General features: G+C 44.8%; 1 protein-coding gene across 2 annotated transcripts; it reads left to right on the top strand.

The window, feature by feature from the left end:
* Positions 1-77,120: 77,120 nt before the first annotated feature.
* SPRED2 (sprouty related EVH1 domain containing 2) lies at positions 77,121-143,594 on the top strand. Of its 2 annotated transcripts, none has more exons than XM_030490417.1 (6): positions 77,121-77,713; positions 114,934-115,111; positions 116,440-116,608; positions 119,564-119,628; positions 139,319-139,468; positions 140,177-143,594. In XM_030490417.1, exons 1-6 carry the CDS (start codon positions 77,667-77,669, stop codon positions 140,825-140,827), a joined length of 1,260 nt encoding a protein of 419 aa, XP_030346277.1. In that variant the 5' UTR covers positions 77,121-77,666; the 3' UTR covers positions 140,828-143,594. The 2 variants fall into 2 exon arrangements, with proteins under 2 accessions (XP_030346277.1, XP_030346278.1); XM_030490418.1 differs by lacking the exon at positions 77,121-77,713 and adding an exon at positions 104,990-105,225.
* The last annotated feature ends 585 nt before the right edge of the window (positions 143,595-144,179 follow it).

Here is a 144,179-nt window from a genome sequence, read left to right as displayed (position 1 = left end):
TATATCAGCTTTTCTCTACTTTCTCTCTATTCTCCTAAGCCTGTGTTGAGTAATAATTCTTGCCTTCTAAATCATGACATATTAAGGATGAAAAGGACTTCACGTTGGTTTTTCTCCTCCCTTTCTTTTTACTATTCCTTTCAAAAGATGTGTAAAAGGCTGAAATATCATCTGGGCCTCTCTGAAGCCAATAGGCACAATGCTTATTAAGCACAACACAGAAGACGTGATCTATTTTTAATTAAGCCATCTTTGAACAATGCAACGTAAGGAACCTGGCTTTTGAACTGCAAGGCAATCAGTGAATGGATGGTGGGTGAACTAAAAGTAAACAGGAGGAAGAATTCCAAATACAGGGAGGGCTCCGAGGGGATTTCCAAAAAAAGAGAGAGGTTCTCCCAAGGAAAGAAAAAATGAAGATTTTCTTATCATCATTTTGAGGGCACGTTTCATTCCCTATTTTGACTCACTTTTCAAAGCCACATCAGGTTGTTTGTAGAAACAATTTGTTAGCAAATACATGGTTCTCCTCCGCCTGGAACATTAGAAACTGCAACATATATACAACACTTACTGATGTTTAAGTATCAATCAGATTGTGTATTATTTGAGCAGAGTACACATTCAAGTCCACTTTACACCGTTATGGAACAGACTAAACAAACCTGACCTCAGGGGTGACCCTCATAGGATCCCTAAAGATTGCAAATGTATAGTAGGCAGTCACCATGAGACTTTTACAGCCTGGTAATGGCATGCAAATGACAATCTGTCTCTGTAAGGCAGCCAAATTCTGGGGTTGTATATGCGAGTAATTTCCTGAAGAATTTGGGGAAAATGTGATACTTTTCCTTTTATGTATGAAATTCACAACATCTCGTCCTTTTCCTAGAGGACTACAGGAAAAGCACTGACAAACTTATCGCCAGGCCGTACTGTTCCCTGTAGCAGCACCTCTCCAAAACTCTCCCTCTCAGTGCAGTGGGCATGTTTCCCTGTACACAGAGAGCCCAATATGCTGAGCCCAGTTTCCACAGCCCATGCTCAGCACCTCACTGACCTATCTGTGTGCTCTCCTCCAGAGCCCAGCTTCAGGCAGCAGATGAGGGAAGATGCTCTGAATTGTCCTGTGGAGGATCCATTCTCCCTCTCCAACATTTATACAAGGTGCAAGGAAACCAGCTGTGGTTGGCTCCTTAAAATCAGTCAGTGGGAATCCTACTTATTCCCCTCAGGGCTGCATTTTTTTTAACAGACTACATGGAATGGAATGGTTTGGGTTGTAAAGCACCTTTAGAGATCACCTAGTTCCAACCCCCCTGCCATGGGCAGGGACACCTTCCACTAGATGATGCTGCAGATGGTTCAGCAGAGTGAAGTTGTCTAGTGGGTATCACGCCAGTGCAATGGGTGAAAGCTTAGCTTAGGTTGCTCCATCACTGAGGATTAGGCCAGTTTTCACAGCAGCAGCTGCACCTACATGTCACAGATGTAACTTCTTGTCCGCACAGCTCGTATCTGTCTTGGCACTTTCAGTGCTGTAGCTGTGTTATTCCAGTTTTGCTTCAAGGCTTCCACTGCAGCTGTGTATACATTTGCCATAAATCAGCTTATCTGTTCCCACTGGAGCTCTTAGCAGAAGAAAAGAGACAGGGAGGGAAAGGTAAATGCATCTGCCACAAGCCTTTGTTCTTCTATGTACACTGGCTCATAAAGGACCAGGATCATCGTGGCGTAACACAGAGGAACCCACTTGTGGTTCCACCCTGGGCTTTGAGGAAACAACCCACTCTAGTCAAGCTGAGTAGCAGCTCCCAAAGGACAGCATGCCATGGCTACGCTCCCTCACTGTTTTTATGGAGCTCTCAGATGGACATCTGTTTTAAGACATTCTTATGAGCCCTGGGACTCAGGAGGGCTTTCTTCCTCCCTGCTTGGCCATAACACTTCTGCTGTCCATTGGGGACCTCCCTAACATTACCTGTGCTTTTATCAGATCACTGAGATGATGTTACTCCATGCACATGGATTACTAAAACCAAAATCCTAAGAACAGTAGAGCAGCCCTACTTTTTGCACCACTTTTCAAGGGCTGTATTTGGTACTCATATTATGCAATTTTTTTCCACCTGACCTCTGCTGTGAAATGCTGGTTACGACCTGGAGACAGGACTGTACAACAAGGACTTAATACCAATGAATTATTTGGCCCAATAGGTTAGGATTCTTCTGTTTGCATTAAATGGAGACACTGACAAACATTGGCAAATGTAAGAAAGCAGTGTTAATTTAACATATCTGCTATGTGGAGCACTTAGGCAGACATGGGACGTGAATCTGTCCTCATCAAGGTACAGCTGTTTAAGGTTAACCTTAAACAAGGACTATACAAGGGCTGCAGGCAGAAAAAGTGTTGGGCTCCTACACTTGTTAACAACGTTAAGATTCAGAGAGATTTTGTTGCTGTCAAGACCCACTCTAGCCATTTCCTCCTCTTCCCAGTGCCCCCCTTTCTTTCCTCTTCCCAGAACCACGCTGTTGGTAAACTGTTTTCTTTCAATATATAACATTACAAACCTATGGCTATTTTCCTTTCCTCTGCAGTTCCAGCCTCTTCTGGGGAATTAAGTTATGCATACTGCATGAAAATAGGACCACAGGCTGGGCCTCTACAAGCTGCTAATTGAAAACCTTGTCAGAAGTAGGAGGAAGTGGCAAGAAACTTGGCAGGCCCTCATGCTTTTCATGCTGTACTTAGCTCTTGGTACTTACGAATGGCAGCTCTGCAGTACTTTGCAGAGGTTTACAAGTTGTGCCAGTGCTGTCTCTGCAATTACAGAACAACATGTTCTTCTCTATAAGCTGAAAAAACAGAAAAGAGCATTTATATCCAGAAGGCCACGTCCTGTGTTTTTCATCCAGGTAATACTGCCGCTGAAATGAAAGTAAAGGAGACAGAAGACAAGACTTCACATCAAACGTATCAGACATGCACGGCTATCAGCTACAGAAAAAGCTGATGAGGCAATGTTGTTCTTTCTTTGAAAAAACATAAAAATCTGCATGCTAGACCCCTGGCAAAGATGATCTTAGGCTGTAATAGGTAAGACAGTGAAAGAGGGCACAGGGAAGATGCCTGGACCTGATCCTGCAGTTCTCAGTTGAATCCTCTTCAAAACAGCAACTCACATGGGAGCTGAAGAATCCAACCCCATTAAAAATTACTACAAATTACCTGATATGAAATGCTTACATTATGAAAACAGGGATGATTTTGCATCTGTTAATGAGGATAATGACTAATATATTCAGGCAGTAGACGTGACAGCTGTCTGTATGTTTTTAGGGGCATGTATTTTTAGACGCCATTTACCTCCAAACGTATTAACTACCACATTCTCCCAAAGTGCTCCAAGCCTCCGAAGCTTAAGAATGCAGGTTAGATTTCGTTCTGCTTCTGCATCACTCAGTTACATCACACTGTCTCATTATTTAAAAGCTCTCCTAAAGCTCTGCCACTCAGATCCTCAACTAAGTGCTATGGTAAAGGGAAATGGCTAATGCCAGTGTGAAACAAAACAATTTGAAATCACAGTCCACTGAAACACTGCTTAAATACAACTACACTGCCTGCTGCTCCATTTTAACTAGTTTAATCGCTTGCTGACCAAGCAGGGCTTATATCTGTTACAGAATATATGTTTGTACTTTTCTCCTATTTTTCAAACCCAAAGATTTGCAAGACGAGCTCCAATTGTAAGACAAAAGTCACCCCATTAAATCTTAACAGATGTTTCTCAAGTTTAGAAGATTAAGAAAGATTTCAGCATCAAAAATCAAAGAAAATATTCTATGACCTTAAAAAAGGATAAATCACAAAGCTCTAAACAAACCAAAAGTCCACTTTGACAGCTGCATCTGACTGAATTGATGAGGTGCTATTGATGTTTGGATTAAACTATGCTTCTGTGATCAAGTACTCAAACATGGGATAAAAGAGGAATATATTCTTTAATCCCACCAACTAATTTTGTGTAGGCAGCAGTCGCAGAAAGCAGTGGTTACAGAACAAACGCTGGAAGTGGCTTCACTTTTGCTTATTGACAAAGCTATTTTTATTTCATTAATTCACCAAGTATACTATCAGCGTTTAAACCAACACGGGGAAATCTATATCAGGCACAGTATTCTCCACAAACAAATCACTGAAAATTTCAAAGTCATTAAAGGTAGAATCAATAGGATATGATTCTGAAGGGCTAGAAAGATGCAGTGCTAAAGTGTAATAGAAAAATTAGATATTGATTTTTTTATATAATCTTGATAAACAAAGTAAACAACACAGGAGATTCCAGTTCTGGTTTTATAGCATCTCTTCTCCAAAAAGGGAAAGAACCGGTTAAGAGACAGTTAAGTAACTTTTTAATTATTGTCTTCATCTATCACTCTGTAACACTAGAAACTTGCCACCTCTAGGAGAAGACTACATGATATGTGCTTTCCAAAACTCCCAGCAAGGGAGGAAGCAAATGCTAGGATCCAGATGCTACATCACTGGGAATCTAGATAGGAGAAACTCTAAAACAAAACTAGCAATCTGGATACCTGGATCCTCATCTGACTACAAGTGGGAAAAGGCTTTGGGACAAATGAGAATCAGACCTACAATGTTTAAACAGTGACATTGTGTCCACTGCTGTATGCTGGCATACCTCCTGAATCCAGACCCATCATGAGCAGGATACTGTATGAAGGAATGGGAAAGATTCTGGCTACTTGCAGGAAGTCCAGTCCCAGGATGACACCAGGTTGCACCGTGCAAAAGTGACAAATGATATGAACCTTTTATGGTTCATATTTTAATTCATTATTTTAATTCAAAAGAATTAAAATAATAGATGTCTCTTCACCTGACTTAGAAACCTAAAAAATGTATATTCTCAGCTTTGGGATAGTTTAGACTCTTTATATGAATGTTTTCAGGAACAGGCTGGATGCAAAAAGAACTTTACATTCCTGTCAGTTTATTGTCTTTACAGTCATTTGTGCTTGAGGGATGCCAAAACACACAATAATGTGACTGGAAAACACCAGACGAGAAAACGTATGTGGGAATATGTCCATGTATTAATGGTTATTTATATAAAAGTATTGTGTTTCTGTGTTGTAGAAAAATACACAGAATATTGACAAAAAGTTTGAGCTTATTGCTGGTTCTTATTTTCAGCTGGATAAAATAAATCTTTGCAATTTTTTGTTTCAAACTCTTTAACTCACAAATATATCTGCTTATGCTTCCAGAATCATAAATATGAAACCAAGCAACACCACTGGTTATGATTTATATAGCTGGTCTGTGACTATTATGCAAAGGCAGGTTTTACCATTACAATTATATTTATGTAATTCTGACAGTTTTCTTTGTGTTGCTAGGGAATTCTGTAAACAAACCAAATAAAACCACAGGGTACTTCAATAGCAGTGACAAAATTTCATAGCCACAATACTGAGAATATGGTCTAATTATTCTATAAACACACTTTGATTTGTTTACTTCAGTGTCAAATTAACTTCAAATATGTAACAACAGTCACTGATTTGATATGGTATACAATACTGCCAGAGACTGCTTTCATTGTAGTGTGTGTAAATCTATCTCTTTTGAAAATTAGTTCATTTCTGAAAGCGGCTCTGCCGTACATTGTGAATACTAAACAGGGAAACACATATGCAACTTATTTAAAAGAAAATTATTTCCAATGAATTTTGCTCTGATCCAGCAGATTTGGGCTCCATTTTATTTTTCCTTTCGCACAGTAGAAGGAATAATTTCTAGGAAGATTAATAACTCATGACTTACAGAAACAATTATAATCTCGCAGGGGAAAAATGAGCCAAACTAACCTCATCTCCATCCATGCAGTTGCCCTGAACTAGTAGATTGTGCTTACTTTAAAAGAAAGACAGAACTTTGACCATTATAACCAATATATAAAACTGGGACAAGAATCAAATTTCTTGAGCAGTTGCAAAGAACACTGATCCTGGAGAGATGCACTGAAGAAACAAATGATTACACTGCGGTTTTCATTTCATACTATGTTTGACTGAACTCCAATCCAGGGAAAACATCAACGGCTTACAAAAAGATGGCTTACAAAAAGAAGAAGTTCTTTACCGTGAGGGTGCTGAGGCCCTGGAACAGGTTGCCCAAAGAAGTGGTAAATGCTCCATCCCTAGCAGTGTTCAGGGCCAGGCTGGACAGAGCCTTGGGTGACATGGTCTAATGGGAGGTGTCTCTGCCCATGGCAGGGGCTTGGAACTAGACAAGCTTTAAGGTCCCTTCCAACCCAAACCATTCTGTGATTCTATGATTCTATGTTGGATTTTTGCTCTGTTTAGGGAGCTCTTTTCTGGGGAGCAGTACAGGGGCTGCTGCATGCCATGACCATCAGTGGTGGCAAGTAACAAATCTGGTAATGTCAGCCACTGCTCTGCACAGATGACTTTGAAGCGGCTTCTGATACACATGCCATAGCTTGGAAAACCCTGGCTTGTGCCATAAAGCGCCTTTCACAGAGAAAGATCTCCAAATGGTTCACAAGCTGCACATGCTAAGGACAGGTCAGAAGCCCACACATTGAAACAAGACCAGCTCAGGACAGAATGAGGCTTCCAAATGGCATCTGTAAAACTAAATAAGAGCATTAAGCAGCAAAAAAAAGAAGTAGTTCCGTACCTGCCAGTGCGAGCTGCTTCTGCCCATTTGCCTACATGGTACTAGGAGGTGTGACAATATCCAGTGGACCAATCTCCCTTTCAGCAAGCAAGGAGTTAATGTGTCACTCACAAGGGTCAATGTGTATAAAGTAGAGAAAAGAAGGCAGGAGCAGGGACCTGGGACCTGTCCCAAAAACAGAAGGGGGTAAAAATGTTAGTCATGAGAGATACCACTCATGTCCAGGGTCTCTCCGGACTGGACTGGCACATTTCCTCCCCTGGCATGAAGTTTTGTAGTTTCGGTAGGCAGGCAGAATGCACTAATCCATGCTGGAATTTCTTCAGGAGACCAAACACCCATTCCTCCGTCTCTGGAAACAGCAAATCACACAATGAGGTGGAAAAGATGAATCTCCATTTTTTAATCTTCACCATAATAGACCTTCAGTAGGTCTGTGTGAGACACTGACTCAAAGAGAGAGGCATACATCCCTTCAACTCCCTGCCACGTGGCTTTCCTACCACGGAGGGTGTGACTGCATCCCAACCTGTTTATGCAAGCTGTCTGCTGTGAAAAAGAGCAAAATGTTTGTGTTTCAATAACGGAAATGTCAAAATATTGCAGAGAATCACTGGAAGTTTGGGGGATCCTGCAGGCATTTCACCTGGCTCACCCTGTAAGGGAACCTCCCAGGGTTCCCAGGTTTCTCATAACAAACAAGACAGACACTATTTTGGCAATATTATGGAGAACAACCTCCTATGAGTGATTCAGGAAAACAAGGCTGGCTGCACAGCTGATGACAGTGTTGGGCTGGCATCCTTTCTGGTTCTGGCATGAAAAGTGATAATAAATAAATGGATTCTAGGGGAAAACAATCATAGAGACAAGATGTGAAAAAGCCACGTAAAGAAGTGTTGTATTTCCTCTGGGACATCAGAAACCAGCTTGACAAAGACTCCCTATTTACCTTTATACTCAAAGATTGGTGAAGAAATTGAGGAAATGGGCTAGAAAAAGGCAGAGGATCTGCCACTGTGTAGGGTCAGCCCACAGCATGTACAGATACCAGTACTGCTCAGATTGCTTCAGCCTTCTGGTCTCTACATACACACTTGCTGAGACATCTTGCTCCTGTTCTGCTGTGGGACACCTAAGGAAGCTTTGACCTCACAGAGATCCCAGTGACTGGGTACTGTGGAAAGGACTTGGTCCCAGGACACTAACATAAATACAGTGTCATTATCAGCAACACTTCCACAGTGGACACCAGTGTTCCCAGCAGTGCACCTCAAACGGTGCCGAGCAGAGACACAAGGACTCATGCCCTTTAAAGGACAAAAATCTCCAGGAAGAAAATACTGGATTTACAGTCATTAAGCTGAAACAATCTAGGAACTCATGGAGAACTTAGAGTTTTAATACTTGTGAGGTAGAAATCGTGGAAATTAACAATGAAGTTGTGGAAATTAGAGGTTATTATTACAAAGCCTCTATTTAAGGGATAATGTTCTTGGCAGAGAAATATATGAGGCAATAAATTGCATTAGTAGGTGATAATATTCCCAAAGCAAAAACTGCAGTGATGGCTGAATAAGTAACCACAAACACCATTATACAATAAGGGAAAGGATAAAAGCCATCATATTGTGCCTTCTAAAAAGACTTCATACGCACACATTATTTTCCTCCATTACTAGTGCATTTAAGAGTATTGTGCTTCACCCTTCTTGGCATTTCCATATTTACCCAAGTAGTACAGATGAAGTCTAAAGGAATTCATTCAGAGGTGGGCCCAGGACACCTGACCCACCTTATATCCATTGTTAAGGATATACAGATGGTTTGTAGATCAAGTTCATGGTTGGGGAAACGTTTTCAGCTTCTCAGAGGCCCTCCAGTATAGTTCTGCACTTCCACAAGAGCAGGAGTATAGCAAGAAATCAAGGGGAAAGGACCATCTACCCAGAAATCTCTGGTCCAACCCTCTGGGGGTGCTTCTACTTGCACAGATAATATAGAGCCCTAGGTCAGCTCCTCAAGCTGATGAGGGTATAGAGAGCAAATCCCTCCTCCCCATCCTTAGCTCTTAAGTTTTCCCAAAACCCACTCCTCCCTCCAACTTATTCAGGGTGAATTTCATCCAAAAGAAATAAATCTTCCAGCACACAGCCCATATGGTTAGCTGAAGCAAAGCAAATGAAGAAATACAGCAAGAGCTGTATCACCATCTTTCCTGTACTTCAGACTTTGCAGCATGGGGCTCTAATGGCCTCTTTGGCTATTCCAAGACTGGTAACAAGGATTCCCTTTTTTCCCTTATTATGTATGGCTGAAAGATTGTAACTGTTTCATAAGCTACGAGCCTCACTGCCATTACTCCTGCCTCCATCATGTCACTGTAAGTTTGCTTTATGTGTATGGAGCACACACCAACCCCGGGCTACACTTAAACTCGCTTGGAAATGGGAGCAGAATGCAAGATACCATTGTTATCTGCAAGTTCCCAAGAAAATGATTCCTCCTCTCCAGTTTGCACTAACTGTGAGTTTCCATGAGGGGGAGGTGTAATGGAGCTGATTTTGCCCTATAAATCACTGCTTAGCTCACAGCCCATCTAGCTGGCTATTACCCAGTTTCCAGAAAAGGATGGGGTGCTGGAGCCTCTGGAAAGACCAGTTTCAAGCTCAGGAAGACCAAGTTCTCTGGCCAGCTTCTACAGGCAACAGAGGGAGACTGATTCCTTCAATGAACTGGTGAAAACTGTTACTCTCTGAAGTCAGGTGCCTGGAATGAGGATCTATCCCTGTCTCTAGAGTTCGGGTTCCCTAAATTAGGGCTACCCTCTATGAACACACTTCCCATGCTGAAACAGTGGCAGGGTTGTGTGCACAAAAGCTCCCCAGCTCTACCATGAACCTCTCTCTAGCTCATTTAATGAGTTTGTGAGAACACTCCAGCATCTCTCTTCTGGTATGGTTTTATGGATGCAAAGAGAGAAGGGCAGAGATGCTGGGGGTCTGGCACTTCACGTCAGCTGGCTTGGCTGAGGGTAGACCTGTCAGATCTTTTCTAAAGGGACCTTCAGACTCAGCATTTCAAGAAGATCCAGAGCTGGCTCCCTGCTTCTGTAAGTGGAAGCTGCAACATTGACTGCAAGGACAGCAGAAATACACTTCATCAGGTGGTGTGGCTACCTGTATCAACTAAGGATCTGAGGGCCTAGACATTCCTCTATATATTCATGAGACAGGAACTTCAGAATTGTGGGGTTTGTAGGTGTTCTGACATGTCCTGTCGCAACAGGCCCTAAATAGTTTGTCCCCATCTTCTGGGCTCTCTTTAAGTATTGAAAGGCCACAATAAGGTCCCCCCAGAGTCTTGTCTTCTCCAGGCTGAACAACCCCAACTCTCTCAGCCTGTCCTCATAGGAAAGGTGTTCCCTCCCTCTGATTAATGGATGCACTGATTTGCACTCCTTACTTTTGAAAATGTGCCCTTCCAAAGCTTGATTTTTCATCTTTTATTTATCAGGCTGATTTATTACTTCTGGAGGTGAAACGGAAATAACACTGTCTTTCTGTTAGCAGATCAGAAGACTTCTCTGTACCCAAGCACCCCACTAAAACTGTTGCACAAGAACAGGCTCTGCTGCTACCTTGGGCTCTATAGCTCCTAGTGGTACCTCCAAAACTCAACACCAAAGCTATTGCTCCAAAGGGTAAATTGAAACTTTCCCATCTGTTCCTCTAGGAGCCTTTCATTTTTTGACCATTCTAGTCATCAAAGGACCAACATTAATCAATTAAATTCACCCTGCCATGGACAGGAAATCCCAATGGAAGGCAGCTGCCCAGGAGGGATGAGGGCCAGCTAGAGGCTGGAATTAGAGTTCTGGAGATGAACATTTATTTCTCCATACTGCATAGATTTCCTGTGCAGTCTTGGGCCAGTCACTTGATCTCTCTGTGGCCTGGCTCTGTGTCTGTTGCAGCCAGGTCCACATTGCTGTGTTCTTCCCACAAGCCTCACTCGAGACTGCTGGGTGTGTGGAGCTCAGGGATCAGCAGGTATTTCACAACAGCACAACCGAGCACAAGCTCTACCGGTTTGCAGCAAGCACCCTCTTCCAGAGCTGGCTGTGCCATCTGGGGACATTCTCATCACCCAGTGTCTGTTACTTACATGAAGTGAGTCCCACCTGTATACACCCACTGGCAAAAAGGCTCATCACAAAAGCTCTCCCCAAATCTGCATCCAGCAAAGCGAAACTGCTCAGCTCAAACCATCTGTTTAAGATAGCATTGTTCATTTTGTCTTCCAGTGACTACCAGTGGCTGTATTTGAGCCTTGCCTTTCTGTTCCATCATGAGCTTGAAACAGCTATATCCATCTCTACTCTCCTTCTCTCTTTCCCAAACATAATATGCAATTTCTCGTATGTGCTGCCAAACCCACCTTGCCCCAAGCCCTACCCCCAGTATTAGCACACAAACATACATATATTGAGCCTACCCTACACGCCAGCTCAATTCAGCAGCATTCCAATTCTGAAGACTCCTCGTCGAGGCAAGAGCCAAACATTCACTTCACTGGCTCTTTGGCATCTAAGGAGTACAAAGAGCCATGAAACTCTCTTGGGCAGGAAAGAAGGCAGATATTAACTGTAAACTCCTTCCCAACGTATTTTCTGTGTGTCCTCAAGGGATGACATCACCTTGCCTGGAAGTGGGCCCCTCACACACTTTCAGAGAAGTTTGATTCATTTTCTACTATCATTTGCTAACCCAATAATCAATAAACTGGTCATTGGTTAACAATCAGTTTAAACCAATCCATCTGGCTTTACCTTTAACGGATTAGGGACAATGCATATGATCCCTTTTGCAGGCAGAGTTATTACACGGAGAAAAAACCATCTGGATTGTTTTCAGCTCTTGCAGCTGCTTGCAAAGCCTTGGACACAACAGCAGCAGTATTAAGGGAGCGACACAACAGCAGCAGTATTAAGTGAGCAACACTCTCACTACAAGGGCTGGAGTTGGTCCCTTTACAATGAGCGTGCATTTTTACCTATAAATGGGTTTCCAGGCCTTAACATCGGAATCAGATGTGCCTCTGTTACCTGAGAACTGGAAAGAAGCAAAGCCAAATGCAGAGCAGACCTACTCAAAGGAAGACCTATAGAAGTACCTGAAAGCAATATAAGACTTTGAGGTGTTTTTTATATCTTTTTTTAATATATATATATTTCCTACTTATCATAATAGCCTACAAAAAGGAATATGCCCTTGTGAATAAGTCTAACTGCAGATATTTTTTGCCTGTCCTTTTAAATATCCAACACAAGGATAATGGTACCTTTTTCCCAAAGCCTTTTTTTTTTGCCCTCAGTGGAGTCGTCTCTCTTACCTCCTCGCACTTCTACACGTGTTAAGATGAATACCAGCTGCATTACCAGCTACGCTGCCAGGATTGTGCGCAAGAACAAAAGTCTGGGGATTTTTAGCACATGCATTTGGTGTGTCAGACACTTCATGGAGTGCTGCAAATCCCCAGTGAAGGCTTTGGATTTGTGTGTATTGGCCGTAAGCAAACACATTTCTTCTGTATCCCTCAGTGCTCACAGAGGCCTTGTGCCACTCACTTCTCCATGCAAGCTGAGCAAACTGGCTTTCATGCATGTGCTGCACCAGGTTATGTCTCTGCTGAAAGTCACCCCAAGGAAAAATAAATGAGTAGATATCAGAGTTCTTTGTGTTCTGTTTACCAAAGACCAGATACACTTGGGACATGGAATAAGAAAAAAAAAATGAGTGAAAACCTGTTTAAAATATTAACCCTCCTACCATGGTAATGAGGTTTCTGTGTCTTTCTCCTCACTTCACTCTTGAGTGTTCCACCTTACACATTCCATTATTACCAATGCACAGGGCAGTAAAACACCTTCCAAATCAGCTGGTGCCAGCTGATGGTGCAGATTAAAAGACCTAAAAACCACCCAACATGTTAAATTACACTGAGAGTTGTTGAGGGAATTGCTGCAAATGATTGTCCTGAGATTCAGAGAAGAAAAAAGCCCAAACCACAAGTAACAGGTAAGGATTTCTATTTCTGCATCTTCAGTAGAGCAATTTGTAGCTGACAGGATCTGACAAGCATCCCACTAGAAAAAAATGACTTCCACAGATGAGCTTCAAACCCATGGGATCATCAAGGCAGAGGATGGGGAAAAGCGTGTGGGGGAAGGGGAAGTTCTCTGCTCACTGAAGTGCAGTCAGATGCAATAAATACCATCAGCAACTGTGCATGGACAAACCATCCCGCCAAGGTCTCCAGGTGAGGCAAAACTGGGATTAATGTTCTTAATTCATCATATTCTTAATTTCTGCAGGAGCATTGAGGACTGTCCTGTTCCATTGCTGACATACCCTGGGTGTACAGCAGTGCTACCACATCCTTCCATTAGTGCAAACTGAGATCTGGTGTCAAACCAAGATCCTGATCTCCCTCTAACAGGAGGAAAAGCATCTTTCTCAGATCAAAAAGGGCTTGGCTCAGTCCTGGACAGGTAACTTTCCAGAATTTCCCCAAGATCTTTTTCTTCTGTGTCTGTTTCCATGTGGGAACGAAAGCTTTGATAGACGAGGTCCTCATAGCCAAGGGCTAGGAAAATGGTCATTCAGTAGGAAGGAAGGCAAAACACAAAGGGCAATTCAGAAACTACAGTGGATACATGATATTGTTAGGCCCCCAAGAACGCTGCAGCTGAGATGACTTATTTAAGGCCTATACAAGGATCACAAAACTATCCATAAGACTACAAAACTATCCATAATGCTGAAGGAACTGCTTGTAGCTTTTTGTACCATAGCACAGAAGCATCTCCCTGAGCACTCCTGTGGATCTGGGCAAATTCCAATTAGCTTTCCCCACTCCAGACTCTGTAGTAAATCAGAGCTACCTAAAAGTTTGAAGTGGATGGCACATAACTTCTCTGAGATGCCCAGTCTTCTAACAAATTTTCTTGCTAAGACCTAAGTAAAAGACTAATAAGGCTGAAGTCTCAGTTTAAAAGATGAAACTTGGTACCTAAGCAAACTGTTCAGTAAAATTTATTGCAAATTAAAAGGGTCCATAGCCCAGATTGACTATAAAATGGGCCCAATGGCTTGTGCCACTGTCCGAACAGGATGAGACTATATCCGATTATAAAGTGATAGATTCTCCTTTGTTGGGTTTAGGAGGTCTGCAAGGCAGAAGGGAGGCAGGAGCCTGTTACTCTGTTACATGGCAGGAAAGAGCCTTCCTTATTCCGTCCAAGAGCAATTCTTTAGCTGTAGAGCACCTGTGGGATGGGCTCTCCCCAAGGAGTCATAGAGAAACCAAGCACCAGGCAGAGGAGAAACAGAATCTGATATTGTCAGAAAATCCTGTTATGTGTTGCTGTTAGAAGAAGCTTCAAACAAATGACCTTTTGGGTAGCCTGTGTCAGTACTCAAGCTCAATGAATCATTTAGTCACTACTACTATTCACTCAGTTGCTATTGAATCTCACTACATCCAATTCAACAACTCACTGCTAAAACATTAGCTAGCACATCCAAAGTCAAATACCCTCAAGCTACTCCAGAGAGGTGCAAAAGCAGAGAAGAAGATGTTTATCAATTCCAGTGTCCTAAGCTGTAGGAGGAACCCATCTTTCTCCTATGTCCTCCCTTTCTGTCTGTGTATCACACATGAACTCTGTCTTCTGGAACAGAGGCTACAGAAAAGGACTCCTGGTATTGCCTCTCTCAGAGGCTTGGTGGGAAATACAACACAGAGTATCTCAGCAGAGAAAGGAAGGCAACAAATGGACATAAGAAAAATACAGGGTAAGGAGTGGGGTGAAAATGCAAGGAAAAACCTTTCTGTCCTTCAGTGACAAGGAGGAAGCAGCTCAATTTAAATGTTCCTCTATGGTAGCATTTATGTAGATACCTTCCAGGCAGATACAGAAATACCAACAAGAAGGTGGCTCAGAGGTGTGCTACCCTTTCTTAAATGGTTCCTTAATAGACTGTGGATGTGTAAGAGAGGAGTTGGCTCAGCCACCTACAGTAGAAACCTTAATGGGTCTGCAACACAGTAAAACACACACGGAGCTGAAAGTAAGTTGGAAGACAGAAACCAAATTTGGGGTCAGAAAATAAAAGGGCCTCTGTACCTGGCAGGAAGAAGGGAGCATTAAGCTCAGCCAGGAGCTTGGAAACACCACGAGAGAGCCCACGCTAGGAACAGGCTGTTTTGCTGGTGAAAATGTCAGTTGTGAGTCTACCTGCCGACTCTGCAAACGCATTCATAAAAGCAGAGCGAGACAATTTAATAAGCTCACTCCTGCTGCCAATTCCTTTTCCTCCATTAAAAGAAATAACCCATCCCTCTGGTTCCAGTCTGCTAACCATCTGGCATAAAGCCCAAGCGGGGCTCAGCTCTCCAGCCCTGAAAGGCAAGAGGTGAAATCCAGTCCTTGCTTAATACCAACAGTGTAAAGCCAATTTAAAAGTCTTTAAAAATCTATCTTTGATCGAAAGGAAGATGTTGTTTAATTGAAAAGTCTCCTTTTCTGGAACAGCTGGATTTTCCTCAAGCTGCAGCCACTTCAAAAGGATTCCCAGTAATGTCAGAGCTTCTTAGGTTTAAACTGTCAGCATCGGAAGGGCTGCTACAGGCTTTCGTCTCCTGCAGGTTCCTAAAGACCTCTCGTGTATAAAGATCCATTTTAAATAATATAAATGCTTTAAAAATACAGAAGGGAGAGAAAATGCTAAGAAAAAAAAGTCCTCCAAATATAAAGTTATCACAGTCTCTGCTGAGGACTGATTCCTGCAGCAGGTAGGTATTTTTTTAATATTAATACTTTTCCTTCTTGTTCCTTAATTTGCATAACATGTAAAGAGTAATGAGGTACCCATTGCTGCAGACACCCAAAAACATGGTTTGGAGTTGCTGCTTTCCTTCAAATGCCTTGCATTTAAATGCAGATGGAAAATGCACTTAGGCAGGCATTATTATTCAATAAAGTGTGCCCTGTCATGTCTCATCATGCTTGACTAAAACTTTGTAACTGTGGCATAGCTGGCACAAAAATAGGGATATGCCAGTATCTGGATGGAGACATAACATTCTCCTCCAGGGAGAGCAGACAGCAGCTTAGCAAAACTGAAGTCATTCCCAAACTCCACTGAGCCCTCAAAATAAGATAGACTGGCTTTTTTAAACTTCCGGAACTGCCCTCTGCACCTTAACTTTCATGACCCATGTAAGGATTTACCATTTGTGTATATATAGCTTCAAATTCCTGGCACACGCTGTCTTTATACATCAGCAGAAAACATAGGCAATTGGCTTGAAAAATAATTGCTCCACACAGACAGTGCTGAGGTCTGCTCAGAACTGAAGCAGATGAACAGAGATACACCTGTGTTCTCGAACCTATGGGCTGCTCAGGTTTAAGGACAAAAGATTTGAGACCATTTCAGTGTTGGACTGGGGAGAGCTGTGCTCTGGAGTCTGCAGAACATCAGGTAGGATCAGTCCCCATGTTCCGTCAGCTCTCTGCTGGGACTCACACAGACCACGTTCAGCTGGCCTGGATTCTACTACATCTCCACACCTTGCCTTTCCTGCACGTAAGCTCTAATCATAGAATCACAGACGGGTTTGGGTTGGAAGGGACCTTAAAGCTCATCCAGTTCCAACCCCTGCCACAGGCAGGGACACCTTCCACTGGAGCAGGTTGCTCCAAGCCCCTGTGTCCAACCTGGCCTTGAACACTGCCAGGGATGGGGCAGCCACAGCTTCTCTGGGCACCCTGTGCCAGCGCCTCAGCACCCTCACAGGGAAGAATTATTTCCTAATGTCTCATCTAAATCTCCCCTCTGTCAGCTTAAAGCAATTCCCCCTTGTTCTCACTACTCTGACTTTCTGTTCAGCAAATCATGTAAGCTTTGGGACTTTCCCTCCCTGGACTTAGATCTTAACAGTGAGGTCCTCTGGGAATCTCATCCGTGTGTTTCTTTGTGCTTAAATTCCTCACTTGCACGATAAGAACCACAGGACTACAAGGGGTGTTTGTGAGGACAAAATAGGGCTGCTCAGAAACTGTAGGAATGGAAGTCATAAAGTGGGACACTGCAAAACACATGACAGGAAAATCTTCTAGAAGACATGCACATATTTAATAACAACTGAATTTTGGGCTCCCCATGCATGAGAACCCATAAGGAATCTTCTGTCATGTCATATTGTATTAGTCATAGTCATACCAGTGTATTCCCTTTGCAGCAACTGGGATGGCTGGTTTTCTGAATGCTCATGTTTGCTATCAGTAAATTTGGGAGTGATGGACAAAGGGTTAGATTAGGACAATTAAAAGCTTACTCCATTACCAACTACTTCTATTGCAATGATACCTCCATGCTGTCCCTGGTGTCATTCTATTAAGTTTTTGGAGTTACAACAGGGACAAATTTGGCTCAATGTGCTTAAATATGTTTTTGTATTTGATACTCGTGGCTGTATTTATATCCAAAGCAATATGTCTCTTATTACAAACATAAGTCTCTGTAATGGCATAAGCCCTGAATGCATAGGACATTTAGCCCATAAAAATAACCAAGGTCTGATCCAGACTCCACTGAAATCATCTACAAAACTCCCATAATTTCTAACAGGAAAAGAATCAGGCCCCAGCTTTTCTGCCCTTAGAGGGGAGAGCTGCATTAAGAGTTAGTGGTAATATCCCCATATTGATGAGTCACTCACTTTGCAGTACATAACATTTTATGAAGTAGAGAATCACTTTCCCTAAGCAATTACAATTTTGAGACAGGATCTCGGGCCCTGGCAAGTTCCTTTGTTTCACAGCCCACTCCTGTGTGGCACTACAGCTGTTCTTAACACCCTGCCTGGTTATTTGCTAGGGTAAATAATGGGTAAAATGCAGTTTCTGTGATAAGAAGAGGTCCCAGGTGGACGTTAAAGTGTGGATTAAGATTTCAATGAGTGAAGGTTTTCCTTAAACTTCTCACCCCATTTCTTCAGCTTCTTTATTAAGGACCTATCAGTAAGAAAGAACAAGAACATCCACCTCTGAAGCATATTAGCCCTACCGAAAGGATAGGGCTTTAACCCTTGTCCAGTGTTGAGCATGAATAACAGAAGCTTATCATGTATGTAATAACATGAGCAAGTGCAACTACTCCAGAAATGTTTAAAAACCTCTGTGTGTTACCACAGCACTGGCAGAAATGTGGACATTCCTTCTGCCATATCTTGGGAAATACTGCAGATCACTAACAAAATCCTCCCATCTCTCCAGCAAGACTGCTGAGACCTGATGTGAGCTCTGCCCACAGGAACAATGGCTGCACTAAGAGCATTCTGACATTTACTGCTCCATCAGATGGAAAAGTATGTGTTGGTATCAATTGCTCAGCTTTGGCCAGTGAAAATAGGAAGATTTAATTTTAGGGGATGAAGCCTCCAAGCCACTTCTCTGCATTAAGAAAGAGAAAAGATGTAAAAATGGACAGGGCATCTAAAGGCATTTATTTGCTAGATTGGTCCGGGGTGGCTGTATCCTGTTCAACTCAGAAGCATTCCACAGTACTTAAGCTAAGCATTATCTTGGCCACTTGCTCTCTCTAGTGGCCAGTATGGCGAATAACCTAAGCCTTCAGGAGCATGTACAACGTTTCAAATGTTTCTAAAGGAGAAACACTTCCAGAAAAGAAAGACAAACTACAGGCTTTAAACGGAGATCATTAAACATTTGATCTGCCGCTCAAAGCTTTGTCCTCCCACCATCGGGCTGCGGAGGATGTAGGAAACAGGACTGAAGTATGTGACTTTGCTCTAACAAACCTCCTTTGCTAACTGAACTCCCTGCTTCAGTTCTCGACATGGTCCAAGTGTCCTTGAGGCACACTGCTGAGGCACAGAATAACTTTAGATGGGGGAGATGGATGATTTAAACAGTGAAGATCCCAGTTCTGGTTAGCTTTTACGCGGAATAATACAGAATAGAACCTGCTCAAAGTCCAAGGGCAGAAAAAAATGATGCTCCTAAAACTTCAATTGCTATGGGCTCTGCAAAAACATTCGGTTCTTTTTTGAAAGGGAAATGTAATTATTATAACCCAACACACTCATACCAGCCAGGCTTTCTGAACCAAAGTATCTGCTTCCTCTTCACTATAGCTTCTGCTCTTACAACCCTCAGATTGCCCAGCAGCACTGTAAATCCACTTCTAACATTTTCCAAGGAAGGGCTGTGGACCTCTGAGTTACGTTCTGCTAGAACTGGAGAAGACGACTTTTAAAATTTAAAGAAGAAATAAAAGTTATAGATGAGAGTCTAAAACAAGTGGAAAATAGACGTAAATTAAACAACGACAGCAATGGAAAAGACAGTGCCAAGGCTTTGGTTTTAAATAGAATACTTTCATGCCATGAAATGTAGAGACTGAAGTTACAAGGCACTACCTCAGTCTTTTGTTTAATGACATTTATAACTCTATAATAGTATTTTTCAAAAATTATTGCTTAGGCTTAACATCTCTGGTTATGGAACAGACAATACAGTGATGTCACGAATGCAAAGTTAGCAAATTATAATCTGTCATTTGGCTTTAAATAAGTGTATTTCTTCAGACAATAGGCATGATGAATATAAGCACAAATGAACCATGAATCTTTTCAATTATTCTTATTTAGATTCATTTTCCTCTGAATTTTCATTTAGTTCCAATCACAATCTCTTTACCGTAAATCAAAGGCAGCCCTGTCTTGTGGCAACATGTCTACTTAATAGAATGAAGAAACACCTACAGTCATTAAAAATAGCATTTCCATGATCCAAGGTTCTTTTACAGCAGCACAGTCTTGCGTTTGAGTCTATATTCTGGAGTTTGCAATGTTGTCCCTTCTCCTCTGCCATCAGATTGTTACTATCAACCACAGCAGTTACAGGGAAACTACACTGGAAGCCTTTAACACTAAACCCAGGTAACCTGCGGTGAATAAAGATGTGATTCTCCTAGTGCTAGAACCTCAGCTCATCTACTCATCACCACTCACCTCTTGCCCTGACAGGATGGAAATGAGCTGGTATTATCAAAATAGCCCATGGTGCCTCACTTGGACTCAAGCCCAAGGCCTGAGAGATTCCAGATCCAGCTTTTCAGTTCAGGCAGATCCTCAGGGGGACAACATGGGCCCTAATTGCATCAGTACTAATAAAGATGCTTAGCTTTAGCTGTCCCACTCACGTCCACAGCCCCCTTGAACATGGCGAGCAGCCGGTCCAAAGTTTCCCAGCCAGAATCCTTGTGTTCCATCTGGCTCCTGCTGTCTTTTGAGTTGCAAACGGCACATCTGCAACAGGATTCCCATGCTGCTCGTGACACCCTGAAACCCTCCTTCGGGATGTCGTGGTCTCAGCTGAGGTCATGACCCCTTGTGAGAGTAAGCAAATGCATCCTAACTCTCCAAGAGGCTCCAAAAGACTCCCTGTCATGCCCTCTGTTGGGAATCCTGATTTAAAGCCCTGCACAAAGCCCTAGGGTCGTAGGGTACAAAAACTGTGCCACAATTCCTTTCTGTTGCTTCTCCCTCACCTGTTTGCCTCTTAATACCATATCAAGTTTTAATCTCCTGTTTTCCTAACCTTTGTGGCAAACAGTTGATCAACTTCAGCCCACTTCCCAAAGTGATCCTGTTCACCCGTGGAGCCTCCTGCTCCTCTCTCCTGACACTCTCCTATTGTAAGCTAGCAGAATAGGCAGAAGGCAAGGAGATAATCAGGCAGCCGATGTGGTCTGAATACAAGTCTCGTTATCTCTTTATGCATTCTCTCTTCAAATTGTATGACCTGCATTTCAGGCACCCTTGGGCTTGGGATTTACATTTTTAATATCAGGGGCTTGCGACGCCGTCCTCTTGTTGGTTAATTGGTATCAGAGAGCAAGTGTTTTCCCTTCCACTGAAATAAATCTCCCCTAAAGCTGCAATTGCTCATTCTTTTGTTCCAGCCTCATTTGAAATGGGTTCTGCAAAGCCTCCACACCATGCTAAATAATCTTCAACTCTCACTTTTTAAAATCTGTTGGTTTATGCCTTAATGGCTTTGATGGGCTTTGCTATTCAGTCTTGTTACTTAAACCACTTTCCTCCTATCCCTAAACTCTGTGTTTTCATTCATCCTTACCACAGTGGACTCTTTGAAGCTGAAAGGATTTATTTATTATCCAGAATACTTTTCCCCCCTGATTTTGGAAACATACCTTTTTAAAAGACAATGTGACACAGTTCAGGGTATTTTCTTGGTCTAGAATATTGAGCCTAAAACAAATGCATTTTGTGTTCTGATTTGCTGAAAAATCCATCTGTACTTCGTAGGGAATCATTTTGCCAGTGGATCTGTGTCAGCTCCAAACAATAGAAATGTTGCACTCATCATCAGTTTAATGTGATCTGAAATAACATTCTGTTTGAATTCAGTTGTTAGTGGTATTAATAAAAGCTAATCAGTAGCAATGGTGAATTTCTGGAAGATTACTGCACAGGAGCTGTAATTCTCTGTCTTCAATATGCATCGCAATTTTAAATTAAACTAATTTGGACACACATAGGAAATGTCAGTCTGGGTAACACTGTGTAAACAGACTGAAGTATCACAGAGGAGGATCAGGAACAAATAAAATCGTCTGTGTGACTTTGTTCTTAAATCAATGTTGACACTTTTGCTGCTTCCACAACGATAATGTAACTTTCAGCTCTTTCTTCATGTGCTGTCCTTATTGTGCAAGCATGGAAATACTGAAAAGTGTAATCATCATTTTGTCAGTCATTTATTTTAATGCTGCTCTCCAAATATTTGAAAATATCTAAAAACAAGGGCAGAATTTCCGAAGCTCATCTGTCAGTCGGAGGCAGTCAGCTCTCTTTCCAACCCACACACAGCTTCTTCGAAAACTGGAAAGATGTCCATGTATTTGAAACGTTGCCAGCTGCTTCCATGCCAAGACAGCTGATGTGCCCAGATTCCTCCATTCTCTGGGGGAAAAAAAGTGCAACCAGAACCAAGAGCGGAAGTTGTTTTGGTTTCTCTTATATTTTTTCCGCTGATTCCAGAAGGAGATGGTGGCTCCAAAACACTTTGGTCAAAAAGAGCTTTTCTAGTGACTGAAGCTGTGATTCAGCCCCAGAAGACATGGGCCTTGAGCCAACCTGAAGCCACAGATTTCACTTCATCTGGCTTCTATGGGAAAAGAACTGAATTCGCACTGAGCCCCAAATTTCTGGGCTGATATGGAATAGCATTTGCCCAATTAGAGTCCAGCTAGGGGCTTATAGTACGGGAGGATACAGTGGGCTTTTACTTCTTCAAAGCGGTTAGTCATGCACAAGGCTTGGCTGGAGACCTTTGCTTTCTGTGACCTAGCCAGGACACAATGGTATTTAATGGAACTGTGACTCTTTTTGTATTGCAAAATGGCCTCTGCAAGAGCTTTGATCTCCCTGCAGCCATGGTCCCTCACCTGCAGTACTCACATGCTCCAAGCTGCAGGCTAAATACCAGGTTTAAGGGTGCGCTCAAACACATAGGCAGGAGCTGAGGTTTGTGTCTGCACCAGGTAGCCTGGGGTTAACCTACTTAACTACATTACAGTCATCTGCTTGGTTTCAAGTTGAGAATAACATCACCTATTTTAGTATCTCACAACAGGGGAGGCACTACCAGCATTAGTTGATGCTTACAAAGTGCTCTTGAAGTTGTAAAGAATTTTAAGTGCTATTTTGTGAAGTTGTGTGCAGAACATGACAACACAGGCCACTCCTTACCAGGTCTGCTGGCCAAGATGGATTTCTCCAGCATCAGGTTTCCAAGTGATGCAGTTTCCTGCTCAAATTGTGGCTTAGCTTCACCAGTGAAGAATTTGGAGGGATCCTGCTCTTGGGCAAATGGGAAAACTGAAATCCCCTGATAGAAAGTCTTCCAGCAGTCCTTCCAGGTTAGAAACAGGGTTCTGCACTATTGGATAGGCTGGGGGAGGGTGGTCACCAGGACTCTTGTCTCCTCACACAGTGAAGTGTTCAACAGGGACAAGAAGAAATATAGCCTTGCTCTGCAAAATGCACCATGGAGCAGTTGTTGTTCATGGCCACAGTTCCCCATGCTTCCAGGAGGACAGTAAATGGAACTTCGAAGCGATGTAGCGTACTATTTCCACACTCCAGTGATACCAACCAGTATCCATTAGCATCCAAACAACTTTGCGTTATTAAACAGAGCAAAAAGACTGCTTGCCTGCCACATATTTTTCCCAATTTTTGTATGATGAGAGAGTCTCAGGCATCAGACACACATTCAAGACAGCTGAGCTGTGGTGATTGCCCATGCATGGACACCGAGTCTAAGGGAGGACTTTGACTCGTCTGAATTAGCTTAACTTTCAACAACAGGAATCAGCTACATTCAACATACATTCCAAGCTCGGGGACTAAGTGGTTGTGCATGCACATTTACCACACGTCAGACAGCATGTTTGAAAATACTATTCCCAAAACTGGCTGACGGTCTTTGTCCTGATTTAATTACTTTAGATGTGGTATTTATTTTGTAAACTAACAAAAGTATATCCACACATACCCTTCATGCTGACACTTTTACAGAAAGGTATATGGTATAACTTCTACTACTTCCACATATTCTCTTCTTCTATAGTTCTGGGCCACTCATTACAAGAGATATTGAATTGTTGGAGCGGGTCCAGAGAAAGGCAATGGAGCTGGTGAAGGGTCTGGAGCACAAGTGTGATGAGGAACAGCTGAGGGACCTGGGGGGGTTTAGTCTGGAGAAGAGAAGGCTCAGGGGGGACCTTATCACTCTCTACAACTACCTGAAAGGAGGTTGTACTGAGGTGCAGATCGGTCTCTTCTCCCAAGCAACAAGTGATAGGACAAGAGGTAACAGCCTTAAGATACACCAGGGGAGGTTTAGACTGGATATTAGGAAAACTTTCTTCCCCAAAGGGTGCTCAGGCATTGGGACAGGCTGCCCAGGACAGTGGTGGAATCACTGTCCCCAGAAGTGTTCAAAAACCGTGTAGATGAGGCCCTCAGTGACATGGTTTAGTCTGGACTTGGCAGTCCTGGGGGAACAGTTGGACTCATTGATCTTAAAGGTCTGTTCCAACCTAGTTGATTCTACAGTTCTGACCACAGAGGACATACCTCAGCCACTGCCCAGCCTTCCACCTCTGCTAAGAAGACACTAAGAGTGGGCAGGTCATGCAACAGTTAAGTTTTGGTCTAAACAAATGAGGCTAACTAAATAAACCAGCAGCAAGTCCTAGTAAAAATGACCCAAGTTAAAAGGGCAAGGCTTTTTAACCATCATTTTAACTAGTGAAGACTACTTAAATTAAGTGGATTTGTTTGGATTTCTACCAGTTTAGGCAGTGACCACACATATAGTTCAGACAGCAAATGGGAAGTGAAGGAAAGGAATTAGACCCCTATCGTTGGGCCCACAGGTATTAAATTGATGAGAAGCTAAGAGGAGAGACTCCTTCAGCCAGTATAACTACCTACCTTGGAAAGGGACATCTGGGACAGCACCTTTCTTAACTGAGCATAGCAGTGGCTCTACCTGGAATCTCCACAGGTCACACTCCTTGCCCCACAATTCCTGCAGCCTCCTCCCTGCAATGTACAGAGGCCAAGTGTGGGTAACTGGCTCCTGCCCTGTGCTGCCTCTTCCACCCTGGCAGTATCAGCCCAGGATTTGGTTCAGGAAGTCTGAACCCAGAAACAAAACAAGCCTGTACCACCTAAAAGACACAACCTCTCTCTCCCTTTGCTCACTGATTGGTACTTTTTAGCTGCTTCTACTCCCCCTTAAAACTTGCAATTCAAGAAGTGGAGGAAAAGAACTCTTTTCATTAGCAGTAACAGTCGTGAAAAAAACCCCTTGTCTCACTAATTACGGGCATTGTGTTCACAGTCCATTTGCTCTTGATCACTTCTTTGCAGTTACTCCTTATACTGCTGCTTCACCCTGCTCAGTGAGAAGGACAGCAGCACAAGGGGATCCAGTACCTCTTACTGCTCACTTACTTCTTTTTTGGCATAACTTTAGTGAGGCCTTTTCACCTCTCTCCCAGAGGATAATTAAGTATAGTGAGGGATAATAGTAGAAGCCCAGTGATGGCAAACTCTGTGTAATGCTACTCTTTATAGACAGAGCATATCCTAAAACAGGTGAGCCAGCAGTACTTTTCCATGGACTTTTCTCTGTCTCAAAGAAAAAAGAAAGAAAGTAATAAGCTAAATATAGCAAACCACTTAAACTGATATTATTTCCCCTGGTCATCCAAAGGAGCGAGAGAGGACAAGATAACTCTGTGCTTAAGAAATGAAGTTAGAGATGAGCTCAGCATCTCCAACTGGAAAGGAAAAAAAAAGACAATTCCAAACTGTTTTCTGTTCATCTTGTTTGCAACCAGACAAACCTCATTAGAGCTGAACTTCTGCAGAGCATCATAGTGACATTCAATGGACCACTTGCAAAGTATGCGTTTCCTTCAAGTGTCCAGAACAAACTCTGGAGCTGGGGCCAGCTGTTTGTTAGAAAGCCAAGCTTCGGGCAAAACAACCTTCCAAGCTTCCACACTTGCTCAATTTGCCAATTAAACACACAAAACAAATAATGGGGAAAGGGAAGAAGGAGGGGGGATTGCAGTGTTGCTTTGCCAGAAAATGTCAAAATAAGCCAGAGATAGGAGCCAGTAGAGCCACTTACACCACATTATAATATGCAGAGCACTGCCTGCCTCCTGATCCTGATGGTAATTTGTCATTCTACTGAAGCCCCATTGCGTTTGTTTCCTTTAAGGGAGCCAGAAGCCTCATAATCCGCCCCCCATCTTTGAGTGAATGTGGTCAGGCTGCCTATCAAGACATTTCAAGGGAAGGCCAAGATCCGTGCCTTGGAAAGCCAACAGCTTCTCCGTCTGTGCGGAAACCTAATGGACACAACATAACGTGGAACAGTCTGTCCCAGTGAAGGGCTGAACTACTAATCTCTGCTACTGGCTAAAAGCAGCAAACGCTCCTGCTCTGGAAGCACAGTGAGGTACAGCTCTCAGCCAACTCACACAAGCAGTCAGCACTGCAAAGGATGCCTTGGGATGCCTCTCCAAGTTTCAGTACCTGCCCTCTACCTGCCCCCAGAGGCACGTAGCCACACACCAGGCAGGCTAAAGACAGGCTTGTGTAACACCGTCTATATTAGACTCACCTTGACCTCCAGTTTTGTTTGTGCACCAAGAACACAGCAACTGGACACCATTTAAAAAAGAATAATGTTGAAATCTTCTCATTTTATCCATCTCTCTGGCTCTCTGAGGGATATTTCTGGCTGGAATTTGCGACTCAGCAGGCTGGGTGTCAAAGCACACTCGGTATGGTAGCTCAGGTCCCTCTGCGACCTTAAGGAGAAGTCAGCTCAGTATCTCAGCCAGAGTTGGCCTGAAACAAGTTTGCCCTCCTAAATCCCCACTCCCCCTTCCTGCTTCTAAAACATAACCTACCTGTCTTGAGCCAGGCCCCCAGCAATGCCTGGATTGTCTCCCTACCCTAAGACATAAACTCCCCTTGCCTTTAAATGTAGAGCTCAACTCCGTTTGCAAACCTGTCCTTCTTTTTCTAAGTGTTTTCTTTTGTAAGCATCCAAGCCTGAGGGTAAGGTTCCACAGTAGCTCCCTCAAGCAGTTTGGATCCCATCTTCATCCCTGTAACACAAATCACGTAATCCAGCCTCCTTCCTTGCACTGTTATTGGTGGTCATACATGTGGACCAGTTTAAGGAGCCAGAACAGCTGAAAATAACCAACACCAGAGAAAAAAGAAGTGAATAAGTTTCAGACAGATCACTCTCCTGAACAGATTCACTGCACATGAATGGGAAAGGAGGGGAACATCTTTCCATGGGAAAGATGTAACAAAGCAGTATGGATCTACTACAGTAGAACTATCCTCACAGGCAGTGGCCAGGTGGACGTGGCCAGGCCAGAACCTGGGGGCAGATGTACAGAATGAAAGGAGGAAAGCCCAGGGTGGCTCCAGCAAGCTGTGTGTACCTAAGGCCAGCTCTGAGCTCTGCATTGCACTGTAGCTCTGCAGTACAGACATACATATTCATTGATCTCAGAGATGGCAAGCAAACCCATCAGCAGTGACTCTGATTCATCTGTAATTTCCCTTTCTAGCTCCAAAAGTGCCCTGTGAAACTGTTCAAGAGTCTGTCTTTGTATGAATCAGGAAATGCACATGCTTTGCTTCATTCATGTATTTCTTTCATTATCAGGTGCCCATCTTGCTGTTAGAAAACTTCTGATTACCCTTAAAATACAGCTCATATCCATCCTTTCCTACAAGAAAAGGAGCAATTCTCACAAAAGACAGATTATTCCAACCACCATCCTGTTTTAGACTGTAGCAATGAAAAAAAGTCATTGGTAATTTGGGCTTGTTTTGTACTCTAAAAGGCAAACCAGATCATTGCTTTGGCAAATGTGCCCACTGCTTATTGTATATGGTTATTGCAAAACCTCCAGCAAAGATATATTTAAAACCAAGAAGTTTTCAGAGACTCTTGCCTATCCTCTTGCCCCCACATCCTCTTTTTTCCCACCCCAGAATCTCACAGCTTTACTTTATCCCCGACTGCAAAATCCACATAGAAAGTGAAACCTGACAGGAATTGGGGGAGCAGTTTTTAATTAAAGGCAAAACAAACCTTAAAAGGATTTTGGACATTTTAAAATATTTAAAGACTGCAACCACAAAATCAAAGTTTTGTGTTTCGGGTACTTTTATGTACTGGTCTAACCAAAACCAGCTTTGTATAAAAGTACAGTTTTGCAAGTCAGCCTACTTCCATAAAGAGAACTATCCCCTTAAGCTATTGCTAAAAGGTCATTTGGCCTGCAGGGACTTGCCCTCTCCTCTTGTATGCTCCCGTTAGCAGAATGGGAATGACCCAGCATCCCATAAACCTTTAAGCCCTTGAAATACCGGAGGCACCCAAGTCAAAGAGTAAGAAAAACCATTAATTCGGCATTCATTTCCCTTTTTAGATGCTTGGTGTGAGCTGTTTGTGGACCTGGATCCTGCAAAGGCTCAAACACAGGTTTAGCTTTACACACTGCATGGGTTCTATTTACTTCAACAATTGCAAGCACTGGGAGGCCCAGGGACTTACAGACAAACTGGAACTCAGGCTCTGCTCTCTCTTTAAAAAGGATCCCATCTATCTGGAAAGCCCATTTGCATTGGGGGGGGGGGTGGTTATTAACCTATTACAGTTACGTTACACCATGATTAGTCCAACTGAAAGAAAACAGCAGGAAGAGAAAAAAAATAGCTCCTACTTCCTCTCCACTCCCAAGTTAGTTTATTATGTGTATTTGATGGCCCTTCATGAAGAGGCAGTAAGACCCTGAACCTGCAATGACCCCTGTTTCCACACAGAACATATGCGCTTCGGTGCAGGGCTTTGCCTGGACAGGGCTCCTTGTCAACGGAGCTCCAACATCCCTGAGCAAGCAGGAAAACAAAAGCATATTTTAATATTTCCCTTTAAAAAGAAAGAAATAAGTCTAGCAGAGTTTGAATAGTCTGTTTCTATGAGATACTTCCTATCCTGTGGTTTTACAACTGAACACATCCCTGTAGGTGCTGGATGCTCCGCAGGGTTTGCACTATTTGTGTGTATGGCACCATCCTGCAGCACCTTGAGCTGTGTTACTCAGCACCTTCAGTTCTCTCTGAAGCCTGCAAGAGTTGAGGGCACTCAGCCCCTCTCTGGATGGGACCCAAAACTAGTTTACTTTGATCTTAAGTGCTGGAATTGTTTGTGATTAAATCTAACCTAATCAAACCCTTGAGTTTCTCCGTTCCCCTAACACTTGCAACTTCACTGAAAACAATACATGTAGAAACCACTAGCATCACACATCCTACTGAAGATGAAGTTAATTTACAGAATCTAGCCTTTAAAATACAAGGATTTCACAACAAATCTGTTGCTATAGCAACAGAGTAAGCTTATGTGAACTTCAGGCATTCATATTCATAGAAACTCCTGAAGCAAGACTGACTGTTGGCCATAACATCCCCACTCTTGCCAAGTTTCAAATAGTGCATGAATTATGCCAAAAATAAATGGGTGTGACTAATACAAGCACACAGAACACCAAGGGGAAAAGAAACACCCAAGCTTTTGCCTCTAAGGCAACATTTGTTGATAGAAAAGATGGGCATTTGGAGAGCATGCCTTCTCCTTCCCTCTATCTTTTTGCTTTACTTGCACTTCATAAAAGCCCCACATGCACATTCACCTCCCATAAATTGTACGACTGCTAGTAATGGCACATCTTTGCAGCCTATAGAACAAATCTTGTTTTAAGGACTTGCTCCCTTTGTACTCCCCTGGTATTTAAGGAGCATGTGCGCGCTGGAGGAGGAAAGTCAATCTGGTTTAACTCATACCCTTCTCTCTTACAGAGCTGCAAGCAATTCTTTTTGCAGCCTCTGAGAAAAGCATGCCCAGCCTTAGCCTGTGACAAGCTCTGCGACATCAAATCCATCTCTCCCATGCCCTCCTGCCCCTCTCTTCTCTGCACCCCAGCCCAGCCTGCCCACTCTCATTTACCAAGGTCAGCCTTTCCTACGGGCCAGCCTGCATTTAACGTGCTGTATCCAGATCCGGAAACTTCCTGCTAATTACTGTGGTCACACTTCCTAATCCAACAAGCATCAAACTGCACAGTAGTCTCTCAAGTGGAATAGGTCACCCAGCTATCTGCTGCAGGTCATTCACTTGGCAGATTCTTCTTGATGAAAGATAGTTCTGTAAGGTAGCTGTTCCAACACGAACAGCAATCTAGCCTAATTACATGTGATACACCCACTCTGACTCATGAGATAGCACAGAAGGAAAGGGAGGGAGGAAGGGGAAGAAGATGAAGAGAAACAGGAAGGGTAAGCACAGTAAGTCTTTAACTCATCTAAGGAACAGAGGAAAGCTTCACACTTTCCACTCTTCCCTATGGAATAGAAAGGTTCTGCTAATTTTGGATTGCAAGAATTTATTCGAATCAAGATGTTACCCCTCTTCATCTGCCCCAGCTCCGTTTCCCATTACAATTCAACCAAAACAACACTTCCTTCTCAGAACTCAGTAACTGCTTTTAGGTTTGATGAACTCTATAAAGGCTGAATACCACATTATTCAAGCAGCGGAAGCATCTCTCTGGCTGTCATTTCATCCCATGTTCCCACAGCTGATTTTACATTCTTTCACTCTGCCCAAATCCTGATTTTTGCTTAATGATGGAATTCACCCAAACACATGTTGAGAGAAGAATGTGAAGACATGGGAGGGCTCAGGAGACCAAGGTAGACCACCATGGAGAAGAAGTTTTGTAGTAAGGAAAACATAAGGCTCATAGGATTAATTTTACAACTGATGTTGAAATTCCGAGTGGGGATATGGAAGAAGGATTTCTTCTTCGCATGCATTGCCCCAACATTCAGTCCACTTTCTCAGCTCAAGTGTTAGGCCTTGAACCCATGATCTTTCACAGCATGTTATGGACAAAATGGTGGCCCCCAACATGCCTCCTGTCAGGCATTATGTCAATGTGCCTTCCCTCCTTTCAGGAGCAATGACATCCACACAGCTTCAGCTCAGCAACTAAGTGTGGACAGAACTTTATCCAGATCCTAAGATGATCATCCCACGGCCCCCATGAGTTTATTAGCATAGCTATTTTTCATTTATCTTACCAGTAAATTGATTTCAAGTGAGTTGAACAGCGTTCATTACAGAGGCTGGAGAAAAACTGCTGGATAAAAGTCAGCCAGGTCAACAACTGAAGGCAAGAACATGCCAGCTCCTCGGAACAAAAGAGTTGGCCCAATGGGATAGATTAAGTAAGACACAACTTGTTGTAACATGGTTGCTTCAGGAATGATGCCACGTGGCTGGGTTTCCTTGCATGTGTCCTGTCCTTGGTGGAGGTGGTACTGGTTGCATTTGCTGTTTGTTGCTGCACCAAACAAAAGGCAGCCACCTATGAGTTGCTTCCTAATTATAGTATCTTCTGTTAGGATGGCTACAAACGTTCAAGAATGAAAGGCTGTGAAATACAGTAGGTCCTTATGATTATAGAGAGGATGAGAACACAACCTGCTGAACCATTCTGACATTCCATTGACAAGTCTGTGACAGAAAAGGCCATTTCCAAGAGCTAGGCCTGGAAGCTGGGATATCTTCACAGACTCACAGAATGGTTTGGGTTGGAAGAGACCTTAAAGCTCATCCAGTTCCAACCCGCTGCCACAGGCAGGGACACCTTCCACTAGACCAAGTTGCTCCAAGCCCCGTCCAACCTGGCCAATCTCATGTGAAGTATGAAAACAACAGCAAAATAAGGGGGCAGGTGAAAAAGGTGAGAAACCACAAAACCTACTCATGGCCCATGGATGATTTAAGAACGCCTGCGCTACCTGAACGCAGGTACCTTGACCTTACTCTGCCCTGGATAACTCACAATGCTGGCATCGAGTCGCCACTTGCCAGGAAAACCGTACTGGGTTACTCACCATCACATGAGCTGGGCCTGCCTCCAAGCACTGCAGATTCAACCAGGGCTGAAAATTGCACGTATTCATAACCCTTTGCCAATCGACTGCCTATTTCCCAGCCATAAGGGTTTTGGTAGTTTGCCCTCCAGCCTTGTTGCTAACAGCACTCAACTGAACATAACAACATCTCTTCTGAGCATGCTGGGGCACCAGCAGACACTGTAAAGCCAGGTATGCCCCTGAGGGCTTGCTCAGAGCTCTTAGAAGGGCTTACCTTGGCTAATACAGGCCTTGGGTCAAACTCCACTCCCTCATATCAAGGCCAGAAGTGGGGTGAGGAACTAAGACGTGGACTCACCCACTAGATTTGACACCACCAATCACAGTTGGTTTACCCTTAATTTAAGTTAGAGGTCACCCCAATCTAAGTGAGCCCTGTCATCTCATTTTGAAGCATTGGCTGTGGATTTTGTCTTCTTGTTTCACAATCATATTTTGGTGTTGATGGATGGGTTCTTGAACTTTGGTGGAGCACTTTCACTCCCGTCTGGTCACAGCATAGCATTCACTGTACCACATGAATACATTTTCCTCTCAGAGCTTTAGTAAAGTGCTTCTGCAAGATGCAAACCTGCGCTCCCTCAGGCTTTAAACCGTACATTCTTCCAGCACTATAACGCCAGCATCTTGAGGGCAACACGGACAGTCCCTGGGAAGGACCAGCAAGAGGATCTGGAACTTGCTTTCATTTCTACCCATTACACGTTTTTGGTGCCCTCCACCCTTTGGCAGAAATACTGAACTTTCAGTATTCAGAAATCCTGAAAGCAGAAGCAAATTCCTATAGCTTCATTCCAACAGCAGCCAAGGCTGTGTTGGCAGGCCAAGTAGTGCCCATTGCCCTTAAATGGATTAATTCTGCTGTTTGGAGTAGCATGCAAGCTAATCTTGGCAGAACAGGAGTTCAGATTTCAGAGTGGTTGTCCTATAATAGTAGCTTAACTTAAAGAGTTACAGGTGTTCCAGACGTGGGCCACCACGTTCAAATTGGTATTCTTAATACCAACTCCCAGAACTGCTCAGGTTGTAGCTCTGTCTTTCCAAGAGTTGTGATTTGTTGACTTCACTGGAAACCTGAGCTTTTTTCCCAGTCGAGCTCCTTTTTCCATTTCTTCCCTCTAAACCAGATAAACATATTTCTACCTATTTTAATCTACTGTACTTCTTACTCTTTTCTCCCAGAAAAACGTTGGCTGTTTCTAGGCTGCAGTTTCGGGGAGGCAAAGAAGTTTCAGGCCAAAAAAAGCATTTCAGTCAGTTTGTAGCTGTTACAGCCAGGAAGTGCTTGTTCTTCTGTGAACAATGAAAGGGCAGACTCTGCAGAAGAGCAGGATGTTCTGGACACTGCCACTGAACTGCCCACCACTAACACAGCTGCCCGAGGTGTCCTATCTAAGCAAGCACAGTGGTCTTGGCCAGGTGCTCTGCAAGGCCTAAATCTACCCCTGGAGGAGATCAGTTTGATCTTGAGTCCCGTAAGGCTGCCCCTTCCTTTCAAAGTCCCTTAATACTCCCAGGTAAGGGCCCAAATACTTCTGGGAACTGAGGAGTCCTCTGTAAATATGCAGTGTCAGAAGTGTAAGTGACAAAGGACATGCTATTGGAAAGGGCTTCCCATTTGCCAGCTCCTGGGATCCAAAAGGCCACATACTAAAATTGAGTAGAGAACACACTGACCTCACTGTGAACTGCTTGGGGCCAGTGGAAAAGACTCCCACAAATATTCATGGATGTGAAACAGAGCCACCAATAAGTGTTTGTAGATGCATCCTATTACTCACACTGAAAGAGCTTAACTACTGCTAAAAGACAGAAAAGAAAGTACATTCCTAAGTGCTATTTTAAATAACTCCAGTGCTTTAAATAAGTGCACTAAATATCTCTTGAAGTGTCAGATTCAGAATGACTCCGCTCATGGTAAATGAAGGCTTGAGTTTTCCTGGTAGCAAGATGGAGATCTGGTGCATAGAGATGAAAAACATTTCTCTCATTAATTTCAATGGGTCTGCCTGGAGACCCAAATCTTAAGCACATGCTTATGTACTTGACTGAACACAGAAAGGACTTAAGCACATGTTTAAGTGTTTTGATGAGTGTTGCCATATGAATTTCAACATGGATTTTCAGATCTCTGGCTTGACTGACAGACTCAACCCTTTCAAACATATATTAATTAGTGCCTGAAGGGAAAGGCCTAGATATAGAACATTTGTCTTTTAGCACACAACTCACACAGCATTTCATGACATCTTGACACTTATTAATTGCATTCAGTTTGAATATAGACACTGTCACATGATCCTTAATCGAGAATTGGCTGAAATACCATAAACAAAGGATTACAAGCAGAGAGCAGGAAGGCTGGATCTCAGGGGATGCCACGGGGAATTTTGGTTGTGTCCAGTCTTGTCCTCAAATGATAAGGAAAAGAGAATTAAAAACAAGCCAGAGTTTGTAGATGGTTGAAAACAGACATGAGAGGAGCTAGAAAAACAGGTACCTAGAAATGTTTGAAATTTGGTGGAAAGGAAGAGTTATAATGGAAGGGAAGAAAGAAATTTCTATCATCTTCTTCCTCTCAGCTGGAACAGAGACAATAATCTTGACACCTTCTGTCCAAAGAGTTAAAAAAAACCCCCATGGATTATCCAAAATATGCACAAAGCAATAGCAGAGACAGTATTACAGTATCATACAGAGCAGTAAGAATGGAATACTGTCTCTGGGCAGAGGTAGAAGGCTTCTGTACAACTACCATGTCTTCTTAAAAAATCCTAGCAGCAGGAATGGCAGCATTATAAATCCCCTTCCTGCCTCCCTTCTGTCTGCCAACCTTCCTCCCTGAGGCTGTTCCAGCTTTGCCATTTCCAGGTCTCTAGACCATGGACTTCAGTCACTCCAACTCCTGTTACAGGCTGGGACTTGTGACAGAGGCAAAATCAAGTACTTTTCCTAGCTTTGTCATGAGATCTCATCTGGGAAATTCCTTCCTTGCTCAAGCAATCAGAGCCTGGGACCAGGATGTGACTGCCACCAACAGGCAGTGGAAGAAGTGGATGACACAGAAGCACTCCAGTGGTTTAGTCTCCTATAGGCATGTAGGACTTTGTGTGTGTTCACAAGAGTATGGAAGCTCCTATGGGACTGCAGAACAAAACTTGCTTTGGAAGCTAAGAGAAGGACTGCAAACCGATACCCTCCTTCTGGCTGGAATATGCTCTACCCTTCAGCTAAGAGGAAGCAGAATGCTGGAGCCCGCATCCTGTATTTGTAGAGCTGCAACAAGTTAGCCCAAAGACATTTTTCCACATTAGTTTGGCATCTGCTAAAAGCCACTACAGTTGCATTTATAGCATATCATTTTTCAGATGACCAGAAGACTTATTTTCATCTGCCTGTCAATTAATTCATTTATCATTCAGACCTTTCCTTTAAGCAAAAGTGTTCTCTCATAACTTTCATACCATTGTAAATTTTTACCATGTGGGGGAATCAAGTAAAATTCATCAGAGCTTTCAATCAATGTGAGATATATATAGATACAGAGAGAGATATATGAAGAAAGTGCAGCAACAGTATTAAATTTCAGAGCAAAATCATTTATTCTGCCTAACAATGAAGCTATCTGGAAACAAGACTGATTATTCATAATACTACCCACTGCCATTACCAGAACTCTTTACAGCCCCCGATAAGCTTTTATCCAGCATGTTTAACATGTCAAAGTCAATTTGCCTTTCCACATGTATATTTCACAACCTTACTTAAGTATACAACCAGACACACAAGTATTACATAGAGTATACATTTGTTTGTATTTATTTAATATTGCCCAGGCTCTTGACAACTTTAAAAGAGCAGGCGTCTTACAAATAACTGAGGTTGCTTTAGGAAAAGATCTGCCATGAAAAGTTATGGTTTTTCTAAGCATCTTAATGGTAGAGGGTTTCTATTTTAAAGTAGGAAGAAAGGTTGTGTAATTATATATCTTTGTAGCTACATATTGCAATATACAGTATAATTTACATAGCTAGAGTAACAAAGGACAAGGTTATCTCCCCTAACAGCCAACAATGGCAAACTCCAGATAACATGAGAAATAAGGGGTACACCAGGGAACAGGCAGCAAACAAAGTGACCACACAGATTCAGCTCAGATCCATCGGGCCTCCTGACCCCTGCAGGGATTCCAGTCCCAAGCCAGCTACTGGAATCACTGACAACGCACTGTGCAGGAGGGGCTTCAATAGCTCAAGCACAGCAACATATAGAGACACAGATCAGGTCCAGTGCAGCCAATGCGGAATCAGAGCTTTCAGCCCCACTGACTCAGGGGCTGTCTCTACCTGTGCTCCCACTTCTAGAGGAACCAGATCTATCAGCTAACTGCTCAAGGGCTGCTTAACAGCGGTGCCATCACTTCTGGCATCAAGCTACTCCTTAAAGACATGTAACTGTTCTCACTTACTCCTGCATCTAAGCCAACACACCCTGTGTCTCTACACAGAGCAAGCTCAGGTTGCCCCATATTCATAGCCCTGGTACAACCCACAGAACCCTGACAACATCCTGCAAATAGCTTCATCTGCCCAAGGAGCACCACAGCTTCACCTGCAGGGATAATACTGCTTCCTCCTCACACTTCCCCTGCCCACCACCAAGTACATCCTCACCAGCCCCCAACACAGCCAGTGGAGCTAAGAACACATCACCCACCCTTTAGAGAGCAGCTTCTGCTGCCTGGTAACCTCAGGATCCTGCTGCACCTCAAACACAGGGCCCCATCTCCAGAACCATCCTTCCCACAAAGGCACAGCTCTCCCACTCCACTCCAACTGAGCATCTTTTTATAGCCCAGCCTCCTCATGCTGCACAGGACTCCCAGGCTGCCTGAACGCCTTTTAATGCTCCTCTGCCTGGTGAGGGTGGGAATGTGCCTCCTCACGCTGGTTTACAAACACTGAACAACTTCACATTGCCTCTGCAGGACAGAGAAATTGTCTTATCCCCAATGGGGAAACTAAGGCAAGCAGCTTGAGCATCATCCCTGCTGACTGTCAGTATCAAACCTGTGCCTTTCTTACCTTAGCACACTAAGTCAGGAGTAAGCTGTGTAGGCTCTAAGCAGATCAGCTCCTCACACACAAAAAGCCTGTCTGAAGTGCCCAGCACCGATGAGCTCCGAAGCTGATATCCACACAGTACTAGCAGGGCTTTCTTTTGGATCAAGCACCTGCACAGCCAAAAATGAAAGCCTGAGGAAAGCTGATTATCCATGAAATGCAGACTTACCAAAAAAACACAAAACCCCTCAGCATTTTGAATTTAACTTACCTTGGAGCATCTCTGCTAGTTTAATGGACAGACACATAAGCATGCAACACTGAGGCACACGTTAAGAACAGAAACCTAGGGCCCAGTTTTCTTCCTCTTCACCTCTCTGAAATAAGCTCATTTGGGGCCAGGGTGTTCTCATGCTTTCCTATCATCAAAATCATGAGCAAAATCTAAACTATTCCTAGTAAAAAACTTCTAGAACATCCAGCTTTAAAATCCATGTATTCCTCCCTCACACCATGCACCTGATGGCACAAGAGAATGACAAAATGCAATGGTTTTGTGTGATCACTTGGGTCCTTCTGATTAAATACAGAAAATACTGACAATTTCCCCCTAAGTTACTTTGGCAAAGCTCCTGCAGTCATTCTCGCAGTCTACTGAGCAATTCCTCTAACAAATGCAACACCCAGAAAGATTGAGTTCGTGTCACAGAGACACATCTTTACAGCTGAGAATCGTTTTCAGGCTTTGAATCCAGCTAAAAAGAGACGCATTAGCAAATGCAGACGATGCATTCCTGTTTCCTTTTAAAAGAGGTATGTCCAATACATATGATGAATTCCGAGACCCTTACATGATATAAATAAATAGACATGATTTTTCCTTATTACTAAATGGAGCATTAGGCAAGCTTTTTTAGTTGGAGATGTAAATGTATGAGACCAGACTTTTTCCCATCTATACCTTGGACAGCGCTGACAACCATTAAAATGGGGTAAAAAGGCTTCCCCAATACCTTGCTATTGTCTGGATGACCACTGAATTTTAATAGCAACTTCAAATAATGAAGACAGGGAAATACCAGGATCATAAGAACGGTGCTATTTTATTGGGAAACCAGAGGATTCATCTGCTAGCCAGCAATGAGAAATCAAAATAACTGCAAGTAGCCTTGGGGCTAAAATCTGCTCTTATTTACACCATCCAGGTAATTCCATTTATTGCAGTGGGATTACTCCAGGCAGATATTGTGGTCATGCAGCTGTTTAACACCTCGTGCAGAATAGAGCCCTCCAAGGAGAGAATTTGGATCCGTGCATTTACGCTTTCTATCAGGCATATACCCCTAAGGGGCTGTAATGAAATGTTAAATAAATAAGGTAAAATAAAAATAGGGACTTCTGGCTCAGGTTTTAACTCTGCCCTCCTGCACAAGGTTCCAACTGATTTACCAAGCTAGTATTGTGCCTGGAAGGCACAGGGAAGTATGAGGAGTGAAGAGCTCATTTCTCCATTACTAATTCCTATTATTGTTATCTGGAGTCAAGAATAAGGTGATTCAGAGTGAAGATATCAGAAAAAAAGATCAAATAACTTGAACAGGCAATAACAGCACATTGACTAACTATAGCAGCTGGATTACAGGTGGTAGTTCGTGCTCACATAGAATGGTTCGCATAGGAAATGATTTTCAGGGTGAATCATGAGCTGCTGCTCAGGAGAGCAAGAGCAGATACAGTCTCTGAATGAATTCTCCATTGCTGCAACCTAAAGTAAGATATCATCCTAGGAAGATAGACTTTATATTTCCACATGCCCTTATGTTTCCTTATGCTCCCTTACGTTTCTCAGTCACTGTGGAGGAAGTGTCAGCTGTTGATGAATGTATCACTGGAAGGTAAGCAAGTAACATGGCTGGGGATCTGTCCCCTGCAAAGGGCCTTTCTGGCAGGCTGCACATGAAGATGATGTCTTTGGTTGAGATCAGTGCACAAAGAAATGTTTGTGCACGTCAATAGTTCAAAATGGTGTGACCAGGGACAACAACAGAAATTCACTCACTGCCACTAGCTCAGGCAGCAGAACCTCATCCAGGTGGCTGGTTTTTTCCATGACCTTTCCCAGTTGTGGCCCATTGGTGGAGCATATTAAAACAAATGTATTGCCTCCGTCAGATCCCCTCAGCTCCTAAGTAGGTTCTTGTGACCTCATCACAGTAAACTATGAAACAAATGATCCGCAATATAAAATGACTTCCAACCAAACTAATGCAATTCCACAGGCCTTTAAGGACATGATTTCAAGAGAACGTATGCAGATGCTTTTAATCAGATGCAGAAAGAAATGCTTTGCTGAATGAGAAGCTCATGTGCAGCTGTGAAAGACAAAGGTTGACTTGTTAAGCATAAGATTTCTCACATACCTGGAATAATATAGCTGCTTAAGCTGGAGAGAAGTAACTATTTTGTACCTACACTACCCACTAAAGGTCAAGTAACCAAGTATGTCTTTTGTCTGTCCTGAAGTTGCAAAAAAGTCCACGCAAACAACTTAGCAGAGAGAAAGCACTGCGTTCCGTTGCACAATACGGATGACATTCTTCTTTACAAAACACTGCAGGGTGATGGCAGGGTATCAGCACAGAGAAGTTCTCTGTACTTGGTGACTAATTCAACTTTGGAAGATATTGCTTCTACAGCAGATAACAGACTCAGACAGGAGTCCTGCCCCTGAAATCATTTCCCATCAATCTCAATCACTCTGAAAGGCTCAGCCACCAAAGGTTCCCAAGTCAGCTGGCACACAAATGTCCAGACTCTGCCAATATTTTGTGATCCACTTACTGTAAACACACAGCTAATGAATGTTCATTCCCTTGATGAGTCTTTTGGAAAGTGGAGACACGTCTAAGAGTGTTTAGGAGGTATGTAGTACTCCAAAAAATTGATCAATGTTCTGACACATCTTAAAACAGAGGCACCAATGCCTTCAGCCAAATGAATAATGCTAATTTTGTATAAAGACATTAGTTATCTCAAGAGCCTCCATGTATTAATTTCATTATCACTGAACACTGCAGCTGTTAAATATTCTGACCCCACGGCTTGTGGAAGGACAGGAACAAGACTAATGCAGATGAAAATTGTTAGCTGTTATGGAAACCTTTGCAGAATTGTGATGGCAGTTTTGTGCCAGCCTGTGGATTACATACTTCCATCAGCAACGGCCATTGCTAACCCATAATGTCCACTTAGCAGATTCTGAGGCTGTACAGCTCTTCCAGCAAACAGGATGCCCTGACTCTGGGAGAAATGCTCTCCTGCAAGAGAAAAGGAGATGTGCCAGGGTTGCTGCCCACCTTCCCACTGAGCTAAGCCAGAACTCATCAATGCAGTATCAGAAGCCTACAGTTAGACTTGAACTCAATCTGTCTTGATGCCCAAAGGGACTGCTCTTCTAAATAGCTGGGCACAAGACAGAAGTTATTGTAGAGACCCACTGATGTGCACACAGACATGCATACATTTAACCAGAGAGTTGAAAATTAGGTTTTAACAATATTATGCTGAACCACCATGAAAACCATTATTTGACTTGAGTTTCTTTTCACTGCAAATCCCCAAAGGCAGATGATGGGACCCTTTTACCACAGTAAGAACTCGGCAGTATGAAGTAACTTGCAGATGGGGTGTCTGACACAGCACATCTCCTGTAAGGCTGCATTCACTGACTGCCATCTTAGGAAGCTTCGAGGCATCAAGGAAATTGAACGCAATCTTCCGGTCCTCTCGGCCCTGCCACAGAGAGCGTGTCTTCCAAGGAAAGGAATAGGCAACCTGCCTCTGTGTGTGATCATGTTGCCATCTAGTGACCGCAACCTAGAGACTCCTCAAGCCCTAACGCTCCTCCACAAGCACAGACGATGCTGTGAGCAAAGCAACTGGGTCTTGTATAACCAAGACCTCAGGGGAAGTCCAAGCTGTTGCCAAGATATACAGGATTATTTCTCCTAATGTTACAAGTCTCACTTAAGCAGAAACAGCAAGTTCCTTGAGTAGGGTGATAAGGATCATAGAGGTTGTAGCTCTTGCAGTATGATTTTTGTGCCACCCTTCAGCTTTAGGGCCAACACAGCAGTTCCCTTTCCTGAGTTCACCCAGGGAGCTGGCCAGACCAACCACGACAGGCACTCATGGCCAGTGGGTCTCTGCCACTCCTGCGAGATCTGCTCAACTTTTCCTGTTATGCCCATAGAACAAAATATGCCAGGATAGGTATTGAGCAGTGCAAGGCCTCCTCTACTGCTCTTTGCACCTAGATTCAATGGCAGATTTTCTGGGACAGAGGGGGAAATGCAGTTATTGTCTACAGCCCAAAAGATGTAGGTAGCCAGCACGCTTTTTTATATGACCAAGACATGTAGGCAAATAAAATTTGGGGATTCCACACACAGACACGTCTGAAATCCAACATTCACCACTCTTTTATGCATCTTTTACCAAGCCTGGCCCAAGACACAATCTCCATAAAAGTTGTTTGAGTGTTTTTTGAACTTAGTTACGGTGGCACACTTCTTTTTGGGCAATTGGAGAAGACAAACTTCCTTTCATAAACACGTACGTGCTGAGGTCCCTTGCATGTAAATAAGTGTACATCTATGCGTATGTGCAAGTGTGTACATGTCTATAAGTACATCTACACAAACTAACAGAGCATCCTCTCTGGGTTCCAATTTTCTTTTTTTACCCGTATATTCACAGGGCTAAACAACAAACAACAAAGTCAGCTGTAGACAACTGGCCAAAGATACTGAGATGCACTTACAAGTGACTTTCTGCAGTATCTCTGCGAGTTTTTCACCCTGCCTAAACATCAGACATGACCACCCCAAAGCCTCTGCACCCTGAAAATGACTTCTCCCCACAATGCCAGGTTTTGTGGAATCTCTTTGGTTTTCCCCTCATTGAAAGAAGGCCTCTGTTTCTGCCCTAACAGAGTCATGCGTCAATCTGGATCAGTATCATCTCGTTGGTTCTGTCTATAAACATACACATACACACAGAGTAACAAAACCAGCTCATATGTTTTCTTCCTATTATTCTCTGTACTATCTATTTTTTTGCTTTGGGATCTGAAAAGCCACTGATTTGTTTTTACTAAAATGTAAATAAATTTTCAACCATATATTCCCTGATCAAATACAGACAATGAAAGGCTAATTTCAGCATACTTTTCTCCTTAAACTGTTATAGAAGTCTCAGTGTGGTTTCCTGAGAGATATGATACACACAAGAATTGCTACCAGATATAATTTACTGGCTCCAATTTATTAAAGATCAAAGAACAGGGAAAATAGGTCTCATCTTTCTTGTTCTTCTTGGCAGTGGAACCTTTAGATCCTCACAAAAGGAAAAGAAACGAACATGAGGATATACAATTGCACTGGGGAGAATATCATGATCACATTGAAATACCCAAACAACCTAAGAATGGCTTCCAAAAACCTTCATAATAATTAAATGCATAAACCAAGTCAGACGCAGATTACCAAGCACCATGGCCATAATCAATCTTGGTGCAGCTATGCTAGTGTGAAACAGCTGAAGATCTTCTTCCACTGTGGGGATGCTCTAGAGTTTGGGATGGGATAGTTCCAGTGGAATACAGAGGACAACATGCAGCATGGGAAATAAGGGAATCACATTTCTTAAAACCTTTTCCATCAGAATGCACTAGCTGATGAAGCTAACCTCTGCCACTCGGGTTAAATTTGCCCACTTTTTCCTGTTAAGCACAAAGAAGAAAAAGACGTGAAGCAGAAGGAAGGATGCCCATGTGCTGGATTGCTGGGTTTGCTCTATTATGCTATACATGATTATTCAGGTAGTTCAATTAATTTTTCCCCAAAATAACTCACTAGCTGAGACTAGAGACCGAAATTTTGTTGTATTCTCTCCTATGGGAACTTATATTCCTCAGGCAATTCCTTAAAATCAGGTTTTACTTTAGTCTTTAGCAAAGTGCTTCCTTTCCAGAGAGACCACCCAGAAGAAAATAGGACGCTCCATAGTTTCATATTCGAGGAGCAGAATGCTGAGTTCAAGCCCAATACTTACCCAGCCAGCAAGGAGTTAATGTGTTGAGCAGCTACTTCACGTTCTGCAGCTATGTATGTACTGATTAGCAGTGGTTGGAATAAAAGGCTACAGCCCAAGGAAGGCGGAGCATTCTCAGAAACAGCAGTCTGGCAAGAAGCTGTCAAGGGAATAGATCCAGAACCCCCAAGAAGAATGAGACGGACTGACTGGGAACAATTACGGAAAATCATTCCATCCTCTATAAAGGGGAGAACAGAGCATCTTTCTGATATTGTGGGGTCCCTGGAAATCGCCATTAATGTAGGATACAGAGGGGACTAAAAGACCAACAGACTGGACCATTCATAATGTCTTGGAGGATAACAGCCAAACCCCTCACAAGAAGAATGGAAAGTCTTCCCCAGCATTAGTCCCTATCAAATGTATTAATGATGCCAATAGTGCTTCCAGAGCATGTTTCACCCCTGTGCAAACCAGACAACTGCTGGCTGCTTGTTTGAGGGGTCATTCACAGTAGTCATCTATTACTGCCTAGCGATGCAATTTTGCCTTTGCTACTTCAAACAGCAAAGCAAAATGCTCCAATGCTAGTGACCAGAGTCTCCATTCAACCCTTCTCTGACCAGAAGCTGCCCTATGCTGCTAGAGAAAGCTATACAAAAGGCAAGAGCCCGTCCCCAAGCCCATTAGTTCTTTAATTACTCTATTGACAGTGCTAATGATTAGCAATGTCTATTGAGAGATGTACGGCTGAACTGGCTGATTGACTGACGTTACCAGCTCGCTTTATGCAGACACCTGAACAACCCCTACTCCCACCTAAGACTCCAGTTCCAGTTCCAAGAACTGCTAGTTCCTCCTTACTGAATCTTACCCAAGTCCAGTTTGGGAAGCAGACAGCAGTAGTCATCTCAGAGAAATATAAGGATGCTAGAGATCAACAATAATCTGTTCCCCATCCTTTTACTTGGACTTCACCTTGATTCCATCAGGTTTTGTATCTGTTTCAAAAATCATGTTTAGCATAAACTATTATGAAACTGGTTACCTTCATTCGGCAACAAGAATTCCTTCTGCCTGTCTCTTGCTGAGTTTTGGTCCCAATGTCATCTAGCAGCAGTGAGTTTGGCAGACTAATTCTGCAAGGAGCAGGTCTCCTTACAGATCGGAGACCCAACTGGAGCCATGCTTCAAGTTGGAGTGAGGGCAGGTTGCACATCAAGCTAATTGGCACTCTCTCCACAAAACAGGACTCAATGGGGGACTGAGTCATGGGAGTGTGAGACAGAGGCATATGAAAGGAGAGCACGATGAGCAGGGACTCAATGAGTCCCATTGCTACTGCAGAGGATGTGCCAGTAAGTTATGTTCCACAGATGATGGAACAAGGAGAAAATTCCTGCCATCATTCCTACCCTATTTCTTATTTGGGGAACTTTATCACATCCCATCTCCTTGATCCTTGTAAGGCAAATGAATCTGTTTACAGCAGCGAGTTCCTTCTGGTACGCAGGACTAGACAAGCTGAATGCACTCCATGACCTCAGTGCTTGTGTCAAGTACTTTCGTGCCTCTATGCCTCTTTTGGGGATGAAGACAGAAGCAAAGCTGGTGACTTATATCCTATCAGTCAACATGTATTGTCAAATTCCCCTGATCATAACATGCCTCGGTGGAGCAAAAAGATGGTCCTGTTTTTCTAGACTGATACGCTCAGCCCTGGTGTGGAAAAAAGAGGCAAATCCATAGCCTGACTTTCAGAGAATTGTGTAATAGTTGAGGTTGGAAGGGGTCTATGGAGGTCATCTTGTCCAAGCCGCACTGCTCAAGTAGGGTCACCTAGAGTAGGCTGCCTGGGACAATCGTAGAATCACAGAATTGTTTGGGTTGGAAAGGACCTTAAGATCATCTAGTTCCAAGCCCCTGCCATGGACAGGGACACCTTCCACTAGAGCAGGTTGTTCAAAGCCCCATCCAGCCTGGCCTTGAACACTGCCAGGGATGGGGCATTCACCACTTCTTTGGGCAACCTGTGCCAGTTCCTCACAGTGAAGAACTTCTTTCTTGTATCTTACCTCAACTTCCCCTGTTTAAGTTTTAATGCATTACCCCTTGTCTTACTGCTACAGTCCCTGATAAGCCTTGCTCCTGTTGGTTTTAGTGGGAAGTACTGGTGCTTACAGCACCTGTGCAGGGCAGATCTCTCACCTTATGCATGTGTTTATTTACAATAATATATAGATGAGGAAAGGAAGTGATAATATTTCACAGGAAGTAGTGCTATTTGGAATGGAAATGAACTCATACAAAAGACTGTAAAGCAGCTATTTCTATATACACACACATAAAAAAAGGCAGAAATGATTAAAATATTTATGTGCAGGATTAACGCATAGCCTGTAAAACTGTGACTGCAATCTTGTGTCAGAGCGAGCCATCTGCTTATTTATCCATCTTAGTAAACTGAAAATACATAGAATAGCAAAACCGCGCAAACCGCCCCTACCCTGAAAGAAAATACATGTTGTTGCTATCTCAACACTGGAACAAAAAGAAAAGTGAGTGTCTTCACAAATTAATTGATTTATTGAACTTCTTAAAGAATCAACTGGAAACAGTTAAAAATAAGGCTGCTTAGGTTGTGGAACAATTCAGTAATAAGAAATCCTATTATTCTCGTCAAAAGGTCTTAAAAGTGCTTTGTAAGGGACTGCTATTAACTTTACAAATGGCAAAGCCAAGGCATTACAAGGTGATATGACTTATCCAAGATAATTTTACCACTCAGTAGTGGAAAGAGGAATATAAACCAAGTTTCTTAATCCCCAGTCCACCACCAGCTTCCTTTAACCTTACCTCTATCACAGGTAGGACTGGAACAGCAGTTGGTAACGGATCTGTTTGCTCTTGGGCCCTCACAGTGTGGTTTTGTCAGGATCCATGTGGAAACCTGGAGGGATGTAATGATACTGGCGGACACTCTGCCACTAATCACTCTTCCTCACGCAACTAAAGACAGGATGATGCAACAAGGACCCACTTCTGCATGAAGCAAAGCCAGTGCAACTTCATACTAGGCTTGAGTGAAACAACCTTGTGTAGGAAACGCTGGGCAAAGGCTTTGAACAACTTGCTCCAAATCGAGTCGCTTCGAGGCGCTGCTTCTCTCTCCCTCAGAAGTCATTCATTAACGTGCCACCACTTCCTTGTCTCCTTCTACATCACAAGTGGAATGAGAACATGTCAGAGCTCCCACTCTTGAGGGTGCAGTTCTGCACACCCATGCTGCTGTGCCAACCTCTTCCAGACTCCTATCCCTTTTATCGGTATCTTCACCTTCAGAAACATTAAACAACGTGGCAGGTTTAACACTGCACCCACAGCACCACATGGCAGCTCACTGGGCCTCTCCTGCAAGCCGGAGCAAAAGGCCCCTCCTGAAGCGCGGCCTCCCTCCAGGTGAGGATGACCCGCCTGAGGGAATCCTTTCCACCAGGAATTACCTCTTCCAGCCGAGCAGCGCAGAGAGCCCCGGCGGAAAGCCCCTCGGGCAGCAGCAGGGCCGGGTGCCATGAGGGACAGCGGCGGGACGAAGGCCACAGGGCCCCCCGGTGTAAGCGCGGCTCGGCCCGGCAAGCCTCGCCACAAGATGTCGCCGTCCCCTCAGGCAGGGCGCCGGCGGCCGCGGGCCCCGCGGGGCCGGCTCCGCTCCGGCGGGGCGGGGGCTCACTGGGGCCGCCCGAGACCTGCCGGCCGCCGCCTGCCTGGCGCGGGTCCGTGCCGCCATGTCGCGGGGGGGCTCACGGGGCGCGCCGCCGCGACCTTGCGAGGCCGAGGGGGAGTCGAGTTTGGGGTCCCGCTCTCCGCCCGCAGGGTGCTGCCGCTGCCTGGCGTCCCCCGCGCAGGTCCGAGACCGCACAGAGGCGTTTGGGCTTCAAAAGTCCTTTAGGATCATCCAAGCCCAATCATTTACCTGGCGGTGCCAAGTCCACCACTAAACCATGTCTGTAAGCACCATATCTACACGTCTTTAAATACCTCCAGGGACGGTGACCCCACCACTGCCCTGGGCAGCCTGTTTCAGCGCTTGATAACCCTTTTGGTGAGGAAATTGTTCCTAATATCCAGTCTAAACCTCCCCTGGTGCAGCTTGAGGCTGTTACCTCTTGTCGTACCACTTGTTACTTGGGAGAAGAGACCGACCCCCCCCTCACTACAACCTCCTTTGAGGTAGTTGTAGAGAGCGATAAGGTCCCCCCTGAGCCTTCTCTACTCCAGCCTAAACACCCACAGGTCCCTCAGCTGTTCCTCACCACACTCGTGCTCCAGGCCCTGCATCAGCTCCATTGCCCTTCTCTGGACCTGCTCCAGCACCTTAATGTCTCTCTTGTAGTGAAGGGACACAGGATTCGAGGTGCAGCCTCACCAGCGCCCAGTACAGGGGGATGATCGCTGCCCTGGCCCTGCTGCCACACTATTGCTGATACAGGCCAGGATGCTGTCGGCCTTCTTGGCTGCCTGGGTAGAAGCTGCTTGTGTTCAGCTCTGTCAATCAGCATCCCCAGGTCTTTTTCCATGAGCAGCTTTCCAGCCGCTCTTCCCCAAGCTTGGGGCATTGCATGAGGTTATTGTGGCCCAAATGCAGGACCCAGCACTTTACCTTCTTGAACCTCATACCACTGGCCGCAACGCATCAGTCCAGCCTGTGCTAGACCCCTCTGCAGAGCCTCCCTACCCTCCAACAGATCAACACTCCCACCCAACTTGGTGTCATCTGCAAATTTACTGGGGGTGCACTCGATCCACTCATACGGATCATTGATAAAGATATTAAACAGAACTGGCCCCAGTACTGAGCCCTGGGGAACACCACTTGTGGCTGGCCAACTGGATTAAACTCCATTCACCACCACTCTTTGGGCTCAGCCATCCAGCCAGCGTTTTTCCCAGTGAACACCATCCAAGCCGTGAGCAGCCAGTTTCTCCAGGAGAATGCTGTGGGAAATGGTATCAAACCCTTTACTGAAGTCTAGGTAGACAACATCCACAGCCTTTCCCCCATCCACTAAGCTCAATCCTACTCACTGTAAAAGGGAGGGCTTATGCACTTTGTTCCCAGGAGGACCAAAAGGGCCTCCTGGGGTGCAGGCTTCCTCCCCTCCACAGCGGTGTGTCCTGCAAAGCCACAGAGTGCTGGCTTCAAACCAGCTGCCCTCTTTGCACCCAGGGCATGGGAGGCTCCAGCTCTGGAAGGCTGTTCAGGGGCCTCACTCCTCTGCTTTACAAATCCTCCTTTCCATGGGCAGTTCATTCTGCTCTGCTCCTGTGACACCACTGTTCTTTAGCCGAACTTATTTTTCACTGTGTCTTCAGAAAAAAAACAAACAAATACAGCAGTCTAAAAGGATGCCTGCTATTCCCTGTTGCTAGGAGCATCTTATGGTGACTCGGTGGTAAGGTAAAACTACCATATTTACTAAATCCCCCCATCTGGACCAAGCATTCCTCCAAAAATGACTAAATGCAACAAATTCATCCTAAAATGTGTCTCTTGCAAGGCTCGGCAGCCTCCACTCCTGTTCAGTTGACTCCTGGAAGGCAATTACAAGTTAGGACTAAACGACCTGGCCAGGATGCAAACAGCTGCTCTGCTGGAAGATGTGTCCAACTCCCACTTACTTGTCAGCTCCTGCCTGCTAGAGAGTTACCACCTTCCTGGCTCTGTAGGTGGGATCACCTTATCTAAGTGCTGCCTAATCCACTTCAGGCACAATCAGACAGGCTGGCTCAGTCTGAATTGGTGGGCTGAGCTCAGCCAGCGGATTTTCCTTGAAGCCTGTAGTAGATGCTAGAGACACAACTCCATTGAAGTGGTAGTGGTATTAGGGTATCAGCTTGCCATAGGTGCATCCAGATGGAGAAGAGGATGAGTATCCTTCTAGGCTGTCACTCTCTGGTGGCTTCGCAAGCTGAATGACCCTTTTCAAATGTACCACTAACCTTTCACTAAAGATGTTATGGTGATCCTGGAGGAGGCCTCCTATCCCTGACATACATAACATCTAGATCCAGCCCAGACCACACATGTTAGTACTCTGGTTCTGAGTCCAAGAGGCTCAAACACATGTGAACATAAGTGTGGGAGAGACGGGAAGAAAGAGGTCACCCACAGCAGCCTCTGAGCAATCCTGTAACGATGGCATGTATGTAAGTGACGTAGGAGGGTTCAGAACAGGAATCCGCTCAGAAAATATTTGCCCTCTGTGACACGAGGAGCCCTGCTGATGTCAATGAAACAGGAGTGCCAAGCCCTGGTCCTCCATAAGGAGTCAGATTTTCCTTTTTTTTTTCTTAATATTCACAGGATTATTATGAACATCTGGTAAACAAGTTCTCTCTTAACGATTGACAAGATTTGACCATTTCCTTTCAGACAGCTGGCTTAGAGTAGTGAGACACAGATTCTAGGGTTTAGATTCACTCTTTTTTTTCACATACAGCTTCTTCCACACAAGAACCAAGCAAAGTCTCTGCTTATGCATAAGTGTATTCACCACAACTGCCAGGGGAAAGTTTCCCCTAAGACTGTGTTTAAATCCAACCATTTCCCTTTTCAAGACTGTGCTCATTACTACAAGATGGATGCAAAGGTACTAGCATTGTACGATCCAGTGTTTGTTTGGTACCTCTGGAAAGGAAGATTTAACAATCCTAAACTCTGTTCAGGAAGTTAGAGAAAAGAGTTATGTTGCAATTCCATGCACAACAAGGAGATAATTAAACTGGCGCACAGGAGAATCCTTTCTAATTGAGTCCCTGGATCAGATTTTGCTGGCAACCATTGTAAGTGGAGATTAAAAGATTTTAACAGCTTCCATTTTCAAAAAGTGATTTTTAAGAGGAAAACATCAGACTTCATTAAGAATTTCATTGGAGCCACAGTGAATTATGTTCTAAGCAAGACATATTTCATCACTATCTTTGCTTACATTGGTTCTGTAGATTCAAGTGCATTCTAAGGGAGGTTATTTTTTGTTACCATGGTAAAAATTATTTTAACTGTATAAGATCATCGTTGCCCCCTCTGTTTGCTCATAATCTCTTCTACTCCTCCACTTTCCCCTTCCAAATATGTAAGCATCAAGATTTTTTTCCTTCTTCCTTTCACTCCATAGAAAAACAATCTCTTAAACATATCCAAGGATGACACCTGTTTATTAACTGCTCTGGATAAAAACCAGCTCTCTTTGTATAGTTAAGTATTCAAGACAAATGTGAAAATTTTAATAGCTATAAGTTAAAGTATCTTTTTTTAGCCCGGCTTCCTAATGAAATGAGGCTTATGTGAGCCTGCTGTCTGTTTTCCTCTTCTTTCCCATCCTCCTCCCCCATTCAAATGCTTTCAAACCTGTTGGCCAATTCCAGCTGAATTTGGCAGAGAAGTAGGAAAATAATATCTTTGCAACCTCGCTGAGCTTAATGAAAATCAGCACTGGGCTGAGAAGAGATACCCAAATGAATGCCCTTGTTTGATGATGTAGTTCCATAGTCACCCGTTTGGCTCAAGGGTGACTATGCACAGCAACATGCACACACCAGCCAGCCTATACATTGGTTACTGGAGCTTTCCCTTCACCACTGCTGCAGCTTAGCTAGCTATTGCTGTGGAACAGGAAAGCAGGTGGGACTTACACAATGTGGGGAACTGGAGGTGGTGTGGGACTGTGCAAGTCACTTCACTGTGTGAAGCTGTAGTTACAGGGTTGTGTATATGAGGCATGGGGTAAAGACGCATAGGAAGCAGCTTTCACTGCATCAGCTGCTCCCAGAACAACTACTCGCTGTGACTGATACTACCCACTTGATAATAGCCACCTTCAAATAGCACAGTAATCCAAACCGGCACGATTCTTTCCCCATGATAACATTTTGCTGTTCCGCATAAGCAATTTGGATAGGTCACATACAAGATTTCCTGTACAAGATACTGAACAGGAATATTCCTTATCTTTCATAGCCACTGCCTCCAGACAACCTGTATTATGCCCTTTGCATCCTGGGTGGGAGCCAGGACTGCTAGAGTGATGAATCAATAACATCCATAAGGAAAATGAAATGGAGGAGGCTCTTATTCAGTACATTCATCTTTTGTTAATTGTTGCTATATTTCATTCCAGCCCCCCCATCCTTCCAAACGGCTGGGACTGTGACTCAGCTTCAGCAGCTTACATGCTCATAAGAGAGAGGAGTCACCCTCCTGAGGCTGATTTCACTATCACTTCATAAGCTCCACTGCTCAGCAGGCTTGTCCATCACACGGATCCTTTTGCAGATCTCACTCATCCCACATCCTGGATCCCTGTCTTGTCCCAGGCAGCCAACCACAATGGACAAGGACAGCTACAGCATCAGGGGCCAGCAAGATAATCCTGCTAGCAGGACAGCTGCATACTGGCTATGATACCAGGCAATGCCAGACAATGACACGAGGCTTTGCTCACCTGGCATCATTGTCCTGTCCTCATCAGACACATAATCTAAATGACGGAGCATGAACTGGGCCTAAAGACAGAGAGAAACAAGACCCACTCTCCAACCCTGCTGCAGAAATGCACCTGATGGACAGGCAGTGCAAACCAAGAAGGGCAATTCTTTCTTTGGCTGTCACACTTAAATCCAGTAGATTTGGTTTGTCAGTCATGAGTCAGTTCTGAAGCAAGCTTGTGCCTTCAAGGTATGGTATAGATGCTTCAGAGTTGACACCTAATAAGTCACTCTCTGTGTATGGAAAGCTTAACATTGCTGTTCCTAGGAAGCAATTACACTAGATGGCAGGTTGGAAGGAGGGGTTCATGTACCTGGCAGCCAGAAAGAAGGAATCAAAATAAAGTTAATGAGATTTCTTTTTAAGATAACTGCTGTGTCCTCCTCAAAATAGAGCAAGGCCTCTTAGGTGGAAACTGAGGGAAAAGCATATTGAAAGCACAACAAAAAAGCAATGAATAGCAACAGGAAAATAAACTAGAAACATATGTAAAACAAAGAGGCAAAACAGACGGGCCTTTCCAAGCCTCACCCTTTATGCCCCAGCCCCTGGAGCCAGGAGATTGCATACAGTCCCCACTGTCATTAAAGACAGTATTTTCTCCTTCTTGCTATCCTCTGCAAAGAAGACTGAAAAAATGTAACATAGATGCACTTTAAAGAAAAGCCAGAAAAGGCACCCAATTTTGGCTAGCAAACACTGGCTCTTGAAAAGCAGAGTGACCTGGTAATTCCTTGAGATTTGCCCCACACCTTTTGAACACAGTGTTCAAAATGCTGGTAATACTTCCTGGATTGGATGAATCAATAGTTTGGGCCCTGGAAACACTATACAAATATGCTGCTTTCTAGACATAATGTGACTATTTTCACTAAAAAGGCGTTTATGTGCAAATATGTAGCTTTCAGGTCAAAGAGAAACCTGGTATCAGAAAGTAAACAATGAGAACAGAGATGTCTGGAGACACACTGAAGCCTGTAAAGTCTGTATTGTAACTCTAATGTTCCCAAGTGCATCTGGAGATGGTACATTTATATTGCTAAAAGACCCAGCTCACACCACAATGACAATGGGACACTATAATGATATTGCTGGGACACTGTAATGATGCTGGCAGCTGACTGCAAGCCTTCTACTGCTAATGTTTTAGAATAGGTCAGACACCACAACCCATATTTAGAGCATGCTTTTCAGAGACGCTGGCCACCCACAATTCCTACAGGGCTGGGCACAGACATCAAGCCAACAGCTGTAAAGCTCTCATTTCCAATGTTGTGTTTCCAGTCAACACACAAAGCTTAGGTAGGGAACATATTGTCAGGAATGTCTTCTGGGTTTGTCCTTTGGTTTTTTTCTCATCCTGTTTCCCAGCTACTCTTACTGAGGAACAAGAAAATCAAATGACTTGCATGGAGGTCACAGAGTGAGTCATCAGCTCAGCCCAGTGACGGTCAAATAATGCTTATTTGTAAAACTATAATTTTATAGTGCTCTGCTGCATTGCTTTAAAAATGAATGTATGGGAAAAATACACCCACATATGACAAACGTACTTACACTCTCTCTGCTTTGGGTGGACGTTCTGTTAGTCACAGGGAAGCATCTGTGTAAAGCTTTTTTTGTTGCTGCTCTTTGCTTCTCTAGACATTTCATCAAATGGTCCCTGAGTCAGAAGAAGTGGGTTTTGCTATTAAAGTCTGTGTGGAGGCTGCATTCCAAAGCTGTTGGAGGATTCAAAGATAAATATTCCTACTTTAGGGAAAAAGGGGGAAAAAAATCAAACATCTTTCATTTAAAAAACAACAACAACAATCCAAACTGAATGTAATGTTTACGAAGACAGCAAATAACTAATGATCCTGCTTGATAGTCGCTTTGGAACTGAAACCCAAGAGGAGTTTCATTAAAGCGCAAGTTCCTTTAAAATTGCTTTCAATTGTATGGCGTGTGTGCCTACCGGGCTAAAAAAAAGGGTATTGATTCATATTGAAACTAATTCCAACAGCAACAAAGTATTAGCCAGCAACCTCATACAGCCACTGTGCGACGAACAAAGCTCTCTGGAGCAGGAGCCATCTCTGTGATTTGTATTTTGTGTGGTAAGGGTGGAATGCAAGCCTGTAATAATCTGTCTCAAGAAAATATCTGAGGGTGAGCCTATAGGTTACGGCTCTATGGGCTCGCTACTTTGGAAGCCTCATGTATCCTCTCAGATACAGGGCTTGCATCAATAAAATGAGGGAGAGCTGTGCAGGGGAAGATGGTAGAATCACCCCATCCTGTGAAAGAGTTTCCCATGTACATATAAAACCAGCAGCTGCAGAACACACCAGAGGTGTAATACGGGGAAGTTGGACTTCAAATTGAATTTGAACGTTACTCAGAGTAACATCCTTACGTTACTCAGAGTAGCATCCTTGCCTTAGTGCAGGGCAGCTGCTGAGCAGCACCTTCAGACCCACAGTTCCCCCTGCTGTGGTCTGCCATGGACAGCAGACATGACGAAGAAAGTCTGTGCTCTCCCTACATAGTATCTGTCATCAGCCCTTCCAGGGAGGTACCTAAGCCCAGATGGTTTTAAACTAAGAGAGAGGAGATTCAGGCTGGACGTGAGGAAAAAATTCTTTGCAATGAGGGTGGTGAAACACTGGCACAGGTTGCCCAGAGAGGTAGTGAATGCGCCATCCCTGAGACATTCCAGGCTGGATGTGGTTCTGGGCAACCTGATTTAGTTGAAGATGTCCCTGTTCACTGCAGGGGGAATTGGGCTAGACGAGCTTTGAAGGTCCCTCCCAACCCAAACTATTCTATGATTCTATGGGCTTAGAAAGATTTTGCCCTCCTGCATGAGGCAGAAAGTGTTTCCTCCCTTTTGCCCTGAGTACCGTGATGTGCAGGATGGAGTGGCTGAGTTGTTCAAGGACAGGGAAGCCCACAGCAAAGCTGGGCCCTGAAGTTGACTGCAAAGTTGAGTTCTTACCCCGTCCCACTTTGCCCATGTCCAGCAATATCCCATGGCTGGGATGATCTACTTCATACTAAGAGCGCCTTGAACGGGATGAGGAAGTCTATGAAACTCATCCAGCTTCCCTGACCCCTGTAGCTTTAACTCTCTCTTGCCTGGCTTACCAGTGAATAGCTGAAGAGCTCTGCCTCTAGAGGTGATGAGCCTCTGAAAATGAAGCTTAGTGGAATGAAAGCTGTTGAACAAGTCTGCACAGGAAAAGGGGACCATTTTGTTGGAGCTGGCCTGGTCCCAGCCTCCCATTGCCATTGTGATCGTGACATAGTGAAAAACAGCCCTCAGGCAGCATTGATGCACCTCATCTCCGATAACCAGATCACCAAGGCAATTACAGCTCTTGTCCAAGAAAAACTAAGAAGATGAATGAATAAAAATGTTGAAATATTAGATCATCAGTAGAACAATGAAAACCCCAAACAGACACAAACAATGTTAGTGCCTTTTTTCTTTTTTTTTTAACTTCAAGCTGAAAACCTGTTTGGGCCAGAATTCTTTGGAATCATGCTACTGAATGTGCCTATAGTTAGGAGATAAAAAAAAGAGGTGTTAAAGCTGCTAGGAGATGTGATCATCACAATGAGGGACTGGTTGCAGCCTGCAGGAACCTGAAAAGAAACTGGTGAGTGCAGGAGTTAGAAGGCATTGCTATGACAACAAAGCAAACCACCCCTGAAGAGAATAGAAAATATGTACAGCCATGCCAAGATCATAAGCAAAGAAATGTATATTCTAAGAGGAGGCAAATGAAACATTGGCTTGGAAAACAAAATTACGCCTTTAGCATGATTTCTTCTTTATACATGGCACCTCTTCAGGAAAAGCGTGCGTTTAGCAGAGGGAAAGAAACTTTCGTCAAAGCACCTCTTTGCCCAGTCCTTACACTTTGAGGAGGTAGCAGAAAGATCCGTGCTCTATGTTTACACTCTCAGATTTCGGTTAGCCGTGGTTGTTTAAGCTATCCATAAGGTGGTCTCTATGCTTTTTTCCAACCAACACTTACTGTACTTGTGAACAAATTTAATGCTAACTTGCTTACATTTTCCCTCCTAATAAAATTAATCTCATTTACCAGAAGACGCCTTTTTATTCACAAAGCTTAGGATACTCCATGGAGGGTTAAACCTAGAAATTCCTCTAGCATTCTGGCAGAGAAGGGTTCCATGTTCCTCTACAGCTGCACATAAGTCATTAACAAGATCGGTCCAAGCAGTTGTCTGGACCATACCTAGCAGAAAGCTCCCTGGTGGCACTGATGCTTGATGACAGTCAACTCCTGAAATCAGAGCCAGCATGGATGTTGACATAATGGTCTACGTTTTGTGTGCTCAGCCAGGAGGGGGAAAATCCTCTTGTTCCCACAGTGAAGGAGCAAATGAGCAGCCCAGAGAAATACACTATAACAAAAGTGTGCTGAAGAGGCAGTGAGCAGCACCTAGGGTTTGTCACAGCCTTGTGCCATGGGATTGTTCTGCACAGCAGATGTCCTACACTGGGAGAATTGAACAGATACTGCTGGAGGCAGAGCAGTATTAGGCCTACCTGGGCAGTCTTATGATGGCTTTTGAGATTCATCTCCTAATTTAGCTCTGCAATGGTAGGAGGGAGGGTGTCATATACACAGGCTCAAGTGGGTTGTCCTCTGTCTCTGCAGGGCCCTCATGATGAAGCCCACTGCCTCCCTCCAGCAGACCTGAGCAGTTCTGCATCACTTTCTGGCATAAACACTTTCCTGCTTCAGCCTCAGAGATTTTCTTCCCCTGCAGCACTCCTTAGCCAGAGACCGAAACACAGAGCTCAACTGTTACAAACATACGCTGTGCCCCATAATACATCTGGAACATCAGCAAACTAAAACATGAAAAACATCGTTGTGGGCTAAGGAGATATCCTGCGGTAACAACAACAACAAAGTGTATATGTCCTTGCCTGTCCTGTGAAAGCTACTGCCATGGAGCAGCATAGGCTGAGCCCCCAAGCAGAGGCACGGCCTGTGCCACCAAAGGGAATTTCAGCCTACGGCAACGCCACCTACGTACCCAGACACGCTAAACTGTCAGAAACACTCATCTGTCAGCATAGCTCTGTCTACACCAGCGCCTTGCCAGCAGTGGGGGAGTTGATTTCTTTCCACACCCTAGAATTACACTGGCAAACTCTGTAGGTTACACTAAGCCACAGAGTGCAGGCCACGTGTGCATACACTTTATTGGCCTTCATTTGATCCTGTGCATTAAAGGCAGCTGGGCTTCCTCTCTTTCCAACTAAATAATAATTACACCTATTGTTCCCAGTGGGCAAAGAGACCCTGTTCGCACATATCCAGAAAGACAAGGCATATAATTAACACCTTGCTGGGATAGAGAGCTTTTGTTCAGGTTAGTTATTACATGTCTTGCAGCCTGAAAACAGTGCTTCTTACATTCATTTCAGCTCATTTCCTCCCTGCCTCAGAGCTTAACTCCCTGCTTCTTCCCAGGTCTTTGTGCATGAATGTGGCCAGCAGCAGTGCTCAGTAAACTGAGGCCAACAGCTTAATGTCTGGATTAGGGGGTCCCAAACCATCATGTGCATCCCACGTTCCTGCACACAGATGGGTGCTGCGACTATCCTTGCTGCTGTCGTTGCTGCTCATTTGCTGTTCATTTGCAAATGAATGCCAAAGGTCTCCACCAAAGATACAAGGCAGAGGACAGCGCTCTCACCTTGAGACTTGGGCCACAGGAAAAAGGTCAAGTTCCACCAGATGGATGGGTTTAAATAACAGCTCATTGCTCTCTTCTTCCTCCTTCCTTTGTCTTTTCTTCCTTAACCCATTCCCATCCACGCTGCAGCTCTCATTTTCAGGCTGTGTTCTGTCCCTTCCCATGAGCTGGACTCCATCCTCTGCTGACCAGTGTGGTAAAAAATATCTCCTTTTTTGTCTATGTGGATTTAGATTTTTTACTTTTTTTCACTTTAGGTTTCATTTTTCAGGCCTCTGGTTCAGCACATTCAACTGAAGGATCCCAAACTGAAGACCTGCACAAAGGGGGAAGCAGAATAGTCACAGTTAAGTGCAGAAAGGGGGTGGTCAGGAAAAGGGCCATGTGCTCCCCTGTTCTAACAGCAATCTGTCATTAGATCAGCTTAAGCTCTCTTCTGTAACTTTGCCATTTATTTTACCATCACAGTGATTTGGATTATAGTGCTATGAGGAGGTAGGGAAGGTTGAACTACAGTTTGTCAGTAATAGTGTTGCATAGGTACAATTATAGCAGCAAAGAATCATTTCATTTCAGGGCCAAAATCTCATAGGCAGAAGCACTGTATTGCCAGAGTAAGGGCTATCTTTATGACATGAGCTTCCCAGGAAGGCAACTCTCACAAACCTTTTGGGACATGGTTATTCCCCAGCACACTGAAAGGCCCCATGACCCATCCAGGCAGAGCAGGGAAATCCTCCCCACTCCAATGCCCCCATATCGCAGCCTCTGTGCATGAACTGCTGACAGGACTGCACTTGCCCTGACAGCCACCAGCACTCAGGAATACAAGGCAGAGAGCAGGAGCTGAAGGGCAGAAGCTACACTCAAGCCATGAGGAACCACAGCAAGACCAGAAACCAAATAGTTTGAAACAATCAGTGCAGGTTTTGACCATCAACTGACAAAGGAGCAGCTGTGGCTACTGCCTTACAGCAATAGGCCCTGGCAAGCAGCCGGGTTACCAACACCCAACTGACAGGCATTTGCGTAGCCAACATTTCATCACCTCATTTCAAGCTCAGCCCGGCTGGAACTACCTGATTTGGTGAGGTCTCTGCAACCCCAGAGTGGTGCTTTGCCCGCCAACAGCTTTAACTATAAATATCCAAAGGATCCTACTGATACAACCTGAGTGAGAAGGAGCACTTATATCAGCTTAAAGACACCTAAGTACCAAGTTCCTTTGATGGGACTACTTTCTGCTGCCTGTCATCAACATGAAGCTAGAGGTCAGCTCTGTATCAGAGCACTCCCAAATCAGCAGGATTAACTTAACCCCCTTTGTCAGCTCCATAAACTAAACACGGTGCACAGCTGGGTTGGTAGTGTATAACATTTTCACTGCCTCAATACAGATAAAGCAGCACTGGTGCTTTGAGGAGAAAAGGTATAAAAAAGTCCATTTCACACCTGTTCTAACTTAATAAAACCAATGATAGCTGTGTTTTGTAAATGGGAAGTGCAGCCACACTAAGGCAATCCTGGCAGACCAAAATCTCCTGTAGTTCTCTCTTCTTTTGCTGCCTCTAAATGCAACGGCATGTGGTGCCTTGGGGTTTCAGCCCTTCCAATTAACTAACAAGCTTTATCTCCCACTGGTGCAACTGAAAGGTGATTCTGCGATCTCAGGAAACACTAATTGCTCTTTTTTTCTTTCATCCCTGCTCTAATTTAAATAACATGCATCCCCACCCTACCAAATAGCCACTGTAAGGAGCTTTAAATAGGTCTGTACTTACCACAATGAGATGGCAGGAGACAGGTAAGCAATTAGGCAAAATAAGCAGCAAGTTCCTCTAATACAACAGCCAGGCAAAGGTACTGTTCATTTCCTGTGACAACTGTACCTAAATGATACAGGATGTTTAAATGGATTTGACACATAACATTTTGCTAATGATCTCTGGTTTGAGACCTCAGTGTTATGAAATAGCATGAAGGTCCTTTATGTACATACCCTACCAAGATTAGTAGGACCTAGACAAGCATCTAAAACCACCATGAAAGCAATGTCCCTAAAACACATGGTGGTATTATTGGGCTATGATTTGAAATGTTATTGTTAGAATTAGCAGTTAAAAAAAATGCAAAATAAACTAAACCAAACAAAAAACACCCAGCCCCAGCTTCAGTTCTCCTTATTTTCCTACTCTACTCAACAGTATTTCAGCAGCTGCCTCTGGAGAGGCTAAAATATCCCTGCACAAGAGTCAGGCACTGCCAGGACAAGGACGCAGAGTGCTGGAGATGGGCACTACTTCCCCTGTCCCATGAAGCTAGCCCAGGGCAGCAGCCAAAGGAGTGTTATTTCAGATCCTTTTGTAACAGCAAGTCAGGAGAGCTCAGCAGTGCCCAACAGGCCAGGCAGAGCCAGAAAGGATTTGTCCCAGCCACCCAGGACACACCTTTCCTACTTTCCATGGGAGGTCTCTAATCTGCTTTTGCTGCTGGTGGCTGGAGATAATAGCAGCTGTGCTGCCTTGGGCATTTTTCTGCAGGATCTCATATGATTCCTTGAACGGGAACAGCAGACGCACTTCCCCAGGTTCCCAGTCCATTCCCTGGATGAAAAGTTATCTACCCTCCCAGTTATCTCAAAAGCACGGATCTGGGAAGCGTGACTTAGCCCTGAAAAGGGCCCTGTTGTGAGGAGACAGAGGAAGTGAGATTAAAGTAGCAAAGCTGGACCACAACATCTGATTGAAATCTCAGGTTTTACTCACAGTTTACTGAAACTCTCCCCCACTTCCAAATTTTCTCATGACAGAATGAATTGCTCTATCAGCAAGTGTAAACGGAAATGATTAATTTACCCCTCCCATCCAAACTGATTACCAAGACTTCCATATCTTCAGGACCTGAGTAATGAATGAGCTTCCTGTGATTATAGCCAGGCACACCATGAGGGCTCTGGTGTTAGCATTCACGCCTCTGGGTCAAAAGCTGTAAGGACCACACAGGGTATCTGTGCTCATCAGAGGCAGCAGCAATGTTTTAGCATGGCAAATAGTAACCCCTGTAGTCTTTGACCTTGTGCACAGAAGTAATATTGATTTTAAAAGAAAAAACATTAAAGTCTGTGTTTCACACCACAGGGCACGTGGAGCACCAGGCTAATGGGAAAGTGCTGGAGTCCTGATTTCCCCATACGGACCAGCTTGGACTTTGTATCCGAAATGTGAGGCTCAGCTTCCTGGGAGAAACACAAGAGTAATTGGAAACTCCTATCTTGCAGAAAGACAAAAAGCTGCCAGCAATTAATGGATGGTATCTTGCTTTCTTACGTGACAAGCCTCACTCCTGGTGAGACAGGAATTCAGCGTGAGCTGGAAGCTGCAATTTCTTACAGCTCCTTCTCTTGTAATGGCATGGTTCCCAGTGGCTGATCTTACCATGCGCCAAGCAAAAATCTGTCCTCCTGCTATCTTTGGCCTCCATGCTATCAAATGCTGACCCTGATTCAGAGCTGCGCTGGTCTGAGTTAAATGGCATAGCAGCGAGACAGCCGAGCTTCTCCGCGCTAATGCGCTCCCCGCTGCTAACAGCAATGGGAAAACCAGGCTGGAGATCCAAGCAGGGACGTGATGGTCACCCTCCTCTGTTCCATCCTTCGGGTCAGATGTTGGGCCAAAGCCTCTTCCCCAGCTGCTTTCAAGGTAGAAATTACAAACTGTCACCATCATTCTCAACAGAATAAAACGTGAACCTCAGCCTTAGCGCACAGACCAGCATCCCCCTTCCCCCGGAGGAAAATGGTTTCTGTGTTAAACTTTCACAACTAAACCTGAAACCCAGTGATGTTTGTTTTAGGTTTTGTTACAAACCTAGAACACAGGCCAAGTTTGGGGGAAAAAAAAAAGCAAAACCCACGGGCAAAGTTTCAAGCAAATCAAGACCGATTTATGGTTTGAGTGGAAACCATACTCAATTCACTGCTTTCACAGGGGTTTGATCTGAAACCAGGCACAGTCTGGCAGCCTCAAGCCGACTCTTGCTTCAGGTTACATTGAAAGCCAAACCCAGCACATCTCCCCAAGTACCCATGTCCCTGCAAGAAGATGGATTCACAATCACGGATACTCCATAGATCCCATAATTGCACAGCAGTACCTACACACCGCTGTGTACTGCAGTCTCACATGGGCAATAGATCTGCCTTCGAGACAGTACTGTAATATGTGCTGAGAGCTTTCATTATAAAATGTCATGTAATTAAAATTCTAGCCTGTCATTTTTCATTTATTGGGGGTTTCCTCCCCCCCTTTCCTTTAATTGTTTGTTTTGCTTTTAATCTCTTTGCTGCTTTGGTACAGTTGGCTTTTTATCAGATTGCAGGCAAAAATGCTGGTGGTTTTGTATCAAAGGCCGTAAGTTGTTGCAGTAATTGAGAATGCTGTTGCAGCACTGATAGTAATTCACCAATTTTACAGCGAGATAAGGCGCATGCCTTACTATGAGTGTATACTGCATTATCTCTGAGCTTTCTCTGCCTGACACTGATACTTGTGTACGTTTTAGGCCTGCTTTCAAAATACTTAAGTGTCCATGTGAAAAAAGTGATGGCAATCGTGCCATTGTGGGACAGACAGCGCAAGAGTCAGCGTTTCAGAGGCATAAGGAAGGCTGAAGTAAATAATGGGCAACCAAAGCCATTATTTAATGATCCTGTGCCTGGCTTCTACCATTATTTCACATCGTGAAATGTAACGTCTTGGCTCCATGTGCCAGCCCTTCATGTTCCAAGTCCTACTTAACACCTTGTGGATCCAGACAGTGAGGGTTTATGCATCCCTGAGCCTGATGAGACACTCCAGACACACAAACATTCACAACATGACAGCCCTAAGTCAGCACATCAGTTTTAGGGCCGTGCAGTCCACGCCTTATACAGATGTACATCTGTGTTTGACTATATGCTGGGAGTAGACTTTCATGGGATTAGCCACCAGGAACATAAAGTGCATGCTGAAGTGTTTGTGGGACTGGCAGCCTATCTATTAACAAAAGAAACAGATACATAAATACTACTTTGCACATATCCAGTCCCCCATCCTAATTCTTTGTATTTTAATCAGATTAAACTTTGCAGAAACATATTATTTCGTGACAAAAACACCACGAGGAACAATCCTTTGTATAGGATATCAAAGAACCATCTTGAGACACGGCTCCAGTCGAGTTGGCACGGAAGAGGTAAAGAATCCCCAGCCACGAATCCTCCCCAAGGCGGCAGGAAGCCACAGGGAAGTTTGCTTGCTGGAGCCAGGCTCCTGGAAACGTGCTGCTCTCTGTAGTGGTTTCAACAACAACAACAACAGAAAATGTGATAGCAAGTATGATGGGCTTAACATATGAGCTGCTCCCCACGCAGCCCCCTTGATTCGCTTCAATGGGGTGCAAGGGAATCGTTTCATTACCACCTATTTCCCCACATCCCGGCTGAGATGGACTTTGCCCCCCAGGCAGTGCTTTCCCAGCGGGAGGATATGGGTGGAGATACACGTCCTCCTCTGGCTGCAGCTGTGCTGGCCGAGTCGTTCCCACCACTGCTGTCCCCATGGGTCCCTCGACCTGCTCCCTTCAAAACCTGCTCTTTAAGCCGCTTATCGGGCTCATTTTCACCTTGCTGTGACATTAACTGGAGACAGGCTCTGAGCAGCAAACATCCGCCTGCATCTTCACAGGCACATCTCCCGCAGGCCAGCGGGGGCCTGCCGGATGCTTTGGCTTCCTTCTCCGCAACACCTTGAGCCCCAGCAAGCTGTGACAGCCTCTTCCAGACACTCCTCTGAGCTGAGGGACTAGCCAGCAGGTTTTGCCTGCAATTCTTCACTTCTACATGGACTTTACAGGGCGTTAAAGTAGTGAATAGCCCAGCGCTGCCAAACCTGAGTAACCTGAGTCCTTGCCAGCCAGAAGGTAGTTGGGGTTGGTATTCCTTTACTTATCCTTCCCAAATTTACCAGGCTATGTGAGGTGACTAAGGTTAGGAATGAGTTTCTAGATGTTAATAACAACTGCCAACGATGCCACCACTCAGCTTTGCGCACAGAGCTGCCAAGAGCAGACCAAATTCCTCCCTCATATAATCCCAACAAAAGGAAGGTTATTCAAGCAGCAGTAATTCTTATTTCTTCATGCTGGACACATTCCACTTCTTAAATCCAGTTTTCTATTTACATTTTAAGTATACTCCTCAGAAGATAAGTGAGTTAGGCTGCCATGCTGTCTGCTAAGGCCAACTGAAAGAATGAAAAGAGAAAACTAGTCCAGCTGAAGCACAGCTGGACAACTTTTCTTGTTCTTATTATTTGATGCCCTTCAGGATATAAAGAAAGTCCATGCTCCATTGTTCCAGTGACAGAATAAGGCCTGCTGAGACCCCACCACTTCATTACAAAACATCGCATGCTGAAGCAACCACAGAAGGCCACAGCTGGCCAGCTCTGGGAAAATCAGAGAAAGAGTTTGCTGACTTCAAATGGCTTGAATTCAGAAGTTCTGTCCCCTGCTAGTCGGAGCACACAGCATTATTTGTTGGTCTGGAAGGAAATGCCTGTCACCTAAGCTGCCAGTTACCATACATCTGGCTTTAAAGGGCTATTGCCTTCACATTAGAGGGAAAGAGAAGCTCTAGGGCTTGACTGTCCATTGGACATCGTAGTGCAACCATGGTGCCCCTGGACCAGCTCCCACCTGCCCCTGCCTGAGGGTGCCAGCCAGTGGGGCAAACACTCCAGCTGCAAACCACATTTCTGCTTCAGTCAGTTGCTTGGGATGTTTCTCTCATGCCTATCAGCATCACCTCTCTTATCTGGAGTGAGCACAAGGCATTTTGCTCCTCTGCTAGATTAGCCTGACTGCTGGTGAGCAAGTAAGCCCCCGGCTTGAGTGAGGAGGTAGCTCCAAGTGTACACATCCATAGCCCTAACAGGGCAAACCCACTGAAGGAGAGCGCCCTGCAGAACCCCACAGGGGATGGGGTGCATCCTAATAAAACTAGCCCCCACCACCTCTCCCATGACCCTACGTATCCACCTGTGTACAACCTGCCAGCAAACTGAGAAAACCTGGAATTTATTGGGATGAAAGGCTGGTTCCAGTGATCCAGTTGTTAGAAAACCAGCCATCCAGTGGCATGGCCATTTAAAACCAAGCGCCGTAAAGCTGCACGCATCCATCCTCATCCTCAACTCCTTCCTCACTGCTGCTCTTCAACAGCTCTGCTGGGAAATAAGAGGGCCCTGGTGATGCTCTTGTCTTCAGCTATAGCCTGGCTCTGCCTCAGGTGCTGTGGTGAGCTTCCCTGTGCCCTGAAGACACAACCAGGAGCTGCAAGCGCTCCTGGGGCCTTTTGCTAATGTGAGCTGTGGTCCCCATTCGCCAGGTTACATGCCTCCCTCTTCTTGTTCCTGCAGAAGCAATTGCTCAGCAGGAATTGAATGAGACCAAAAAAACCCCAAAAATATCTAGGGGAAAGAAAAAAACCCAAACCCAAAACATGCAATTTTTGAACTTCCAAAATGAATGAAACAAGGCAAACATTTTCAACTGTACCCAAAATATAGGGGGAAAGGACATACATATCTACATTTCTTGAAAGAAATGGTTTGTTTGGAAAATGCCACAGCAATTTATTTCAATGCCTCTTAAACACAACCCTTTGATTTGCTATTTTGAAGTGGCATTTTCCGCTCAAAAGAGACCTGAAATAAAAGAAAGTGTGAAAAGCAAGAGGGGTAACTAACCTCAAAGCAAAACATTACATACAAAATGTGATTCGGGTTGACCCAAAATAACATGTTGGGGTTTTTCTCATTTCCCCCAAACAACAAAAAAAAAGGAAAAACAACCATTTCTTTCGCTTTGACCCGATGCTGTTCATTTTCCTCTGCATTTTCCAGCTCAGCCCCTGAACTGAGGCAGCTATTATTTTGCCAGGTCTTTCCAGAGGGCATGTTTTCTGCTTTGCGCTTCCCTGCCATGCAGTGAGTGCATGGGCAAACACACAGAGAGCAACAAAGCTCTGCTCCTTTGGGGCAAACCAGACCCTCAGGTGCCTCATTTTTACTCCATCTTAACTTCCACATAAGAATTGAGTCGCTGTTATCCAGGGCGACCTCAGGAGCATCTAAAATACCCAATGCAGATACAGTCTTTGCATGAGTGCGTGGAGTGGCAGAGTAGGGGGAATCTGTTCATATTTAATCTTCTTTCTAACCCTGTCACAATTACTGTGTGGCTTTGGCAAGTTGATTTGCTCCCGTGGCTCAGTTTCCCAGACTCCAGAGCAGACATGAGCTTTATCAGCACAGCAAGCTGCTGTGCCCGCTCATGGGTGCTGTCACCTGAAAACAGCACGTTAACCACTTGTTCAGCAATATATACTTCTTACCCTCTATTTCAGCATCTACAGGATAACGAAAGGTTTTAATGGTCTAAAGTGTGCGTCTCATGCGGGATGTCACTCTGCCTGCAAGGGCAGCCAAGCTTTGAGAAAAACAGCTTCTTCCCTCCCCCCTTTTTCCCCTTTTCACTTTTTTTCTGCATCTTCCCCTGTGGGTTTCCGGCGGTTCCTCACAGCCCCACAACAGACAGCTGTGCTCACTGTACCTGCGTGTGTGCGCGTCTCACTTTTCCTCCCCAGGAGATGTGTCTAGAAGATAAGCACAAGCCTGCGGAAATCCTGTGACACCGACCTCAGGGCAGCTCTTCATAGCGGGGATCCCAGGGGCATTTTGTCCTTCTGGAGGTCCCACTGACAGGCACATCCATGCATTTCGCATCCCCTGGAAATCTGAAGTAAGGCTTTGGGTGCCTCACACCATCTCCACAAACGCACAGTGCTCCACTGCTGCTCTGTAGTTTCGCTGAGGCCAAGCTTACTTTCATTTTCACATGGTGGAGGGGAACGTGGTGTCTGGGTTTCAGAGAGGGAATCCTGCATCAATGTCCTGTGTGCTGCACCCTGAAAACACTGCACACACACAGGAATGATCCCTCTGTGTGGGATCAACAGGGAATTTATCCCTTGAGATCTGGGAGAGCAGGGGTATAAATGCACCGAAGTCATGAGGCACTTGGTTAGGTGATGACTCTGAAGGGAGAAAGGATCAGTGGTGGGAGGAAGAGTTGGGGCGGGTGATGAGGTGGGTCAGGCACATGTTTCCTACACAGGAGAGTCCTGATTTCTTGGCATGGAATAAGGTCAGTTCAGATTAAGAAGGACTTGCTGGAAATAAAACCACATCCAGAAAAAACAACCAGGACAAACAATATCCCACAGATGCTTGTTAGGACTCCAGGACGGACCCAAGCTTTGGACATCTGGTTGCCCTGAGTCTGAGACAAATGGGGTGCAAAGCACCCGCGGTTTGACTGAGGTTATAGAGGAGTTCAGGGGCAGACAGATGGATTTCAACCTTTCTGAAGGAGCCACCTCCATACCTGAAATAGCCGCCTTCTCCTTAACAACAAAACTTCCCCAAACTGACTACAATATTCATAACAAAGGCACACAAATAGACTTAAAAAGTCAAAGCCAGGCTCGCCTTTCCCTAGCAGTGATTATCAGACTTTTCCAACCAAAGGGGTGTACACACATTTTTTTTCCTAGTTTAGAAAAGCAAAAAACATTGGGCTTTTGTTGCAAAAATCACTCTGCTGTGACATTTTTCAGCAAAATATTTCAATTAGGGGGTTATTGTTCTTTTTTTTTCAGCAGGACAGATTTAGTATCTGGTTCCATGTACTCAGCAAGAGAGTAAATCAGAATTTACAGGAAACTGGGAAGTCCCAAGTGGAAATACCTGGGTACAGAGCAAAGATTTAAGACTTATTTGAGGACATGGAAGTGAAAAGAACAACATTTCCTTTGGGAGGAGCAGCTCTTGTATTCATGGCTTTCAGTTTAAACAGAGATTTTGCATCACAGGCAACCTGGAAGAGGACAGGGAGGGAAATCCCTAGGACACAATGACAACCTGTAGTAATTCCAGAGAATTCTCCTACAGGAAACAAAAGCCAAAAGAGGAAAAGGAAGAAGGCCAATGTCACCTTCCAGTTCCAACCTCTCTGTAAGCAATTGTTTTGGAGATGAAAATATCAAGGGAGGCAGTGTCTTCTGGTGGTGAATATTCCTGTATTTCCTCTTCCTTGTGAGCTTAGCACATTTGTGTTGAGCCTGGTAACCCCACAGGCAGCTTAATAACATTTACTGCAATATCTAGACACAGGAGAGCCCTGTGCCTCCTAAATTAGCCCAGGATGCTCTCTGACCACGATGCTCTAGGAGAGGGATTGCCAATGTCTGATACTTGAAATGGATTGCAAAACCTTTCCCCCCAACAGTGAGTTACGAGTAAAGACTGCTGCTGAAGAGCAGAGTCTCACTCTGCTGGAGTTTGGGGGGGTCTCTCTCAACCCACAGGCTGACGGAGCTGATGGCTCTCTGCAGCTCTCTGTTTGGCTCCTGGGTGTCATGTACATGGAGAATGAATTTGGCATCAATCACATGTGAACCCAAAAAGGAGGAATCTGGTTCTGCAGGGATGCACAGGCTGGGGCGAGGTTTCTGTAGCTGCATACCTTCAGACCAGCTGCTGGTCTCTCCATGGTATATATATGGAGCTGTTAGAGTGAGTCCAGAGATGGACCACGAAGATGATCAGAGGGCTGGAGTACCCTTAAAGTGCTTAAAGGGGGCCTACAAGAAATCTGGAGAGGGACTTTTTACAAGGACATGTAGTGACAGGACAAGGGGGAATGGCTTTAAACTGACAGAGGGCAGATTTGGATGAGATCTTGGGGAAAAAGTCTTCCCTGTGAGGGTGCTGAGGCCCTGGCACAGGGTGCCCAGAGAAGCTGTGGCTGCCCCATCCCTGGCAGTGTTCAAGGCCAGGTTGGACACAGGGGCTTGGAGCAACCTGCTCTAGTGGAAGGTGTCCCTGCCCATGGCAAGGGGTTGGAACTGGATGATCTTTAAGGTCCCTTCAACCCAAACCATTCTATCATTCTATGATATCCAAAATAAAGGTGCCAGTGATATGACTCCTGGTCTATACCACCCTACTGGAGAGGAAAACTTTTCTCCTATAGTCTTAATGAAGAGAAAGACTCCTAGAGCTGAACAAACAACTCTTTACGCTGGGCATGACCAGCCCTCCTCAGCCTGCAAACCACTGAGCAAAACCTTTACATCACGAGGTGCCACCAGACCCTGACCCCTGAGCATGAGAACCACGTGGACAAGGAGCTGTGAGGCAGAAGAAGGTGAGTTACCCCATCCCTGAGCTCAGCAGCTCCGTGGGTCATGGTGGGTGCCCGGCCACAGGGGTTCCTGCGCAGCCCCACATCCTCCAGGCAGTTGGCCGCTCCGATTCAGCGCTGGGCTCAGTCTCCATAGTCACACATGTCTTCAAACCAGTGGGAATTAGAGGCTTTATGATCCGACTTCCATGATTCAGAAGCTTGCAATTTTGCGGGATGTGGGTGCTTCCCTCGCGTGGGACATCTGAAAAGCCAAGCCTTGCTCATCTTTGAAATTACATATAGTGTTTGGATATCTTTCATGTCGCAGTGCAATTTCCAGGATGAATGCATATGCTGCACCCCTTTATGGTAAGTGTGTTTTAATTTAGGCCTCTGTGATGTAAGACCCTGAAAAGTGCATTTAAAATGGAAAAGGCAGCTGGTCCTCAACACTAAAGGCACAACTACGATACCACAAAACATTTTGTGAAGGGTGTGCCTTCTTCAAACACACCTTCATTAGAAAGATTAAAATTCAGCAGAGAGGCAGCATCTGTCTTACAGTCATTATTAAAAAAAAAGTCAGGAGAAGCATTGTAACTAAGAATCTAAGTTGAATTCTTTATCCAAGTTACATGTTGGCACAAGCGCAAAGGAAAGGGCTCTTGTTTAGGCAGCAGAAAGTATTTGTAGGTGAAAACACTTCTTTGGAGGGTGAAAAATGTGTTTCATCTGTACGGAGTTCTTTTCAAGGTTGGAAATCAGGGAGCAAAGCATTTTCCTAGGGTGCAAATGCACACTGGAGCACTTTTACTCAAGCCACACCAGGCAAACAATTACAACCACATTCAGTTTGATGAGGCAGCTTCACAGCAGCATTTCATTTTAATCCATGCTGATATAAACAATGAGAAGAGAATAAGCAGTGTGGTATTTAGGCTTGAAGCATTTAACTTTATTCCAAATTCTCATAAGTTTGGAGTAATTCTGATAAGCCTCACAAACTTGTTAGAAATTATTCCTGTCCTTTCTGCTAGTGAATTACCAGGGAACAGAGGGGCTTAGGTGATTTAAACACCACTTACAGCCAAGCAATTAGACACACGTAAATAAGCACGGGGAATTAAGCTCAAGTGGATGTTATTTTCCTGTCCTAGATGGCTCCCAAGTGCTCCTGAGTCTGAGTTCTCCCCCAACACCTGGATATCTCTTCAGGCTGTGATTTCTCCTGCTGTAAGGGAAGGCCAAAGCTGTTCTTCACCTTACAAATGTCTGTGAAGGATACTAATGAAAATTAGCATGTAAGAGCAGCCATGATTGCACAGATGCACGAGCTGTATCAAAAGTTGCAATATTTCATTTATTATCTGGGCGATTATCTTTTTTCAAGATCTCATGTTCCTCAGTGATTATCTCCTCCTGATACTTGGGAAATGAATATGAGAAAATTCTGTACAATGAAGTATCATTGTTAAAAGGTCAAAGCCCCTTTTGGGGTAATTGTGTGCAGCAAAGCTACTGCAAAGCTTGCACCACTTTCTGGTATAGCAGATTTTATGATCAAGTAAAGCTCTGGCTGTGATTTTGGTGACAGCTGTGTTGTAGTAGCATGGAGTCCTTTCCAGTGTTAGTATTGTTCAGAAAGCAGCAGGCAGCAGGCCCTGGTGCCCCTTCTCGAAGGGGGCTTTGCTCATTCCATTACTAGCAGAGGTAAAGCCCATCTACAGAGGGGATAGAGTTGCTACAGCAAGGTAAACATCACCTCTGCTTTGCACGCTCCCAGGATTTTAAAGCAAGACAGCTATCCACCTTTCTTTCAAAAAGACAAGGACATATCCTGGTTTGGCTGCAACCCCGAGAGAGGAGAAAGGCCAAAATGCAGACTGCCATCTTCCAGGCCTTTGATCAGGTCTCGTCGGAGAGCTTTTACGTTTGTTACTTCCTTAAGAGTTAGAAACGTCAAAGAGGACACCAAATCTCTTTAGACCTGAGCAGGAACTGATTTATAAGCAGCTTTTCAATGTCACTGTTATCCAGAGCATTTTATGCAGTAATAAATTAAACACTGGTAGCATGGCAATGGCTTTGGTATGAGGAGCAGCAGTTATATGCAAAGTAATGAATATGGGCCATGCGGTTAGGGTAGTTCTGTCACCCCTCGATGAGTTTTGAACTACATTGTAAGTAGTTCACACAAGGTCCTAGCACACACGTGTTCTCTGTGTCACGAATGGGACCTCTCCGATGTGTGAAATGAGTAGGCAGGAATTTGCCATAAGCCACTGAGGGTACATAGTGGCTATTTAAAATATAATATCTCTTCTGGATGGCCTGATCCTGCTTCCACTACCTTCAGTAGGGCTGACTCGAGCAGTTATCATCAGCGCCACGTAACTCCTCCCATACCACCCCTCCAAGCCATGCTTTGTAAAGCTGCAGTCAAACAGTTATCACATGTCAGAAGTATGTGCAGGAGGGGATGAAATTCTCTTCCTAAACACAGCTTTCAGCACATCCATTTCAGTGTAAATGCTGGGGTTTGTAGACTCGAAGAGAAAAACAGAATCAAAGGCAAATGTTTACCTGCCATGGATCTAGGAGGTTTCCTTCACAGTCCCTGCAACATAAGTCAAGTACTCCTGACTATGGAAACGAAGCTTATTTTCCAGAATGTCTTCTATTTGCTGTTTTCCAGCGCTTTCTGAATAATTCTTCTTTGTCACAATAAACCTTAAACTAACCTCACTCATCCCCACTTGCAATTTTAGCATGATGGTATAACTGTAGAATGAACAAAAAAAAGCCCTTCAGTTGCCCCTTCAGGATGCCCCATATCTTGGATTGTTTTTACTTTCAGCTTTTAAGGTCAGAACATGCACTCAGCAACAACCAGCCCTTTTTTCCCACCAAGAGACTGGAGAGGCTCCTATCTAAAAGAAGGGAGTTTTGTGAGCAGGCTGCAAGCTCTGAGGAGGCAAGCCCGTGCCTTCAGCTTTGCAGGCGTGAAGCTCTCATAACCTGGGCTTGCACTTCTGGGCTTTGTCAACCCTGGCAGCAAACGCTGCTGGAGATGCAGCTGGTGGCAAGCATGGGAAAGGCCTTGCACCCAGCTCTGTGAATGGCAGTCTGTTAATAACTGTGCCCAAAGCAGAGCTGTGCATCTTCATTCCCTTCTAGACAGAGCTGGAATACATACTGGAGTGTATGCACAGTCCCAAAAGATTTGTGTGGGGTGACTAATTACTTTTCTCCTTAGAAGTGGGCAGGGAAGCATAATATGTTTGTGATTACAAGGACATAAAAGGAGCGTATGATTATTTTCCATGGGAATCCTTGGGAACAGCAATGCAAGTCTTGGAGGATGGCTGTCTAAGGTGGTGCTTGCTCTCTGCAGGACCATCAAGCTCTCCTCTCAGCTGCTTTGTCGTGTTCTGCAATTTATCCCTGGCAAAGCTATCCAGTGGTGCATGTGGTTAACCATGAACTTTCTTTAGCTTTAACTCTCCACCTCCGAGACCTTCTAGGACACTCATATGCCATGTGCTATATTTGCCTAGCTGGAGTTGTTACGAGGACATTGGGACAAGGGAAAATACCTGCCTGGAGAAGAGGGTGGACTGCTACTCTTTGAAATTAAATGTTGCTGAGCATCTGTGTGGGTCAGTGTCACTGAGCAGCCCTGAAACCAAGGGCTTGGTTAAGGAGGATACAGGCAGGGCAGAATGCTCATTCCATTTATTTCGTGTGTACCATACACCACCAAATGCTTGTCCTCAGTTTCATGTTTCAAAAGCTTAATTTAACCCCAGAAGCCTTTCCTGATCAATAGCTGTGTGTAGGTTTCTACCACGGCTGGGTCTGGACTGGTAAACTTGCAATTATAACTGCTCAGGTACTGAACTAAGACCCTCTACTCACAGCAGGATGCTAGGTGAGAAAAGCAGGTCAAGCCACGAAAACTGGTTTTGCCAAACTAAGTAGTCAACAGTCCATCCTCTCTGAGGCCAACCAAAGAGCTTTGAAATAAAGGAGATATGGGTGTTCAGGAGGGATGTTCTCCAATTAGCTGTGGGAGAATGGGAGGAATAACAGTTATCGAGTGAAGTTTGGGTATCGGAAAGCAACTTAGGTGTATTTTAATACGCTTAAGGGTTCAAGCCTAATCCAAATAATCCCAAAGGAGGGGAGGAAAAGGTGTGCACAGCTCTGGTGTTTTTCCCAGAAACTTTTGTGCTCCCTGAAGTAAAACCGGATTATTTGGCATCTTTTTATCCAGCTCCCATGAAGTCCTGGAAACAGCTGTATCAAAAATGCAGAAACCTCTCAAGAGTGGAAAGGCACGTTGAGAGGAGAGCAGTCCTTCCCTCATGCCAAAAGTAGCCCTGCTTCAGGGCTAATCCTGAGGTTGCCAGTGCATCCATGCCACTGGCATTTTCGATCCAATGGGCCAGGGCACGCTCTGAGCTGGGATTGCACAGAAGCAAAGCGCTGCTAGGGAACTGATGGTGATATGTAAACGTTTTGTAGCAGTTTTTCTTTCCAAGCATTCGGCAAAAGAAGGTAGGGAAGAAGTTCCAAGAAGCAGCTGTGCACTCATCTCTTGCTGAGTCCATGCTGGGGACTCGACTCTAGTGGGACTCCCAAAAAACATCATCCTGCATCACTACTTCTAAAGGATTCACTCCCACCAATGCTGCTGTGTCACTAAACCTGCTAATGCCACCCTGCCACTGGGGTGAGGTGGAAACGCTGAACTCGGGATCAGAGCATTTTCCTGCTATCTGCACCCCAAGGACAATGTGCCATGTGCCTGTGAGATTACAATTTAAGTTTCTTATCATCCTTTTATGTCAAAAGGAAGTTACGCACACAAAAGAAACACCAAACCATCATGTCAGGGGGCTTTAAGTCACATACTGCTGAATATTAAGAGGACATCAGAGCGCTCAGTAGGAAAGGAAGGGTTTTGAAAAGCCCCCTTTTCCTCACAATCCCCTCATTTCAATAAACCTTGCTTTTATTTTGCGAGAGGGTGAAGGAGAGTGCATGGTTTCATGAACACAGCTACAAATGAAACCAGGTTTGTCCCATACATGTGACTCATGGCTGCCAGCATGCGCTGGTCAATGCCTTCCTGGCCATCAGGACATTTCTGTTGCCCAGGTGAATCCTGTCGTGTCCAGAAAGAGCTGAGCTCCTGCTCCACTTCTGCCTTCAGCTGAAAGCACTGAGCTGCTCCTCTAAACAGCCTCAAATTTCATTCAACCTGTGAGCACTGGGTTGTTTTGGAGACCTCTACTCTCTTTCCTGGTTCCTCCCTTTCCCTTCACCTCCCTGGCCACCAGCCCCAGCATCTCAAAGTTGTACAGAGGTGCACACAGGAAGTAGCAAAGAGATCACATAAGCTTTGTTGCCATTTTCTGTCATAGTAAAACACATGCTTACAAAAAGCAAGAAATGGAGAAAATGGTGGGATAGTCAGATCTTGGGCAAAAGAGCCCATCTGGCAGCGAGGGTCCCTTTCTGCTTTCCTGCTCTGGAAGGGCTTTACCTTCAAAACATCAAAAGGACATCCTGGGAGGACTGCAAGGAACTTTCCACCTCCTTTTCCCCTGGCAAGTACCTGACAATTCTCCAAAATCACATGCTGAAATCCCACTCCTGCTGAAAAATAACCCCTTTGTATTTCCAAACACCGTGACCCCCCAAAACGTGTCAACTCTGAAAGCTTTCAAGCTTACTGCAAGTGTTGCGGGTCGTTTCTGCAGCTCTTACATTGTGAGCTATTATAATGGGGGAAAACACGGATGTAATCATTGCTTTTAAAATATGATTGCTGCTCGAAAGAATTATCGGGGAGGGGGGTAATTGTCTGGAGGATGGCATGATTCAGGACTGCTGACTTCCACTCCTCACTCATTCGAAGTCACCAAGTGAGTCAGTGGAAAAGTCATTGAAACTAGCACAGTCAACAAGGTACCAACATTCATATTTAGGTTCCTACATCAACAGCGTGGAAGATTTCAGCTCAAAGGCATGGGTTTTAAAGGCAAGAGTAGGTGAAGGTAGGAGGCTACATTGCAAGCCTGCAGTAGATGCCATCCTAAACTCTGCCGCTTCAAATTCCAGTGCTTCTCACGCTAAAGAAGTGCTAGCCAAAGGTGTAACAGCACTCCGGGAAGTCCATTTTCAGTCCAGGGGTCCATATACCAGGTTCTCCGCAACAGCTAAAGTATTACTCTGCAAGATAAATGGTCCTTTTGAACATAAAACACAGAATAGTCACAGCATGCAAACCGTTCGCATGCAGAAGCCGCTGCCTCGAAGCTTTGCCACCAATGGCTAATTAACCCTAGGTACCATAACAATCTCATCAGAGGGAAGCGCTACTCTGTGTGTAAGCAGAAGCTCTGGATCCGAACAGCACAATGCACAAACAGAAATCGCACCTCTGAGAGCCTCTTCATTCAGAAAAGCCAGTCATCTTGAAAGCGCTATTCACAAGAACCAGCACAGGAACCTGAATAGCAGAAAAATAAAATCCAATATTTATCATTATGAAAGTAAGAGGGTTGTGCAGTAAGAGAAATCCCTCGGAGGATGAACAGCTTAGCAGAGTCCAAATTAGCCGGACAGTGAGAGCAGAGATCAAATATGAGATCTCACAAATCCGCAGGAAATGAGTCAAGAAACTAGATCAAGTAAAAGCTTCAGCTTCCAAACCTCAGACGCATTTGCTTCTTGCCATTGGGGCAAATATATACCTACACAAGTACATAAAAATACATCCAGATCATACAATCAAGCCCCCAAGCATTAATCAGGGATTAATACCCAGTCCTCCTCAGCCATATATGCCTCCTAATGGCCTTTTAATTACATGATTGTGCCCTGGGTTTTTCACGTGGCCGTAACTCTCCCCTTATTCTGGTTCTTAGTAGCCAACTGCTAAATGCCGCGCTCCCCACTTCATGTGCAGCGATGCTCCTGCTGACCATGGAAATTTTTGGCATGAAAGCTTTTAAGGATGTTAGATGCCTGTGCAATCTCAGCATCGTTTGAGGGGGAAAAAAAGACATAAGATGGATGGAAGTGTGTCAAATCGTTACATCTGGTCTTTTATGGTACAGCAGCTGAAGACGTTCCTGCCATTTCCTTGCCCCCAACCGCTTACTCCTGCCCTGACACTTCCTTTCACTGCCAGCTCAGCTTTGCCAAGATGTTTATCATGCCATTCTGCGAGCTGGATCTTTGCATAACTTTCCAAAATAAAGAGGTATTGGGGGGTATTATTAGCTGGGACCATTTAGCAGATCCAGCAGTGTAACCCCCCAATGTGGGGATGCATTAGCGCAGCCGAGGGGGCGTCCAAGTGTGCTTTGCATTGGAATGAATGGGTGGGAAGGGGATGGGGAGAGGGACAGCATCACCACCCAAATGAGCATGCCACAGGCTGCCGAGGGGCTGGAAGTGGGCTTGCCCTCTCACATGTTGTCTCATGTTATGGTGAACCTCTAGCAATGAGAATTGTGTTGCTATAACACTGCTATGCCACCAAAGCTGCAGATTCTGAACATGCCGCTTCTTGCTGGGGGGAACCTCCCATAAAGAAGGCCTCAAAGCTTTCATCAGCTCTTGCCTCCATCTCATTAGTAGCAGTCCACAGATTTTTCTCCAAGTTTCCACTTCTGGTCCTGAAAAGAAGATTTACAGCACTTAGAAACTGATGCCCAACAGAGCAAAAACACAATTTCCACCCAAAAATCTGAAGGCCCCTTCAAGACAAAATTCCATAGACCAGACTTGAAAGATAAATCAGCAAGGGACTTCTTTAGGAATTGCAGCTGTGCAGGGTCTGAATATCCCTAAGCAGTGAGAGGGGTGACAGGACATCTCTCTGCTCACAGTGCGAAAGAGAGGCTTTGGCCAGAAGCTTTTGGAGGCCAGAAGGGCAAGGTGATGTGCTTGGATGGGACAGATTTCTACTCCCAAGATTGCCCTGGTCACAGAGATGGAGAACGCAAAACCAAAACTAACTGCTACTTATCCAACTTCATAGACCAAAGTTTCTATGCAAAACTCAGCTCCCGTCACCCCTCTGCTGTGGACCAAGCAAGATTCCAGGGCAGGTGTCACACCACAGGTCGGGAGAGTGTTTATACTTATGGCGCTACTCATTGTGGCAAAAAAACATTTACACTGACCTAGAAAAAAAGCTGCCCCATGCTACCAGAGCTCACCCCACAGCCTTTGCCAGCACAGCCCCAAGGGTTGATGTGAGCTTTTGTAAAGGGCAAGAGAGGGTGGGAAGAACACAAAGGTGGTGAGACACTCAGCTGTACGGGCAGAGGAGCCCCTCACCTCAGCACAGCAGCTCGGCGGGGGCAACACGGTCCCCCTGAAGCTCTTCTTATACCAACCGGCTGCTAAACCCCTCGCCGTGGGGGTAAACCCTTCCTACGGGCCTTGCCGGCCGTGACAAGGCGCTGCGCCAACCCAGGTTGGCTCGGGCCGAGCCGAACCAAGCCGGGCTAGGTTTGGGTTGGGCTGAACCCTGCTGAGCGGGGCTCGCCCTGAGGCGAGCTAGGGCCAGCAGGACGGAGATGGGCCGCTCCGGGCTAAGCCAGGCCACACTCGGTCAGGCTGAGGGGCAATGAGCGGGGCCCGGTGAGGGTGAGCCCGGCCGGGACAGGCTGAGGTGAGCCGAGCCGGGCCGAGCCGAGCCGAACCGAGCGGAGCCGAGCGGACCCGAGCCGAGCCGAACAGCGGCGGGCGGGGCGCGGGGGCTGCGGCGCGGGGGGCGGTGCCGGCGGGCGGAGGCGATCGCGGCGGCGGCCGCACCCCGGGCTCTGCGCCGCGGGGGCTCGGTGGGCCGGGCTGGGGCGGGCCGCGCCGCCGCGGGGGAGGTGCCACTGGCAGGCGCGTCTCCTCCTTCCTCGCCGCCGCCGCGGCTCCCTCCCTCCCTCCTTCCCTCCCTCCCGCCCGGGTCCTGCGCTGCCCTGCCCGCTCCCGGCGGCCGCGGCCGCTCGGCAGCGCCGCCGCTTCCTGTCGGGGCTCCGCCGCTCCCTCCCTGCTCCGCCGCCACCCGCGGCGCCCCGCCATGGCGTGAGCGCGGCCATGGGGCTGGCCCGGCGCCGCCGCCTGCCCCCGGGCGCTGCGCCGCTCCCCCGGGCCCGGACCCCGCGCCGCCGCCGCCGCCGCCGCGCCCCGCCGCGCCCCCGCGGCGCGCTGACCGCCGCCTCGCCGCCTCCTCCGGCCGCCGCCGCCCGGCGACGAGAGCGGCCGTAGCCCCCCCCCTTCCCCTTCCCACCCCCCTTCCCCCTCTCCGCCGCCGCCCGCGCTCCCGCGCCGTCGGGCCCGGCGCGGCCGCCAGCCCCGGCCCGCCGCGGCGCGGCCTCCCCCGCCATGTGAAGCTCAGGAAGATGCGGAGGCGCAGCCCGGCCGCCCGCGGCGAGGGATGAGCCTAGACGGGGAGAAGATGACCGAGGAAGCCTACCCTGACGAGTGAGCGGGGCCGGGGCCGGGCGGGCGCGGACGGGGGGTGTGTGTGTGCGTGTGTTCGCCCTTTGTTGTCCCGGTGCGGGTCCGTCACCCCCTTCCCCGCTCCCCTCCACAGACACACCGACCGCAGGCGGACAGAGGGACACGGACACGCGCGTACGTGTGCGCGCTGCCCGCCCGCGCATCCGCCATTTCGCGCTCCCCCCCGGGCCGCGCTCATTTGCATACCGCCTTTTCATTCATAAAAACGCCCGGGCGGCGCGGGGACTGCGGGGCGCACCCCGCGCACCCCGCACCGGCACCGCGCCCGCCACGGTGCGGGGCTCGGGGCGCCCGGCGGCGGCCTGCGGCGGAAGCGGGGGATGGGGTTGCGGGGGGAGGCGGCGGTGCGCTCCCCTTCCCCCGCACCGCTGGGGTTGAGGGGGGGATCGGGGAGTTGAGGGGGGGACACACGGGACGTCGCGGGTCCCCGCCCCGGCCGCCGCCGTTTTGTGAATAGGAGGGCGGCCGCCGCCGCCGTCACATGACGCCGCATTCATAAACCCGGTCACCGGCGGCCTCCCCATTCACCGCCAGCTCCCCCCGTACCCCCGCGCTTCGGGGGGGCTGCGGGTCCCCGCTGCACCCACTTCCCGCACCGGCACCCCCTTGCTCGGCAGCACTCCCGCAGCCTCCCCACGAATAAACCCGCGGAGAGGCTGTGCCGAGGCTTTCAAAATGCCTGACGGTGCTCTTTTCCCTTTGGACAGTTTTTCTTCCCCAAAATAAAACTTCAAAAGACATTTAACAGCGAAATTCCAGGAAAGGCTTTTAACAAACCGTGCCGGCCCAAGTGTTGTTCCTGGCTATCTCTTTCTGCGTTTTGACAGTCGAGAAAAATGAGTCACTTGCGTGCAGGGCTGGTTTCGTGCCAAGCGCCATAGGATGTACCACGCTTTAAAATGACTTCTCTCAGGGCTTATAAAGCGGCGTCGGAATTGTGCAACTTTTCGGCTCGGTTTTGGAGTCTTAAAAAGAAAATAAAAAAATCATAATTGGCGGCGTGTGCTGCGCTTATACCTTTGTAATGTCAGGCTTGTTTTGAGGGGATTTGCTGGAGAAACGCGAGTGGCGAAGGAAATGGCTTCTGCCTGCGATGCGTGTGTGAAGAGGAATTGTTTTGGCACTTCTTGATGAAGAGACTATAAATACGTGTTTATATGTAGCTTCTGAAATTGTGGTTATTTTGAAGTTGGTATGGCTCTTCCAAAAAAACAGAGAAAAAGTTGAGTTTCTCTCTCTCTTGGATTGCCATGACCTAGCAGGCTGGAAAACTGCAGTCAACTTGTTTCCAATAAACCCCTACTGGTTCTTGGGTTAGTTTTTTGGGTTTCATTTCTCAAATTGGACAAGAGGAGGAGAGGTGGGTCCCTCCCTCTGGGTTTGAGAGTGCAGGGGCAAACTGATTAAGTGGATGAAAGCTGGTGCTCGCCAGCCTTCATCTTGCAGGAGGACCCTTGCTCTGAACGTGTTCTCCTGCAGGGCTCGGTGTGGAGGTGAGTGTTAGTGTAAAACAGCGAGCGCTTGGCTCTGATGGTTGGGTTGGTTGGGTTTTTTTTCCTTAATTGTAGGCTGCAGTTTGTTTTGGAGTGAGTCCTTCCTCCACGTGCCGCTGTGCTGCCATGCCCAGCGAAGCTTTGGTGGGTGGGTTTTGCGTGTGGGGCTGGGGAGGGAGGCTCTTGGGTCTTGTTGCCTCACTTGGGGGTCACCAGTCAACACAGCAATGTTGTGCTTTGGTCCCTGGGAGATGAGGAGTGCTTGTGGCCACAGGGAGCTGGTGCCCACCCCGCTTCCCAGGCCAGCGTTGGCTGTTTCCTTGGCATCTGGATGTGCTGGCATTCAGGGTAAATGACGCACCGTGGTCCTTACTCCAGCGCACATCCCGAGCAGCTGTTTCAGAGGCTGCGGTTGGGCTTGTCGCAGTTTAGTCCAGGCCTTCTCCTTGCAGGGCATGGTGAGGTGTTTTAGGTAAGCCATGGTTTCCTCCATAAGCTCTTCGCTTCCAGCCTTGCATTGATTGATAGCGTCGCTGAAGCCGGTGACTCATGGGTTGTTTTTCATTTCGGCGGTGGGTGAAGTGATTTGATTTTTTTTTTATATCCAATATATATGGTGTTAAAAGAAATAAGGACAGGCTCTCCTGGTAAGTTTTCTCAAGCTGTCAGAACAATGGTAGTATAGCGTGCTATTTGCCCTAGATATCTGGCTTTAATTTGCATAGCTATTCTCGTTTCACTGAGTGCACTGTGAGCAAATGTTAACAGCCAGATTACAAAAAAAGGACCACTGTTAGGATGCATTTTAAAATAACCCTCTTCAAGTAAATGATGAGGGTCCCCTCCCTTCCATTTTTGGCTTTTTTTTTTTTTTTTTAATTTGAGAACAACTCGGTAAGATTTTTGAGTTTTGAAACAATTTATAAAACCAAGGAGGGGAAAAAATAGGGCTCAGGATGCTGGAAACTCATTGGTCCCTTCATGACTGCACCATTTCAGATCGATACTTAGAGGTCAATTTGTCATTGCAAAGTGAGCACCTCTCTGCATCTCAGCCTTTATTTCTTCTTCCCTCCTCCCCCCCCCCCATCTCCGCTGTGCTTCTCCTTTGCACGTTGCAGGGCTTGGCATGGGGGGAATGGGGCTGCCCCATAGTAAATCGGAGGCACGAAGCTGCGGTGCCGAGTGTAAGTGGTGGGAGAGTTTTGGGCAGCGCTGCCTGTACCCAGGAGAGGGGCAGCTGCCCATCACCATCAGTGACCTCTTCCACAGCTCCCGGGTGGGCTGCTGGCAACTTTCCATTTGTAAGTAGGAGGATGGAGCCGAACCCTTAAAACGATTCGGTTATGCCCGGAGGCTGCCGCCTGCTCGTTCCGATGCATGGTTCCAAGAAAGTCACAGGAAGTAATTAAATGGAAAAGGTCAGAGAACGAGGAAGTGTTGGTCCGCAGCCTTTCGCGGCTTGGGATGGAGCCGCGATGCCCTGCCCGAGCCAGGCAGCGGCTGCGTCCCCCCAGGGTCCCCACCGCTCAGCTTGGTTTATTCCAGCGAGCCCCGAGCTTGTGTGCCAAGTGCTTGCAACTGGGACCGGTCCCCCGGAGGTTTTTGACAGGCTGGGTGAAGCGGGATATGTCTTAGGCAGTGGAGGGGGCTGTGGTGGTGTTGTCCAGGACAGCAGAACATGATGTGAGGTTGCACTGATGCTTCAGGGTGATGCATCTTTCCCGGTCCAGGGAAAGAAAATTAAACTTGACTCACTCTCGTTTGTCCTTTAGCTGGTCCCAAAATCCCTCTTCCCTCCATCAGTGAGCAGGGACCAGCAATGCTTGCTCTGAATACCAAGGCTATCAGTATTGCAGTTTGCCCTTTACACTGAAAAAATAATTCCTTTTTTTCTTTTCCATCATTTTCACCACACTTTTGCCCAATACTGATGATTTTTCTGTAGGTGTCATAAGCGGCTCATCCAGCTAAATTTTTTTTTGCTGCAAGCTTAAGCCGGGGAGGAAGGCATGGGACACACTCTGTGTCATGACATTATTGCTCGCAAATAGGACAGGAAATGAAGGATTGCCAAAATATAACTGTTTATTTCTTGGCCTGAAAACATGGCTGTTTAAAATATGACATGTAAGTAGCTGCTTTGTTCAGTTGCTGGGAGAAGTTGCTGTTTATGAGGGAATAATAGCTCTGTTCGATGAAGGAGGGAGGAAAAGAAAAGGGATTTACTCTTTCCACTTTTGTCCTGCGAATGCCTTGGAAATGAAGGTGGAAGACTTATAGAGAGGGAGTTTGGTTGGACAACTGGATGGGAGACCTGTGTGAAGAGGGTGCCACAAGCATGAGGGAGCTGGACTTGTCTCAGTCCATCCTCTGGCCGCAAACAGCTCTGGGATAACCCCTGTCCTGTACCCTGTTTCTCCTGAAGAGGAGGAACCCATCAACCGGCCTTTGGGTCAGAAAGTGAGGTTTTTTGGTAAGGCTCCCCTCAGCAAGAAGTGTGGTGGGATGGCAGTGGTGGGATGGTGTTCAAGTGTAGCACAGATGCCACACCAGCAATGGGATCACCCTCCAGTGTGGGTTAAAAGGTGGGCTTTATCCACCCATGTAATGAAATCCCGAGGCTGCAAACAAAAGTATGTTTTGCAGTGAGGCTTGCTCTTAACATGGACTTGGTTCACTGGTGGCTGCATTTAAACCACGAAATTGCTTCCTGTCGGCCACCAAACTGCAGGGAGATGGTGGTAATTGTCCTCCTTCTTCTGGACCGGGCTGGAAAATAGGAGTTTGGAAATGAGACACAACTATTGGTTTCAATCACTCCTTTTGCTTTCTTACACACTCTGGCATGCTTGAGGAATCGATAAATCCAATTTCCTTCCCTCCAGCAGAATAAGAATAAATGATCCTCCAGAGGTATTAAACCTGGGAGAGACGTGCTCGGGAAGTTTGAATACCGAAAGGATGCAAGCAGTTGGACCCATCCCGACGCAAGTGATGTCGTGTGTTGATCCAGCCTGTTGAATGGCAGTGCCCTCATTCTGCAGAGGTTGAGATCTTGTGGCTCATTGGCAAAGATGCATCTCTTGCTTTCTCTGCTATAAGGACCAGCTTTAGCCATAGGAACTGCTTCTGACAGCAGATTCATTGAAAAATGTGTTTTGTTTAATTTTTCCTTTATTATTTTTTTCCTTTTTTTACCAGTAGAAGATAATCCTACTCACAAGAGATGTGCAGGAGTAGAGAGGGCACAGAGATCAGTAGAACTAAAAGTACAGTTCTGGAGACTGCGTTTTTGATATCTGCCCTGTTTGCTAAGTGGAGCTTTTGCTTTTTGAAGGACTTGCACTTCTGAATCAGTGCAGAAATGTAAAAAGAAAGAAAATAAAAAAGGTCAGTGGACTAAAAAAAGGCACAAATAGACTGTGGAGTTGATTGACAGCAGATGAGAGCCACAGCAGTCCCCGTTTCTGTGGACTACCAGAAGCAAGTGAGAGGCTGTTGTCACATGAATCCCACTACTGGTAGGAGACATCTTCTCCTGCAGCAAGCAGAGCAGTGCAGCATCTCCCAGCACCTAGCTCGCACTGACCCTTTCTTCCCACCTTGGCTGTGGGGAAACTCAGCTGATGGTTTCTAATGCTGCTTTTTTTGTTGTTTCTTTTCTTACCTATTGATTTTCTGTGAAGATCTGGTGAGTTTTCTTTTCCTTCCTTCCCTTTTCCCTGCCCACGTCCACCCCCTTTCCTTGTCAAATTTCCTTTAGTCATTTATTTTTCTGGTGCTTGCTCAGTACTGAAAACCTGAGCCTCCGAAGCTGCAGGAGAAACACAGCAGGGCTGCACCAGCCGCCTGTTTGATGCCTTCCCTTTGCACCTGACCCTCACCTTTGGTTTTGCAGCAGCCTTTCAGAGCAAAGGTTGGGTTTTCCTGTGTAGTATCTCATGCTTTGTTTCCTCACGTGGCAAGGCTGGCTGGCTGCTGGTCTCCTCCACTCAGGGAATCAAGGGTGCTGGATTGCAGACATGGAGCCAGGGAGAGTGGACAAGGCCTGCTAATGCAGCAAGAATAGCAAAGCAATGTCCAAACACTGTGGTGCAGTTGGGTTTTGGGGTTTTATCATATCTGTGTGACCATTGGTGCTGGTACCTGCAAATATCATAGTGATGCTCCTCACCTCTTTTTCTACACCAGCTTGATGTCAAACAAATGTTGTGTGGGCAGAGGAAGATCACCTCCTTTAGGTCCAGGAGGATGTTTCTGTTGAGCTTCATTGCTGTCTCTCCTCTAGCACAGTCACTGATGGTTCCTTCCTCCCTTTCCCCGTACCCATTGCATCCACTGGTCGGCTCTTCGGTGCAGGAGATGTAGCTTTGCCTTGTGCTGAGGTTGAGCGAAGCTCTCCATGCAGAAATGATGAGGGGTTCTTCCTTCCTTCCGCTGGGTTTCTGCACTTTCCTGCCCGCTTTCTCTGTTTCACTTCTTGCTTTGCGTTCTTTCGTTTCCTTTCCCCTGCACTCTTGGGTTTTCTTTTGTTTTGTTTTTCCTCTGTCTTACTTTATTCCTTCATGTATTGCTCTTGTCTGGAAGCAGGACTTCTGCCATTGCTGCTACTCCTTCTGCAAACCAAACCCTGCTGCCCATGTTTTTTCCCTAGCATCAGGAGGTGTTCTCCCATAACATACACCTGGTGTAGCCATTGGAGCAGAACAGTGCTTCATGCTTCACCTTAAAAGTAAGCTGTGTTTTATCAAAAACAGTATTACAAAGTACGCTTTCAAGGCTGTTAAAGTCCTTTCTGCCAACAGCTGGCAGGTTCTACCTGTTGCAGTAGGTCTAAGTGAGATTTAACCCAAATTACTATTTTTGTCTCTGGTCTGCTTGTTCTTAGACTCTTTGAATAACTTTCTTTGACTTTATTCGCTTGCAACTCACACTTCAAGGACTATGTTTTGGGTTGTTTTTTAGTTTTTTCCCCTCCCCTTTGTTCTCAACTTCTGCGTGTGTTCTAATCAGAGAAGAGATCTTGAGTCTATCAACTGAGCCCAAATTCGGATGGCTCTTCCAGCTAGGAAGGAAACTTCTTACTGGCAGACACAGGGAGGAGGGGTTACAGGGCTTTCTGACAAAATAACTTGGCTTCCTCGTCTGTGATGTTTTCAAAAGTGAGGTTGTGGAGTTGTCCACCTTCACAAAGTTACTGGACTTTGGCAGCAGTGACTAGCAAGGAGAAAGGTGGAATACTACGTAGTTTGAATACTACCATGGTGGTGGAGCTCGTTCCTTGCTAGTTACTGCTTTTTGTCCAACGTGCTACAGAAACTAGGCAAAATGCAAGCTAAAAATAGCATCTTCATTGAACTGCCTAAACACTTAAATAGATAAGGCCAGGGTGAATGGGGCTTGGAGCAACCTGGTCTAGTGGAAGGTGTCCCTGCCCATGGTCGGGGGTTGGAACTGGGAAGGTCTAAGATCCCTTCCAACCCAAACCACTCTATAATTTTTTTTTGTTTGTGTGTGTATCAAATGGCCTTTCAAAGTAACACTAGGATTTGTTACCTGTGTACGTCTCTAGGAACAAAAGTGTGCTCTCTTGTTGAGAGCAACCACTTCCCTCCCCTTGTTTAATTGCAAAGTTGAGTTGGTCGCTGTTACACCTCTGCTGCTGCTCTTTGAGTCTTGCATCGATGGCACTGGGAGATGTGTTGTAAAACCTGATAGTGTCTTTTGATCTAGCGTATGGGAAACATGTCTCTCTGCTTGTAAGGACCTGCACTGCCGTGCAAGGACAGGAGCATGTTCTGCACATGCACTCAAGTCCCAAGGAGGTCTGGCAACATTTAGGTTATTTTTAATTGCATTATACATACATCCTGTTTGGATAGTCCCATTACGTCTTTTGTTTTCTAGTTAAAAGTGGTTCTGAAGACTAGCTATACATTAAAGTGTTCAGCATCGCTTGCCTGTTCAGTGGTAGTTAGGAAGAAGATCAGTTTCCTTTGCGATAGCTGAAATCCACTGAAGGTGTTTGCACAGGAGTCAGAGTTTCAAAACGCTGTGAGAAGTCACAAAGCTTCTTCCCTAAACACCAGAGCCTGTTGCAGCACCACAGTTTCACCTACCAGCTCCTTCCCGGTCTTCCCCTTGCCTGCGGAAAGACAACAGTTCTTAAATGATGTGGTTTTATAGGAATTAAGCCCGTGCTTAGGATTAGCTGATGCCACTAGCAGCAATTACCATCTGAGCTAAAGCACATCTGTGTAATTATTCTTTTTTTTTTTTTTCCCTGGGTCTCTAGACCTTTTTTATTTATTAATTCACATACTGGTGGTGGAAAATGAAAATTCACATGCTGGTGGTGGAAAGCATTTTTCAGGGTAGGGACATGAGGTGAAAGAAGGCTCTCCTTGTGTATATTTGTTTCTTGGTGGGGTGTTCCTTCATTATAATATGAACCACACTCATTTTTCTGCAGCCAGCATGACTCCTCACCCCTAGCACCTTGAGCAGGTTGCTGTGATGAGGGGGATGCTGCCCAAAAAGATACCCATCGTGCTCGTTCCCCCTCCATCAAGCACTTGTGCTTGCTGAAAGCTGAGAATTCAGTTTACCCCTGCTCGCTGCATTTCTTCCGCTGACATGTCCAAACACTTCTGCCTGGATTTTGAAGTGCTTGGAAGGCAAGCTGGCTGTTTATGTGGTTTTACAAGTGGAAAGGTATGCCCCCAAGCTGATATAAGGTTACTAATGCTTCATGTTGAAGCATATAGGGGAAGCGTGTGCTTTGTCTCAAGTTGGGATGAAACAAGGGAAGGGGGAGTGTGGGTGGCAGGGTTTGTGTCCATGTAGTGAGCAGCAGCCTGGGCAGCTCATCAGGAGCATCCTTCCTCCCTTGCAGCCCATCACCCTGCCTCTGGGCTGGGGTGCCAAGAGGGGTACCGCCGGGATAGTTGTTCATGGGGTCTCTATAATGTCTCTGAGGGTCAAGAAAAGTATCCAGGTGTTAATACTGGAGAGCTACTTTTTGTTGTTGTTTTGTAGAAATCAAAGGGATGCTGTAAAGAGCTGCTGGAAGGCATCAGCATTGCTGGCAAGTAGACTCGGCCTCTGCTGCAGGGCTCCTGGCTCTGGGGTTGTGGGTTATTTACAAACAGTCTGGTTCTTAAAAGTTATGCAGGGATCTGAAAATATCACCCTGGCTAATTCAAAGCATGCTCAGAGGGTTTTTTCAGCTGTTTAACTTAGTTTTTGCCCAGCTGCATGATGCCTGCAATACTTGGACCTTTGCATCTCTGTACATCTGTACTGTATGGGTAGGAGTGTGAGGCCAGAAGTCCAGTGGCACAATGGGGAGATGAGTGCCTAAATTTGCCTTTGCTGACAAGCTGGGAAATCCACCCTCCTCTGCTGCCAGATTGATCGTTGAAGAGCTGCATGAGAGAGCATGTTGCTGAAGGTGCGGGATAGACCTGCCTTCTACCATCTTCCCTACAGTTTTGGCAATGCAGCTGCTTTATTGGATCACGTTTCCTAAAACCCAAGGTGCCCAATGCCTTAGAACTGATTTATTTTATTTTATTTACGTGTATTTTATTTACTTCTGTTAAAACCCCCGCTGCCTCAGTGGGGATGAGAGCCCGGGTACAGCCACCCCTGTTAGACTGCAGCTAAATCCCTGTATTTCAGAGCTTGTTACACTCCGTGTGTTTAAAGTGTGTGTGTGTACATTACAGAAAAGCCACTGATACTTCAGCAGAGCACATGAGCTTTTTTCTTTAAATGCTGGTGAAATTACAGCAAAAACTTTATCGCTGGAGATTTATAGCACTGCCAACATAATTCATCCTTGACTGAAACTTGGCATGGGAGGTGTTAAGCTGGTTGCAGCCCGTCATTGCTTTGCATGTTGTTACTGGATGTATGCAGTTTGGTGGCTGTAAAGGGAGAAAGGTTAGGAAACGGTATAGAGTTTAGTAGAATAGTAATTCCAATACTTACATTGCTTGAATGATCTTGTGTTTTTTCAAAAGGCATCTGATGTTTAGTTGAACTAGAGGGAAAACTTACTGCAGAGCTTGTTTTCGGTCTTCAAAAACAAGAATAAAAGGCTGCAGTACAATTAAACCACTAGAGCTGCTTAAGAGAAAAATTTCCTGTTTTATTTCTCTGCAAGTACTTAGCATTTGTATTGTAATACTGCAGGAGAGCTCAAATGTTGAATGGCTGGAAAGCTATTCAGTGATGCTGGAGACGAGCTTCTGCTTGTTGTCTGAAGAAAGTGAAATGTGGAGAGTTGGCTAGATTGGTAAAAACAGTACATAACGTAAAAAATTAAAGGGGGAGTAATAGGAGAGAGGGAGAAAGGGGATTAAATGCATTTTAAAGATGTGGTTAAAAACCCATCCAGCATTATGTGTTATATAGACAAGGATAACTTGGCAGATTTTTCTAGGAGAAAACACATAAAGTATTTTTCCTGTATCTTGTCTGCCTCAGTGACTTGGAGCTCGGTCCTGCTGAACCGCAGGGCTTCTCATGAAGCATGTACAGCTTCTGTGCTTCTCAGGCACTGGATATAAATATTGTGGGCAGACAGGCTGGTGTGGGGAGGAGCGGGAGGCGTATGGAGAGCACAGTCTCACAAATGCAGTCAGGAAGTTCTAGAAATACCCTTTATAAACACTGCATCCTACAGGAAGAGCCTTAAAGCCCAAATAAACCATTTCCCCCATGCCTATGTATACATAAACTCCACTGGTCTGGAAGATCTTATCAGGTCAATGATGTGCCTTTTTACAGTAGTTCCTAAAACAAGTTATCTGATAAATAGTAACTTTTTTTTGAGCTATTCATTAGTGCTTTTATCAGCTATTAAAAAGTCTGTGTCTCTTCACCCTTTCCCAGAAGTCACAAACCTTCCCAGGCCAGTTCATCCGGATAAGTGACTGTTTTTGGTTAAAAGCCTTCCAAACGCAGAGTTGTGTGGATGGGCAGAGGCAGAAGGAGGGTGGGTGATATTATCCATTTGACTTGATGTGTGCGTGGGGGGTGGATCTTCCCGCACCTAAAAGTTGTGCTTATATGTATGTGGTATGTGTAGAAATGATTAACAGACAGCAGATAAAGGGGAGGCAGAAATAGGCTTATTCTGATGCCTTGGATTGAATTCCAAGAGAGTTTGTTGGTCCTGGGATTGCCATGGTCATCTTGCATGATGCTGGGCATGATGATGTTACAGCATGCATGCTTGCAGTAGTGATGTTTTTACCCAATTTTTCTCCTGTGTTTGCACATTAGAAATCTTCTTGCTTCTCTCCCAGCTTTGTTATTAGGTCCCAGAACTGCTGGTGCACCCAGAGGCCAGGATCTAACTGGGGTCTCCCACTTTTTGGGTGTGGAGCTAGCAGTTGGTGCGCCTGCTGACTTTGGCCATGCCCATCCTCCTTTAGCGAGCGGTTAAGGAGCCCTTCGAAATCACAGCCTATGAATGAAAAGAATTATGGCTTAATGAAGCCTGGCACCAACCACTCATTTGGTTTGGTTCTGCATGCGTGCCTTTAAACAAGATCCCTGAAATCAATTTCCACAGCGTGCAGAAAAGGCCCCCCCCTTCACCCCAAACTCCCAACAAAAAGCCCTGTTCCCTAAAGTTAGCAGCCGCATGGATTATTTTAGAAATGGTGATCATAGAGATCTATAAATTGAAAGCCCCATCTGTGGCATTTTTATCTTGGATGTGAGGGTTTGGCTGTGGAGCACTGAAATTCTGCAGTGCTTACTGCCTCTGCAGCCATGTACCTCTATATTTTCTTGTTCAGGAAAGCCCTGGGTGAATTGTAAACTGGGTTAATTTGTTGATATAATTCACCATTCTGTACAAAAGTCATTAAAAAAGTATTTCTGGCAGCTTTGTTGCTGGTGGGGTGTTTGGGTGGGTTTTTTTTTTTTTCCTCTTTCCCTTTACTGTATCTCTAAGGAAGTGTGGGCTACCTTTATCAGAGTATTGGTGGAATAGCTTCCCCAAGCTTTCATAAGGTCGAATAAAAAAAACAAACACTCCTCCTTATGGGAAGGAAGGGATGGGGAAAGAAGGGTGTTTGTGTACACTTTCCCATTCATGTTTTAAAAAGAAAATATATAAACTTGTAGAGTGGGTGCTGTGTAATTCATGCTGTTACAGGAGCTGGGAGTCAGAAGCTTAATTTGCTTTCTCAGTGCTGACTTAAAGAAACCAAACCAAAAGGGAATAGCGGTGAGCAGGAGAGCACTTGCTACGTTGGTTTTGCCTCTGTTGAACAAAATGCACTCCCAAGTTCTGCAGTGATTTCAACAATAAAATCACTAGATACTTTTGCGTATCAGTTCTCTTTGGATTACGAATGTATCTGAGGTTTGTGTGTTGATTGGGGTAAGATGATATAAAGGAAAACGTGTCCTTTGTTCCAGCACTTAAATTTTGAGATTTCAACACGTACTTTTTCTGCAAACTTTGATCAAGTAAAACCAGTTCAATATTGCTAGACTATTTCCCTCTTCTGCTTCCTCTCAGCTGCAGGAATAGGAGGAATAATTTTTCACAAGACCAGGTTGTGGTTGTACATGAGTCTGGTACCCTTCTGAAAATGCTCGACTGCAAGTAGTACTTCTCTATGTGTTTTAAGAAGGAAAAGGTTCTGTGTTTGGGCTACAGATGGTAGAGGTGGGACTAGAAATGGGCATCCCTGATTGGACCTTCTCCAGGTGATCATCAGCCTTGGGTCACTAGTGGTGAGCCCTGGCTAGCTACTCATGGTGTAGATGTTTAAAGCAGCTGGGTGCTCTGTTCGTTCAACAGTAAAGCAACCCCTGCCCTGTAAGCAAGGGTAGAAAAACCCAGCTGCTTTGGAAGAGGCTTCTGGATCTGTTGTCTCTGACCGGTTGCCTGTGGAACAGTTGGGGACATGTAACATCTGCTGTTTGCTGCTATTAATGCTGTAAAGGACTCATTCAATGAACTTGCAGGGATCTAGCTGAGCAGCCTGGTTTAGTGGAAGGCATCCCAGCCCGTGGCAGGAGGGTTGGAACTAGATGATCTTTGAGGTCCCTTCCAAACCATTCTGTGATTCTATGGAAATTGCTGCTGGTGGTTGCCTGTGTCTGGAAGAGGTTGTCTCTTCAGATGGGAAGGATGGGATGGCAGAGAAATTTGTTGACTTAATTGGTGATGGTCAGCAGAAAAAGCATTAATGTTTTCTGTACTGTTTTGTTCTGGTTTGCTGTTTTACAAATTGCCATGACGTGAACCTGGGCCCATTGGGTCACCCATTGCTACAAGGGGCATGGGAAGGTGGCGACTGTATTTTTCTTAGACCAGTAGAAGCGAGTCATCTTCATGCCTGTGGATAGTGTCTTCCAGTGTCAGATGGAACTTACCTTCCTCGGCTTATCAATCAGAGGCATGTTTCTTAGCAGGTACAGAGCACCTGGCTTTTTTCTTGCCCGTTAAGCCTCTAGTGTTGTGTCTTGTTTTCTGGATTCTGGTGCAGTGCAGATGCCCAGCAGTGTGGCAGGGGACGTGCTTTTGGCTTCAATCCCAACTGCTAGTTCAAGCATGCAGGCCATAGGTTCATCCTCACTGCCTTGCTCACTTCATGTCACCCACATGCATGATGCCAGTGTGGTTTGAGGTGACTCCAGAGTTACAATGACAGCACTTGTATGCAGTTGCTTGGCAGTGCTGAGTTGCTTTGATGTTTGCAGAGGAAAACCCAAATCTACTTGCTTCTGTGAAGTGGTGGGGAGCACAAGGTCATGCTGAGCCCCTGTTTGCAGCATAGCCCAAGAGAGAGGGGTGCTTTGGGTTTTGAAAGTTCTTTAATTGAAAAAGTCTCCCAAGAGCTAATACCCAACAGCTCTTTAAACCTGTAATTTCCTTAGGTGAAAGGAATAAATGCTTAGCTTCTTCTCTCTACTTTTGTATGTGACTTTTGTCAGCAAGAAACTTCTGCTGCCCCGTGACCTTCTGAGTAAAACCAGCTCCTCAGGACAGAAAAGGGAAACTCCTTGAGAGCACTCGCCAGTGTTGAAATGCACCGTATAAAAGCACGTTTGTACGTTTTGTTACGTGAAGGAATTCCTGGCCGTACCCAGCCTTAAGTAAATAGCCAGGGAGAGGCGACTGGAGCATGACGGATGGCTGTGGTTGGTGAGGAAAGGCGCGTGGCGTGGAAGTCCGTGGTGCAAAGCAAACGATAAAGGAAACTGTGCTGTGTTTTACAGAAGTGGTGTTGTGTTAGCTGTCCAGTGCCTAAAGCTGTGCTCAGGGTCTCCTGGAACAAGTACAGAAAACACGGAAAGGTTTTCTTCAATCCATAGGTAAATTTTCCTTTTGTGTTATGTATTTCAAGCTACTTAAAAATGATAAGTCTTCATCGATGAAAGGAAGTAACCCATTGGAGTGTGTTGCTGATTTGATGTTTAGCTTCAAATTCTGGATGGAAAAACCCTTGGGAAGCTTAAAATCCTTTTCTAGAGGATGCATAATACAAGATCTGGGAAGGTCCAACTTAGAGGGCGGCTCAGGCAATCTGGGTTGGTAAGATGGCAGAAAACGAAGCAGGGTTTTCCTTGGATGGCTCAAATAGGAATGTGCCTGGTTGAGCACCTCGTTCAGGCACGTCTTGCTGTATAATTCATAAAGGGGATTTAGAAATTCCCTTTACAGCAAAGGTAAATTTTTAAGAGAAAACTTAAGACTGGAGAGGAGGAAAATACGGCTGTTGGAAGATACTGCCTTGCAGGGAACATGAATGCTGCTGTGCAAGAGTTTCTTTGGTTAATTAAGAGAAGTTGAAAGGGTTGTGCATGTTCACAGCTTGTGCATATTCTTGCTACTTTTAACTTAACTCCTTCTGAAAACTGTAGACCTTAATATGGGGAAAGAAATACCTAAAAGGCTAAAATCCAGTCTCTGTATATTCGTTTTATTTTGGAACATCTTAAATACAGGAACTTTTTTTGCAGGAATGTGGTTTTGTCATTCATAATCTAATTAAAATACTAAATACAGTAATCTCTTTTGTGCTTAAGGAAGATGTTTGCTTCTGTATGTGATAACTTCCCTCAGCAGGATGGCCTTAATTTTGTCAAGAGTGCCGTGGTCAAAGGTCAGAAGACAGTTACCATCTTCCCTCTGTTCAAACGTATGCAGGCAGATGTGGAAAAAGCCTCTCTGAGATTGGCCTTTGTGGTTTTTTTGTGCAAAAACACACAACAACCTAGCATGGGGATGTGTAAGCTTGCAAGAAACCTGTTTATGTAAGAAGATATTTACCATGTGTTTGGTGATTAGGAGGTAGCTTGCAGATACAGCCTTCCGCCTGAGCACAGGCAGCAGCCTCTGCGAGGCCATGCCTTTGGTTATGATAGCTTAAGGATGAGGTTTGTAATGGGCTCCCTCATGCAGACATGTATGCAAGCTTCCAGGGTTTGGTAGCTTCAAGGGTTGTGCAGGCTTTCTCCCCACATTGTGTAGCACAGCACTCTTGGCTTACATTGTCTATGGCTGTAGCTCTATGTAGTTTTGTGAACACTTCTTGCCATTTAGTGCTCCCCTGTGTTATGGATCATGCACAAATCAGTGTGCCCTTGTCGTGGAGCAGCATTGTGGCAGAGTGGATTTTTGTTTTATTTTTGTTTCTTCAGCTAGGCAATGTTCTTCCTTTTGGCTAAAATTAAACCTTCTCCCCACCCCAAGCTGCTCTCCCACCCTTGGACTTCCACTACGCGAGGCATGAGAGACATGCGGAGCACACCATAGGTTGGCATGATGTTTCAATTAACTATTAAATTCGTTAGCCTGGGATATGACCTAATTAAGCTTGAAGAGCATGCTTGCCCCAGGTGAATAGAAGGCCTGCCTGAGCAAGGATTGGGGCACCAAGCAAACATTACTGCATATCAAAGGAAAAGCTTAATTTTAGCCCTACAAGTCTAAATGGGATGTGGCACCTTCAGCAGCCCGTGGATGTGGGTTATTGTGCTGCCAGCTTTTAGCAGGTTAAAGTTAATAAAGTCTGTTATTTGGAAATGGTGTAGGCACTGCTGGGCTTATAAGAGCTGTAAGTGCCCATTTCACAGCAGCGTTTCAGGGAAGCAAGCGAGGAGCCGCTTTGAGCTCACAATGCCGCCTGCTTGGCAGAGTGTCACGAGGAAGTCCCTAGTGCCAGGAGTGGGATTTTTGGGATAGTCTCCGTACCATCCTCCATACTGGGAACAGCTGGTCATCATAGGCATGATGGGCGTCTGGGGTCCCTGGCACCAGAGCCCAGCCTTCCCTATTGCTACCGTGGTTGGCAGGGGAGTCACAGTCTGCAGTGATAATCTTTTAAGCTGCTTGATTTTTCTTTTTTATTGTTATTTTTTATTATATTTCTGATGTCACTGGCATACCTCTGACTTGCTGAAGTACTCATGGACCTCAAGCACTCTTTGATTTAATGGACAAGTCAAAAACGCCACGTGCAGCCAGTGCTGTGGAAAGCCAAGAAGCTATGAGATGCCTCAGAAGAAGAGATGTGTGATGTGTTGAACATCAGTTGGCTTACATCTGTCTTTATGTTCTGTGTGTTCTGTAACCAGGGCTGCCAAAGCTTGGGAGGCTGCTTTGGCCAGGCACTCATCACTCTATTGTGCTTTTTTGTTACTTCATACTGGTTTTATATGCTTTGAAGAAAGGCACTTTCACAGTCTATCTTTGGGTATTGGCAGACAAAGGAGAAATATAGACCGTTGTGTTTTGCTAACTGGCTCTCGCTCGATGAAATGCTTTTAGTGGCAGGAGTCAAAGTTTAGTATTTTTGTGGAAGTATCGTCCAGGGGTTTTTTTGGTAGCTTGTTCCTTCATTTAGGGAAAAAAAAGGGGTCAAGCCAGAATATCTGGGTGTAATTTCAGGGTTGAGATTACATTTTGTGGGTGACATTTCAGGGTGTGAAGCACAGGGAATCTTGTCGAGCACAATATATGGGTGCAGCTTCTCACCAATGCCTCAAATACTTCATTAGTCAAAGAGCATGAACTTTAACAGCGCTCTTGATAGTCATTTCCTAGAAGCTGGTGCTCAAGGGCTCTGTCTGTGTCTGTTGTTATTATCCTAATATCTGGTTGTAATTGATGCGAATTTAATTACCGATACTGTCAGTTAACATGAGAAGCTACAAGGTGGTGTAAAACATTTTGTCACACAGACCTCTGGTACACTAACACGTGGGGGAGACAAAAACAAAAATTAGGACACATTAACAGCTGGTCTACTGGGATGTGCAGCAATTCTGCAGGATTTGATTGGAAGTAATCACTTGGAAAAGGCAATGGAAACTCGCATAGGGCAGGTACCCATTAGCTAGCCTGGCTGGCCTGGACGGGCTTTTGAGCTCAGACCTCTGCTTATCCCTCATCATTGAGGAGTATGTTGGTGCACTCTGTGCCACTGTAGCAGCATTGGTGTTTCTCTAGACAGGAATAATTTGTGTGAACTGGAGTTCTAAATTGTTTCTGAGTCAGATACTTGCTTCTCTGATTTCTACTGCAATTTAACTGATGATACTGTTATAATCAGTTGCTATCCTAGTCGATACATACAAAACCAGAAAGTATGTGGCTTGGTATATTCTGTGTCAGACAAATAGCAAATGCTTAATATTTGATACAGTATATATTTATACAAATGTTCCATGCAATAAGCACACAAATAGTGTCTAGGTCTTCACTGCGGTTGTGGTAGAGGTCAAATCCAGGTGGAAAGCTGGGTTGATAGTATTGCACTTGCTTTTTTTGGTTGTTTTTTTAGTGCAGATCACTTCCTCCCGCCATAGTTAACAAACATCTGCTAACTAAATGTGGAAATACAATTTCTTAAGCGATAAATGCCCTAGTTCAAAGGGAGCACTTCCAGTGGACAAAAATAATTCAACTATATATGGTACTAAAGAGCGAAGTGCCGAGGACATATTAGAAGCATAAATATTTAAACCTTGTTTCAGGTTAAATTAAACTTAATTTCTGTACTGATGGGTTTCCATGCTCTGGGAATTCTGCAGGCAGATGTGAGCTTAATTCAGCTCTGAGGGTGGCATTCAGTACATGTGCGTAGCATTGGTTGCAAAGGGAATGATCTAAATTTCTTGAAGGCTTTTGCAAGAAGGAGGTGGAGAAGTTGCTTCAGAAAGTTCCTGAATGAGGACAAATGGATCTGGTGTCCCTGTCCCCTATTCTCCTCACCTTCTTTAATAGCAGAAGACCCCTGGGCAGCTCTATGCTTCAGCTTGACTCACTTAAAATAACTTACATATAGGACATGATGCAAGTCCAAGAGCTCCTTGTGATGCCACCATGAGGTAGCATGAGACATTTCTGAGGTGGAAGGAAAGGTGCCTCTGGACAAAGCTGTGGTGTCTCTTCAGCTTTGGTGACTTGCAGTAGTCCAAAAATAGTTGTGCCCCCAAGTTGCTGCAGAAGCAGTGGTTTGCCTCAGCACATCCTCCCTGCATCCTTTGGGGGACGGTAATTCATGGCAGTGGTAGTAGTTTTACTTTCATTTGAACAAAAACCAAGGCAGGAGAGTCCAGAACAGCTTTTCTTGATAGCTTTGGTGTGTGGCGAATCCTTTCATTTCCAGCAAGTACTACCTTAATATTGACTATTACAGTAAAGACACTGATATCTATATCTGGAGGGAGCGCCTTCATCCTGTGGCCTTGGGGGGAAATGCGACAGCAAAATAACTTGATTTATTGGTATCACCTACAGAACATTGTCCACACAGCGACAGCCCTTTCAGTGATTTTAAATGGGGTGAAAACCAAAAAACAATGTTGGCTGGGGAGGCAGCTGATCCGTAATGTGCAGGATGGCCTCCCCGGGCTGACAGCTCTGGGGACCTGAATGAGGAAACTCTGTGCAGCTGCTTTTGTATAGAGAATAGTGTGACCTGCAGATGGAGGCTTTTGCTGGTATCTTAAGCTTCAGAAAAACAAATATTCCCTCAAAATAACATAAAAAAAATAAACTTCCACTTCTTCCTGTTTTTATAGTTCGCTTATTTCCTCAGTGTCATGGTTCTGTCTCCAGTACTGTAGATTATTAATCTTCAGAGGATCAAGACCTTCATAGAAGTATTTCCTGTACATGTTTATCTGTCTCTTTAACAAATCAGTATCTACTTGTTCTCTTCTGAATTTTCCTTCATATAATGGGAAACTCTCCCTCAGTAGTAAGGCTTTTTGCTAAAAAAAAATCTAAATGAATCACTGCCAGGGGTTAAAGTACCTTTTGTATGACTTGGTTGATGGCATCCTTTAAGACATCTGCAAGTAGCACCAAATTCCAGAGGTCACTGTCTTCGTGTTGGTTTTGGCGAAGCACTGTTTCAGCGAAACTTCATTTATTTAGTTGTAAGTGCATCTGGAGGTCTCCTGTCCAAGTGTTACTTAGACTTCTAGAAGAGGGATGCTGCTGTGTGTAAGCTGCTTCTGAGAGGGCCACGGATTCCCACCTAATTCATTAGAAAGGTGATCACTGGCCCTCAGTCCAACAGAGAAGCACCCATTTCATACATGCAACTCTGGCATTGCCTTGTTACAGTGGGATGGAGGCGGTCTTTTCAGCTACTACACTACTAACATTTGTTACTTTTAGCTAATCTCAACTCAGTTTGTAAATACATACGTTAAATATGTGCACTTAAACATATTCCTCCTAAAACACGCATGTTGCATGCATGTGGTGGAGGGGAACTCAACTCCCAGGTTCTCCATGGACTCGTTACAGCCTGAGCACATCTGGACAGGCCAAAGCAAGGATTTGGTTTCTCCCTTCTGCCTCAAAATTGATGGTATTCATCATCCGTGCATCTCCAAGGGAGAGCGCTGGATTGGGATGAGCAGCTGTCTTTCCACCTTGGCTTTCCATGTCAGATGGAGCTGTCATCATATAACTCCATCACTGAATCTGCTGAAGCTGGGTCTGTTGCTCTTGTAACTCAGCCTTTGTGCTGGTACTACCTTGGGTTTCCACAGCATGCACAGGATTACATCTATCTCCACAGCATCTTCATAGTGTTTGCCTGATGGCTCCTTTAGTGCTATCCCCATGGTGGAGGAAGCATGGGTTGGGCACCTGCCTCATCATGATGCTAACATTAATAAAAAGGCATCTTTGGCTGAGGCATAACCTTTTGAATTGCCCCTTGTCCCACCTTGCAAATTAATATTGGAAATGGCACTTGATCAGAAAAGCTGGGGTTTTTTTGTTTGTTTGGCTTTGGTTTGTGTTCTGTTGGTTTTTAGAGGGGGGGAGTTCAGACAACTTGTGATCTCCCATCACGGTGCGAATTGTTTCGCAAAGCTCATACTCAACTTGCCTTGGGGGAATGTGCACGTATTTCTTCCCCTTAGCGCGCCAAAATGCCATTGCTGTTTTCTCTGAATATTAATTTCTAGCTGACAACAAGGACTTGCAGTCTTGGCACATCGCACTTCCGCTGCTTTCTTGTCTGGGAGCCAAACGTCCCACTGGAGTGCTGGGCGTGGAGCTGCCTTCCCTTTGCACGAATGCAGCGGAGACCCATCTTCAGACCAAAGCTCTTCCTCTCTGTAATTTCTCTTGCTCTAAAATATTAGTGGACGTAGGGGCAGAGGCAGGTAAATCTAAGCAGGGAAGTCAGAGACTCGTAATACAACTGGATGAAACCGCCTTAAGGAAAAAGAAAGTGCAAGTTTGTAGATGGGGCGTTGAAAGATAAGCGTGCACCTCCTGTCGATATTGCGTCCTTGGTAAACAGGAATTAAAACCTTAGTTAAATCTGAGTTTAAGGGGAGGGGAAATAAAAAACCCAACTTATTTTGGGTTGAGGTAAATATGCGGTTCCATTATCATCTGCTGAACATGCATAGAGTGGTTGTAACACAGCTTGAGACAGAAAAACAGGTGGGAAGTTGGGGGGGGAAAAATCAGTGTATATCTGGTATATCTTCCTCCTCCATTCTAGACGTTACCTTAATTTACTGGAGATGGGCAGCATATAGTACAGCTGGAGCTTTGCCCAAAGATAAAAGGTGAATGCTTTCTTATTGCAGATCTTCAGCAAGAAGATAATGTCGCTTTTCTTCAATAGTCATTTTTGATGTTTTTAAACAGTGTTGTGGCCTGTTAAATTAATAAACTTGCATAAGCTGTTACTAGATATTTTTCAAGTTTAGCAGTTCTTCTGGTCTTGTGTGGGGCATTGATGTTCTGGTATTCCTCGATAAACCCAGAAGATTTAAGATTGCAGCACCCAGCTTATAGTGTTTGCACCAAAAACTCTGATGGGAACAGGATGAAAAGCTCCTTCACCATCTTTGCTGCTAAAAGGAAAGACCGTGGGAGGCTTCAGTCACCTTCAGATATGCCAAAGGACTCCATCTCTCCCAAGGCAGATGTACCCAAAACTTAACCTTTTTGGAAGCAATTGGCATGAAAACATGAATTTGCAGCATGTTGAACAACTCCTCTGTCAGAATGAGAATATTTGGTGACCCTGAGGTGATCTCCCCTGATTGACTTCTCTGCTGTACGTGAACAAAATCATTCTTGCCAGTGATATATTCAGCAAGCACTTCACACCACCATATCTTCTAGCATTTAAAAGATCTGCCTATTAAAACAGAGCACAGGAAATACAAGCTGTTAAATGCAAGTGACACTTGTGACCGGGCAAAGGGCCGTGGTAGGAAGAGAGGCACGCAACTGCCTGCAGCTTGAGGAAGCACTTGTTTGTTTGTGCTGTTTCCAAAGCCCTTCAGCTTTGCAAGGGAAGTGAGGGCAGTGATGTAAACAGGAAAGCTGGCTGCAGGGAGAACAAAGTAGAGATTGGGAGATGCGCACAGTTGGGTAGAGGAAACTGAAGGTACTGGTGAGAGATCTCTGGCTGCTGTAGGACTTAAATAATAACATCAGAAAGCTGAATAATAATGCTGGATGTCCTGCTACAGGGTAGGCATGGGCAAAGCTTGCAGTACTCAATGCAGGAGGGGAAACCTTCCATGTGTCATTTCTGTGCTCCAAAAGAGGCAGGCTGCAAGGCTCACTGTCCTAAATGAACAAAAGATTCCCATGCCACTAAAAATGAAAGCAGAATCACAAGCATTAACTGTCTTCCTTTAAGTCTACAAAATAGACTTAAGCTTGTTCCCAGGAGTACTGGAAAGAGCTGGACAAGGTGCGTTTTAAGGGCAAGATAATGTTTTACTGACACGGTATTGTGATGCTTGCCTCTTGGTCTGCCGGATCTTGCTGCCTTTGCAGATGCTGTAACATGGAGTATTGAGTCCTGGCATGAGGGTTTTGCAAAAGATAGCACCAACCCTTAGGAAGAGCAGCAAAGATGATTTGAAATCTAGAAAGAAGACATTTGAGAAGACAAGAAACTGGATATATGTGGTCTGGGATATACAAAATTAGTCTGAGAGGACTGCATGGGAAAAGAAACCTGTCCTAAGAAAGCGAAAGCAAAGACACAGTATTTAGAAGTTAGATTTGCACTTTAAAAAAAAACATGTTTTCTTTTAGGGATGTTGTAGGTTCTTCATCACTTGAGGTCTGTTGCAGACAAATTGGAGTAATGCTTTTGTTAGACTAAGCAGTTTAGATTAAAGCTGAAATGAAACAAAAGTTTGATTTAGGAACAACCAGCCAAGTCAAGCTCTTCAACCTGTGTTACAAGCGATCGCTTTTCTCAGGGGATCAGAGGTATGAATCCATTTGTGGCAGTGATTGATCTTGGCTCGTAGAGGCAAGGTCCTCTTCAATGGATGACTTGAAAGAAGCAGTTGAGCTCTGCCATCTGGCCAGTCTAGGAAGTACTGATATCGCTGCAAGAAAAACATAAATTCAGATGCAAACTGTGGAGGGGCAGGACATCAAAAGCACCTTTCCTCTGAGCTCAGTATGGAAGCATGTAAAAAGGGAGGAGAAAGGTCTTCATTTTTTACTAGCTTTCTTTACCATTTTTTTAATCAAGAAGATGAAAATTTGCAGCCCTGTGATGATCGAGCCCCTGTGACATGAATGAAGCAAAGTACAGGGTTAGATTTCCTGGAGTATATTACAGCTGTTTGCTCAGGTATCAATTAGGAGCTATGGAGGAAGGGTTTAATTAGAAGAAAAGCACACATGGCTTTTCCGGCGCAGAGGAGCTTGGTGCATGTCATTTGTGTAACCTCTTTTCTGGTCATGGATGTTTATTTGGAGTCGAGTAAGACGCTCTCAGCAGCTTTCCTTTGATCTGTCTGCAGGAAAATTAAACCCATATGGCCTCCACCCAGAACCTTTCTGCATCCTGGATGGAAATACCCATCTATACTGGGGTCATGTTTTATTGTCATCCATATGTACAAAGGTCCATTCATCTGCAAGAATGACGTGTCTGTCCAAGGCCTAAGCTTTAAAACACCCAGTAAAGAAAAATGGTTGTTGCAAGCTGTCAGTCACCCGGAGATGGACTTTTTAAACCAATATATAAAGTGTTGTCTTGGTTTGCACAGTTTGAAGTGGCAATGCTGCCTCCAACTTGCTATGTTCGTTTAGCATCTCTGCAATTTATAAATAGGTTGTGCCTTTGATAGGACCTGGGCTTGTAATATGTGTAATTATCTGGTGTCAAAGGGGTGCCTGCACTAGTCCAGCTGGGATAATGGCCTAGCCCTGAGCTGCAGAGCTGTCACTGCTGGATGTTAATGGCAAGATGCTCCCACCATGCTGGTGGCTTGCAGCTTGCTGGAGCCAGCTGCAAAAAGAAGAAGGGATGGATCCTCTCTGTTTTTGGATCAGATGATGTCTACAAGAGATTAAATACTGCAGCTTTTCTCTTTCGTTAGTTTTAATGGAGAACTTGGGGTGCATTTGTGTTGGGAAAGCATCATGTTCAGTGACAATATCTGGGAAAAATTTATGTTGGGAAATGCATAAGCAGAATTGAGCTGTGCTGTGATCTGCTCCTGCATGGGCTCTTATGGACCGTCTGTTCCTCAGAATACTCCTCAACTACTGAAGCGCTATTCAGCTGTACTTTTAATATCTTTCTTTTTTGCTGGCACAGGTGTGCAGCATGGGAGAGCCTGACTCTGATTTCATGGAAAATAGGGGAAGCATGGTAATGGTGGGTAGGGAGGCACATTTCAATGCTCCTGAATATTTAGCAGCCCCAAGCACATCATAAAAAGTTTGAAGTCGTTCCTAAGGATCAGCTTTTCTGCCCTTTTTCCTGTTTCTGCTATACTTCAGCTCTTCCCTACAGCATGGCTTGAATAAACACTGTACTCAACTTTGTGGTGAACAAAGCATGAATGACATGGGCATCTCTGAAGTGCTGGACAAAAAGCTATACTGACTGTGTCTATAAAGTCTTTTGTTTGGGTTTTTTGGTTTGTCTGGTTTGGGGTTATTTTTAATTAAAACAAAAATGAGAAGAAAAGCAATCTCCTTTACCCCTCACAAGGCACAGTAAGCAATATTTAGGTGAGATTGCTGTAGCAAATCTTGAATTCTACAGCTAAGGTAGGTTGCCTGGTCTTCCCAGGTGATGAGACATTACAAGTTTCAGAGTGTACTATACAGACCTGGGGCTCCAGATACTCAGAAGCCTACACTGCACCAAAATTTAGCGTTGAAACATCTTTTTGCCTGGCTCACAAGCTGCCAGCGCTTGGGCCTGTGTGTTGTGTTAACGTTGTGCTGCAGAAGTTCAGACCATTAATGCAACTGGCATTAATGAGGTGACTGAATTTCATTCTCTCAATCACAATCACAGCAGCTACAGTGAAAATGGGCTCCTCTTGCTCTGACCACAGTCTTGGCTCTTTGAACTGTGCTTGTAGTTGGCCAGCAGGCAGTGGAAAGCAGATCCACTGCCTTGTTGGCTCTCCAGTTGCAATGTTTACTTTAGATTTCTAACAGCAAAGCCCTGTAGCAGCATGCATCCCACTGGAAGCTAGGGAAAATGTTCATTTATTAGAGCAGCCACTCACCAGTGCAAGCTAGGAAATGCACAAAAGCTTTGGAGGATATTTCACTGTAACATCAAGCTACTAGGGCTGGGTGTGCTAAGGTGTGCTGAATAGTATTTACAGGGAAAAATAATAATAATTAAAAGAAAAAATAAGTTCAGCAGCATTGCCAAGCCTGGAGCTGAGGTTTGTTAGCTTAGCCTTGACTTTGAATAACATAACCCAACCAGTGATTCAGTTGATGCTCACAACTATCCGGTGACTTGATATCCTCTTCCCTTCAGAGAAAACCCTTGAGAGTAGGGCTTGACGCCAACTGAGTTAGGTGGTGGTGATAGTTCTTCTCGACTGATGCAACTTCGTGGTGTAGAGAGGAGGTCAGGGCTTTATTTGCATCCATACGGGCTGAAGATGCTGTAACGTTTATAACAGAGAGCTTTTCTGTGTCTTGTGTTTTCACATGCAGTGTTTCTCCCTACCTGTCCTGGATCCGGGCACACCGGCAAACAGGTGACTGAAGAAAATACCCAACTCATGGCTCAACCCAGCCATGTGAGCTGAGAGCTGCCCTGTGGCAGGTCAGCTTTACAGTGAGGTGCCTTTTCCATGTAAACCCATCTTTTCATGTGTAATGCTGGAATTGTCCTTGTTGCTGCTCCTCCATGAGCCACCTTATGTCAGTGCTTAGTCTGAGTCCCACCCTGTACTATGCTTTGTGTTTCTAAGATGTGCAGTGGCTGGCTGGTCTGTGGAGCAGTGGGAAGGCAGGAAAACAGGGAAGCTTTGGGGAGACGCAACTGCTCAAGCTGTTGTCCCAAAAACATGATTACAACACAGCTTATTCAAAGATAGTTTTGTCTTGCACTGGGAGGCTAATTCCATCTTCCACTGTCCCTTGGGGATAAAAACCTTTAGAAACTGGGCTTGCAGCAAAAATGGCCAGGCATCTTTAAATTTTCTGGCTGACGTTGCTTTGGACTTGTGTGCTGGTTTCTTGCTGGAGACAGCAGAGGACAGAGCTGATGGGTACTGTGTTAAGCATTTGAGGGTAAAAGCAGTGCTGCTGCAGAGCTTGAAGAGGGAAGCAAAGCAGCAGCAGCAAATGTTGGCGCATCAGGGTAGGACAAGTGATAGACTGGGAATGTGCAATTAGAATTCAGAAAAAGAGGATTTTTTTAAATTACTTGCCAAATGCACTTCTACCAAAACAGAGTACTCTTTGCCCACTAAATGAAGGACATTCACTATGAGGATGGTGAGACACTGGGACAGGTTTGGAGGGGGCTTTGTGCAGCCTGCTCTAGTGGAAGGTGTCCCTGCCCATGGCAGGGGAATTGGAACTAGATGGTCTTTAAGGTCCCTTCCAAACCAAATCATTCTGGGATTCTATGTTTCTATGACTTTTTATGTCGCATATTGAAATAGAGTAGATGCACCTATCACTTGATCCCACTAGAACAAACTTAAGATCCTGCCTGTTGCCTTCAGTGTGACTTTGGACTGCAGCTTGATTCCATTGTCATGCCAAAATCCAATCAAGCTGCACATAGGTGCCTGCAGCTACATCTTCACGCGTGCTTGCTGGATGCTGGAAAGAAGCAGCGAACAAATGCTTCTATCCTGGTGACTCGGGATGTCCTCAGCATCCTGTGTGCAGCCTGGCATCTGTGCTCTGAAAATGGGTTCAAGCCTTGGTGGTCTCGAGCTCGCTGTTTCTATAGTCCAAGCTTGACATTTTCAAGATCATGTGTGATATTAGGTTATTATGTCTGTAAAATGGGGCTGTAGCTTTCCTAAAGGATGCTTTTAAGTAGCATCACTTCAGCCACTGTTGTTCCATCCTAGGGAAAAAGGTATTTTTTTCCCCAAATTGAGGTTTAAACCAGTTTGGATTTAAGGAAGGCAGAAGCAGCTGTGCCTGGAAACACTTAAATTAGCTTTTTCCCCTCCCCGCTCCTGCCTAATCATCAGTGTAGATTAGTTCAGAAACCGGGCAAGTATTTTTAGAAGCTGCTTTCAGAGCCCCAATGTCACAATTTTTATTCTCGTCGTTGGTGCTGAGGCAGTTCTTGAGCAACATTTCTGCTTTAAAGAAACGGGAGGACATTTAGGCATGATCCTGTAACTTGAGGGGGGGAGAACACACTGGCTGAGTAAGGAGATGAAGCGGTTCTGAAAGCTTTTGAGCAGTGAGTGCTTGAGCCCAACTGCCCGACGTGAAGCAGGGTGTTGCTGTTTTGGCACTGTGATTGTCTGGGCTGCCTGCAGAGGTAGGGTATGCAAGGACCTACAGCTGATATTTATTAATACCAACTTGTTGCGAACTGGAAGCGTTGAAAACCCTGTTAAAAGCTACGATGGAGACGGGAGCGCTTCCCCCAAGCCTTTTGAGTTGTTTGGACCCTTGTTCCCAGCACTGTTAGCAGCTTTTGGGGAATAAAGTGCAGCCAGGGCTACTGGAGGAGATGACGCCCAGTTCAACTTTGGACCTGTTTGCAGTGCTGGGTGAGCAAGTGACGTGCCTGCTGCTCTGGTGCAACCTCTGGGCAGCGTGTTTGCTCTGTCAGCTCCTGCTGAACGCCCCCGTTATTAGTTTATGGCGGTTGTATCATAATCATTCTATTTTTTTTTCCAGCCTATAACCGGGGTGGGGAAGCAAAGCAAGGATCTTTGGTCCGTGCGTGCGCGTGTGCTCTCGGAGCCGGGAGGAGGATGTTGGGAATGAGTAATGGTCCGGCCGGAGCTGTAATATGCAGAATACCTCTGGGATGACTCACCCGGTACAATGCAGCACATCCCTCAAGGAGACTGAATCACGCATGGGGGGAAGCCGCTGGCTCGGCAGCAGCCAGCTGGGACTTGGGGCAGCCAACGCTGATCCGGAGGCTGGTAGTGGCAGTGATGGTAGAACGGAGCAACCGGGGTGTAAAATGTAGAGGAAATGGCATCCCCCAGCAGGTACGTGTGCGTGCTCCCACCGGGTGTAATTTCATGTTTTCTTACTCTTTTTGTTTTCCTCCGCCTCCCCCCATCTGCCCCCACAGCCCTTCTGAATCTTTTCTAAATCAGCATGTAATTTATCAGTGAATATGTATGACTTCTGTGAAACACAGGCTTTCTTTTATGGTTACAGATCAAATTCTTTGAGAAGTAATGGTTTAACGTGCACCCTCTCTTAAATACCGAGGGGAAAATAGATGCTGCTTCCCTTGATGTCCCTCTCCATGGACACTTTATGGGGTAGGGAGGTTAAAGAGAGGTGGAAGGCAAAAATCAATATTCATGCTGGTTTTGATGTAGTTAAGAATGTCTTCTTTTGTTTTATTGTTATAAATGCATTTACCTGGCAAAAGATAAAACCCCTTTAGAGTTAGACCACAATTATCCCTCCTCCCTTCTCTGATAGAAATTCAGCTGGAATTGAGTCATAGAAAATTTTTTATATGTATTTGCAAAATACTGTCTACCCTTTGTAGTCAGATCATACGTGTCACGGAGGATGTTTACAGGGGGATAAATATAGTTGCGTTCTGCGCTCATCAAAATGGAGGAGAGTGGGGGGAAAATGCATATTGCTTAGGGCGAGAAATTCTGGGGTTTTTTTCCTTTGTAAACTTTGAATTTTTCAGCACTATTATGTATATTTGTGTGTGCATACATATATATTTTTATGGTCTCGAGTATCACTGATTCTCTAGCTGAAGTATCCCTTGCATTATTTGCTCTTGCACCGTAACACACTACACTAGGATGGGTAGCACTTAGTGTGCAGAATGTAATGGTATGTGGAATATATGGAACTAATGGGATAGCTTGTCAGGCCAGTGTTTTTGGTGGCATCACAGTGGTCTACAGTGTGACAGCAAAGACTCACGGGCTGGGGAAGAGGGTCATGTGGAAATGGCATCGTCTTGTGAATTGAATAGATTTCTCCATTGCATTCCTCTGTAATTTTTTGGCAAGCAGAATCAAACCTTGAGTTTCATTTTGCAAAATAAGGAGGACAATAAAACTTACAAAGTTGGATTACAGTTGCTGGGCTTGTTAGTTTTCTCCTTTTTGCTAAATATCACCATTCATTAGGTAACAGGATAACAGGAATGGAGTGTGTATGGTCAGTATATGCTAGAAAAGAAGACAGGGTAGAATTAGTTGTGGCTTTGTCTGCGATTGGGTAGGGGGGAATCAATTCAGGATGCAAATCTCATGCAACTACCTGTTTGGCTGGCTAAGTTTTTATGCGACTTTTGCTTATATTGCATGTGATATAAAACAAATACCATCTGTCATGCAATAGCAACTTCCTTTCTCATTACAGTAAATGATAGTACTAATTAGCTTTCCTTGAAATCTGTTAATATTTGTGTCCTTGCACAAGAAATAGGAGGATTTGAGCATGCACCTCTTACCTGTACTGCATGCTGGCTTGATGAGCTGCAGGGCAAATTATTCAAATGCATTATGTTATTAAACTGATTTATTTTGTTCTGCTGCTCCTTACACCTTTCCAAGACACACTATCATGTGCAGTTACAATGATTTACTGCAAAATTTACCCATTAAACACATTTGAAGAAAAGTTTTTTTGGTTTTTTGGTTGAGTTTTTTTCTAAATATACCCCAAATCTGTAATTTGTAGTCACTGACAAAGCAGCCGCCGGGCAAAGCTCTGAGGAGGCTTGTCCTGAGGTAACTCAATTCTCCATTGAGCCCGAGGTTTGCTGTGATTTTCTGGGTTATTTTTAAAGAGGTTTCATTAAATAGTCATTCATTAAAATCTTTATCATTAGTGTGTGTGCCAGTGGTGTTGTGGCTATCTTTTAGGGAGAAGCAAACAACTTTTGGGTATTTTTGTAGCAAGGTTTGCTGTGGGTTTCGATAGCTCTGACATTGTTTCAACAGTACGTTACATAGATACTTAAGTACGGCCATGAGGAGTAAGTTAATCTGCCCCTGATGCAGTTAGACTTTCATTTTAATCCAATATTGTTTGTGTAGTAAGCTAATTTCTGGGGATAGCCCTTAAAATCCGTGTGCTTGAGCTGCATCAGTGGATCTTCGCTTCCCCATCAGCGTGTTTGCAAGCCTGCTTTGTCCCCTAAAAAGCCACTTGCTGGTTCATTTAGGGTTTTGCCCATGTGTATGGCACTTTGTGGGTATCACCAGGCAGGCCTTGCACAGGAGGAGAGATTGTGCTGGCCGAAAACATGGGTTTAGCCCATGCAGGGCTCAAACACCCAACCCTACAGCTGTGTGGATAGCAGTCGTGTTACCCTGCCTACGCCAAACCCTGCTGGTTTTTAACACCAGATCCATAGGGAGAGAGGGCCAAGGGCCCATCTGCAGCCGGAAATTGCTCTCATAGAATCATCCCCTACTTCAGTGCATCCAAATTAGTTGGGCCATTGCGTTGTAAAAATTCACTGCAAGAGTTATTCTCACAGCAGAAGCTGATGCTTTTGTGTCACTTAAAAAATATTGACATTATATATGGATAGAATTTTATTTATATTATCATAGAATCATAGGATAGTTTGGGTTGGAAAAGACCTTCAAAGCTTATCGAGTCCAACCCTCCTGCAATGAGCAGGGACATCCTCAACTAGATCAGGTTGCCCAGAACCACACCCAGCCTGGCCTTGAATGTCTGTATTATAGGAACTATATTATGAATTATATATATTAAATATATATGAGAAACAGTTTTTCATATCTACATAGATACATATAATGTAGATAGGAAAATTCTGTTTCACGTTGATATGTATATAATTTTTATCTTTAATGTATAAATATATTAAATATATATTAAAAATGAGCTTTCCATGTACTTCCTGGAAGGATCTGAAGTAATTATGGAATTTTGAAATCCCATTTGAGCAAGTCAGGATAGAGCTGTTTCTCGTAAACTCAATGAAATCAGCTTAAATGCTTAACAAACGTGGTGGTGAAAGGCTTCCTTTGTTCCCAGTTGCCTCTGTGTTTAAGGGAGATGTGGAGGCGGGTGGCTGGATCGTTGCAGGTGTCTTGGTTTCTTGAGGAGTCCTTCTCCTTCTGAAAAAACCAAACAAAACTGCTATTAATCTTTCCTATGGAGGATTTTTGGTTGGGCTACAGCGCTAGAAGCAAACCCGGGCTTGCTGGGCACTGGCTGTGGAGGACCTGGCCCCTCCTTATTGTGTCTTTGGGCTGCTCTAGACCCAGAAAGGCATCAAGGAATGAAAAATAAAATCAAAAGATGGTACTTTGGGTTTGTTCCATTCTCCTGGAGCTGTGTTCCTTGCATGAGGCCATGTGTTTAATAGGAATACAAGCTTCTGAGGTTGAAGGTGCATGAGCCTTTTAGTATCACTGCCACATCCAGGACCCTCAATCCATCAGAGTAATCACCCTGCTGGGTTGGGGTTTTCTTGCTGCACACAAGATTTTAGACAGCACTCAGCCAGCAGAAAAAAAGCCAGCGTTGAGTAACCTGTGTGCAAAACTACTCCTCTGGGGTGCTTTATGGGATGTGCAGGTAGGACTGCGCATGGCTTGCAACTTACGAATGGTGATCTTCCAAATCCTGCATGAGCATTTTCTTCGGGGTGGGATTTTCCTCTTCCACCTTTTGCACTGCTGAAGCTAGCAGTGTGCTTGGAATTCAGTTTTTTCCCCCTTTTTTTTTTTGTTAAATGGTGAGTGTACAAGCTGAACATGCACTGCAAACCTCAGTTCAGCAGCCAAGTGTGAACTGGGGAGTTGGAAGAGAAAACTCCTTCCCGTTTTCAGAGCGAAGCTGGGACGAAATACTAAATGCCAACAAACTTTTCTCATTTTGTGGAGACAGGAAGATATGTCCTAAAATTGAAGTTTGTAGTGTTAATAGTGGTTTAAGATGAAGTGGCCCAGGACAGGCATACTGCAGGACTGACTCCGCCAGCATCTCTAGAGCAAGGCATGTGGAGCTTGAACTGTCTTGTATTTACTCTGACTGGGTGGAAACCAGAATTTCACAGATGCCTTTTTATTCTGGAAGTATTGGATTTGAAAGACAGAAAAATATGATTTGCAAATTTATTGTATTAGGGATGGGTTACATATACAGTGGTTCTGTGTTTCTGGCGTAATGCAGAGTGAGGGCAAGGAAAAGTTTAGGGAGTTTTCTACAGGCTCGATTTTAACATTGGATCTGAAAAAAGTGGTGCAGATGGCTTTTTTTTCCTTGCTGATATTTTATATTTCCAGCAGGTTTGAAGGTTTTTTATAAGTGGTATTGAAATATCAACTTTATTTTGCTGTGGCTCCGTGCACTCAGTTTTCTTTCTAACAAACTGGTAAGTTAGAGTTTTGAAGATTCAAATGCTGGTTATGATCTGCAGATATTTCACCCTTGCTGGAAGGTTCATGGCCCAAGTATCAGATCAAGAAATCTGGGAATCCAAAACTAGCAGTTTTTCGTGACTTCCATCAAAATGCTGGTGCTTTAAGGCTGCAGGATGAACTCCAGAGGGGATCCTTGCAATGTAATTCCCAGCAATGACCTGGGTGGAATGAGATGGCTTTAACTCCAGCTGTTGGAGTTGCTGGGACAGGACGGAGGGCAAATGAAGAGCACAGTGAAACACATCCAGCTCAGCCAACAACAGGTTACGCCCCAGTAATCGTAAAGTTAAATTTGCATGGATCCAAATAGTTTAAATTATGTTTAAGCACCTGGTGTCTGCGGTTCAGTTCAGCTGAACAGCCCAACCTCTGCCGCTGTTGCATTAGCAGCATCCTGCTGTCCTTTTGGCTCTTGCCTGAAATCTGGGAATATTGATGCATTAAAGGCAGCAGTCCATAATTTTGAAACCTATTACATGCAGTTATCTCCTGGCCTTGTATGAGGCAAAGTCGAGAAGGGAGGAAAATACTGAAGTGCCTTACGGCAGCATTAGCATGGGAGTTTGTATTTTGGTCAGCTAGCCTGGCTAGAGGAGAAAGTATTATTGTATTACGGATGGTGTCTGGGAAGTGTTTTAGATGCTAAATGTGACTCAAAGAAAAGAGTAAATGTGGTGTGTTGGGCTACTATTGGTTAGGGGTTTTTTTCCCTTAGGATTTTTAGACATCTCGGCATTTGCAGTTGCTGTGTTTGAAACAAAGTGGCTGGTAGAAGGGAGCTGTGTACTTTGACCTTCCTTTTACAAAGACACTGGCAAAATTAAACCCTTAACTAATGAAGGAATTACTTGCTGTTTAGTCCTGGATGCAGTTTTGCAGCTGCAAGTCCACACCAGGCATACAACAAGGCTCAGGGCTTTGTGCCCCGCTGGTTTTGCTGCACTGTGGTTGCTGTAAGTGACGTGGCTTACGTTGGAGAGCACTGGATGGTGTCAGCTGCATGTTACACTGTGATTCGTGCATGCTGAAGGAAAGCACTTTTACCCACCTTAAATGTCACTTTAGGCACACAAATGTGCTGTAAAAATCAGGCTATGGGTAATAAAACCGTGGTTCAGTTGTCGCAGAGGTGATCATTCAGTCACTTATTTAGGAGAACTCTCAATATCCTTCAGAGTAGCAATTATACACACACACACTTTTTAAATATATTTTTTCATATATATGTATATGCACACCCACGAGCTATAATTTTTAAAGGGCTCTCTTTTCCTTCCAGTAAAAACAGCACGTGGTTCTCTGCGCTACCTTTACTCCCCACATTCATTATGGGCTTTTTGCTCAGGGTGGGGCGGGCAAACAACCTGAAGCAGCATTGGAACACGCTGGCCAGCTGCCATGCAGCTGGGTAATCCCTGCAGATACTTTCTTCCCAAGCTTTTAAGGCTGTTGAAGACAAATCTGTAGGGTTAAGATAGCAAAGTATTGCATTTAAGAGCGTAATTAAGAATAGTTTGCATGAAACGTGTAGCGCGTAGGCCATAAACCCGACAATTAGAGCATTCTTAAAGTTTTAAGGCGGCAATAAACTGAGGGAACTAAGGCTACTGCAGGTTTCTTTTGGCTGTTTCGTTTTTAACTACATGAAAGGTTTATCTAATCTGAGCTGCAGTCAATGGTAATGGACCAAATATCATGTACCTCATTAACCATTTCTCCTGAAATAGTCAAATTGCACAGTTGCCATGATAAAAGTACAGGTGAATGACCTGAGCACGGTTGTTGTGCTGCTTTGGTGCACAAGGGTTTCAGCAGTGACATGCACATGGGGTTTGAAGATCGCTCCTTCACTCCTGAGGATTTTGAATGCTTCCAACCAGCCGGAGCCTTGGTGTGGTCGTGTAAAATTAAATAGCAAAGAAAATAAACAACTTTTACTCTAAGGAAGCAAGGTCCTTATATGGACCTGAAATATCTGAGTACCTCCCAAATATTTATCAACGCTGGCATAAGGGAAAGAAGCCTTGCCTGTTCTAGACTTGTAGATGGAAATGGCAGGCAAGATTTTGCCATAGAAAGCTGAAGGAAGTTGTGTGTAGCCTTGAAAATTCAATGTGCAGCTTCCGAGTCCTAGTCCAGTGACTAAACCAAGATGTCAAACCCTAAGAAGCCTTAGCCCCCTTGTTTCCTTATTTCTTCTCTTTCATTTTGCTGTGTCACTTGGCGTACATTGCATGTTGGGAAACGTGTGCTTGTGGCTGGAGCGCAATTGGAGTGGGGATGGGGCTCTCCAGGAGTGCAGCGTCACCAGTGACTTTTGCTCCTGCAGGAAAGTGTGCCAAGGGATTATGTTAATGGAGCCAGATCTCTGCTTACCTTGCCAAAGGTGAACCCTTCTGCTGGACAAGGCCCTCTTCTAATAGCAAAGCAGAAGTCTTCATGTCATGGTAGGGGGATGGAAACAAGGTTTTCTGGATTCATATATTTGAGGAGGTAGCTCTTCAAGATGGAGAAATGAAGTTTATATGATGTTCTCTTGGCATGTGGGTGAAATCAATGGTTTTTATGGCAGAGGTTAGGTCACGGTATTGGTGTGGAAATGAAGATGAAAACCATATGGCTCTGTCCCACCAGACTGTGATTTTATTGGGCGGGTATAGTAGTCAGGGGACCTAAATTTGACATGCGGACATCTGCTAGTATTCAAACGTAATTATGAACCTAGAGAAATCAGAGAGAGGTGATGGAAACATGCAAATAATTGGTAGAAATCACAAAGCACTGAGGAGCTGCTGCTTCCTTTATTTTCCTTTAAGTAGATGATTCCTGCAGCAAAGAAACTGAAGAAGACATTACTTTTGGGACAGCCAAAGGCTCTTGCTGCTGCCATGAAAGTGAATGGTAAATCCTGCAGGAGGGTATATTGCCAGTGGCAATTTTCAAGCGTAGAGGGAGAAGCAGCAGTTTGTATGGATGACTTTTGCGGGCGGATGGGAAGGAAGGTCGTATTGATCAGCTCCGGCTTCAGAAAGGAGCTAAAAATAAGTCCAGAAAGGATCCTTGGTGAACAGGAGGAAAATATAGAAACGTATAGTTGGCTTTCTTGTTTTATTCATATGTTAATTGCTAATCTTTATAGATCATATGGGAAAGGTACAGAGAAGGAAACAAAAATTGTCTTGGATGAAAGCAGCTCAATTTTTGCACAGTGGAAAATTGGCTGAAGGATTTTGATTAATTCTGAGTATCAGGAAGCCAAGGGACTAAAGTTGCCACCGGTAAAATCTAGAAATGGGTTTTCATTAGAAAGTGAAAAGGTAACTGGATCTGTTTATAGACATGCTTGCCCCGTTTTCTGTACCAGAATGCTGCCTTAAGGACTCAAAAGCAAAAATACTCTTTAAAATAGTGTTTCTCAGTCCTGTGAATGCCTTATGTGTGCTAGCTGTGCTACGGGCTGTGTGTCTTGAGTATGCTGAAAAGCGTTTTATCAACCAGTGCAAAGACTTCAGAGCAACAGGGAGCAAACTTTCAGCATCTGTGTATTGCCTTCATCATATAGGTCCAGCGACAAAGTTGGTGTATCCATAGAATAAAGTTGGTAAAGGGAAAATTGCAGCCTGTGTTTTGCAAGATCTGTCTAGCTGGAGGAGAGATCAGCTGGTCCCAGGTGCCCCTGCCCAGAAGGTGCTTGGTCTCTTCTCAAAACTACCTTCAGGTAGGATCTGTGAGGCTGCTCGCTCAGGTATTAAATGAAGTCTGGTTGTATTAGAGAAAGGGGAACTCAGACTTCAAGTATTAGCACTTGGATTACAAAAGTGATTCAAAAATGTCTGAAAGCAAGAAGCAGTTTTACCTGGTGCAGGATGAAGAAAGCTACTGCTGTGTGTAATTTTGGATAGAAAGGGCCTGTTGTCATGTTTTACAGGATGCTGGGAAAATGTTCGGATACAGAGCTTTCCACAAGCAGACTTTCTTTTCCTAACCATATGGTACCTGTTTTCAAAGACCTCCTCTCAGAGTCCTCTATGGGTTGAGCTTCCTCCTTCTGGTGCGCCCACCTGATGGCGTGGAGAAGGACAATTCCTCGGCAGTTTTCTTTGCACATCCTTTTTCTTAGCCCCTGTTGATGTTCCCAGTTTTGCCCAGGTTTGAGTTGCCCTGCAGCACTTCTGCAGGCACTGGTGGCTGTCTCGGCAGCTCTGCAGCCCACAGTGCTGTGGTTGTGCATGGCTGATGTCCAGCCATGCCATGGTGACCTCCCTGTGAGGGCGTCACGGCTGTCAGCGCTGTTGCTGAGCAGGCACTGGGTTAATCGATGTCTAACACGTGATGGGTTGCACCGAGCCAGGACTCAGCCAGGACAGAAAAGCTAATGTGGGTATTTCCCAGCAGCTCTGGAGTGGGGACAACCCGTTTCAGATTGGAGTCTGTTGTGTGTCCCATGCAAGGTGTACAACTTCTGCTTACGTCCTGTAGTGGCTTTTCTGCTCCTAAATGACCCCCTCCCTGTGATGCTGGAGCAACTGCTCTATGGAAAGGGTATGGGAGGAGGCCTGCAGGAGCAGAGCCTACTGCTGTAGGGGCTCTTTTGGCCCCTTGCAATGGGCACCTGGATTATCCCCAAATCTCAGGTGCTTTCAGAATAGCTTCTCATGAGGTTATGACGTGCTGCCTTTGAAAGACAACCTTGAAATGTTGGTGGAGCTGTTTCAGGGTCTTCATGGTGTGGTCTTCATGATCTGAACTGAAATGGTTCTTGTCTCCTTTTATCTGAGGTACCAGCTGGAGCCACACCTGTGGTTTTTTTCCCATAAGGCTGATCCAATTGTGGAGGAATTTGAGTGTCATCTTCCAAAGCTCACTTCATTAATTTGATCACAAAAACCTTCACATTTTGTTCATGGGTTATTTGAACTCTGTGTGTTCTTCCAACACTTTGGAGACGTTATGCCCAATGCATCTCTTGTGGGTGATGGCCTTGGGGTGCTGCTTGGCTCACCCCCCTCTTGTTCCCTGTCACCAGCTGCATGAGAGAATGAGTGTCAGGGACCATGGGTTGTTTGATCTGTATGTTGACATCTGGAAACCCAGTGGGTTCCTTCCTTGCTCTTTGATGGGTCTTCCCTATGGTGGCTTGCGTGATCAAGGCCATCCATAATGGAGGTGGAGTTTTGCCATGGGCAGAAACTCTGTACTGGGATCAGACCAGTGCTGTCTAAATACAGCCCTCAAGAAGAACGCTGTGATGACTGTGTGATGCTCACGAAAGGTTTTGGTTTTGTTTTGTTACCATTGCAGTGACAGCTATATTGTGCGAGTCAAAGCTGTGGTTATGACCCGAGATGACTCCAGTGGGGGATGGTTGCCGCAAGAAGGAGGCGGTCTCAGTAGAGTTGGCGTCTGCAAGGTCACGTACCCGGAGGGCAATGGAAGAAGTGGATTTCTAATCCATGGTGAAAGGCAGAAAGACAAACTGGTAATAGACCCTAATTCAACTTTTGTCTGTTCTTATAATGAGAATTATCCCAAATCTATTGCTATTGTATTCTTGTGCAAGTTTTTTTTTTAAACATAAAAGCCAGGCATGTTCAAATAGTACCAGATTGGACAAAACAAACCCATCCTCATCTAGAACTGCCATCTTCTGCTATCTAGGTTGGCCTGCCGCCACCTGGAAGGATCAGGTAAATTGTAACCATCTATATGCAAAGACCCCCTTTGACTGAAAAAGAGCCTGTGTGGTTTTTTTCCCTAAGACCTAGCAGGGTAAGTGAGAAATGAATTGAAGTGTAAAGAACCCATGAAGGCAGTCACATTGCACTGAGTAATGCAGTGCAAGCCTTTAAAACAGCCATGAATTATTTATGCTGCATGCCGTTCAAGGTTTGAACAGGCAGAGTGAGAATATGAAGACAAGTTGTCTCTTATGAATTGACGCACTCGGTTTCTCCTGGTAGCTGTTTATCTAAAAAGGAGCCCTCTTCTTTCCCCACACAAATCACATTAATAAAGCCTTTTCCCTATTTCCAGGGTCTGTTTTAGATGTTAGAGTTTGTTATCTCATTCCTGTATATTTGATTCTTCTGAAATTCACTCCTGTGAAGAGATGGGCTAGCTTAAAACTAACGCTCCCTGCACAAGCTCTGCAAACTCAGTGTTTGAGCAAGAAAAAATGCATTATTTGAGTCAGAAATTATCTTGGTTTCAAAAAAAGCTAGTGTTTTTGAGCTGTTTCGAGTATAGTTTGTCTTTTGCAATACTCTGCTTAGGATGCTTTTTTTGACGCTCTGTGGGACCATGCTTATGGTTTTGGGGGACGGAGTAAGACTAATAAGCCATTCCTGTTCTCCCTGAGCATCACCCTAGAGATGGTTTTGGCACAGCAGAGCTTGAGATGCGTGCCTGGCTGGGAGTGAGGGAGGAAAAAAAGGTGAGGGGAGTGTTACAGCACCTCCTAAATTTGCTGCTGGCAGATACCATTTCTGTTGAGCACAGTTATTGAGGGAGGAGGTTCTCCCTCCACCTAAGCCCCCACTAGTAAGCAGTACCACAGGGGGTCTGGGTCCAAAATAAGCTCCTAGGGTAGGGAGCAAGCACCTATTCAAAGCACAAGCAAAAGATGAATGTGCAATGATTATGAGAGCAGTTATAGTGTCTGGTGTTTATTAGTCATCGTTTGGTAGGGAAGGATGTTCCCCTCCGCGAGGCATGACGTGGCTTTCTTTTGGGTCTGGTCTGAGATGGTGCTGGCTGTGCCCTTGGAAAAGTGACTTTGCTCCTCTTTTGGGGCTCATGCCCTCCCAGGTGGTGCTGGAGTGCTTCGTGAAGAAGGACCTGGTGTACACGAAGGCGAACCCCACCTTCCACCACTGGAAAGTCGACAACAGAAAGTTCGGGCTCACTTTCCAAAGCCCCGCCGACGCTCGAGCCTTCGACAGAGGAGTGAGGAAAGCCATCGAGGACCTCATCGAAGGTACCATGGCATGTGGCAGTGGCCGCTTCAACCCTTGGAAGAGTGGGAAAGGGGGTGTGAGTCATGGAGCTGGGAAGAGGGATGGGTTTAAAATCAGTTCTTGGCCTTGGATGTCTCTTGTACATGTATCCAAGTGTAGCCAGGAGCTTACACTGTGCTGAGCAAGCCCCAGCTTTTAAGAACTGAGTTTTCTTATCCCTTAAGGAGAGAAGGGATTTCAGCCCAACTATTCTCCAATCCTATCTGGCCTGGTCTGCCCAGACTTCCCCTGCTTAATTACCATTGAGTCTGTTATTACCACTTCTTTCGGTAGGCTCGGGTTTCATGCTAGTGATGGCAACTCAAACAGTCCAGGCTCTTCTTCATATGCAGCCAAATCTTGTCTAACTGAGTCTTTGTTAAATCATAGTATGAATTCCTGCCTGGAGTTGAATAAAACTTTGTTTTGTTTTTGGGTTTTGTTGCAGTAATTAGTTTTGTCTGCGTCCTCTTGTTCGAATGGTACTTCTTGAAGACTTTGTTGTGTTGTTGGCTTGGGGTTGTTTTTATTCTGTAAAAAATGCGTTTGAATTGCCCGTGCTTTGAAGTTGTCATAAATTTTTGCTTTTCACGTTTCGTTTCAATCAGACAATCATAATACAGCTGTAATTCAATGGGGCTTTATTTTAATGAAATTTGATTCTTCATGAGGGTTTTCCTTGATTTATTGTATTTTAGTTTTTTTGAGGATACTAGCTCAAATGTATGTACAGATGGATGTACAGATGTACAGATATACTTTTTGAGGACATTAGCTCCATAAGACAGCTTCATGTTCTGGATGCCCTGTTCCTTGCTTTAACATGGAAATGGTAGATATTGGGAGAGAATTTATCTCTCAGGGCTCTCTCCTGGTAAATACCTCATCAGTTAAAGGAAGGATCTTCTCAAGTAGTTACTTATTTGCTTTTTCCTGTGTGATTAAGGTGAAGAAGTTGCAGCTAGACCTTCTGCCTTTTTCTTGCTTACTAAAACTGGGAAGCATTTTGAGTCATAAAAGTGATGTTTTATGTGATTGACTGGAATTCTTTACTGTGAGAGACTGGAACAGCTTGCCCAGAGAAGTGGTGAATGCCCCATCTCTGGCAGTGTTCAAGGCCAGGTTGGACAGAGGGGCTTGGAGCAACCTGCTCTAGTGGAAGGTGTCCCTGCCCGTGGCAGGGGGTTGGAACTGGATGATCTTAAGGTCCCTTCCAACCTAAACCATTCTGTGATTATATGTTTGTGCGAAGTTTCATTGAGATGATAACTCAGATGTATTGAGTAGTATTCTGGAGATGCCAGTATGTGTCAGCTCCTGTTCTGTTCTTTCTGATCCCTTTTACAGTGGAGGTGTTTCAGATCAAGTTCTGCTGTATCTCGGATACTTCAAAATCAGCAAATCTATATTTATCCCATTAACAGCACAGACTGATCCTCATGAATGTGTTCCTCCTTAACTTCCAAATAAGGCTTTCTGAATGAAAAACAATAACTGGCTCGTGCACACACAGCATCAGGCAGTGGATTTTGTTTATCATTCATTGTTTTTCTTCATTTAGCTGATCAAATTTAGCAGGTAACGTTAAGCACTGTGCATTCAGAACTTCGTGAAATCCCTGCCTTATTTTAATATTTAACCAAGAACTTGTTCCCTGTAGCATCAGAAGCATAGAAGTTTGTTTTGCACAAGCCCAGGGATCCTGTGCAACTCTGTAAAGCATCTGGATTTTTTACTTTTAAAGCTAATGTAGCAAATGGCACAAATGTTTTCACATTACTTAGTGTTTTAAGTGGGCTTTCGCACTTAGCTCTGCACATCTTTGTGATGATGCAACTGAGAGCAGCCAAGGCTGGTGCAGAGAGCATTATGTAAAGCACATTACTTAAAAAAATTTCCAGAATGAAGGTGGTACAAACTGTTCGACTGTCTCTGCTGGGGATGTGATGTGGCCCGAATTCAGTATAACGGTGGGCTTACACTAAAAAAATGCCTTTGACTTGGGGGTTTCCTCCCCCTATCAGAGCATCTTCTGCACCCACCGTCCTTGGCAGCCTCGCAGGGGGTGAAGCCAGCCAGGAAGGAGGTCCAGGATCATTAGGGCGTAGGGAGAGGGGTCACCCCTGTTTACCCTCAGCATAAATTTACTGCTAAGTCCAGCAATGGCATGTGCCACCCTCCCCACTGCCCTTTGCTGCATGGGAGCTGACCAGACTCTTGAGCAGCTCCAGAGGGGGACACCCATGGGGTGGGGAAAGAGGTTGGAGGCTTTATTAATTAAATAAGGTTTTATTAATATCATTCCCTACTTTTCCAGATGATTGCTATGTAATGAATGAGAACTGCACCCCAGTATTTTGCTCATGTTCATGGTTTTATACATTTTGGCTCCTTTCAAATTCTCAGCTTAACATGTAGGGCAAGGCAGTTCTCTGGGAAATAGGTAATGACAGAGAAGGCCTTTACAATATAACAACTTCTGAAATTACAAGAAGGAGGAAAAAAAAAGGCAATCTAACCCTTCATTGTCACAGTGAAGTTTGGGGGGGGGGGGGTCCAAATAAAAAGTCATTTTCCCCCCAGATTTAGGGCATACATGAAGAATAACTCATATAGGGTTTCTTGACACCTGAGGATCTAGTCTCGAGCACTGATTAGCACATAGCTTTACCATTCTTCAGAAATGAAGGTCTTGTGAAATTGGAAATGGTAACTGCTATTTTTAACGTGGTTAATTAGCATTGGCAGCCATGCTGTTGCATGTCAAGAAACACTTTCAGATTTCACCTTTCCAACCCGAATGGGTTTTTCTTCGTTAATTTGAGCCACTCTTTTACACATCTGCAACATACAAACTTGTGAGAATCCAAATGTTTACCAGCCTGATTATAAAAAACCCGAAGTTGCATAGACATACTGTTGTGGTTTTTTTCTAGGGTCTACAACGTCGTCATCAACGCTTCACAATGAGGCTGAGGTCGGCGATGATGATGTCTTCACTGTAAGTACACATCAGCTGAGGTCACTCTCCTTCATGCTCTGGTTTACATGGTCAAGTTGGAAAGGGTTTTTCTTTCTCTGCTTCAAGGGTTGGCTTCCAGCAGCCATCGTGTTTGGCCAGTGAGTATGTTTTATTTGATGGAAGTATATCCTCTACGCAATGTAGAGCATTGCGTTTCTGTTGGCCTCTCGTTGCCACATGAAAAGCATGGCAGGGCAGATGTTGTCAGGGCTAGAAGTGAGGAAATAAGCACAGTCAAATTTCCTGTGGGTTAGTCTGAGTGGTGTGCACAACTCTTAATACCTCTCTCTGTCCTTGAGAAGCTTCCCACAAACTGGAGTAGGTGGCTTCTACTCAGGTATGTGCTCGAGGAAGTAAGATTTTGAATTGCAGTTGTTAACGAAAGCCAACTTTAAAGGTGTTTCACCTATTATGAAACAGAGAAAGTTCAAACGAGGTTTTCAGCTGGAGGAAGGCACAGCAGCATGCCATCTACTAACCAGTGGTGAGTTAAATAGGAGTGAATTGTGGTAATGTCTAAAATGTATTTTGGAGCTTTCCTGAAACAGAAGCAGGTAGTCCCCACTACATTTGTGCACTTTAAAAGGGGGGAGAGAACAAACAGAAGTCAGAGGAAATTGCAGTCTGGTCACGGATATTCCATGGGCTGAAAACAAGACACTCGCAACAAGTACTTTGTCTTACTACATTTATTTGCATGGATCTGATCTCAGCCTCACACACGCACACGTTTGCATGTTAGTTATATTATAAATGCTCTCCTTGTCCCGTGGTGCAGCTGGGGACGGGATGGCAGGAGGATAGAAGGCGGGATGTCCTCAGCGCAGCAGCAGCAAAATCAAAAGTCATGTTTGGGATGCTTCCCTGCGTCTCTAAACGAGGGAAAACTGAGGGCAGGCATCATACTGTTTGAAGATGGGCACTGGGAAGCACTGAAGCTGGAAGGTGTTTTTGAGGGGGATGTTTTTGCCAGGACAGGACCAGGGCAGGTTCCCTGCCGCGTTTTGACCAGTTCCTCCCGACGGCTGGCATGTTGTCCGCATCTGTCCTTTTGTCACGGCTCTGGGAGACAAACAACAGCAGGCAGGGTTAAAAGGTGACTTCCTGCACTCCGCAGCAAAACTATCATTAGCAGCTGCTTCCCAACTACCTGCCAGAAGTGATTTATAGACGCTGGGATGGGATGGATCAGGGGGAGGCACCGCTGGAGCCAGAGCAGTTTACCAGTTTGTGCTGCTTTGTCCCCGTATTTGCTGGGTGAGCCAGTCTCTGCTGGAGATGGATGGTCGTGCTGAAAGTGTGTGCAGCTCTTCTGTGCTCGTCACATAGGGGACTATCATCGAAATGTGCCTTGGGGGCGTGTGTGTGTGCCAGCTTTCACTGGGTTAGACATGGAAATACTCAGTGGTAAAGCAGTGAGAAGTAGCCTGTGGAAATAAGAAAATGTATTTTTGCTAAAATCCAACCAGCTGATGTTTGGGGACCTGGGAGTGCTCCTGAATTTCTCCACAAGCTCAATCTTGTGTCTGAGTGTTGATTTTTAAACTCGTAGGGTGCCTTTTACTGGGAGGAAGAAGTTGTTTCCTTTAAATAGGTGTTGCTTTACATTGGGGAGGTTGGATGAATGGTGCTCCAGCTGCATCACTCAAACTCCTGCATTCAAAGTGAAGAGCCGAAACTGTAAGAGATTCCCCCCCACACTACTTGGCCCTGGGGAGGTGACAGATAACCCCCTGCTGTGCAAGTATTTATGGGTAGGATGCTTGGCGGAGCAGGAGGAACAAGCTACTTGACAGCATTGGGAAGGAGGGAAGCCTCAGCTGCGGTCGGCACCTCGTTGGGATCCAGGGGGGCATTCACACCTCAAGTTGTGCCTTGCCTGGCAGCTCTCTCTGCGTGTTGCTTGATCTCCAGAGCGTGAGAGGGACTTCTCTGATGGTACTAGATCGCGTGGTGGTGTTGGTCAAGCTGTCTCATCAGGGTGGGTGTGTTGTCGGACTGCAAAATTAAGGCTTTATCCTTTTCCCCAATATTTCTTTTTTGCCTTCCCAGCATGAAGTCACTCCTTTTCCTGCAGTCCTTAAGCTCTTGGAAGCTCTCAGCTTCCCATTTATCTGGTAGGAGATGGTGGAGTATGAAGTCTGCATAAGCCAGAAATAACATACTGAAGCGTGGAGGGGTTTTAGACTCGAAGAAATTGATAGGGCTGTGATAGATTTTATTTTTACCCTTCTGTTTCATTCTTTCTCTGCATATCTTTGACTTGTGTATTACAGTCCATTCGGTCACTCTTGCACACAAAACTTCTTTGCAACTTTCCTGTAAACTCTTTTCCCTAGCCACAGCAGTGGATTTTTCAGGTTTGGAGGTTTTTTTTTTTGCTCTGTTTTAAAGAGAAAGGAGATTTGTTCTTTTTTTATTTCCTAAGGTAGTTATTAAAATCTTCACAGTCCTCCCTCTCTCCCACACATGCATGAATACACTTAACTGTGTGCGGCAGAATTTTCAAAAGCATCTGCATGATTGAGTCATTTAATCAGTCATTTACCCGTCTCTGAAAATCCCAGCCGTCGCTGCTGCCTCAAATATTTGGCCTGAGGTCCTGCCTCTCCTTGAAGATGTTTCAATCCCTTCAACCACAGCGGTCCAAACCTTCACGTTTCTTATGCTCTTTTGCAGATGGCCACCCCTACTTCATCTAGTTCATCAGCACTGATGTTTGCACCGATGTAATGGTACCAGGTTTAAAACAACCACCCTCATTACATACAAGCCCTGACCCTGATATGGCTGTTGGATATTGATTGACATGGGGCTTTTGTACTGTTCCTGATCCTGTTAGCTCCCATACAACTCTGTGTGGTTTTGTGCACGCAACTTGAACATCATCCATTTCATTTATTCATCAGCCAGCACACAACCCTTCCAGGCATCCAGCAAGCTATTTTCATGGGGAAGAGAAGGCTTGCCCCAGCGGTAGAGCTCTCCTTCAGGCTATGATCTTGTGTGATTTGATGGAGGATCGTTTTCTTATACCAGAAGGTGGTTTCTTTTGTTTTTCGGGGGCTGAATTATCCGTAGCTGTGGCTGCATGAGCATTTGTTTGGGAAGCATCACTGATGTTGGTGGCCTTATCTCCTCCCATCACTGTAACTTGCAGTGCTAAGACAATAACTTGGGCAGCAGTACCTTGCCTTATTCCTATGGCATATGCTCCTCACCCATCGTTGTAACACACTATGGGTTGTATCTTTAAAAACAGGGCTTTGCCATCTAATAGTTTTCCTGTGGATTAGACCTGCAGCAATTAGACAAACCAATACAACCCCCTGCTGAAATTCATACCTGACAGTGCAGAAAGCAAAAGTAGATGGAGCTAAATGTCACTGGCTTCAGGGGAAAAATACTTATTTCTAAAATGAACTCTCCACTTAGAAGTATTAACAATATGTAGTTGTGTTTCTTTAATTCCAGATCCTCAGTAGAGCCCATAAATGTTTTCCATATGTTAGCAAATAAATTTCTCCTGTCTTGTACATTATAAATCGTCCTCTCAAGAGATAAAATCTGAGTAAGACTAGCCATCCATTCTGTCTCCATTGGGGGAAACACTGTCATTGCAATGGGCTGAGATTGTTCTGTTTGTCTTCATCCATCCAGCCTGCATCTTCAGCCTTCTTTAATTAACATTCACTTCAGAACTAACGTTTAAAAAGGACTGAATATATTCTGTAGTTTCTCTGCCACAAAATTTGCCGTATAATTGAGTTCTTGGGTGAAATTTTTTCTTAATCTACACTTTTAGTTTCAATTACAAACAGTAATCCCACATGATCATGAAGTGAAAAATGTGAATTGAGTCCAAGGAAAGAAAGGTCAATGTCTTCCAGAGTCTGCAGAGTGCCTGAAATGGTCTCTTTTAGCAACCCATCTGAAAAAGCAGAGGTGTTTGTTCCAAAACCTTACGACCAGTTCACTGAAACACCGCTCATGTGTTTTTTAGATACATCCACAGCCCTGAGCCTGCTTTAGTGCTAAAGAAAAGACACCCACTGGCAGGAGGAGCAACAGCTCCCATGTCAGTTCTGGTTTGTGAACCTGAAAACCGCAGTCCCCTTCTGGGTTAATGGGAATGTAAGGGAAAAACTCAACCCTATGTAGTTTGATGTGCATGTTACAATCACAGCTGTTTCATGCAATCAGTAATAATTGTTCAAAAATCCTAGGTTTTGTTCAAAATGAGACTTGCAGAGTTTTGCAGGTAGAGCAGGTATGATCTAGAGATGTATGACTGAGCTACAGGGTTGTATTTTAAGATAACTAGGCACAATCCATTGTTTCTTTCTGCAAGACAGCGAAACAGGAACGGGTTGCCCAGAGAAGCTGTGGCTGCCCCATCCCTGGCAGTGTTTAAGGCCAGGTTGGACACAGGGGCTTGGAGCAACCTGCTCTAGTGGAAGGTGTCCCTGCCAGTGGCAGGGGTTGGAACTGGATAAGTTTTAAGCTCCCTTCCAACCCAAACCAGTCTGTGAGTCTATGAAACATTTTCCTGCTTCACAAAGGTTACATGGACAGATCTTGCTGCCACCACCACCTTTCTTCTTGGGCTTCCAGCTGAAATCTTAACACCTACGTTTTCACCACAAAGTTTCATGTTTGGAGAGACCCTGCACCCCTCATTCCTTTTTCTCAGCATGAACGTGCACTCCTATGCTCAGGGGTGTTTGAGTTAGGAAGTTTGTCATGTGGCTTGGATGCTGCTGACAGTTGTTTAAGAGGCAGACACAATTACCCATTCTCCGCTGTAGCGGTGTGGATTGTGGCAGATGTTAACATTACAGTCCTCCTTGCATCTCTTCTGGTTTCCTAATTAAAAAACCAGATCCCTCCCTGCTGCCTTTCCTTGAAACCTTTTCCCTACTTTCATCTCCCATGTGGGCCTCAAGTGTGTTACAGCCTCACTATTAAAATTTATAAGATTTATGTTAGTTAGATAAACACTAAATCTAATTTTTCTTGCTGGCTTCGTCGCTTCACGTTCAGATGGTTCTTTTAAAGAACGACTGCACCTCTTTTTCTTTAAAGTAGTCATGTAGAAACCCGGTCCAATTACTTTGGAATATACTTGTAAGTTCTGTGTGATGCTGGACCCGTCTCTGGTCCCATGGAAAACGATATTGCCGAGAGTAGAGAAGCACTGAGTTGCAAGATTTATTTCTTTAAAGAGTTACGCTCAGGGATTGAGGAGCCACAAGAGCCTGTAATTTCCTTTTTCTTAAGGCTAAACTAGAGCAGCAGGGAGGGAAAATGCCTTTTGGAGGAGCAGAGCTCCGGATGGGGGTGGTGGGGTGCGGTGCTTAGGTTGTCACCATGAGCAAATCCACCTTGTTTGCTCTGTGAGGCTGAGCAAAGTGATTATGGGATTGTCACAGTGATAGGACTAGATGGTTTTACTGATGTTATTCTTCCTGCTCAACGGCCAGCTGTGCTCTGCATGTACAGCCGAAGGGTTCATTGCTGCTAGCCACATCCTCTGATGTCTGGATTTGGGGCTTGCATTGGAAACCACAGCTATTCTAATTCAGATTTTAAAAGAAAAAAAATGTACTTGCCAAGAAGAGAGAAATCTGCACACATAAACCAGCAGACTCAAATCCTCCCTTCAAAAAAGGGGGAAAAAAGAGCCCTTCCTGGCTTTGAGCAATGAACTGGACTAAGATTTATTCATATTTTCTTATAGTTGAGTATTTCAAGTTATATACAGTGCTCCGGGCATCCCTGCCCTACGCTATAACAGTCAGTGAGACACCAACTGAGCAATGGCTCGTCCTGCCTGGCTTTCGCTCTTCACACTTCAGAGCTGTGAAATCTGCCTTGATTTGCTCCAGCAGACCAAGGTAGTCCCAGAGTCTGAAGTCATTGCTTTATCTGTAGTCTGATTTTTTTCTTCCTCCCATTAACACCAGGATGTATCGGCTTCTCAATTGAATTCTTCCTGCTTTTATGCCAGGGGTCAGGAGAGGTGCCACTGAAATAGTGAAAAGGTCCTGAATATCCAGCTATTTTAAGGCTAGCTTCTTTTTATTCCCTTCTTTTCCCTGCCTTTCTTTAGGTTAACTTTGCCTACAACAAATTCATGTCACTCAATGGGAATGGATACCAATGCTCAGAGAGATTTTTCGGTAGGGAAAGTCAAGTGGGAAGTTTTTCTCAGGCTGTCAGGCTTTTTATATAGAGTTGTGCTTCTCCCTTTCCTTCAGGAACTCCTGTTTCTTTTAAGTGCTTTGAAAATGAACCCATTTATTTTCCTACTCTTGTTACCAGTATAAGCAAGCGATGCTCACTGAGGATTTAATACGACTGTCACTGAGACGGAGGTATCGCTGCTGTCATCTGGGATGGCAGCTGCTCTTTTAAGTCCTTCAAAACTGCAGGGACAATTACTCTCTACTTCAGCCTATGGATTATCCTTGCTCAATCACAGCCTGTCATCTGGACAGGAGGAAATAGGAAAATTACTGTGGTGTGGAGGTACACAGAACATAAAATCTGTTTATTCTGTTGTATATACATAACAGAGCCATGAGAGGTAACTGAAATGAAGAGCTAAGGGGAACCGAGAGGGATCCCCCTGGAGAGAACAGTGGGGTAAATTCGAAGCTTTATTTGCTTTCTTTAAAAGAAAGGATGGGGAAGCAGAGGTCTTACAATAAAGCAGTACATAAGTAATGCATTTATCATACTATTTTTTTGCTTTTGGGTCACTCTCTGATGGGCAAAACAGGCTTTCCTTGCTGCAGATCAGGAATATGCAGTTTAACGCAAGTCCCAAATGCGCTGAGCTTCAGTTGCTTTGGCACTGTTTCACTCTCGGGCTTTCAAACAGTAAAACCTTCCTTTATTTTCCTACTTTTTTAAACCAAATTATCAGTCTGGTTGTTTTACCACACACAGTCCTCAACCTCCCGAGTCCCTGGCAAGGACGGGATCACCCCACCAGCACTGCAGTGCTTCCCGAGGGTCTGGCAGCCGCAGCCATGCCAGCGGGGAGATGATGGGAGCGCGGTCGGAACTTTGGTCAGTCACAGGCACCCGCATGCACTTTGTGGAGGAGGCAGAAAAGCATTTGCTGTCACAAAACCAGACCCAAGAGAAAGGATGTGATTTTTAATGTCTTCTTTTCATGCTAGCAGCCTTAATATGGGAAGCAGTCCTTACCTGCAGGCGTTTTGAGAGCTTGAGGCTTTCAGGGTGTCTGTGCAAAGACAAGACAAGGAGCATCTCTTGTTCAGTAACAAATTATTAAGCAGAAAGCATCTGTATTCCTGTTGGATATTCCAAGTCTCACTGTTGTGTAGTTTTTACGTAGCTAATTATAGCAGCAACTTGGATGTGTTGAGCTACTTTGCTGAGGGTAAGCAATTTCTCTTGTCACAATTCTTCCTCTCAAGACCATTTTTGTAGTGTATTTTCTGGCTCTGTATCATTCCCACATACAAACACAGTTGGTCCTGCACTGGGATTGGGATATATCCTGCAGGAAACTGAAATTTGATCTTTTGCTGTGATGGAAGTTTCCTTATAGCTGTATCTTGCCAGAACTTGTAAGTGGTGTAATTTGTGCACCAGTATTGAGTTTTGTTCAGTTGGTCCCAGCAGTTCAAAGGAGATTTTTGTCTTTTTGGTTTTCTTTCTTACTTTGTCATGCACATTTTTCCCTTTTCCCTGTGCTTAAACAATATGGTGGCATATTTTAGTGTGCTGGCTCTTTTGGTTTTATACTCTGTTTAATTACTTTGTTATGTATAACCAGACTTGCGTTCATTTAAGTAATCTTCAGATAATTGAAAGCGTATTTTCTTGTGATACGCAGTCACCTGAGGCTTGGGGAGGAGAAGGGTCACCAGCAAACCTGCCTGTAGGATTCCTTGTCCAAGGGCGAACTGACTGATGCCTCCCTAGCTGTAGTTTCTAGCCGATGAATCTGTGATCTGAGTGCATTGTAGCACCGTTTCACACTTGCAATCAGCTAGCTGCATGTTTGTCTTCTGAAGAAAAGAATTTGGCTGTGTAGTAATGTACTTAAATTGTGTGATGAGTTAAAGTGTGAAGCTGTTTATGAGCGTGTTCCCTTTTAATTCATCTGGAGCTGAATGCTTTAGTGCATTTGTGTGCTTAAGGCACAAATGTGTCGGTAACAAAACACAGCCAAGATGAAATTGCCCTTTCTTAATGTAGTAAAATGGAGCGGGAAGAGGGGTTTTTTACATTTTTTTTAGAGGATTGTGTTTTAACCTGGATCAGCTTACTGCTTGGACTTAGCACATGGCCCCGCAGGCAATAGCAGCAGCCCAGATAAAGGGGAATGCAGGGGGGTGAGCATCCAGAGGTGGAGCCAAAATTGCTGGCTGCTGACAAAGCCATCCCTGGGCCGCCTTGCTGAAGGTGAGCTTTGCTGTTCCTCCCCAAAAGCAGCCTCTGTGGCCGTTGCTGTTTCCCTTGCATAGCTCTGAGCCCTCGCCCTCAGCCAGGAGGATTGTTTAGTACAGCTCCCCTTTTCCATGTTTGCAGCACGGCGGGTTTGCCCACCTCGGCTTGTCAACATTGCTTTGCAGTCTGGGTTTGTGGCCTTCTCGTTCTGGCCTTGCTTTTGTTCAGCTGTGGTTCCCCGGGCATTTCTTTGGCATTATGTAAGGGGGACCTGATGTGAGGCAAGATGCCCGTGAAAGGCAAGATGTTTTCCAGTCAGCTCAGTTCCCCTCACCTTGCTTTTGTAGCACAGCTGTGCCAAGAGCAGAGCTGGCGTGGGAGAGCAGGAATGGGGTTTTAGGGGTTATTTTAGTGACGTATATGAAACCACAGGCAAGGGATGTAACTTGACTGATGTCTTTAGCCTCAGCAGTGCTGAGAGACAACAGGGTGAAGAAAGGCTCCTGCTGTCCCTCTTTCACCAGCACGGCTGACCCTGTGCTGAGCCAGCCCGGGGAAGTGAACCAAAAACTAGCCCTATAAAAGAAAGCAAATACTTTTCTGGTGGTTTAGCTCCTCAAGCCAGCTCGCTGCAGGGCTGGAGAAGCCGAAGTGCTGGCTCAAGGGAAAACCTAAGAGTGATCAGCTAAACGGATGGCAAGAAACCTCTGCCACCCCACTAATATTCATCATCCCGCCTGAAATTTGTCGTGTACCCCCTGTCCATGGATACACCACCTTCTGCAAGACAAGCTTCACTGCAGACCTTTGCTGTGCTAGTGCCAGTGGTAAAAGTAACGTGGTTCTTACACTTGTGGCTGAGCTTGGTTTAGTATTTATGGCACTTTCCTCCTTCATGTCACTACTGTGAAATTCATGCTTCGACTGATACAAGGAGGACACAACGGGATAGCTGAGATGATACAGATAGGGGTCTGTTATGGCCAAATATTATGCTTTTACCTTGAAAGTACATAGTTGATATTACTACAGCTTTCCATTAAGTTCCTTCTTTAATCTGCACTATGCAGTTAGCCTTTGAAGCATATAGTCCTTTCTTTCAGCCACAGTGCTTGAAATTTTTACAGACAGAAAATGGCCTTTCCCATTATTTCAGTATGCAGCCTAAGGAAGTTGCTTTCAGCAAGCAGCTATATTTGTAAGCTGTGATCTCTCTGGCTGCTGCGGTCAAACAAAGCACTTTGTCCTGGGACACTCGCAGGAGGCGGCACCGGGGATGCCAGCCGGATTTGGGGTGTCTCAGCCAGCCCCGGGTGCCGCCTCTGAAGGTGATGGACAGAGCGGACCCTGTGCGGGGTGTAAACAGGGTTGGAAAGAGCAGCATTGGCCAGGGGACAGAGCGATGATTGACAACTTCCTGTGCCACGGCAGAGAGCAGGGACTCGCCGCCCGGCACATAACCCGGCAGCGCTGGTTGGAGGGATGTGGGGCTGGAGAGAGCAGGCAAAGCTGTGCTCAGACCCGTCATTCCAGCCTCTCCGCATAGTTTAAAGGGCAGTGAGCATTTAGGTCCTGGTGCCCAACTGGAGCGTCCTCTTGGCAGTGGTATGAAGGGGGCTGTGTCAGAACTGTGGGGCAAATGACTGCGTTGCCCTGTTCTTCATGAGGGAGCCTGTAATTTCCACATGCTGTCTAAACACTGGCAAATCTGGTTTGAATCTGTTGTCGCATGTAACAGGTAGAAAAGAGGAAAAAAAACCAAAGCATATAGTTCAGGCTGCTTGAAGTACACTGGAGTTTTGCTAGTCTAACCATAATTTAGTTGCATCCTCTCAAAAGGTTGGTTTTGGTGTCTGGGGTTTCTTTTTGGGGGGAGTTTGGAAAGGAAAAGGAGGAGTTTGTTAAAGCTAAACAATGAAACATGCTTTTACATGTGGCTTCAAGAATGATTTGCCTTTAAAGTGGCAGGCTCCACTTTTTGCCCTTTTAAAGAAAGAAAAAAAACCACCCAAAACACAGCCTTCTGACAAAATCCTGCAGCATGGTGTTCCCTCTGCCCCCAGGCATGTGTTTGGTAGTAACTGAGGACGAAGAACAGCAGAGTCTGGGGAGCTCAAAATGGACCTTTGCCCAGTCCAGAAATGCATTATAAACAACTGCATCTAAACAGCCCTGTTTCCCTCCCTCACCTGCCTAATGTGTTTTGCCAAGGGTCTGCTTGCCCTGTATCTTGTAAATATTTGATGAAAATTAAATCAGAAGTGATTATAGGAAGCAGTTCATCTGTCTCTGGCTCTGCCTGCAAAAGGAGAAGGAAAGGCAGAAGTAAGTAAGTACCATCACATTTTTAAGCAGAGCCTGACATATTTGCAGTGCATGTGAAGAGGGTATTTTAAAAGTTTGCATCAGCTGTTGGATTCTATTTTGGTGATGAATTCCAGCTAAAATAACGTGGATGCTCATAACTGTGTGAATAAATGACCCCTAACTGACTTCTTAAAATATCGTATCAGTCTGCTGTGGGAAGTTTGCATTTAACTAAGGTTTTCCCCCCCTCCTCTGTTTGTAACCTGGTGTGTTGTAGGAGGAGCGTGCTGCTGAATTTAGAGGCTGAAGTGTTGAATTTGTACATGACAAAGACATTAATGATGGATTAGGTGCACTGATTCTTTTAGTTTAGCTAATCCAATTTTCATTGGCATTTTTCTCTCCCCTTCCCTCAGTTGTTTCTACCCTGCCCACCCCCAGGCAGTTTCTGTGTAGAAGAGCTGAGGTTCAGTGGTCAGTTATGTGGATCCATCTGTTCCTGGCTGTGCTCAGCAGCAGCACAGGCTCATGCCATCGCCTGTGCGTGTCCAGTGTTGAACACCCCTGGCTGAGCTTCACTCCTTTAGTTCCTAGCATCCTTACCCATCTTCCAAAAGGAACACTTTTCAGCAGTATTGGATGTGCCAAGTTCTCTGTTTGCACCTTAAAATTAGGAGATACTGCTGTCCAAATTAATTGCAGCTATGCTGATGACAAGTAGGTCAAAGACAGAGGACTCTAAAGAAGACCTGGCACCCACTTTCCTCTCCAGACCCCCCATCTCTGTCCCCTGCTTTGCCTGGAGACCCTCCTGTGCCATCAGGGCACAAACCTCTATGAGTGGTCAACCAGGGTCACAGAGTTGATATCCAAATGATTTGGGGCTGGATTGCTGTGGTTCTCCACCCAAACACATGTACAGGGTAGATGATGGGACTGGTGGAGGGAGAAGCTGGGACCATCACCTCTCCACAGCGGTACAGATCTCAGTGGCCGTCTCTCATGGCCTTAGCAGAGCACAGCTGTGGTAACGTGGCTAATATTACTCGTTAGAGGAGGGAGGCTTTGCTAATCTTCAGAGCTGTACGAACACAAATATTGGGCAGCTGATCATCCCAACAATGCTGTAGTCCACACCAAGATGTCATTTCAAAGGCATAAACAGATTAGTGGAGCCCTTTATGCAAAAAGGAAAAGCCTCACTCTGTCCCTAGATGGTTTTAAGCAATTAGTTGGTTTAAATGGTTCCCAGGTTTAGGTAAAAAAAATCCCACCGGAGCAATGTAGCTTATATCAGCATGGAGAAATCCAGTCAGGCCACAGCAAGGAGTTGTTAGAGGAATGAAGAAGGAAACATAGGAGTCCTGGTAAGGAGGCTGATGAGGACTTGAGCTCCTCGTGGGTAGGCAGAGCCACCCCTCTCTCATGACTGTGGGATTGCTGTGCTGCCTGGGGAGCAGCCCCAGTAACTGGGGCTTGTGGTTTGGGGTTTTTTCCCATTACAGCATTTTGGTTTTCCCTTATAAGTAACTGATGCAAAGACTTTTTCTTCCATTGAAGTGGTGCTCTAGTCCAGTGGTGCAGTGATGCAAGGCAAGGGGTACTGTATGGGAAGGAAACGGTGTGTGGACCCGCTCGCAGCCTCTGGTCCTGGGCTGAGCCCAAGCGAAATGGGGTGCTGTGTTACTTCAGTCCTCTGACTTTTGGAGGCATCTCTCTTTGTATCTCTTCAGATGCCTGCTTTTGCAGAGATGTCTGACGCCTCGTATGACTGGCAAGTAGCGAAACAGGAAAATCTCACTGAGGTTCCCCTTTACCACATCTGAGTGTTTGCTGTATCATTTAACCACGTCTGATTCTCATCTATTCTTTTTACTCCTCAAAGTGAGTCGTTAAGTCACATCTGCGGTCCATGCAGAACTGACTGGTGATGCCAGAATCGGGTTTAGCATCAGCTTAATGGAGATGATCTTGTGCACTGAATCCTTGTAAATGTTCCTTAAGTTTTGCTGACTTAAGACAGCGCAGCCACCAGCATCTTTCTGGCACTAACAGCTATAACCACAAAACTTAAAAATAAAAAAGGTAGCAGTAAAACTAGATTTCTGTGCTTTCTATTGGTATTTGTGTAAGTGGTGACTAGGAAACAGTCCAAATGTTGGAGAAATTATAGTCCTGTTCTGGTTTGAGAAAAAATCTGAATTCGTGCTTATTGTAATAGTCGTGTACAGCCAATTTGTCTTTGAACTGTACTGGAATATGATCTGTCGCGAAGCTTTTCCTTCAGACTGTCTGCTAGGGAGCAGAACTAGATTCAGCCCCAGCGGTCCTCAGTGGATGAGAGCCTCAAAACGTTTCACAAATGTATGGAAACAATTTTCTTCAATACAATCTCAGTCTTGTCTTCAGTGATAGGAAACAAACAGAAAGTCGACAAAAGCATTTTCTTCCGTGGCTTTATCTTGCCATAACAAATTAAAAGCTTGTGCTCAGGAGACAGGAGTCTCAAATCTTAAGAGGTTTTTCACACTGAACCCTTTTCTTAATACTTGGATAATCTAAGCCCCCTTTGAAGTGGGCTGCCCTGGGTATATGGGGCACACTTAGAGGTGGATGCAAAATGTCAACTGTTTCCTTTTCTCATTTTCTTGAATAGAGAGAAAAAGGTGTTTTGAGACAAAAATCAGGATTTTTGCTCTTCCCCTCTCTGTGAAATTCAAAAGTGCTGTATCTCTTCAGGCTCTGAAATAAAAAAAGGGGGAAAGGAAGGGCTTGTTCTGGCAAGATTAAGCTGAGGGAGTTCTGGGAGACTACATTTTATCTTAATTTCTTTGGAAAGGTGGAAGTTTCTTTGCCATGTGTCCGAAATAACTCTCAGACTTCCTCTTTGTGAAGTTCATAAACAGTGGAGGCTCTGCAGATAAACTTCAGATTGGCGCTCGGCGCGGCACTGCTCGTTGCAGTACTGTTTCACTGGCTTTATCATTTTCCTTTCCGTATTGATAGCACAGCTGTGTTTTCCTTTATTCCAGCGAATGAAAAGGGCCAAGTGGAGAAGAGCTGGCTTGTGCCGGGGATCCCAAGGGATTGCACCTGGGCAGAGCACACAAACAAAGGGATTTGGCTGCCTGTGGGGAGCGAATCGCATGGGTCTCGGCCGGAGGTTGAGGCTACGGCATGGGGAGGATGCAGCTTGTTGGATGTCATTTTTCCAGGCTCATCCTCAAGCTGTGAGTTGGTGAGAGAGCTGGTTTCTTGTCCTGGGGATGGCATGGATGTCTTTCCAGCTGATGAGATGGTGATGGGCTCCTCTTTAACCTGTCCGGGCTTCCCAAAGTGAACACAGGAGCCCCTGCAGGGAGCTTTGGCTGTTGCCAAAGACTGCCTTGGTAAAGATGAGACCTTGAGTCCCCACCATTGTTTTGCATTTTCCATGCTGTGTGTCAGCAGTCCCCCTCAGATACGGGTGATGAAGTGTGAAGCTTTCATGGCAGCGGGAGATGAGCAAAGAGGAGCATGGCAATAAAGAGCAGGTCAGCTTGTAAAGGGTTTGTGCTTTGCAGAGGCCAGGCTGGCACAGGGTTTTGATTCCCTCAGGAATCATTACTTGCAGAACTACTTGTTCAACATCATGATATTTCTATTCCCTCTTGTCCTCTCCACCTCACAGAGCCATTAAAATCCTAGAGGGGAAAAAAATATCTTGTCTTCCTTGACCCACAATTGTTTTTGACAGCAAGCTTGCGAATGCTTAAGCTGGCTGAGAGTACTTCTGGAAGTTACAAGTGACAGAGCTCCCTGATTTCCCTCTGGCAGCCGATTTCTGACAAGCTGCTGCGGATTTATTGCTTCATGATTTTGAGATGAATCTTTCTTCTTTTTTCATAGTCACCCTTGGATGTTGCATCACATGGAGTGAACCTGTTCTGTAAAGCCAGTAGAGGCAAGGTGATCTGTCCAGTTCAGGAGTAGGAGAAGGCTTCTTTTTCTCATCAGTTTTTATGATGGATACTTATCAGAATATTACTTAAGGCACCTGATTAGCCGGCCGTTCCTGTGTAACAAATCCATTTCAATGAGAAGCAAACTGCAGTGAATGATTAACATAATCTTCTTTACTAATGACTAGGGGTTTTTAATTTAATGAGTCACTTCGGAAAGTCTGAAGGGGAAGCAGGGTCACTTTTTTTATATATATATATACACACACATATTTTATATATATATATAATATATATAAAATATATTTTTATATAAATAAAATACTAAATTTATTTTATATATATAATCACAATGCAGTCATTTGCATATAGAAGCCCGGTGTTGCTTCTCAAAGCAGCCATATCAAACACACAGTACGTGTGCTCACTCAGATATGTATAGCTCACTTGCAAAAGGAAATGTGTTGCACTGGTTTTACAGAATTACTATTATGGTCATGATTAATGATTTTGTTATCCAAGCAGTGAAACCACAAGACTTCATGACCGCCATAGCAATCACAAAGTTCTAGTACGTGCGGCACAAGCTTCTCTAATTGAGCATTTGAGGGCATGTTGAAACAGAGTTTCTTACCGGACTCCCTGTTCCAACAACTTTAGTTTTGGGTTCATTTCTCTTATGTGGCTACTGGGCATGTTTTCAATAGTTTCCCCTCAAAAACAAATACTGGAGCTGGATTAGTTTCAACAGGCTTTAGAGGAAGACAGTGTTTCTCTGACGGACTGGTGGCTCAATGGTTTGGGGCATGTTTTTCCATTGGTGAAATAGCCTGGTTCTGGAGACCACGTCCTTTCTAGATGTATTCCTGTAGGCGAGTGTGTTGTATTTGGAACAAAGCTCTCATGTCTCCCTCCTCCATCAGCCTCCCCAGAATTTTCACCACATTATGCTGGTGGTAGAAAATCCCAGTCAAGACCCAGTGTTGTCGTAGGGGACAGAAATTGTTTTGTGTTTCCATCACCAACAAAGTCTTGCCATCGTTTGTTTGTAGTGGCACTTGGCTGCAGATGAGAGTGCCTTTTCTTTGAGAAACTGCCTAATTTTCGACAGTCACCAAGTGCAGGTTCTGTCCCAGTGGAGTGGTACTGAGAGAACAGAACAATTCTGAAGGCCTGAGCATCGTCATGCCTTTGATCCTCAGTCACTTATTTTCTTCTGAGGGTTTCCACATGGCTTCATGAACCACATTTTAACTATACGCTCTCTCAGAAGTACCTCCTTCTGTTTGAACCTTATCTGAGCCTGTTCCAGTGAATGCTTTGTGATCTTCTCTTCTGAAGGATACCAGTAGGATAATCTCTTCCTATTCATGTTCCCATGGGACTCGGGATTCAGTAAACTTCTTCCCTTCCCATCTTCATGGTCCCTTCCACCATCTCTTTTCCAGGCTGAAGAGACCGAGGCTCTTTAGTTAGCTGTTGTTGAGAAGCCATCCCGTGTCCTTTATTGTCCTGACCATGGCTCTGTGAGCTTGCCGTGGTGGAAATACCCTTATTTACACAGGGTGGAGGGGAGGCAGAACCACAGATAGGGGAAGCTCAGCAGATACGTGCAATGCCTTGACGATCATCTTAATTGCTGGTGCTTTATTTTGTTTAATCTGTTGCTGAGCCACCAAGCTGACACTCTCACAGGGCTGTCTGGTTTAATCCCAAGACCTCTTTCCTGAGCAGCGATAGCTGGCTCAGAGCGCATCATTGTACATGTCAGATCAAGGTGTTTCTGTCACTTTGCACTTCAGGGGTAAGTTTTTGTTTTAACATCCGTTCTCTCAGCATTAGGAGATTCTTAAGCAAGTCTTCAATCAGCTTTCATTTTCGCCTCCTTGAATAATTTTAAGTTTCATCAGAAAACTGTGTCATCTTGTTGTTCACTTCTCTCTTCAGCTCATTGATGAGTATGCTCACCAGCACAGGGGAGGATCCTGTGGAGTTCATTGGTGACCTGCTGCTTAGGAGAGGGGGTATTTTCTACCTTTTATTCCCAATCTTCAAACCATATAGGAGAAGAGAGAGTGTTCTCTTCCTTCTCCTATAGAAGTTTGAAGCTTTGATGGGGAACCTTGTTGGAAAGTAACAGCGCTTACCCCAGCCGATGATCAGCAAGGTAACCCTGCAGACACTGCGTTTGTCAACCAGTTGCCTTTAGAGTCACCAAACAGGAGGCAGCATGAACTTTTTTACGGACCAGTGAGCAGAGCCTAGTCTGGGACAGCTTGCTTTCCCCCATTCTGGGTGCTTAGAGTAAGTGTTTGTGTTGGCAAACTGCCCCTCTAATCTGAGGACACTGAACGTGGAAATACAGCAATTTTTAATAAGGTGAAAGCGGAGGCCAGAGCCGCAGCCTCTGTGGTATGCTGCAAACAGGTTTTGTAGCCATGTCAACACATGTGGAGGAGAGGCTCAGTTGCCCTGCTGGGTCTGAAGGAGAAGAAGGTGTGGAGGAAAGCAAGGATAGATATGAATTGGGCAAGATAAAAATCACTACAGCCTCTTTTCCAGTTGCCTGTTGCAGAAATACTGCCTTCCCCGAGAGGCAGCAAATAGCACGCTGCTTGGAGGGCTGGTTATAGCTCCCAGCTGCCCCACTGAGATTATCTTAGCAGTTATATCCAGTTTGGGACTTTTATTTTCATCCAGGAGGGTGAGGGGGTTGCAGGCGGGTATGTGCAACCTCCTCCACTTGGGTAACTTTCCCAGGCTTCATTATTTTGACCATGAGCACCCTCGATGTTTTCAGAGTGTATCCACGAAAGGCTTGTCCCAGCTGGCCTCAGCCAGGGTTCCAGTGAAGGTAAAGGGTCCTGCTGCCTGGCACGGCACTGTGTTAAGGCCCTGCCTCCTTTCTGGTTCATGCCAGTCAAAGTTTAACTTAGAGAGCACGCTGCAGGCTGAGGCTGCCCGGAATATGGGGTGTGTGCCTTTCTGGTGTTGTTCTGAGCTTAAATTACAGCTTGGCATCTGGGTCTGCACCGCATACAGCACTGCGAAAAGGTACTCGTGTGAGGAGGCTGTTGTAACTAAATCCTAACTCAACTCTGATTTTCCAGATAGGTTGGAAGCTCAATGTTACTATGAAGTACTTGTAGAGGCTGCTCATTTTCATCTGAAATGTCCCCAAAATGTACTAGATATTGTGGGACCTAAAGTTAAAGGCACAAGAATTGTCTTTGAAGGGTTTAAATGCCAGATTTGAAGAGCCTTTGTCTTACAAGTTATGAAGATTGGGCTGATCAAACCACTTTCTAAAAAGAGCCTGAATATCAGTGCAGTTACATTGGAGAGGTGTTGTTGACTACCCCTAGAGTTCTGCTTCTACATACTCATTTAAAAAAAGGAGAAAAAACCAACCAAAACAAACACATGCATTTAAAGTCAGTTCCTAATGGGTGGGTCAGGCGTTCAAAACTCATTCTGCTTGTTGCACCTCTCAGATAACCCAGCCTGGCTGTACATCACACTGCAAACAGATCTGTGTATTTGCTTTCAGCAAAGTAAGTTGGGAGTGCAGTGCTTTTTAAGTGCTGTACCGGTTAAAGAGGATCAACATCTGGTTTGTGTTGTAATGCTTTAAGGTGTTCTCACCTTTGGACAGAGTCTTGCAGAGTGTTGTTTTCAGAATAAACAGATATCCACAATGAAGGTTCTTGTATTCTTGAAGTAAGAGACGTGTCTAGTACGATTCATTGGAAAATAACATTCAGAGAGTGCATTCTTGACAAGGAGAGAAGGTTTTTCAGGTAAAACCAGTCTTCTCCCATTACTGATACAGCTTTTTTCTGCTCTGGAGGTTGTGTCTCTAGCTGACTGTTGTGGCAAATGGAAACCTTTCCCTTGGACTCCTCAGACCTGCAGCACAGCTTATTAGTTAGAGAGGGTTAGAGGTTTTTCTTAGTTCAAAGCACCAATATTTAGTGCAGTGTTACAGCTCTTCTGATGCATGGAGGCTCTTTTTCCTGCTCCTGATCTGTTAGTGTATTTAACAGTTCTCCTCTCATGGTAATAGAAAAAAAGCCCAAGCAATCTATGAAAAGAATTAATGGGCAAAGTCCTGAATGACTGGATATTGCATGGAAACTGTTTTAATCAAGGAAGGAATATGGAGTGAGGGTGGCTAAGAGTGGTACCCCACTGTGTATTTCTCTAGGAAGAAAAATACGTATATTAAGAAGCTGCAGGTATTGGCAACAGCAGGTTATTGTGTGGTATTTCACCCTTTCATGATCGTCGTTGTGTAATGATGTAGCCAATTAACCTAAAGAAAGTGGTCACCATGAGGCAGGAATGTATAAAAATACAAGTAACACTCATTGCACATTAGAAATTAGTGACGAGGGGGAAAAAAGCCCCTGGAGTTTCTAAAGGGAAGCTGATTATTCAAGTGGCCTGTGATGAACTGGAATTCGGTGAGTGTTTCGAGAAGAACTTGTAAGGGAGTTTTTGGCTTAATAGGATGCCTGCAGGTTATCAGAATTGCCAATATTTTTGTAGCCTGAGTAACTAGTGGGGTACAGCCTGGGCACACAGATGCTCTGTCTGAGCTTGCCCACAAGACTTACACAATTGCATCAATTGACAGGGTTTAACTTTGCCCTTTTGAGGTAGTTTCTAGTGCGAACACTCATCATCTTGCAGTGCCCAGTGTAACAAATAGCATGCCAAGCAAATACAAGTGGTGTTGGTGAATGTGTCATGGGTAGGCTATGGCATATTATTTTTCCATGTGTGTGGCGACAGCTTTTATGGCCTGGCAACAGATCTGCCTCTTTCAAGTATTTTATGGGAAACTTCATGAAGCTGCCTGCTGTCAGGTGTTGCCTACATCGCAGGTGTGCGCAAAGTCAGTGAGTGGCAAAACATCTCTTTTAATACTGTCTGCAGTAACAACTGTATGTATGACGATTTTTTCCCCTCCTTTCCATTTAAAACAGAACGCTACAGATAGCTCCTCTAACTCCTCTCAAAAAAGGGAACAGCCTGTGCGAACTCTGGCTTCTCCTGCATCCTGCGAACACCGAAGAATTTGCACTCGTGGACACCTTCACGACCATTATAGCTCTGACCACTACCATCTAGAACAAGTAAGGTTTCTTCCAGTGTTGCCGTCTAAAGGGCTGTGTCTGCCACAGCTAAGACTGGTGTTTGGGTTTCACCCCACAGCCCTGAAAGACACCACCCCGCTTCCTTTCTGCCCCTTTCCTTCTCAGTTAGCTTTAAATTGCTTCCAGTTATTTAAAATAAATAAATAAATAAGTGGGTTTACACTAGGATCTCTTCATCAGGGGCTCTTCATCAGGGACTGTAGCAATAAGACAAGGGGTAATGGGTTTAAACCAGCGAAGTTCAGATTAGTATAAGGAAGAAGTTCTTTACTGTGAGGGGGGGGTGGGGCACTGGAACAGGTTGCCCAAGGAAGTGGTAAATGCTCTATCCCTGGCGGTGTTCAAGGCCAGGTTGGACAAAGCCTTGGACAACATAGTCTAGTGTGAGGTGTCCCTGCCCATGGCAGGGGGGGTGGAACTAGATGATCCTTTCAACCCTAACCATTCTGTGATCTCATATTTGATGCTGTACCATGTGCACACAGCACAGACCATTGTAGGTCTGTGGCAGTTGTTCTTATTCCCAAGTCAAAGACTGAAACTCTGTGGTTTGTCAGGGAAGGGTATACAAAGAAGGAAAGAAGAAATTGTTAAATATTGGCTTTCCAGATAAGCAAGGAGACAGTGATTGCTGATAGCAAAGTGACCTTATTTATCTTTTCTCCTTCTTCATCCCTGCTTCCACAGTCAGTACCGCGATCCTACCGGCACGTCAACTTTCCAGATGATGATGAGGAGATAGTGCGCATCAATCCTCGGGAAAAGATTTGGATGACTGGATATGAGGACTATCGCCATGCCCCAGCACGGGGAAAGAACTTTGATCCTGATGACATGGACTCCTACGTACGTTTTGCCAAAAGTGAGGCCTCAAAACACGAATACACTTATCCTTATGTAGACAACTCGGACTTTGACCTGGGTGAAGATATCAAGGGTGCTGTGATAAAGACTCAACCTGTTAAGTTTAAGCCCAGGCGGAAGGAAGATGGTGAGAGGTCGCGGTGCGTGTACTGCAGGGACATGTTCAACCATGAGGAGAACAAACGGGGTCAATGCCAGGATGCTCCAGACCGCGTCAAGACTTGCATCCATCGAGTGAGCTGTATGTGGTGCGCAGACACTATGCTCTATCACTGTATGTCCGATCCAGAAGGAGACTATACAGATCCTTGCTCGTGTGACACCAGTGATGAAATGTTTTGCCTCCGGTGGATGGCCCTTATCGCCTTGTCTTTCATTGCTCCATGTATGTGCTGTTACTTGCCGCTTCGGGCTTGTTACCACTGTGGGGTCATGTGCAGGTGCTGTGGTGGAAAACATAAAGCTGCTGGATGACTACAGATGCATTCAAAGTGTTACGTTTTTTCTGTAGTTCAAGGAACACATTGGTTTCGGAGCATTGAGATCACTCATTTTGATGCAGCCACTGTGCCCAACAGCATCCAGAAACCACCAGTTCGGATCACTTTACATTTGGTCGTCTGGGGCTCACACTGCATTGATTTGCTCATCAAGTGTTCTAACTAACTAACCTACAGCATAGACTTTTGTATTATTAATCTGTAATCAAAACAGACTGTCTTGTACATGTTTTTTTGTTTTTGGTTTTTTGTTTTTTGTTTTTTTTTTTTTTTTTTTTTTTTCCAGTTAAAATGAGTTTGAGAAAAGAACTTTAAATGGTGGTGGATTGTAAAACATCTCCAGGTTGTGTCCGTCGTGCCTCCGCTTGTGTGGTACCATCAGCGTGTTAGCAAGCTCTGGCATTTCTAGAAACGGGGTGGTGTAGTGAATGAAATCTCACTTGGAAGATATTTTAACTTGCTGTCAAGTTATTGTGTGTGTATAGAAGGTGTGCTAGTAACAAACTTGTACCACAACACAGTATTTCTGTCACTGGTTTTCTTTGGGGTTTTTTGTTCTGTTTTCCAAAGCAAAAATAGCCATCTAAGCTGCAGTTTCTCTTCTAGAGTCCATCGTCATTTCCTTCAGCAAACATCTTAAATTATTTCTGTTCATAAAGCTCTGTGAACAGAAAGCAAGGCTCAGTTACCATAGTCGCATAGCCATTGAGGATCTGGTAGTTCTCCTTACCTGTAATCATTTCAGACCACTACTTGAAAGGGAAACTTAAATTTTAGGGTTTTCTTTTTTCCCTAAATAACATTGGAAAAATAAAACTGTTTTTTTTTCAGAGTTCTGCCCAAAAGAAAGGGAACTTCTTCCTTAGCCAGCCATGTAATGATCTGTGAATAAAACACTAAGGTTCCAGATGAGGAAAATTGTTGTTATGCAAAGAATTACTAACAATGCAATGTCAAAAGCACTATTATGGCAATTCTGGGGAAATGCTGCATTAAGTGGTGGATTATATGGAAAATTGTATTTGCTTGTTTGTTTTCTGTATAATAGCATGAGCATGAGAACATACGCGTCCACAGTAGAAACTCCATTTAGCAATCTAAGCAGGTATGTAAAACCAAAAGCCAGGATGTTAACCACCACTTCCATTTCCTGACCTGCGGTCCCAGTCCTCCAGATGCTTATACGTGTCTCGACGTATTGCGTGTAGGATGAAGCATGTGAGTCTTTGCAGGAGCCAGACCGAAGCGTCTCCCTGGCTTTCCCTTCCCCAGTTCACCACCCAGATTTATCAAGTGGATGCATAAAGGTGCATACAGCAGGATAAGATTACTTTAAGTTTTTTATTTTTTTTTTTTTTTTTAAATGTCATGTTGTCTTGTGTACAAGGCTTGTAATTAGCTTGGAAAAAGAGTATTTTTCTAATATATTACAAGGAATAGCCAAATAATTTTTATTAAAAATAAAAATAAAAATGATTTAGCGCAGTGAGCTCTAACTAGCATAGTACAATCTGAATACTTTGAGGCAGCTAGGGATTGGCTTGTCAAAGCTGGCACTGCTGTTCCTGCCATAATTTCTTTCTGCAGTAAATTGCCAGTGGGCGCATGTCCTTTCCCTCCCTCTATTGCACATTGACATCAGTCTTAAAAGAGAGGAATATTTTCTTTTTTTATTAATTTGCCAAATAAATGTAAAAGGAACGCTTGCCATTCTTTCTCGGTGGAATTTCCCAACAGTTCCTCTGAGAGTTAATCACAGCTTTTTAGTCAACCATGAATTAAGTATGCAATGTGCTTATACACTATAGAGTTTGGTAGGCTTAATTCGTAGCAGTTGCTGGGGATTTTTTCGGTTGGGAAAAGAAACGAATGACAGTGGAAAAGGGATGGAGTGTTACACTCTGGGTGATGTGTCTGGGTTTGCTGAATGAAATAGAAATATTTTGTGCCTAATAGCAGTTGACAAATCTCTCAATGGTGTCTAGTAAACATCAAGCCAGCCTCGAAAAAAAGAAACCATAATGGAACAACCTTTTCCTTTTTATTTCTGTTCTCAAAGTTGTTTCATGTAAACAAACATCTGTAAGATCTTCTCTCTATAAAGCACAACACTACAAAAAGATCTTACAGCTTTTTGTCCGGTCTTGAAGTGCCCCTATTTATTTAAGTAAAGTAGACATACTCCAAGCCTTTCTGTATGTCTGGAAATAAAAGTTTAAAAAAAAAAAAATATCCCTCTTTTTTTTTTTTTTTCCTATTATTAATTTTTTTTTTCCTTCCTCCCTTTTCTCTTGGGTTTTTGTAATACTTGTAGATTTTGCTGCGTGTGTTATTTGGTTTGTGAAGGCAGTGGTGTAAGGGCACAATGATAGAAATGGGTGTTGTTTTTGTAAATACTTCTCCTTAATTTCCACACTGCTGCTGAACAGTGTGTGGCGTTCTCCCCGTCAGCTTTGCAATACTGACATCGATCATTTGAGAGAAATTATTCAGATTTTATTTTTGTATCTGTGGTAACAAAACATTAACCAAATTTTCCTTTTTTTTTTTTGTTTTTTTTTTTTTTTTCCTGTTGTGGAAAGGTTTTTTTGTTTTGTTATTTTTCTTTTTCTCCAAGCTATCGCTCACATTAACAAATTAAAGTGCCTGAAGCCTCATCATTATTGTATCTATATACTAAAAGTTAAAACCCTGTTGTATTGATTTTTATAAGCCTTTTTACCTCTGTGTAAAAAAAAAAAGAAAAAAAAACCAACAAAAAATATATATACAAGTGTATGATGTACATTTTAGTTCTTAACTTCCTTTTTTTATTGTTTCTAATATGTATGATCAGTGTAGCTATTGCTTTAAAATGTACCATGTAAATATAAATACATCATATCAAAATGATGACGTTTATTGTCAGAATGATGCTGTTTATTGTTATTCAGCTGGAAAATGAGGGGGGGGAAGGAAATGGAGGCACCTCCGGGGCTGCCTCCCCGAAACCTTGGGGTTTCTGAGGGAAAAACTTGATTTATTGGACATTTTTGGGTGGTGAGCACTGTCTGCCTTGGGCATGGGCTGTTCTCACCGAAACGCAGTGGGGAGCAGGGGAGCACGTGTGTTTTCAAGTGGGTTTTTAGGTCATTTCTGGGTGTTTCTCACATTCTGGGGGAGGGTGCCCAGAGGACTGTGCCCCAGGAGGCCGTGGCAGCCATGACAGCGGCCCAGGTTCCTTCAGCTCTCCCTTCTCCCTGGGCCCTCATCCCATGGGCTGCTTTGGGCCGAACTAAATACACTGCAAGGGCTGTTCTTGTATTTAGTTTGTTTCACGCAAGCAG

The sequence above is a fragment of the Strigops habroptila genome, chromosome 6, assembly GCF_004027225.2.
Source record: "Strigops habroptila isolate Jane chromosome 6, bStrHab1.2.pri, whole genome shotgun sequence".
NCBI classification, from domain to species: Eukaryota; Metazoa; Chordata; class Aves; order Psittaciformes; family Psittacidae; genus Strigops; species Strigops habroptila.
Note: the sequence above shows the minus strand (reverse complement) of the source record. Positions and strands in the feature narration are given on the sequence as shown.

Excerpts from the sequence above, each read along its gene's own strand:
- SPRED2 (XM_030490417.1), top strand. The coding sequence starts at position 77,667 with ATGAGCCTAGACGGGGAGAAGATGACCGAGGAAGCCTACCCTGACGA. Across the intron at positions 115,112-116,439 it reads AAAGGCAGAAAGACAAACTG|GTGGTGCTGGAGTGCTTCGT; the intron begins GTAATAGACCCT and ends ATGCCCTCCCAG. Across the intron at positions 139,469-140,176 it reads ACCACTACCATCTAGAACAA|TCAGTACCGCGATCCTACCG; the intron begins GTAAGGTTTCTT and ends CTGCTTCCACAG.